Source organism: Electrona antarctica (assembly GCF_951216825.1).
Source record: "Electrona antarctica genome assembly, chromosome: 16".
In the NCBI taxonomy this organism is placed as follows: Eukaryota; Metazoa; Chordata; class Actinopteri; order Myctophiformes; family Myctophidae; genus Electrona; species Electrona antarctica.
Window position 1 is genome coordinate 35,990,682 of NC_136797.1, and position 123,204 is coordinate 36,113,885.

The 123,204-nt window shown below is 42.4% G+C and overlaps 6 protein-coding genes and 1 long non-coding RNA gene across 11 annotated transcripts; 5 read left to right on the forward strand and 2 right to left on the reverse strand.

Annotated features, from left to right (window-relative positions):
* The first annotated feature begins 13,562 nt into the window (after positions 1 to 13,562).
* On the forward strand, positions 13,563 to 53,182 carry LOC306939909 (neurogenic locus notch homolog protein 1-like). Its single transcript, XM_079524716.1, has 35 exons — positions 13,563 to 13,873; positions 15,847 to 15,928; positions 26,639 to 26,901; positions 28,102 to 28,440; positions 29,808 to 29,930; positions 30,687 to 30,920; positions 31,579 to 31,734; positions 31,976 to 32,161; positions 32,465 to 32,578; positions 32,929 to 33,042; positions 33,669 to 33,902; positions 34,160 to 34,270; positions 37,143 to 37,335; positions 37,738 to 37,883; positions 38,035 to 38,148; positions 38,958 to 39,077; positions 39,397 to 39,549; positions 39,881 to 40,109; positions 40,434 to 40,635; positions 41,117 to 41,270; positions 41,686 to 41,870; positions 42,193 to 42,325; positions 43,467 to 43,724; positions 44,180 to 44,292; positions 44,713 to 45,036; positions 45,512 to 45,759; positions 46,400 to 46,837; positions 47,337 to 47,482; positions 47,861 to 48,074; positions 48,445 to 48,529; positions 48,635 to 48,797; positions 49,127 to 49,425; positions 50,123 to 50,270; positions 50,399 to 50,496; positions 50,643 to 53,182. The coding sequence occupies exons 1-35, from the start codon at positions 13,816 to 13,818 to the stop codon at positions 51,870 to 51,872; spliced, it is 7,407 nt and encodes a 2,468-aa protein (XP_079380842.1). The 5' UTR covers positions 13,563 to 13,815; the 3' UTR covers positions 51,873 to 53,182.
* Positions 53,183 to 53,336: 154 nt separating this feature from the next.
* On the reverse strand, positions 53,337 to 54,789 carry LOC306939423 (ribosome assembly protein METTL17, mitochondrial-like; the record flags this gene model as incomplete). The annotated part of the gene is given in 3 exon segments (XM_079524011.1): positions 53,337 to 53,386; positions 53,455 to 53,706; positions 53,709 to 54,789. Coding segments are annotated over 2 exon segments (1,320 nt in total). The 3' UTR covers positions 53,337 to 53,386; positions 53,455 to 53,467.
* Positions 54,790 to 55,583: 794 nt separating this feature from the next.
* On the forward strand, positions 55,584 to 56,093 carry LOC306939947 (cytochrome c oxidase subunit 4 isoform 1, mitochondrial-like; the record flags this gene model as incomplete). The annotated part of the gene is made up of 1 exon (XM_079524788.1): positions 55,584 to 56,093. One exon carries the CDS (start codon positions 55,584 to 55,586, stop codon positions 56,091 to 56,093), a length of 510 nt encoding a protein of 169 aa, XP_079380914.1.
* Positions 56,094 to 58,122: 2,029 nt separating this feature from the next.
* Positions 58,123 to 95,019, forward strand: sec16a (SEC16 homolog A, endoplasmic reticulum export factor). Of its 4 annotated transcripts, none has more exons than XM_079524869.1 (31): positions 58,123 to 58,239; positions 60,621 to 64,613; positions 65,096 to 65,253; positions 65,407 to 65,501; positions 66,016 to 66,256; positions 66,823 to 67,024; positions 67,436 to 67,619; positions 68,509 to 68,651; positions 68,886 to 68,947; positions 69,600 to 69,738; positions 69,845 to 70,087; positions 70,888 to 70,985; positions 71,749 to 71,830; positions 75,509 to 75,626; positions 75,907 to 76,018; positions 76,380 to 76,488; positions 77,217 to 77,357; positions 79,579 to 79,692; positions 80,706 to 80,889; positions 81,413 to 81,870; positions 82,457 to 82,504; positions 83,749 to 83,913; positions 84,619 to 84,720; positions 84,818 to 84,874; positions 85,009 to 85,120; positions 86,567 to 86,707; positions 87,914 to 88,002; positions 88,375 to 88,446; positions 89,497 to 89,556; positions 93,006 to 93,077; positions 93,986 to 95,019. In XM_079524869.1, exons 2-31 carry the CDS (start codon positions 60,693 to 60,695, stop codon positions 94,055 to 94,057), a joined length of 7,794 nt encoding a protein of 2,597 aa, XP_079380995.1. In that variant the 5' UTR covers positions 58,123 to 58,239; positions 60,621 to 60,692; the 3' UTR covers positions 94,058 to 95,019. The 4 variants fall into 4 exon arrangements, with proteins under 4 accessions (XP_079380995.1, XP_079380997.1, XP_079380998.1 ...); XM_079524871.1 differs by having other exon boundaries at positions 89,497 to 89,535; XM_079524870.1 differs by lacking the exon at positions 58,123 to 58,239 and adding an exon at positions 58,278 to 58,331.
* A 1,160-nt stretch (positions 95,020 to 96,179) lies between these two features.
* On the reverse strand, positions 96,180 to 101,488 carry LOC306939929 (uncharacterized protein). Of its 2 annotated transcripts, XM_079524752.1 has the most exons (7): positions 101,471 to 101,488; positions 100,912 to 101,094; positions 100,605 to 100,725; positions 98,883 to 98,980; positions 98,617 to 98,716; positions 97,258 to 97,376; positions 96,180 to 96,759 (listed from the first exon to the last, which is right to left on the reverse strand). In XM_079524752.1, the coding sequence occupies exons 2-7, from the start codon at positions 101,000 to 101,002 to the stop codon at positions 96,644 to 96,646; spliced, it is 645 nt and encodes a 214-aa protein (XP_079380878.1). In that variant the 5' UTR covers positions 101,003 to 101,094; positions 101,471 to 101,488; the 3' UTR covers positions 96,180 to 96,643. The 2 variants fall into 2 exon arrangements, with proteins under 2 accessions (XP_079380878.1, XP_079380877.1); XM_079524751.1 differs by lacking the exon at positions 101,471 to 101,488 and having other exon boundaries at positions 100,912 to 101,443.
* rpl28 (ribosomal protein L28) lies at positions 101,483 to 105,625 on the forward strand. The gene is made up of 5 exons (XM_079524753.1): positions 101,483 to 101,534; positions 102,566 to 102,658; positions 103,019 to 103,142; positions 105,040 to 105,158; positions 105,486 to 105,625. The coding sequence occupies exons 2-5, from the start codon at positions 102,578 to 102,580 to the stop codon at positions 105,573 to 105,575; spliced, it is 414 nt and encodes a 137-aa protein (XP_079380879.1). The 5' UTR covers positions 101,483 to 101,534; positions 102,566 to 102,577; the 3' UTR covers positions 105,576 to 105,625.
* Positions 105,626 to 107,979: 2,354 nt separating this feature from the next.
* LOC306940182 lies at positions 107,980 to 109,483 on the forward strand. The gene is made up of 3 exons (XR_013791991.1): positions 107,980 to 108,083; positions 108,369 to 108,440; positions 108,949 to 109,483. It is a non-coding gene; the product is annotated as an uncharacterized lncRNA (long non-coding RNA).
* The last annotated feature ends 13,721 nt before the right edge of the window (positions 109,484 to 123,204 follow it).

Below are 123,204 nucleotides of genomic sequence, written 5' to 3' on the forward strand. Positions count from 1 at the left end.
CTTGTGGTTGTCTCAGGGCCCTCTCCCTCCGAGATGATAATTAGTATTTTTCTTTCTTTTCTTTTTCTTTATTGGGACCAATCAATGTTTTTTTTTTAAATGTGTGATAATGCACATAATACAGTTTTAATGAATCATCTGTGATAATTCTACCATTTGAACCACTTTGTCATTATAGGCAGAAATTCTATTAAAAAGAATTCTAAACTTTTCAAAGAAATTTCACATTTCGATATTCTGTGCTGCATTTGTATTAATCTAAATTTTGGTTGGTTTTTTCGACTGAAACAAAGGGCCCCATGTAAGCTTTTTACCCCCAAAAACCTTGGACCAGGCATCTGGCGAAAGCTTTCAAAGAAATGTTTAAACATGCATTGTGAGCTTGTAGGTCGGCTATTATCGGTGCGCGACACAGCTGTACGATGGCGTATAAAACAGTTTAAGTGGTTAATGAATGTCCCCCTGCTTCCTCACAGTCAGGCTGCGTATCAAGTAGGCCCTAAAATAAACAGTGCGGAAACAGAAGGAGGCTCCATGGACACTAGATATTCCTCCTCCAAAGGGGACGCGCAAAGTTCCACACACGCCAGACGGGCCAGCGCGTGGGCACAGGGAGTTATATATGGGTCTGGGATTTGGGGAGGACAGAGTGCTAATGGGTCAAAAAAAATAGTGCTATGTATAGGGTCTAGGGTTTCCTTTAGTGGGTCTAACTGAGCCGTCCAACCAGATGCTCTGTTAACCATAAGTTACGATCACATGTCTCCTTTTCAAATATTTTAACCACTTACACCCTATTAAAAACAAATTAGTATTGCTAATTAAAGTATCGCGTTTCGTTTATTTGAAAAATATTTTTAAGAAGTTTTAAATGTTTTGAGAATTCCTGTAAATTTGTGAAATTGTTGCCTTTAATGATGTGCCCAGAATAGGGATATCAGGTTGAAAGTGGTTAATGAATGGTCGGTGTTTGAAAGCGTTATGTAATGTTATTTGATGCTTTTAGTGATCAATTTCAGGGTTAATCAAACTGGACGTGGGCATCAACAGTTGGCCTTAGGCTTAGCAAGGCTCTCACATGCAATCACATGCACAGTGGTGGAAAGCCCACAACGTGTTGCGTAGATCTGATATTTTCAAAGATTTTAATAGATTTTAATTGTATATGATACCTTGCGAAACGGGACATTCTGCACAATGAGCACTTGAATATTTTGATGCCAATTATGTTGTACTTTTACTCAAGTAAATTGTGATTACCGGGACTGAATTTTTACTTGTAAAAGAGTATTTCTTCATCGCAGTATTGGTACCTTTACTTAAAGGGGCATTCCACTCATTTTCAACATTTTACTATGTCATTAATGTACCTTAGAGCTGTTGTGTGGAAATAATAAAGAAGTTCCCCCATTCTGTGTTTCCTAGAACTAGAGGTCTGAAAAAAATCATTAACATGGTGAAACACATCTTGATGATGTCATCAAGATGTGTTTCACCATGTTAATGATTTTTTTCATAATTACAGTTCTAGGAAACACAAAATGGGGGGGACTTTTTTATTATTTCCACACAACAGCTCTAAGGTATATTAATGACATAGTAAAATGTTGAAAATGAGTGGAATGCCCCTTTAAGTAAAGAAATATAGTACTTTTTCCACCACTGCAATTGTTCCTAAAACAAACAGAGACACAGGCTTTTTTCAACCGATTTGTTTCTCAAATCTGAGCTTTAGGTTCTGTTATTTGCAAGCGATCAGATTTTGATTTGTGGGTTCAGAAACATTCTCGACCTATACCTGCCTTGGTTGCCTATGGAACAACATAGGCATGAACGATGCTTAACTTATACTCTGTCGTACGACAATCACGACACATTGTGAGCTTGTCAGTTACCTATTAACGGCAAGCAAAACCATCATCAGTCAGGCTTCAGTGTCCGACTGTCCAGACTGACACACACATCTTTACAAACAGATTTGAATCACATTTCAAACCAGGAATAGGCCTATCTCACAGCCCGCTTTCCACGCCCACTTCCGGTAAATAGTGGTGTCTTTAACATGGGCATTTACACGTTTTTTTCTCTGGAGAATCTAAGTACATTTTCTAATGTAAAAATGTGACAGACCAATATTATTATGAAGCAAACAAGATGGTAAATCAGGTCGAACAGATAGAACAAACCTTACCTTGAGAAAACAAAAGTTGTAGACTTCTTAAATTACCGTTGTTAACATGTAGCGTCTATGGAGTGACGTCACGCTATCACCACTAACCCCGAAAGGGGGCGTATTTAGGGGGGCGGGGAAATTCTGTGAGATAGGCTTATTTGGCTCAAAGCTGATTAGCAAAATCAATTTGCTGTTCAGACTTGATTTTTATCAAGTCTGATTCCAATCTGGATAGGCCAAAAGTCAGATTTAGGCTGCCAGTGTAGGCTACTGTGAACATAGCCTGACAGGCATTTGGAAGCGAGAAAGAGAACCTACATGCATCCATTAGTGTGTGGCCATTAGTAAGAACAACAGTCTGTATATGAGAGAGGGTAGCTATTTTTCTCTGTCACTTACAACTTCCTCCAAAGTGTGGGAAGCATTGCAAACGGTCAATGAGTTGTGACACGGAGAAGGTAGACTGTATCAGACTCCCAGCTCCTCTATCGTCATACCTGGCCCTGCACACAATACATGACTGTTCTAATTCACATTATTAAGTTGTAGGTTCTTGACATTATTTCTGCTTGTTCCCACGGCTACTTTGACATAGATGATACACAGTCATTAGTAAAATAATCATTAGCAATCAATTGCTATTTTGGGCATGCAATTGTAGACGAAAAGGAAAAGATTGATTGAATAGATAATCTACAAGCTAAATGCATCGATTTAGTATTTAATCAATCTGTTTTTCTTTTTTAATCTGCACTTCTCAATTTTTCAAATACCGTAACTGAAATTGCAGCCCTAAACACATCTTGAGAAAATACGTGTGAGTGTGAGAGAATATTCCCTCTCTCTCTCTATATATATCTCTTTCACTCATTGCACTTCTTGTTTACATTCTACAGTCACCGAACCCCTCACCACAACACCACTGCTTTAATCTCTTCAGCAAAGGCTCTGTGTAAATAAATATCTCCTCTAACAGTGAACATTCTCACTCCATGTGTACATGCACGCACGCACGCACGCACGCACACACACACACACACACACACACACACACACACAGATCACTCAGGTAGATAGAATGTGGGATGTTCCTCTCTGCTCTATAGGCTGGCAGTTCTACAGGTACTGTACTGTACTGCCTTCTCCAGGGGGGCATCCGTTAATCTGATCTGTACCAATAGTACGACATTCTTTGAGAAACACATACAGGTATTTTGTGTCGTGGCCAAATCCGCCATTATTGTTTAGGGACTCTGCTTCATTGGAATTGCATTACGGAACTTACATTTTATGTAGGTTTCCTTTGTCCTACATGTGTTTGCATAAATCCACCCTTACTGTATAATTGGAGGACACATACCCATGGTTGTGTTCAGAGAGATGTGCACGCTTAATCCAAAGTTATGCTTCAATGCACAAGGGTGTTGCTCATCATAAATAACAAGCCAAATCACAAAACAGGCCTTTCAAGCCAGGAAGGCTTTACCCCCTTTTCTCCCCAATTTAGTCGTAATGCCAATGAATTCTCCCCACACACACATTTGTGTGGAGTCACTGCTGTTGTACTGACTCGCCTGCCAGTGAGGAGCCCTCACCGGGAGGACGTAGAGCCTTCGTCCTCCTCCTCTGATGTCCGTGGGAGTTCCTACATTGACAAATATCACCCTCCCCGCCACAGCTTCATGGGCCAGTTGTGTTCCGGATGCACGGTGGATTTGAACCCACAACCTCCACGTTTAGTGGGTTACCACATGCGTCACCCGAGCACCAGGCTTGGTGTAAATTTAAGAAACTAATGTTGAATTAAGCAGCAGCGGCCGGAGGAGAGCGGTAGGCAGTAGGCACTATTGGTGGGGGAGTGTTGGGGGGGACGTGCACACACAACAGAGAGCAGCTTTGTCCCCTTGCCTCCAGTGTTGGCTTATTTGGTTGGCAGGACACACTGCCTAGAGAGAACTGTAAAGGGAGGATGTGGAGGTGGATAAAGCCTGATTTATACTGTTCCGTATGATGCCATCATATCGTGCGGCATGTTGTGAGCTTGTAGCCCGTCCATTTTCTATTGATATCATGATGACCTGTTTTTATGTTTTGTTCTTTCCCTCTTTCTTTCCACCTTTCCTGATACTGCAGTGATTTCACCCAATTTATTACACTTGTAATGTGATTGAGAGTTTTCACACATCCTATATTAAACTTTGCTAATGGGAGTGTGTGCGGATAACCCTAAACAAACCATGGCAACGTTACCATGACAACATAACCATAAACAACCCACAGCCACATCACCTGATGACTCATTGTGACATCATGATGACAACAGTCTCACTAAGGCTCAGCCAGTACCATATAAGGAGTTCCCACTGCAGCTATGCCCAAATATGGAGTGTGTTGTCTGACCTCAATGTGTCGTCATGGCATCCAGTGCAAACAAATCAGTCAACCCCATATATGGGCGCAAAAGGGGCAAGTGATCTCCATATATGGGCATGAAAGGGACACTGACAGATACAGAGATCCTGTTGTCCAGAGCCACAGAGCCGACAGCTATGCCCCATATATTGTCACGTGTATATAAACTCCGAGCGTGCGTGTGTGTGTGAGCGTGTTGTAAAAACACACAGTATATAATGTGTGTGTTTTCCTCATCTTGTTTCTCTTATGTTTGTTATATTCTAACTTCCATGTCAATGTTAATGTTCTGTGTGAGTTATCTAGCTATCATCACAGCTCAGCTCGCCCGGGTCGGGAACAGAGTGGCATTCTGACGCACTGCCACTCCGACTATACGTGGCTTCACACCACCACTCCGACTACGTGGCTTCCGCGTGCGTTTAGGTTTAGGGTTAGGGACAGGGTTAGTAATGAGCGAGTCGGAATGGCAGTGCCAGGCAGGGAATGTTTCTTCTGGAAAATACTTTCAGCAGGTCAGTGAGTGCAATTACAATTTTTATATTTGCTGATACAGGGGATTTCAGCACGCACGCACGTGTGTGCGTGAGCGTGTGTTTGTGTGTTGCTTCAGCTGTCAATTCTGCCACCAGGTTGTGAATAATATGTTCCCCTGTTTCCTGAGCAGAGTGCCAAGGTGACACTTCTCACCCTGGCTTAGCGAGGGAGGAGACGACACAGTTAAGTGTGTGTGTGTGTGTGTGTGTGTGTGTGTGTGTGTGTGTGTGTGTGTGTGTGTGTGTGTGTGTGTGTGTGTGTGTGTGTGTGTGTGTGTGTGTGTGTGTGTGTGTGTGTGTGTGTGTGTGTGTGTGTGTGTGTGTGTGTGTGTGTGTGTGTGTGTGTGTGTGTGTGTGTGTGTAATTGTCAACAGGCAGCCATCCATCCACCTATTTTGTGTGCCCCATAGATTTGTGCTTCCTATAGATGGGAAGTTTTGATATGTTCAGTCCTGCACTCATTCCGGGCCCCTCGCCGCAGAGAATGTCGTCCGTGTGCAGCTCGTAGAAAAGTTGAGATATATATATATATTTTTTAACTTTGTTTATTGTTTTTTTCACAGAAGCATTAAATACTGGAGTTGAAAAACAAAACATGGTGGCATTAACAGCTTATCTTAATCAACCCCACATGTATATAATGTAGAATAAATACATTGCATTTTCACCCCAAAGAAAAAGGACAACAAAAAACAAAACAAACAAACCTTAAATACAGGATCAATAAGAGTTGAAAAATAAAAGGCAGACAAAAACAGACAATACAACAGTACAAGAAATCTGACAATTACAATTACAAGTACATGATACATCCATAATCCGGGTTACATCACAGCAGTCCAACCACAGTAGATGTTTAGATCAAAAACAGTTAGGAATTAATTATTGGGTGGGTGCAAGGCAGTGCTACAAGTTTAAATGTCTGCTAACCGTGCGTGGATAGGACCGATCTATGGCTGTGTATTTGGAAGACATGAAATATATGTAAGATCATAGACATTCTAATCTAGGGCTATTAACTTGCAAATTTATAATATTCATCTAATATTCAAACATGTATTCACCAAGTAAGACCAACTTACAGTTAGTTAAAATGTAGGCCTATTTGTGTGCTCGTGCACACACACACACACACACACACGCACGCACACGCACACACACACACACATACATACATACATACATACATACATACATACATACATACATACATACATACATACATACATACACACACACATACATACATACATACATACATACATACATACATACATACATACATACATACATACATACATACATACATACATACATACATACATACATACATACATACATACATGAAAATAGGGAAGTGGTTAACAACACTGAGGATTTTACCTCTGCCTACTTAACATATATGACCCTCATCCTGCTTCCATCCAAATGCCCCCTGGGGACAGATTGCAGAAGCCAAACGACACAAAGGTAACAAAGGTTCTCCCAGGACAATGTGTACGTCGGCCGCTTATCAGGGGGACTACTGAGCGATGGTAGATGCATGGCTGAATACTGCAGGGTGACTACTGAGCTTTTATACCACGTGACGTGTCGTGACTGCACAAGCTTGAAAAATCGCTTCTACTTGTTTTCAAAAGCTTTACGCCAAGCTACCCTTGCCTACATGTATGTAACTATTTATATCAGCCAATGCACCTTTTTTGTAAATTGCAATGTGACACAGCTCTATTTACACACCCTTTAATTGTAAATTGTACACTTTTTCCCCCTGCTGTCACTGTGATTGTTTTACTACACAGTTGCTTTGGCAATGAAAGCTTCATTTTCTCATGACAATAAAGCTCCTTTTAATTGAATTAAATGTATCGAAGGCGGGCAACCGCATCGTTTTGATCGGGTTGGGCTTTTGAGATGATCAATGCATTGATCACAAACAACCGTTAACACTTGATGGTGTGAATGTGAAACTCAATGAATAAGTGGTGCAGCATGAATTTGCAAGCATGAATGGCCCTGGCTGCATTCAGTGGGTTAATTACACTAACCTCACCTGATACTGTATAGGCCTACACAACAATAGACAGAAGAGACACCAGAACTCCAACAGAACTGGAAGATAACTATGTTTTGGTCGGCCTAGGCCATGGTTCAATGGTCCAGGCACCTTGGCTGGTAATCCAGTCTGGCAGTGTGCCGCGGGTTCGACTCCCGGTCCCGTCGGCCTTTACTGCATGTCTTCCCCCCATCTCTCTCCCCATTTCCTGTCAGCCTACTGTCTGTCCCTCCATAAAAAAATATAAAATAAAGGCGAAAGCCACAAAAAAACATAAAAAAAACAAACAAACTATGTTTTGGTCATATTTGGAAAATGTATTTGTCTCATAGGACTAAAGTTAAATCGACCACTGTCGCGTGTGTCACGTTGTCACCAAACAAGGAATATGATAATTCCAGGATGGTGAGAGTCAGACACTCTGAAGCAACGATGCGTTTGCATGACAAGCAGTGGCTGATGGATTTACACCCTAGATCAAGGCCACATCACAAAGCCCTAAACGAATAAACAAGACTGCAAACTGGTGGCTGGTGCCACAGAGGTGACAAGGATTACATTGTCCCCGGTATGTGTTCTCTCCTATGTTCACCAAATCTATCAATAAATATGAAGAATAGAATGTATCACCAGTGAAACTGCATACATACTGTGTACATCTATCATCAATTAATATGAAAGGATGAGACTGATGCAATTTACAATTTAGGCATACAGTGTCAAGCAGACAGTGTAGATCTTAAAGGACCACTTCACCACTTTTCAACTTCTCTTCCTATAATTGGTCCTAACTATAGTTCATGATAAAATACCACCATTTTTTTCTACTCGGTCTGTGTCTCATAGGAAGGCTGTGGGCAGTTCAGAAACCCGTCCACCAGTGACATCATCGATGGTGAATCCAAGCTAATAGAAACGGCAGGTTTTCTTTTCCTGAAAAGTTGAAGCCATCGTTCTCACGATAATACAAATCTAAATATATTTTAAAACAAATCTCGTTTAAAAAAAAATCTGCCTAATGATGATGTCACTGGTGGACGGGTGTCCGAACTGCCCAAAGCCCTCCTATGAGACACAGACTGAGTAGGAAAAAATGGTGGTGTTTTATCATGAACATTAGTGAGGACCAATTATATGAAGAGATGTTGAAAAGTGGTGAAGTGGTCCTTTAAGTCCTCATATTCTCATTAATTGCAACAAAACACAAACCCAAGCATTCCTCTGTTCGCACCGCAGGCACAGAGGGGAGTATCAAACACTCGTACTTATTCTGTCATCTCTTTATACATGTACAGCCCTGTTGCTATTACTAACAGCGGGCTGTCCCCTGGTCCGCTTTCTCTGTGACAAGTGTTGATTATAACACAGAGCCAGCAGCCCATGCCTTTCAACACGCATGTTTCAGATGCCTAACCCCTAAATGTTTAGCATGAGTCCAGCAAATGGCAGCTGCCTGATTTGTCCTTCTTCGTACTACAGAGTATTTAAATTAAGCGCTGCAGTCCTGTCTGGTTACTCCTCCTCATGACTGAGGTTTTATTATATTTGGACACTTGCTTTTGCAATGTAAATGTATGTTTTCTCATGCCAATAAAGCTCATTTGAATTGAATTGACTGAGTTACACAACATGCAGCATGTGCTTTTTATAGGTAGGATAAGTGATAAAAATAAGTGTTAAATTGCTCTAGGCCTAGTAATCATTTGTTTGTTCAGTAACAGGGGTCTCCCTGTCCCAGTTCTTTAGTGCACAGAATGGTTAATGCATTTTTAGGTCAAGATATATCCACATATGACTATATTTTTCAGCTCTCTGAACATAATATTGACACAGGTTTCAATTATTGTGTGTGTGTGTGTGTGTGTGTGTGTGTGTGTGTGTGTGTGTGTGTGTGTGTGTGTGTGTGTGTGTGTGTGTGTGTGTGTGTGTGTGTGTGTGTGTGTGTGTGTGTGTGTGTGTTTACTTTCCAAATAGGACCTATACTGCGCTATTTGTATTGACTTAATTAACCCTAACAGAAAGAGAATGTCTGTTTTTCTACAAACAGTCAATATAATCAAGGCTCTGCTGTAATTGCTGTGTCATCAGATTGGCAAGGGAAGGGATTAAAGAACCTAAAGCTCAAGTGACCCTGTTTAATTTGAGTGGTGGAAAGCTAGGTACATTTTACTCAATTACAGTACTCATTTTTTCACTATTTCTGAAGATTTTCGTTCCATTTCATGAAAAGTAACGGTTTTGGACATACAAGGTTTCCACCCTACAGCGATGATGTGCAATTTTCCAATTAACTACACTTTTTCTTACAGACTATTACAAAAAGTGTGCATGACAAATGTCAAAATCTGAGCATTATTGTCGTTAAAGGATGCACATTAATTAGGTTTGTCTGGAGTTATGTGGATCTCTGCATTGAAAGAAGTGACAAAATTGGCATAAGCTTTTAAGATCAATGTTTTTCTTCAAATTTGCTCACCAGACCCACCCAAAACAAAGTGTAAAAGCTCTGTACATACAGAAAAATACATATAAATAACTAAATAGTCCCTTTGAGATCCAATATGTGTGTGTTTCTACGACATTTCTACACTGTGTTATTGTTTGTAGACTATATTTGACTATGAAGCACTGTCTCAGTCATTAGTACTTCACTTTCAAGGGAGAATGTCGAAGAATGTACCTTGTTCAGAACAGACTGTTACTTTCCTGTCTTTGTTAAGTGGAATAATAACCCTCCAGCTCCTATCAGCTTTGAGGTTGACAGTACAATGACATCATGATGTCCACGTTTAGAGAGAGAGTTTTATAACAACCTCTGACCTTGCACTATTTCTGCTCCCATGGAAGGAAGGAAGTTAGTCTGGGAAATAAGGAACTGCTACTGGCTCCAAGTCACAATCTGAGATACAGCATTTACTAATGCTGCATACATATGAATACATTATTGCCCCTTTAAATTGGCCTTCACTCTGTTGGTGCTATTTTATTGACGTAGGGAAGATATTTGTTTACCAGGCCTGGGGTCTCCCCCTCACAATCCCTGTGAATCACTAACAAAGCATTTTCTCATCTCAAACTCTGCCTCAAACAAAACAAGCATCTCAAGTCAAAGTATCACAAGACAAGAAACCCTGGGTAGCTCAAGTGTCACGATTGTCTGATAACAGTCAGAACATCAGAACATACACTGCAGATGCTGTCAGCTTTTGTCGTCAAAGGTCTGATTTCAAGGCCAAATCTCACCTTACCTTCAGTGTGAAATCAGGAGTGAAATTGGTATATGTGCTAACAGTGTGGCGTGATTTCTGCTTGATTTTCTGAGTGTGAGATGTGACAGTTCCCATGATGGGGTCAGGCGGTGCATGCTGCCCACTCACACACCATCTGAAGTAATATACAACGGGGGTCAGACAACCTTTTTGATACGAAGTGCCATGTTTTTATTTTCTTGATAGTCAGTGTGCCATATCAATATTACGTTTAATTATGACACCACATCCAAATTAAATATTTCCAACATATTTTGATTGTCCATTTTCTTCTTCTTTAGAAATATTTTATATATCAGGATGTAATGATCATTAGACTAAATAACCCACCTATCTCCCAGACTCCCTCCCCAGTCAGAGTTATAGAATGAATGTAGAATTATGCAGGATGTAGTCCAGGGGTCCTCAATAGGTGGACCGCGGTCCACGACCGGACCGCAGACCACCTCTCTGTGGACCATGGGCAAAAAGAAAAAAAAATGTTTTTTTTTTTTTTACTTGACAAAATAAAAGTGTTCTTTGTGCCTCAACACAATACCTCTCATTTGCTGTGAATTTCTGGAGGGGAATATTTGTGAAACATTTTATTTCCATACTCTGCACCCCAGTATTGGTTGGTTGGGAGGGGATCCGATTTGTATAAACTTGTCTTGGTGTGACTGTACTAAAAAATATAGAGCCCCGCTCTCCGCTGGCCCGCGCTGCGTGGCATGGGACCGGACCTTAGTCTTTTTCAAAAATGATTAGTGGACCTTCAGCATTTCTAGTTGAGGACCCCTGATGTAGTCTCTCGACTACTAACGTCAAAAGAGGGCGCTGTTTTTCCTTTGTTTTGCCAATGGGTACCCAGATTGAGCAGGATGTAATTTACATGCAGATACAGATGTGAGGGAACTTAATTTAACTGGTGTTATATATATATATATGCGGCTGGGGGCGGCTGTGGCTCAGGAGGTAGAGCAGGTCGTCCAATGATCCCTGGGTCGGCGGTTCGAATCCCGGCTCCTCCTGTCTACATGTCGAAGTGTCCTTGGGCAAGACACTGAACCCTACATTGCCTCCAATGAGTCGGTCGGTGTAAGCTTGCCACCATTGGTGTGTGAATGTGGGATGTGAGGACGCTGGCGTCGACTGTTCGCCGCTTCACCTCCCAATGTATGAATGAATGAACCATTGTAAAGCGCTTTGAGCACTTGGAAAAGCGCTATAAAAATGCAATTCATTATATATATATTTTTTTCTTCTTTTTTTATAAAGAAAAAAACCTCTCACTCACATGTTTGTCAGTGTGCCAGTATCACCCTCCCCCGTGCCAATGTTGGTACCTGTGCCTGAGGGTTGCCTACCCCTGATATACAACAAGTCAAGACCCCCCTCTCAAGCTCTTATGCAATAAACTGTTGATTCGCTCAATCACCCTCTTTTTATCCTGCAGCGGTTCCCACACTACATAAGCTACACCTTGAGTAACAGACCGAGCCCCTTTTGGCAGTGGTCCAATTTGGCAGTCAGTCACAGAAACATACGGAGCATGTGTGCGTAGCTGTCTAATAAAATTATGTGCACCCTCAGGCAGTGAAACTGCACTCTCGCTGTCAGTTTCACTTGCCCTGGGAGACAGAAAAAGAAAAACTTTAAGTTTAGGCTATAATGAATGTATGTTGTAGTCTGACTGTAAAACATAACTTGAAATGGTGATTCAGAGTCGACTATAATGCCAGTGGAAAGGCTTTAAGATTTAAATGCAGAACTACATTACAATAAATAGTCATGTGCGCCAATTACCATACCAAGTAAAAAATAATTATAAGACATGAACAAGAACAATAAATATTTTTCCATTTGTTTAACCTGATTTCTCTCCCCCAATTTAGTAGTTATTATGACAATTGATTCCTCCCCACACACATTTATTGTGTGTTGTATCCTACTACTGTACTGACTCACCTACCAATGAGGAGCCTCCACCGGGAGGATGCAGTAGAGCCTTTGTCCTACTCCTTCCGCCCAACACTCCCTGCTGACAGGTGTCACCCAAGCCCATAGTATTATGTGCAGTGATTACCCTCCCCAGGACAATAATGTGTATGTGTGTAGAAGCTCAATAAAGCTGGCTGTACCATGTTGGATTCGAACCCACAGCCTCTGCGATGATAAGCAGGCACTTTACCACTTCACCACCCGAATGCCTACTATTGCACATTAAGTTTCAAATTTGTTTGCACAACATAAACAGCAGTATTCCAAAGTAAACTTATAGTGAAGCAATGGAGGCTTAGCCTAATAAAACAATGGCCCAGTATTATGCACTCATGTTTCTCAATATCAGGTCTGCATGTAACCGCAATTTGCAACTCTAGATTTTTGAGTGGTGCAACCACTCCCTTACGGAGCTATGTGTGGCTGTGTGGCTGGGTGGGTCTGAGCATGAAAACAGCATGGTTGTTTTTCACCACCTGTGCGCAACCTAACAATACTCACAAACACACACGCACATAGGGGGACCCTCACACGGACCCTCACACGGTAACTGTCATTTCTCAACCGTTTCGGACGTGCAGGGGCTAGAGTTGCAAATTGTGGCTAGTCTGCATGGGGACAATCAGGGGTCCAAATGGACAAGTGGGACCAAATGGAACTTTTCACTTCAGACAGACCAATTTCGTTCCGTTTGTAAACTCTCAAAGAGTTAAATAAATAAAAGGATTTTACAGTGTAGATTGGGCCCCCGAAGCGGGAAACATTGTACTAACTGAGTTTAGAATCACTGGTTTAGTGGCAGTGCAATGAGCATTTATTCATTATACATACATTTAACATAGCCAAAAAGCAAGTGTCAAAACAGTCAAAACTGGCCACACAAAAAGAAATGTAATTTGCTGTTAGGAATTATACACGTGTTAAAGCTTTTGAAACAAATAAGCAATATTTCAGGGAATTATTGTCAATTGGCAACACTTTTTGGGACAAATAGCAGCATTTTAAAAAAATAAATAATTTAAAATAGTAGGCTAACCTAGGCCTACAAGTAGAGGCAGCTTTCCCATTCATGCGGGACAGTGGTTTGTCTCACATATGTGCAGAGAGAGTGTTTTATTGGGTTTGAGGAGCAGAAGGGGAGGGCTAGACTGTGGGAGGAAGGTTTGGGGCTTTCTCTCTCCTTCATTGAGAGTCACGGAGTCACCGCGTCCACATCTATGAACTGAGAGAGACGATTCAATCAAGTGGTCGCGTCTACTCTGTTGTTGGATTTACCTGTTTCACGGCGGAGGATAATAACGTTCTTTTTGACGCTCTCTTTTGGGATTTAAACGGATTTGCGGATCTATGCAAACCCCACGTGTAGCTTTGTCAAGCTGAAGAGGAGGAATGTATCGTTTCTTTGTGAAACTAACATTTCTGATTCCAGTCATCGTCGTCACTCAAGGTAGAATCTGAAGTTGTACTTTTTCAACTTTTGGTTTGTCATACAACTTATTTAGCTTTAATGATTGGCGTAAACATGATTTAATTTAGCTTTATGATTGCATTGTGCGCTTAAGGCTTTTTTGGTAATTTTGAATGAGCGCTTAAATCTAATGTAGGCTAGGCAATCTAAACCTGCACTATTGGGAAATATATAATGCCTGATACTAATTTCTAGATTGTATTTGTAAATATTGTCTATCTATATCATCGTATAATCTAGTAGTAGCTCTTGTTGCTCATCGTGGGAACAACTGTTGGAGCGTCTGTGCTCAGTGTGCTGCAGCTTGCAGCGGTTCTTTGACTGACTTTTTGTAGAGTAGACCGTTTGACCGGCAAATTGAAACTTTTTATGGTTAAGTTCTGCGAGTGTGATAGTTAATAGACTCCTTTGTGCAGGACGGCATGTTTAACGTTACCTAGCTTGAGTGTCTTATTTATTTACATAATGTTTTAACTGGTTGTAGACCCCTGTGCACGTAGCTGCTCAGTTCTGATGGTAGTACTATAGTAGCATATAGACTATAGTAGGGCTAAAAAGTTAAAGCATTGTTCACTATCTAGAGATAATAGGATGAAGAAGTTTGCGCGTATATGTTGGTGGAGGAGGGGTGGGATCACTGGGATGGGATGGGGACATTTGTCTCTGTGTGTGAGTGTATTGAATGCCCTAGGGGGGTGTGTGCGCGCGTGTGTGCGCTTGCGCGCGCGTGTTGGGGCCTGGGCCTGGGGGGTTGTGTCTGCTGGTAAACAATGCCACTGGAGAGTGTTTTATGGCTCGTGCTGGACTCTGATTTCTTTTGTTCCCGCATCTGAGCTGAGCAGCTGTTGCGCTTTTCCCGCAAGCGTGCCCCTCTGCCTCCAAAGCCACGCACCCACGCGCGCTGGGCCACGCAACACGCGCGCCGGGCCCACCAGTGTCCAGGAAGCCTTTCCTGTATCCCCCACGGGCATGCATGCATAAGCCCCACAGTCTCGGTTCAATTTACGCATGTGTCCATAATTCCTAGCTCTACAAATATCATTCCAATGACATTGATGTTGTCTTGCATGAGTAGAAGTCAAATGATTTGCTGTAGCCTTATTTCGGTGGTTCTCAGACATTTTCATGTCAAGGACCCCCAAATCGATAGGCTATATCCTATGTACTGTAACCGTGGACCCCCATTTGAAACGATATTGCCATGGATCCCATAATAGAAAATGTATTATAGCAGATATACAAGTTCACAATGCATTGCGATGTGGCTGTTGTGAGCTGGCCCATCTGTTATTTTCGAATCAAAAGAACGGGGTTAGTGGTTAAACTTATTTTGATGCTATATTAACACATTTGAACCCTTCCTGGCCTACCCAGGAGTTCCCCAATCCTACTTTGAAAACCAGTGGCCTAGTATTTTATGGAGGCTCAGGCTATGACTATTATTTACTTTCTCTTTTTTTAGGGATGCACCGATGTGACATTTTTGTCTGATACCGATAACCGATGTCAATATTGCTATTATGGTCGATAACCGATATTTACAGATGTCGGACATTGTACAAAAATAAGTTCAAATGTTGTCCTTTCTGAAAAAGGCACATTTTCCAAAACTACAGATGCACCGTTATTCAAATGTTGTCCCATATCCCTGCTTGAATGTCCAACTTGTTGACTCTTGTGAAAGCTTACCCAGAAAACACTGAATCTGCAGCCTTCATCTGACATCACAAAAGGCGTTTTGTAAAAAAAAATCGCTAAAACAGATATTTTGATATCGGTTACTGATATTGCATTTTAAGGCCAACACCAACCGATATGATGGCCGATATATGATATGATTATTGTCCATCCTTACTTTTTTTTGCATTATAGCTGACTGGACAGCCACACATGTCTTGTGTTATGGATTACATACCTAGAGTAAAATGTATTTGAACCTTTTCCCTCTACAGGTTTAAGATGTACACTTCCCACTGAATCGTGCCTGAATGGAGGATGGTGTGAGGCCTCCTCCAACCTAAATGGAGAATGCCAGTAAGTACAGCATACATTGCACAAATAATCATGGAAACGGCAGAAGAACTTGTTAATATTCAGAAACATCCGTACATTTTTGGAAATCTAAATTGGGACATTGGTGAACTGGCGTTCTCTTTTCTTTTTTTTGCGTTGGATGTTGTGGGCTGGTAGGCTACTAGTCGTGCATAATTTCATGAGGTGTTTTGGCTAGTGGAGTTGTGTCTGGTAGAGCTACTCCAGAGTGTTCTTGTGTAGAAATGCAAAGGGCCACCAACTCTCTCTCATTCCAGTCTTTGAGGCTCCCTGTGCCCAGCAACCAGAGGCCCTAGTGGTAGGGTGACCAATTATTTTCAAAAAACCCAACCCGGGACCCTTAATCACTTCAATCCGATTTCGAAAATGGCTCGCTGTGAGCTACTTTCGTCAATTTCTTTGACATGTTTTTGAAATGTTTTTTTTAAAATTTTCACCTGGTTCAGGGTGTTCAGGACGGGGGATAATTAATAGCACTTGGCACTATTGACTCCACCTTCCAACAGAATGGTGCAGATGGCTCAACATGTAAGCACTCAAAACAAGTGTTATTTTTTTAACTGAGGTGAAAAGCAGGACAATTCGCCAGCGAATGTGAAAACCGGGGCATTTTAGTGTTTTAGAGATATTTGTCGGGACTCGGGACACCCAGCTTTGAAACCGGGACAATCCCGGGCCAAACCCTGGATGTCTGGTCACCGCTCCCAGCCAAGTAGTGTTTTCCTCTGGGCTGCTGTGGCTCCTGCAGTACCCTACCCGCTCAGGAGAGCCACAGAACCTTGTGTGACCGCACACATTCCCCCCCAAAAGAAAAGACTCCTTGAGAGAGGGGAAAAAATAAGCCTCATTCCAGAGCTCTGGAGAGGTGAGAGTAGGGTGACCAGACAAAAGGTCCCCCCCCCCCCTCTCCTCCCTCCCCCCTCAGCAGGGTCGTTAATGAATGCAAGACCCCTTTGCCAGCATAGAGAGAGGACGCGTCCAGTCCTAAATCTTGTTTTTCTGGTCTTTCATGCGGCGACAGCTGGGGCTCGCCTGCCGTCCGCCACCCATTGTCCCATAGTCAGAGGAACGCTGTGTGACTAATCTGAGTTGGGCTTCCCAGAACGCCACAGTCACCCCAAACGCCACAACACACACCAAAAAACCTACGCCACAGCCCTTCCAACTCTAATAGCCCCCTCCTCCAAAATGAATGGACAACCCTCCTCCTCACCCCTTGTGTGATCTGATCTCCATTTGAAAGCCAGATGGTTGTGAAATGTAATTGGTTTGAAAGATGAGGGTGATATTAATTCACTTAAAAATGCAGATTATTTGATTGTGAACAACTTCAGGGGTCCGAAGAACCAATTTCAGACTATACTGTTAAATACTTAGCAGTTCATTTAACACTGTTTTTGGACTACCCATACAGGACCTGTATGGGTAGTCCAAAAACAGTGATGTTTACACTCCAGAGTTAAATCATGATTTTACTGTAAATGTGTGTTAACTAAGGATTTGTGTTGCTCATGTGATACATATGTATTGCTATCCCCATAAAATGCACCGATACGGAAGGCTTGGATGCTAGTTAATGGCAACACAATTATCAATTTTATTGTTTTTTTGATATTTTTTCTTCATACAGATGAAGATCATACAGTTCTGTGACATTGCAATGCTACACAGTTGGAGTGTGTCATTTAATTACTTCAAGTCTTCAACCCTGCATGGTGTCCTTATTTTGGGCACGTGACAACTTTTTACATTTTAACATTTCAGTTGCAAAAATGGTGATAAAGTGGTTAAAGTTGTCAAGGCAAGGGTGGTCTTCCCTGAGGGCATCTGGTCATGGCAGGCGCTTCTTTGTTCCCCGCGTGCACAAGGGCACACACTGTGGAGGGACGCCTCCCTAACCTAACCTTCACAGTAAAAATACTCAGTGAAGATTAGCTTAACTCTGACTGTGGAAGATGAACGCATATTAACCAACCGGATCACTTCCACAGTTAAATTGACACTGAGGATTTTACTGTGTGTAGGTCCAACTCAATATCTGAACCCCCCCCCCATCACTCTCACACACGCCCAAATCCTTTCCCTGTCTACAATGTTGTCATTGTAGCCTGAATATCTGCTCAGTCCAATTAAACACAGACAGGATGAGCATCACCCCCCCCCCCCCCCCCCCCCTCTCCGGTTCTTCTTCTCATTAATCATTCTTCGCCACCAAGCCAAACAGCCGTCAGTCACAGCGCTGCTCTGGGGAGCCTCTGTGACATTGCTCAGGGGTCATAGAGGAGCGCGCGTCCATGCTGGCGAGACATTCATAATGATCTGTGTGCGGTACATGCTACGGCTAAGGCAGTGATTCATTCGAGAATTAGTTTTATTTCATGGACCCCCACTTTGATATTTATATAGGATGTGTATCTCTGGGACTCCTGTCTAATCAAAACTGGAAAGGAATTCCAGAAACAAATGGAGACATATTACGGACAGACATTGCTGGTACTTGGAGTGGCTAGCACCACTCAAAAACACCTTTTTAGAAGTAGTGAAAATCTACAAGCACGCAATGCAACATGTGTGCATGTGGATCTGCTATTTTCACTCGTTTGGGTCTCGGGGAGACATCTAATAGTCTGGCAGTCGAGGTGGACGGGTGGGAAATTTGGTATAGTCTTTTTTTTATTGGCCTCAAATATTGTCTATATACATATTCATGAATCCACTTGCTGACCGGCTGTCGGTATTGGGCAAATTCTTTTATAGGGGTTTCTTGGGATCCTACCATTAACATCCTATGGCAGGCAAAAATGTCAAACTTTCCTTTTGCTTTAAGTAGCATGTGACCCCCCAAACTAGGGGGGGTTTCATGATTCTGAATCCATTCCAAGCATTCGTTTTGCACAAAATACACTCCTTGGGCTAATAACAGCCATAGCCACTTCCCCAAAATGTGAAATGAAATGAAATTAAACTCTCTTTTGGGTCTCGAGCTTTGGGAACCACTGCTGTAGAAAGCACATTATGTAGGCTACACATGTGAAACACAGGGTTTCAGTTGTGAAACAGAGGGTGGTGGTTGGCACGCTTTAGTGAAAACAATTGATCAGATTCACGTCACGCTTCAGATTGTTCTGCCATGTACATTATGTACAGTTTCCACTACAGGTGCGTGAGTGATTGGAAGGCTGGGGCTGGGTGTGAAAAACTCAATTGCGTTAGTTCTCATTAATCATACTCGAGGCACAAGTTTGAACTAAGCGTGTTATTGATTTGAAGTCGTCTCGCTCAGCCCTAGTATGATGATGGCATAATATGATCTTGTGTGCGATCTGATGGTAACGCAGATTTGGCGAGGTAGATTTAAATCCCCTCAGCAAGCACCATTCCCACGGGTATGAGGAACAGAAAGTGAAATCACATGTTGGCATAGAAGAGCAATGTTATGCTCATTTTAAACATGGGTAAGGATGTTTGTTATACAGATGGGTTAATCAGATAGGCTTAACCTACCGTGATGCTGTGAGTAAAACCTATAGTAGGCCTACTACCCCTTCACCAGCACAAAACATTCTTCCTGATACTGACAAATCTTTGGTGTTATCTGTCCTAGCTTTTTTCCCCTCTTTTAAAAAAAAATTAAGACCTGAGGGCCGACTGTACAAATGCCTTCTAATCTAAACCACTAGTTCTTTCAATACTAATTTTTTTTAATTTTGTCCCCCAAAAATCGCAAATGTGCAAGATGTGAGCTTGTATTTCTGCTATTTTTGAATAGCCAACACAAAAATCTAAAATGACAGCAGTTGGACTCCCAGCCCCGGTCTATGCGTGTGTCCCTGAACAAGACACATAGGGCAGTATTATGCGTGTCTTAAGTACCAGGTCTTATTACTTAACTTAAGACCTGGAGGCGTGATCAATGCCATTTGTCTATTCTGAGTGGCCAAATGGCATTGATCACGCCTCCAGGTCTTAAGTTAAGTAATAAGACCTTGTACTTAAGACACGCATAATACTGCCCTTAACCTCTAACTGCCCCCACCATCTGAGCAGCCATCGGCTAACTGGGTGATGCTGAAACTAAGGTCTCCCTCCCTCTGATTTGGGAAACACTGAACCATGGTGGGACAATTTTTCCCCCCAGAAGTCTTACTAACTAGAGAATAAATAGTTCATGTAATAGCTTTTGGAAGATTTCCTCACATGACCACAGAAACGGTAGCGCTGTGACGTCATGTCGTAGTTTTCGATGGTCACCTAACAACCCACCTAAAACTGGAGTATGAAACTATGAATAGGCCTCAACTCTAACTATCACTAAAAATAGCACGTTTTAGTTATTTGAATTCTTTAACATCTATCAGCCACAAATGAGGAGATGGAGTTATCATCAGTTTTCATAGCAGTTTCACTGTTCGTAATTTGAGTTTGTTTACATCATGAAATTCTAGCTTTTGCTTGCTGTTACAGTGATTGATGCAGAGATAAATATGGCATCCCTTACATGCTCATAGGTCACCGATTTCCCTACAGTCACAAGATACACCGCACTGTCAACCAGGGAGTTCATTGGGGAAGTTCTTAATAGTGATTCTGTGAAGAAAGAAAGAGGTTATGTGGAGGTCTTCATGTTTCCCATGCTGTGCATGTCTTTTTGTTATGAAGGCTTCTTGAATGCATATTAGGGCACAGCTATGTGTGAGTCAATTTTAGTTTCCATTTTTGAAACTGTGCTGAGGGTTTCGGGGGTTGAAAGGTTGTTACCCTCCCACCTTTCAACCCTAGTGGCTTTTTCCCTTTGCATGACTGTCGTTAGATTACTGAAATAGACTCTTTTGGTTTGAGGTCACTGTTAATAATAGACCCTGAAAACATCTCAACTGTCGTGCTGAAAGTCTAAATTAATCACGTTTAGTTTAAGAAGCTTTGTGTGTGTGATTCTGTGGTAGATGCCTGCTCGACCTTGCGCGGAGTTGTGTGCTTGATAAAATTCTTCATGAATGCTAGAGTAAACCCCAACCACCATGAGACGAGATGTTCCACCCGCCCTGCAAGGAATGCCGATCTTCATTTGTCCTCCTATAGGATTACTGGACAGGGCTCTGTTGAGGCTCAGCTCCTTGTGCGTCCAGGCGGTATCAGGAGCGTATACAAGTGCAGGGCTGGGTTCAAGTGTGCGTGATCGCGTTGGGGGGCTTTTATTGGGGTTTTAAGCTGCAGGGCTGCCACTCCCCAACAGGGTCCATTCTCCACATGCCAGGGCGGGGGGTTCTAATCTTCTCTGCCCTCCCCAGCTGAAGCAACATCTTGTTCTCCGGGTCAGTCCTGACTGCGAGATGAGAGAAGTTAGAGCAGGGGAGGCTCTACTCGACCAGGATCTTGCATGTCTGGAGATCCTCAGAGCTCAGGGATCAAAGCCGTACTGGTCAGAGCAGGGAGATAAGAAGCCATTTGGCTCTAGTGGGTGATGAAAGTTCACATGCACCAGCGCAGGCTGTCAAATGTACACATACCGGCTCTTCTGACAGCTCGACATGTTTCCAAAAGGTACAGGGCAACGAGGCTAATGGCTTGTAATTGAGTATATATGAGTAATTCTTTATGTTCTCAAACTTTTTAATTTCACCAGCATTCTCCCTCATATACATTACTGTAATCTCTCCACATTAGCGACATAATTGTCATCAACCGCCCACAACGTAAAGACATGCTTTCCAGTCCTGAGGTAAACACAACCACTAGCGTGCTCATTGGTGCTGAGGGGAATGTGTCAGACATACGAGGAGTGTACTGTGTGCACCTTGTCTCTCTCTCTCTCTCTCTCTCACACACACACACACACACACACACACACACACACACACACACACACACACACACGCTAGTTGCTGGTATTCCAGCCATACTATTTCAGCTATGGCCGTGGTATTTGCGACCTGGTATTCAGTGTATGAAAGTGGCTTGCTATCATCAGTCAAGCAGGTGCTGAGTACTAGAGTACTACACCCGCAAAAGCTATAATTGACATGTTTTCTTGCGCTTAAAAAGTGTGACGCAGCAGAGCGGGACAACTTCATAGCCCTCCACTCAATTATCTATCTTCCTTTTTTTATCACTGGTAGTAGTTACGACCTGTGTTAGTAGGAGTAATGCAGCAGTGAAGGTTTTAGTAACCAGTGCTAACCACAAAGAAGCTAGTTTTGTCTTCACGCCATGCTATAGTTTTAGTAGAGCTACGTCCTGCGTTTGTTGTTTGTGGTCTCTGAAAGGCAGACAGGAAGTATCTTGAAAATGGCATATAGGCTGTTGAACTCGGGTCATATATCGGATTGTCCCACTCTAGGGGTTGTCTAGTAGGTAAGTAAGTGATTAAACTTTATTTATTACACCTATGGCTATGTGTGTATGTATTTTAACACAACTTGGTTATTTGTTTGATTTCTTACTAAGTGGTGTTGATCACTTAAACTTTCAATCTGGTGTCCTTATTTTGGGTAGGTGAAAATCAACAGTTGACGGCTAGATCCTAGATCGGAAATAGCCGATCTAGGAGTTCACCGCGTGTCGCACACGCCGCGTTGTGAGCTTGTAGATCGGTTGTTCCCGCTGTTCGCCATTCTGACCAAATATTTAGTACACAAGTGGTTAAACGCGTACATTCTGCTGTGTTAGTACTGTGTGTGCCAATCATAATTGTGTGGATGTTTAGAACATTCCAGGCCGTAGGACATCGCTCACTTCCTCTGGCTGTTTCTCAGTTTCATCATAACAGATGTGGACCCCAGGGGTCAAGCCTTGGCTAATGATTAGACAGATCCACGGGAACATTGACTAGACTCAGAGTGATGAGGAGAGGATGAAAAGCCAACAGAGGGTTGGAGACAAAAGATTGGGGGAGTGAAAAAGGTGATGAACCCATGAGAGCCTTTTTAAAAAAAAACACACACTTTCAACCTGGCAGCGCTATTTTGGGGATGTCATTGTTGGCGATGCATGGATTTTGAAGAAATCTTTAAAAGAAAAGAAAGTTGCGTTGCAATGCACTGTTGTGAGCTCGTGGATCTGCTGTTTGTGCACGAGCGTACACATGCACACACTGTATTCTGTTCATCTTTGTAACATCCACAACTTCCTTGTCATATCCCTGTTTTGGGCAGGCAAAAGGCAAGGCAAAAGTTTTAAAAAAAAGACAATTTATGCGAAATTGTCCACCCAAAAAGTGAAAATGGCTGATGTACAAGCTCACAACGTGTCACATCGCACTGCGTTATGAGCTTGTAGATCTACAAACACACTGTAGTATGCTGTTCATCTTCATAACATTGTCCACAGCGGTGGCATTTCCCTGCACAGTGAGAGAGAGTGTGCGTGCGTACATGCGTGTGTGTGTCTCTCTAAAGTCACCCCTAGAGTGACAGATGGCAGATCAGGGCCAGCGGGGGTGAAGGGAGGGGAGAGGGCTGTTCCACAGTCACAAAAGTGTTTAGGGGGGGTGGGGGTCAAAGGTTGGGGAAGCATCTGCTCTGGCCTAAGGGGACATTTCACTGCTTGGAGAGACCTGTTGCCAGGGTGTGTTGCTGAGTTCTTTTTCCAGGGTATTGGGGATCTTTGTCCCAAAGTGGAATGATTTGACAACAAAAAAAGTCATTACAGTTCTACTTAGCAGGGTGACCAAAGACACACTCACGCGACAACACATAATATGTGTATTATATACATAATCATAATATGGTTCCCACTGCTTTGGGGTATTTCTTTGTCACAGTACATTTGCGCACATAATGTGATATTTGTCTTCTGCATTTACCCGTCCTAACTATTAGCACAGTGAGTGCTATTAATACAGCACCCAGGGAGCAGTTGGGGGTTAAGTGTCTTGCTCAGGGACACTTTGCCACATATAGGTGAACCAGTGAACCTTCTGTTTCATTCAGCTATGGCTGCCCAGACAGACAGACAGACAGAACCAGCGGGAAATTCCGTTGTTATAGAAGTATGAAACACAGTTAAGAGTAGAGTGATACGGATTACGGAATAAGAAATAAGGTAACGCTATTTAAAATAAAATGTATAAAAGAAGAATATAAACTCTGACATGGCCATCTGCACCTCCACTGAGGTTTGCATATATAATGGTTAGATTAGACCATTAGTAGATATACATTTGTAAAATGACAAGTCCACTTTTACTGCGTTCGCCACATGTAACTTTGTAACATTTTATCTCATGTTACAATGAAAACATAAAGTAGGGGCCATTTTCAGGTGTCCATTCAAACAATCTGGATCCCTGTGGGGAAGAGCAGACCGCGACTCTCACCTAAACAAGTCAACCCGGAAGTTTTCATCGATGCCATGTTATGTCTAAGGATAAAGCGCACAACAAAATGAGAAAATGGCGTGAAAAGGGGGCAGAATATGATGGAGGCAGTCAGGCAGACAAGACAGGCAGTCGGTACAGTGGCGTAAAGAACTGTGAAAAGAGGAACAGGTAAATAAAGAGGGAGAAGAACCAAGTACCGTGGGGGGAGGGAGAGACAGAAGTTGCAACAGCTGACTTCACATGGGTTCTTTGTGTCCCTAGAGGAGGGACCCCCCCCCCCCCCCCCCCCCCCCCCCTCATCAGTACCCCCCCCCCCCCCCCCCCCCCCCCCCATCTGACAAGGGGACCGCGGGGAGGGGAGGTGGGATGAAGGGAAGAGGGGAGGAGAGAGAAGCAGGGAAAGAGGGAGAAAGAGAGAGGGGGGAGCTCTGTCCCAACAGCTGCCCCCATTAACATGCACACCTGCTCCCTGTGGAGAGCCTAGGAGGACAACAGATGCTGTCTCTACACACACACACACACACACACACACACACACACGCGCGTGCACCAATTCAAATGTAAACAGTTATTCTGTGACTTTAAATGTTCTTTCTGCACGTGTTGGATTGGACAGATAGTGGCGTGTGTAAGCTAAGCTGTCCATATCGCTCGTTCTCAAAGTGGGGTGGGGTGTGGGGACTCCCAGGGGGGGTGGGGGGTCCTCCGGCAGCTTATTTTATTTTGCGGCTGCTCAAAATAGCCGATTTACAAATCTTCTCTGTTGTGTGCGTCTGTCGCACAGAATCTTTGAAGGTCCAAAAGCTTTTCAAATGGGGGTCCAAAAATGCATATCTATACACGTTTAGGAGGCTGTGATGTGAAAATGTTTGAGTATGCTGGTCTGTACATCAGGCATGCTAGATCATCAGCGCCCAAAACACGACAATATAAAGTCCTATTGATTCATTGATCGTCCCTGTGCAATTTGTGATTTATGAAGCAAATAAAAAAACAAACAGAAAATGATGTCCCCATGTCCAATTAGCCTGGCTAATAAGACAGACTAATATCACACAACACTGTCGCGGTATATTAGTCTGGGCTGGCTCCACTTGGATTTCATTTCCCGGGGGGCGGGTTCAAACATTTTCTCTTTGACGCAATTGGTCAGAGCTACTGTCAGTCAAAAGTCTCAAGCATTGAACGTCACTGTACCAAAGCCCGCCCAGATTGCATACCGTGTCCCGATTGGTCCGACCTGTTCTCGGTTGTAGGAAAGAGGCGTGCTACTGAGCCTCGCCAGACCGTAATCCGCTGGTAGGCAATTTTTTTTTGCCAACGGCTGATTCGGTCTGGTTTATTAACCAGGCTAATGTCCAATGCCAAAAACACAATTAAATCGTTAATCACAATTATTTATGACTGGTCTACTTAAATTGGTAATTGTTACAGCCCTGGTGTGTCTGCCCTGTGAAAAGCCAGGCCTGTTCTCATAATGAGCCGCCGGGGCGAACCAGGTGACTGAAGCTGCGTCTGTTCGTGGTGTTATTGCGGGGTGTGTGTGTGTGGCGGGGGGATGACGACCAGAGGCTTAGGGCCTGAATGCAGTGCTTGATATCTGGATAGTCGAAGCCGCCACGGTCCCCTTGATCTCCTGGTTCATTTAGGATGTGTGTGGACAGCCAGTTGGAGAAAGGTAGCTGGGAACAGGCCCCTGCAGCTCCACTATTTGGTGTCGCATGTTGTCCCAGCAGAGTGTGTTTGGAAAGTTCTGAGGGGTGTGTAATCCAGAGACACACACTAGAACAACAGGCCTCCATTCGCTCCCCGCCTTTGGACCTCAGTCTAGTGGGACTTATGCTGGGCGGGAATAGTTGAGCCCACTCCCCCCTCCCCCCTTCCTTTGGCCCGTTAGATAATTGTGGATTAAAAAACAAACTGATCTGGATAAATAAATAAAATTGTTTCAATGCTGTCAGTGGTTTTTGAAGAAATATTTGAAAAAAAAACTAAAATTAAACTAAAACTTGTCTCGTCGCAATGCATAGTTGTGAGCTTGTGGATCTGCTATTTGTGCACGAGCGTACACATGCACACACATAAGCGCTATGTACTTTATGTGATGAATAGCGAGAGTAGCCGATTTACAAGCTCACAACACATACCAAATTGACGCACATGCATAGATTTTATACATTTTTTGCTATTCCTTAAAAATAAATGGTAAAATGTTGAAAACGTGCCCACTATAGGGACACCGGGTTTAATGTGGCATTTAGACCATTTTGACAAGTATATTTCCGTGTGCTTCCTTTCGTCTGTTCCCCAGCCCCAGGTGCCCTAGTGACTTTGTGATCATCTCTAACGTCCGGTGTGTTTTGTCTGTTCCCCAGGTGCCCTAGCGACTTTGTGGGCAGTCGATGCCAGTACCCCAGCCCCTGCAGCCCCTCGCCGTGCCGCAACGGCGGCGAGTGCCGCGCCGTCTCCCATGGCAACACGTTCGACTTCCGGTGCGTGTGCCGACTGGGCTTCACCGACCGGCTGTGTCTGACGCCCACCAACCATGCCTGCATGAGCTCCCCCTGTCGCAATGGAGGGACATGTGACCTCATCACACTCTCGTCGTATCGCTGCCGCTGTCCGCCCGGGTGGTCAGGTATGGGAGTTGATTTGTGTTGACTTGTGATTCTCAACCTTTTTTATTTTATTTCAAGGACCCCCCCCAGTTTTTTGAGTGGTGCAACCACTCCAAGGAACAGCAATGTCCGTGTTAACCTATGTGACTGTGTGTTAACCCAGGGGTTCTCAACCCGTGGGTCACGATTTTTCAAAAATAGCAGACCTACAAGCTCATAGCGCGCCACTCGGTGGCGCGCTATGAGCTTGTAGATCTGCTATTTTTCAATAGCTAAATTATAACAATGCTTAAAACACCAAAAGGGGTTCCCGCCCCAAATTGGTTTAAGGTTATTGTAGCAGTCAATTTATATTGGGGGTCGGGAGGGGGCGGGGCGGGGGTCCCGAGACATTGCCAAAGCATTTCCGAGGGTCCCCGGCCGAAAACGTTGAGAACCCCTGTGTTAACCTATGTGTTAACCTATGTGTGTGACCATGAGTACCAGTAGGGGCAAAAGTGGCGCTGTTGTGCCAGAAACAGAGAGGGAGAGATAGTGCTGCACTGTTGCCTGCTAATGCGAGTGAGAGAGAGAGAGACAGAGAGGGGGGAGGAGTTGCACCACTCAGTTCACATGGGTGTGATTTTTTTATATGCATTTAGCCATTTCTAGGCCTTGGACTCTCATTCAATACCATTTTAAAACCCCAATCTACCCAGTAAAAATTTTAATTTAACTCTGAGCGCATACAAAAATGAAACCAAATTGGCCAGCATTTGGTTTTATTATACACTTTGAGAGTTACAGACCCGTAAAGGTCCATTTGGACCTCTGGTCGTCCCTGGACCCGACGTTGAGAAATACTTATGACATCAGCACATTCCCTAAGACTCTTTCTGCTAAATTATCCGATACCTCTGTATAGGGCAGGATAAACTAGAAGTGATGAAACAAAACAAAAACAATTGCTGAGAAATTTGGAACCGAGACACTATAAAATGTAAGCTGACTTACATCCGGCTTGGGTACAATTGATATCCTGGCCTGAAAATGTATTTTCTTTTTACTAAATGGCTGGAGAGACCCTGTTACTGAACAAACACTCTACTAGTAGTGATTATTACCAGAATATTTAACCTTATTATAATAATAATAATAATAACATACCAACTACAGTCCTTACATAGAAGTACTGACTGATTGATTGATTAATTGATCGTGTGTCCATTTTTATTGACCAGGTAAAAGCTGCCAGCTGGCTAACCCGTGCGCTTCCAACCCCTGTGCCAACGGAGGCCAGTGCTCAGCGCTGGAGTACAGTTACATCTGTGCCTGCCCGCCCGCCTTCCATGGTCAGACCTGCAAGCAGGATGTCAACGAGTGCTCGCAGGCACCTTCGCCCTGCCGCAACGGGGGCGTCTGTGTGAACGAAGTGGGGTCGTATCACTGCCGCTGCCCCCAGGAGTACACTGGCCAGCACTGTGACACCCCCTACATGCCCTGCAGCCCCTCGCCCTGTCACAACGGGGGCACCTGTGTCCAGAAAGGAGAAACCATCTATGACTGCAGCTGCTTACCGGGTAATTGACACTTAACCACTTAAGCCCCTAGATACCGTACTTCTATACGACGCCGAATAGCGAAAATCGACGCTCTACGAGCTCACAGCGTGGCAGGTAGCGACGCTTTGTTTTGCAAATAAGTAAGAAAGGTTATAGCTGGTTAATATGGTTGTCATTCTGACTCTTGGTGGGTTGTAACACTAATAAACTGCCTGGGAGCAGATCACATTCCACTTTGAGGACTCTTTAACATTTACTGTAGATGTCACATAGGCTGAAGGAGAATTGTTGACTTTCTAATATGTGTGCGCGGCTGCGTGCGTTTGTGTCTGTATGACCAATTAAATAACACAAATCACACATTCTATACATAGAGGCTGAGCCAGTAATAATGAGTCTGTTGTTGTAGATCCAACTGGGTGAAGAGGGCGCCCTGTGGCTGCCCTCTCTCCGACAGTGCTCCCTGGCAGGATGTGGGTACACAGATACTTCCTATAGATAACCACCAGTACGCCCTGCTACACAGGCATACAGACACACACACACACACACACACACACACACGCACACGCACACGCACACGCACACGTCTCAGGTTATTGTCAGGTAAATATTGCGGGTTTGTTTGGCATCCCAAAGCCGTTACAACAATGTGGGTAACTGTGGTTAATGCAGTTAGTGTTGCGAATGCAGCTGGGGAGGTTTCCCAGCAGGGAAACTGTATCTCCTCAGTAGACAACGATGCGTATTAAACGTTTTTCTGTCCTCATAACTGGCCACCAGGTAGTTTGTATCGACGCTTCGATTTCTTCGCAGCAACTGCTTCTGTTATTCATATCTTTTGTGTATCATCGGCAAAGAGCGGGTCATTTAGAATAGATAATGAAGATCAACGAGGGGCATTCTGTTGACTGTTAAAGTTTAACCAGCACCATGCCACTCTCGTGGATGTCGTGCAGGAATGCAGATGGGTTGATAATTAATCATCATCATCATCATCATCATCATGGCCGTTAAACCCACCCACTCAAACAAAGCCAATTGAAACTCAGGAATATACAGAGTTTACCTTTCATTTATTTTCGTTGATGTTGGATCATGGAACTGGAAACCTTGTAACCCCCACCCCCAAAAAAGGACCAGTATTACAGTAACTTTTTATTATTTAGTAACATGCTCTTGTAACTTTTCATTGGTTAAAAACTTCAAATGCTTGCTACGTACAGACAAAATGAACCACTTTCAAAGGTTTCTAAAATAGCGACGTGTTGTGAGCATGTAGATCGGATGTCTTTGCAACGTTTGTGTGATGCTGTTAGTATGACAAAGTATGGCACATTTTCATGACCCGTTGATTGACGATTTACTTCTTTCCCGTCTTTCAGGCTTTACAGGACAAAGTTGTGAGCACAACATCGATGACTGTCCGGGACACAACTGTGCGTTTGGTGGTGTGTGTGTGGATGGTGTGAACACATACAACTGTCAGTGTCCACCTCACTACACAGGTGAACAGAAGCTCACTTCACTACTAGCTGATTGTCAAGGAAGGAACCTCTTGGAATAGTTTTACTATCATTATTATTATGTTCTAAGACAGGGGAACAGATCATTTTAAATGCTGGGAATAATGTTACAGAGCCTATATTATAATTTGGCAATAATTTTTTTTTTACATTTTTGTGATGTTTGAAAAAGTACAATAATTTGCCTCTGAGATGTAGTGGAGTAGAAGTATGAATGGATTAGTTTTTACGTCCGGATGGGTTCACGTCTGAAGCCTGTCCTGGACGGGGTGGGGTGTCCAGGACAGGCTTCAGACGTGCCTCCTCAGGAGACTTGGCTCAGATCTGGACCCATTTGATTTAGCGCTAGGAACCCGTTAGTAAAAGTCCCTCAAATTTGTATTTAACCCATTGATGCCTGGTGCAACCTATACGTTGTTCTACCCTTGATGCCGGCGCTCTCTCTGTGTCTCATCAGCTATTGTTATAATTTAGCTATTGAAAAATAGCAGATCTACAAGCGAGTGGCGCGCTATATGAACTTGTAGGTCTGCTATTTAAAAAAAAAAAACATAACTATTTAAAAAGATAATGAATCAAAATTTGAAGGTTTTCAGAAACCTTAGGTCAGGCCCTAGAAGGCGTTCCCAGATTCAGCCTCAGGTATCAATGGGTTAAGTCCGGTACTTGGGTAAATGTACTTACATTGTGACACTCTTGGCGAGACATTCACCCTGCGTTGTGTCGTCCATGTTTCAGGCCAGTACTGCACGGAGAACGTGGACGAGTGTGAGTTGATGCCCAATGCGTGTCAGAACGGAGGCACGTGCCACGACACGCACGGAGGCTTCCACTGCGTGTGTGTCAACGGCTGGACGGGAGACGACTGCAGCGAGAACATCGACGACTGCGCCAGCGCAGCGTGCTACCACGGCGCTACCTGCCACGACCGCGTGGCCTCCTTCTTCTGCGAGTGTCCGCACGGGCGCACAGGTGAGACAACACAGCCTCTTAACGATTGCACTCATTTCACATGACATTCCTTGGACCCCCACCCCACCCACACACACAGTCACACACACACTATATACTTCTCTTAGAATGAATAGAGGGTATGCGCGTGATATCCTCGTCATACCCGGAAGTTATGCGGGAATGCCTACTGCTACTGAGTGGCAACAAACTACTTTCTGGCCTTGACAGCCCATACATACAAACAGAATACTCCTATCTGATTGCATTAAAACAACGTTAAACTCACTTTGCCACTCGATTTGCCACTCACTTTATACATACGCATACCCGCTATAGCAAAAATAGACTATCTACAAGTTCACAATGCAGTACTTTTGGAAAATAAATTAAACCATGCTTTTTCTTTGACATGTTGGACTGATATCACAAATCACATTGAGAACATACAGGCAGACAGTGAATAAAAGCACGTTATGACTTCTGCCTCCAAACAGACATGGCCTCAGTCGCCTTTCTGTCCGTGTCCCCCCCCCCCCGCCCCATATTTGCCGCTACCACAAGGGGAGCCCGGACACCTTAGCTTGGGTACCAACTGTGATGGAGGATCCCAGTTACACCAGTAAAACATATAGTTAAAGATCCAGAGATTCAGTGGCATCTGTTGTCCTCTCCTCAGGGCTGCTCTGTCACCTTGACGACGCCTGCATCAGCAACCCGTGTCAGAAAGGCTCCAACTGTGACACCAACCCGGTCAATGGCAAGGCCATCTGTACGTGTCCCCCTGGCTACACCGGCTCAGCCTGCAACCTGGACATCGATGAGTGCTCACTGGGTAAGTGCTTACTGGATCTTCTGGGAATGAACATGTGTCTCCCAGGAACCTCTTCATCTCCACATTCTAACTTGTAATATTAATGTTTCGGGTGAAATGTACGTCCGGTGCAGGGGTCTTCAAAATAAAACTTCCGGCTGAAAAGACGTGGCAGAATCTAAACGCAGCGAGAATCAATTCAGTAAATGAGTTCATGACTTTTATTAAAAAAACGTGACGTAAAACTGTATTGATGTTTCAGGTGCCAATCCGTGCGAGCACGGCGGGCGCTGCCTGAACACCCAAGGGTCCTTCCAGTGTAAGTGTCTCCAGGGTTACGAGGGTCCTCGCTGTGAGATGGACGTCAACGAGTGCATGTCCAACCCCTGCAACAACGATGCCACCTGCCTGGACCAGATCGGAGGCTTCCACTGCATCTGTATGCCAGGTACAAAGACCAGACCGCTCTGCACGCGTGCACGTGTTTGTACTGTGCCAATGGTTCCCCACATATATACTTTTGAGAAATGTACAAATGAGTGTATCTACAAGCTCAATAACCTCACCCACTGTGAGCTTCTGGCTTTGCTTTCATCATAGGATGAAGTATGAAATAGAGCATTCATTTATGAAGAAAACTAAAAGGAAAGAAATAGAGAAGATGCTAGGTTTGACGATATTGAAGGAAGCATTTTAGGAAAATTAACGGACTTGAATCAGTGTTTTGACTCCTGTGTTGGTGGGATTTTAGGATACGAAGGAGTCTTCTGCCACATCAACACAGACGAGTGTGCCAGCATGCCCTGCCTTAATAATGGCAAGTGTATCGACAAGATCAACTCCTTCCACTGCGAGTGTTCTAAAGGTGAGTTAACTAAATACAGCGAATGGGGTTAAGCCGAGGAGATGGGGTGGGGGGGGTCTCCAATTCCTGTGGGTTGATTTTTGAGGGGATTACATGGGATTAGAGAGTAAATCACTTACGGTTAATGAGTATAAGTCATATATAGTTCCCGGGAAATGAAATGTTAATGATTTTCTAGTTGCAACGGTCGTACTGCAATATCCAAACTCAAAACAGTTACAGAAATGGGTTTCTTCTATGGCTTAAATGAAAATCATGATTTAAATAGAGGGCCATATCTATGTGATTATCTTTTGTTTTTGTATTTATTTATTTTTTACATTGGGTATTTCCTTCCCTGTTTGCTCCAGGTTTTTCGGGCAATCTGTGTCAGGTGGACATTGATGAATGTTCGAGCACGCCGTGCAAGAACGGAGCCAGGTGCTTGGACGGTCCCAACAAGTACACCTGTGATTGTGCTGAAGGTAACAGCCTTTCCTTTATTTATTTTACCATTGATTTACACTTGTTTTATCTTCGTTAATCACCCAGCATTGTTGGATATTGCTCTGAGGATGGTGTCTTTGTGCTACATGCCAGCAACGTGACAAGGAGCAGGGCATCTATTCTGAGCCGTGCACGCTGAGAGTTGAAACATTTACAAATGTATACAACTTTGGCCTCAGTGGCCTTGTGGTTTGAGTGTCCGCCCTGGGACTGTAAGGTCGGGGATCGATCCCCGGCCGGGTCATACCAAAGGGTTTGATTGGGGTAAGACCCTGTGACATACTAGCGTCACGTCCAGGAGGTGTACTTGTACATCAAACTGCCTCACGCTAAGGAAACAGGAGATGGGCTCCTGCCCCCTATGGGCCTCATGGCTCCTGCCCCCTATGGGCCTCATGGCTCCTGCCCAATATGGGCCTCATGGCCCTATGGGCCTCAAGGCTTACTTCTACAACATTGGGTGTTTAGATGAGTGTTTTTAGAAGAGTGCTTTGCGTATTCAGATGGGAAAAATGCTTTGGTGGACACAAGCCTCGTATCATGCGTGTAGCCCCTTTTTGTACGACGGATTCCAAATGAAGCATTCTCCTCTCTTCCTGTCCAGGTTACACAGGGCAGCACTGCGAGGCAGACATCAACGAGTGCTACTCTGACCCCTGCCACTACGGCACTTGTAAAGACGGCCTGGCTTCCTTCACGTGCTACTGTCGTCCCGGTTACATCGGGCGACTGTGCGAGACCAACATCAACGAGTGTCTGAGCCAGCCTTGCAAGAACGGAGGCACCTGCCAGGACCGGGAGAACACTTACATCTGTGCCTGTCCTAAAGGCACCTCAGGTGAGAAACGCAACATGTACATTAGAAATGCTACATTTAAATGACGTTAATGATTGACTCCTGTGTGGAGTGGGGAGCGACAAATCAAGGACAGAAAAAGCAGAAAGTAAAATGATTAAGGCAATAGACACTCAACGGCTAATTTAGTAAATGATTAATAGGGACAGTGCCGTTTTAATAGACTAGTCGTCTAGCTGCACACATTCCCAATATCATATTTAAAAACAATTCTCTCTTTGAATGTTTCTGCTTGCCAGGCTTTAACTGCGAGGTGAACCTGGATGACTGCAAGAGTAAGCCCTGCGACTATGGGAGATGCATTGACAAAATCAACGGCTATGAGTGTGCATGTGAGCCAGGCTACACAGGTGAGTGGCAGGGTTGTTATTGTAGTTCAGCATTTTCAGCATATAGTTTTCAGCATATAGTTTTTATTTTGATTATAATTTCAGTTTTAAGTTGCACCAAAAGAATTTTAGAACTAGTTTAGAACCATTTAAAAAAAAAAAAAATCGGTTTAAATTTCAGAAAAAATGCAAATCTACAAGCTTGTAGATATGTAATACTTCTGACGATTCTTTTGAAATTGCTTGAAACTGAAACTAAAAGAATGCCATATCCAGCCGAATGGTAATACTTGAAACTAAAGGACATTTTCTCTATGACTATAAACTGGTTAGTTTTTGTAAACGCGCATAATACATTTCTCAGTTACAACCAGGCTACACAGGTGAGTGCTGGGCGGGGTCTACAGGTGCAGGGGGTGGTCCCCTGGGCACGAGGGGGAGGGGCAGGTTGGACAGGTGGCTGGCGGGTCCACTCCTGACAGAACAATGGTGTCAGATTGCTCACATGGACTGGGAGGAGACCACAGTCCCAAACCTGATACACACACATCACCCACATGCACACAAACACCAACTTTGTTCGCCAGTTTGAAAAGACTTTGGTGACGTTAGACCTTGAAAGAATTTCTAAATGTTTTTTGGGCTTTAAACACTGCAATTTAAATGTGTTGCAGTTTGCATCCCACGATTCCCCAGTAATGGTTAATCAGAGTACTGACCTCAGTTAAATTACTTCTCTGGTAATTTACTCACAATTCACCAGCGGACAAATGTAAAGGTTAGATATGAATCCAGGTCTGTAGTGTGGCATAGCAGTTTTATCTGCCTTTTCCCATGAGGATCCTCTTTCATGGCCCAGTAGAGTGTGTGTGTGTGTGTGTGTGTGTGTGTGTGTGTGTGGTGTGTGGTGTGTGTGTGTGTGGCTTTTTGGAAAATATCTGATTGGCTATCTACAACGCGTCGACACGTGAGCTTGTAGGTCTGCGATTTTCATAATTGTGAATAATTGGGCACAGTTTTAACAACACAAATCTTTGAACAACACAAATCTTCTCTTATGGGGGTCCTTGCCCATATACATATTACTTTAGGGGTCCTTGACGCAAAAATGTCTGGGAACCACTTGTTTAATTAATCCAGAGAAGGGCAGGATTGAGTGTGCGTGCGTGTGGGCGTGCGGGCAGGCAGGCTCCTGTGTATCCCACCTCTTGTGTTTTGTGGGTTGAGTGCACAGGGCGAGGCCAGCCTGAGACACAGAGGGACAGACAGGGGTCCATTGTCATTGCAGAGCAGGCAGTTGGGTCCTCCCCTTTGTGATTGATGAACACTAGAGAGGGAGGAAGGGGGAGGGGGATCAGAGGGGGGTCAATTGTTGCTCGGCTGCGTGTGAAACAGGGGGTCTTCTGGGTCCTTCTGTCCCCATAAAGTCCTCTAAGGTTAGTCCGTACTGCGGTGGGGGTTGGGGACGTTTGGGGGGATGTGGGTTTCTATGAATATCTCCTTCCATCCCCAGCACCCCCCCCCCTTCTTTCGGCTCCAGCTAAAACAAGGCTTCCCAATTGTTTTCCAGCTCGAATTCCAAAAACTTTGGTATCTTCCCAGTACCCCAACCTACAAAAAAATACAGTATGAATTAACCAGCGTTTTGATTTCAAACGATAAAACCGTAAAAAGGGACACTTACTTGCGACCCATGAAAATCGGTCCGTGACCCTCCAAAAATGGATCCCTGGCCCATTGTTTGTGGAACGCAGTGGCTAAAACGCACAGCAGCAACCTACATTGGTTGAATGGAGAAGAGGTGATAAGAACACACAGACACTGGAGCTGCTGGGGCCACTCCCTCAGGTGTGCTGTGTTGAGGGAGGATTTAGTGTCACTTCTATTGTCCATACAGCTCCTACCTGCTCCACCCACCCACTCAGTCAGTCAATAAGACCTCAACCAGGGTCTCTATGAACACTGTCCACATTTATAAGCATCCACTATAGAGCGTCGCAGTCCCGCCTCCTACCCTGGACCAGGAAATGAAACCCAATGCATTATTCTCATAGACATTTCTTAAAGTATTTATTTAAAGACGGTTACGCCGCGGACAAAGCCAACTCGAGTCGTGACAACTCATGACAACACAAACAATATTTTGGACCAAACAAATAATTAGAAAGAAGAAAAAAACGGCAGGTTACAACACTTTTTTTGTTGTTTTTCTTCTTTGTAATTATTTGTTTGGTCCAAAATATTGTTTGTGTTGTCATGAGTTGTCACGACTCGAGTTGGCTTTGTCCGCGGCGTAACCGTCTTTAAATAAATACTTTAAGAAATGTCTATGAGAATAATGCATTGGGTTTCATTTCCTGGTCCAGGGTAGGAGGCAGGACTGCGACGCTCTATAAGCATCCACTATAAGCTACTATAGCTGGTTAACTCACATATTCTTTATTGAGTGGTGCAAACCACTCCAACAACTGGCTTTGTACCCGTGTTTGTTCGTACCAAAAAAACGAGCATGGTTGCTATGGTTAGCAACCAAAGAAACTAGCATGGTTGCTATGGTTAGTATGTGACGTCACTATAACTATAACAATAAATATATTTTATATAATACTCAACTTTAAGAGCATGAACCCCAGCATCCAAATTCTAGCTGGAACATTAGCCAGAAATAGCAGATCAACAAGCTCACAACAACACAGAGTAAGTGTAGATCGGCTATTAGTGTAGTACAGACGCTGAGGTCTAGACTCTAGAGGGTGGTTAAAGGGACCTATCTTACTTTGTTTAGAAAAGTATTGGAACATTTTGAAAACATTTTTGTCTAGAAATGTTTGCCCAAAACATAAAAAAACATTGACATAAAAACCTATGCTTTTGTTTTTTCATGGGCTTTTAGGAACAATGTGCAACTTCAACATCGACGATTGTGCAATCAACCCCTGTCACAACGGCGGCACCTGCATCGACGGCATCACCAGCTACACCTGCCTGTGTCCTGTGGGCTACAACGACGCCACCTGTCTGTCACAGGTGGACGAGTGTGGTAGCAACCCCTGCATCCATGGTCGATGCCACGATCTCATCAATGGGTGAGAAAATGTCCTCTTTTGAAACACGTTATGAGCCGCAAGAGGTCGCAAAAAACGACAATTAACCACTTAATGGTGGTGATATTTGTTTTATTAAATACCGGTAGCTGTATTCTGATGATGATCATTTCTATAGAGTTTGTTCAGTAACAGGGCGTCTCCTAAGTAACCAGGGGGAAAAAAAATCAGGTCAGGATGCCAATTTGATCCAATCAGGAGGGAGAACTCCTATAGGATATGAGATCAACAGTGAAATTGGAAGTGATAAACAAACCAACAAACAAACAGAAAAAAATTGGAAGTGAAAGTTGATAAAAAGTTGACAAATGATCTTCGTGGGGTAACAAAACAGGGTAGCAAACCAACATCCCTGTGACCTTTTTCATTTCCTTTGTCTCGCAGATACAAGTGCTTTTGTGACTCCGGTTGGAGTGGAACCAACTGTGACCTCAACAACAACGAGTGTGAGTCCAACCCATGCATGAACGGCGGAACGTGCAAGGACATGACCAGCGGCTACCACTGTACCTGCAGACCTGGCTTCACTGGTCAGTGCTCCCGTCTTCCTTTTACCTTTGTCATGATTTCTTCAGCGTGCGTGTGCGCGCGCGTGTGTGTGTGTGTGTGTGTGTGTGTGTGTGGTGTGTTACTATCATCATAAAGTAACACTAACCAGTGTGTTTTACATCATCACCATAGGGCCTAACTGCCAGACTAACATCAACGAGTGCGCGTCCAACCCCTGCCTGAACCAGGGCACCTGCATCGACGACGTGGCCGGATACAAATGCAACTGTTTGCTGCCGTACACTGGTATGATATTCTATGCAAAGCCAGTGATTTTACAAGGACCCCCCGCGGGTCCTTGAGGGCATTCCAGGGGGCTTTAGCCGGGGGCTAATTGAATTCTAGGTCAAATGGAATATATAGATTATAGAAAATGGAAACGCTGAACAAATGGAAACTCTGGGACCAAATGGTCCATTTGGTTCCACACGCTCTCAGAGTTAAATGAAGGGGGTTTGCAGTGTTGATTGGGGTCGCAGAGTGATGGGTGTCCATGGACTAATCAAACTGGGGGTCCTTGAAAGAAGAAAAAAAAGATCACTGGGCTAGATAACTGCTGACTCGCTTCTATAAACCAGGCAGGCTCTTCCTAAAGTACAATTAGGAACACTTATCCTCCTGCAGCATGTTATTTTAGAAAACATCTTCCCACCTAATGGCCACTAACGGGATGCATCTCCATGATGTGCTGTGCAGTGTGCAGCAGGCATACCACTGTGAATGTTTTTGGAATAACAGGCTCCCTGCGCTCCATTCCCTACTCAGTGGCTTCCTGTTTCCTGTCTGTGATCGCACAATAGCAGGAAACAGGAAGGCCCTTCCTGCTTTAATAGCTAGGTTGCCATGGAAACGGATAAGGAAGTGGGATGGGAACTGGGCTTTAAAAATCGGTGTCACACTTAAAGATGGGGAAATAGAAACAAATTCTGCCTCGCTGACTCATGTTATTTCTGATGAATAATACAATTATTCTCAGCAGCAGTGACTACTCCACCCAGTGGACATGCTGTGTAACAGCAGCAGGTATTGATGCGTTTACTGTGTACTGTCCCCAGGCGAGTACTGTGAGATTCTGTTGGCGCCCTGCAGTCCCAGACCCTGTAAAAATGGAGGAGTGTGTAAGGAGGCTGAGGACTTCCAGAGCTTCTCCTGCATTTGTCCAGAGGGGTGGCAAGGTATCCATCAACACATCTTCACTGTCCGGCAGTAACCTTGTATCTTCATATCTTGATATAATTTTTTTAAAGAAATTAATGACCTTTTGTATACTTTGTCGTATGCTAGAGTCACGCAGAAGTAGTGAAAATAGCCAATCTACAACCTCACAATGCGAGGCGTCGTGAGCTTGTAGATCGGCTGTCTGTTTTGGACATGCAAGGTTTCCACCTGACATTGTCCATCCATATACTGTACATACCGTACCTACACACTGTATACATGCATACAAAAAAAGTGTGAAAAATCTGACCGTGTCGCTCTCTTTCACATCTCCAGGTCAAACCTGTGAAATAGACATCAACGAATGTGTGAAGAGTCCGTGCCGTAACGGCGCGACCTGCCTCAACACCGTGGGCAGCTACCAGTGCAGGTGCATGCTGGGATACACGGGACAGAAGTGTGAGACAGACATCGATGACTGCAGGCCAAGTAAGTCCTCCAGCTGCATACGACGTTTGAAACATCCTCGTTTTAGAACCCATTAAACGGGAAAGCAAATCTTTGAATATATGTTTTTTTTTAAGCGGACATTTTTAACTCACCTTTTTTAAATTTGCTCCTGGGAGCCCCTGGAACAAAATATTGAGATGGGGTGGTCTGCGGCCAAATTCATATCATTTTGGGGGTTTGTTTGAGAATCACTGATATACCAACACAAGTTTTTCAGAAATCGTAAGATTATAGAAGACATTTGTGGAATTGGCCTCAGGTCTCAATGGGCTATAACGTTGACCGACTGTCTAATCCTATTTTCTTTCAGACCCTTGCAGCAACGGTGGCCTGTGCAGGGACGGCGTGAACAGCTTCTTGTGTTCTTGCCCGCCGGGCTTCCGCGGGGACAGGTGTGAGCAGGACATCAACGAGTGCGAGAGCGACCCCTGCAAGAACGGTGCCAACTGCACAGACTGTGTCAACAGCTACACCTGCACCTGCACCTCCGGGTTCAGTGGGATCAACTGTGAAATCAACACCAATGACTGTACTGAAAGGTAGTGCATCTCGTCAGACCAATGCTTCTGCACAGTTTCTGTTTGAGAACATTTCACTTACATGGAAAAAATACTTACTTTTTAGTAAAAAAAAAAAAATAGCTGAACTTTATTGTATTTTAGTCATGCCCAAAATAGCGCCCCCTGGTTGAAAGTGGTTAAAAATCAGGACACATTGGCTGCATAATTGAATTGTCGATACCGGTGTCATAAAACAAAAGTAGGATAATGGCCGATATACCGGCCAGACCAATATATGAGTCGGTCCGTCAACCATGGACTAACCATCGTTGTATCATTTATATTGTCTTCATGTTTCTGTAGCTCTTGCTTCAACGGTGGCACCTGTGTGGACGGCATCAACGCCTTCACCTGCCTCTGTCTACCTGGTTTCACCGGTAGTCACTGCCAGGACGACATCAACGAGTGTGACTCCAAACCCTGCATGAACGGCGGTACCTGCCTGGACAGTTATGGGACCTACAAGTGCACCTGTCCTCATGGATACACAGGAATCAACTGCCAGGTAAGAGAAAGTCTGGGACGAAAGCCGTCGGCAATGTAATCACGGCAAAATGTCAGTGGTGGATTACCATTGTTATGCCTTCTTTGTTTTACTGGAGTATTTCTAATTTTCAATACTCTATACTCCACTACAAATATTGTACTTTTACTCCACTACAATTATTTGAAAATGATAATTACTAGTTACTGTAGATTTAGATTATTACGAAACATACATGCGTTGTGAGCTTATTGATCTGCTGTTTTCAAATGATTTTATTTGGGAACCTTTGGGAATCTGCGAAATGGGACATTTCTGTATAACGAGCACTTGATGCCAATACCTTTCGTACTTTTACTGAAGTAAAATTTTGAATACTCGACTTTTACTTGTAACAGAGTATTTCTACATGGTGGTATTGATACTTTTACTCAAGCGGTGCGGCTCTGTGTTGATGTAGTAGTGCATGTATTTCAACACACGTTTCTGGAATCTTCCACAGAACCTCGTACGCTGGTGTGATTTATTCCCCTGTAAGAACGGAGGTTCTTGCTGGCAGCAGGGGGCCTCCTACACCTGCCAGTGTCAGACGGGATGGACGGGTCTCTACTGTGACGTGCCCAGTGTGTCCTGTGAGGTGGCCGCCAAACGGCAAGGTACAGAAACTCACCCAATCACGTGTATTGCGGTATTATGTTCTCTACACGCACAACCTAGTTACCAATGAAGATTTCTCACTTTATTGCAGAGGAATAACAATTATTATATTGTGTATGTATACTCATGACACAAAAAAACTGTTTAAGCATTAGTTCTGTGCATCTGCAGTATACTTATGTTGGTGGTTCTTAAAGTGTGACCATATTATATACCTAGGATATTGTTTGCTAGTATTTTATTGATCAATTCGGAATAATTTGGACAACACAAATTGTGTCTCGTGGGGTCTCTACAAAACCTTTTCGGCTCCTCCTCAGCCATGTACAATATATCAAATGATTGGTTCCTTGGAAGCGTTTGGGAGCCACTGATCAATGTACCTAACTCCTACATGTGGTCTTGTCCTTATAGGCGTGGAGGTGGTTCATCTGTGCAGGAACTCAGGACAGTGCCTGGATGCAGGAAACACTCACCAGTGCCGCTGCCAGGCGGGCTACACAGGCAGTTACTGTCAGGAGCAAGTGGACGAGTGTTCGCCCAACCCCTGCCAAAATGGAGCCACATGTACCGACTATCTGGGAGGCTACAGTTGTGAGGTACGTCGCACACTTCACCCAATGACCCAATGCCTTCGAAACCAGTTGTTCGCAAACGTTTTCGTGCCAAGGAGGACCCCCAAAAAACACTTTTTCCTGAAATTTGGCAAATGTACAAGCTCGCAGCTTGAGCTTGTATATCTGCTATTTTTGAATATGATGCTTTCCCGGTTATAATGATTAATCCAATGTCTTACTCCCATGTATACTACACATTGAACCAAACGGACCCATAACGGTGCCATTTGTCGTGTATGTGTGTGTGACGTGTATGTCATTATGTGCAACTTACATATTATGCTCCTGTCATTGTCTCCGCCAGTGTGTCCCCGGCTACCACGGTGTGAACTGTTCCAAAGAGATCAACGAGTGTCACTCTCAGCCCTGCCAAAATGGAGGCACCTGCATTGACCTGGTCAACACGTACAAATGCTCCTGTCCCAGAGGAACACAAGGTATACTGTACAAGCAGCACACGTCATCTTATCTCTCCCTCACATATGCACATACACATACAGTACACATGCACGGAAGAACAACTTGCCCTAGCCCAGGGGTTCTCAACCCGTGGGTCGCGACCCCTCGGGGGGTCGCCAAATTATTTTAGGGGGTCCCCAAATTATTTTCAAAAAAAAAGAAAAAAAAAGATTTTTTTTTTGGATTTTTTTTTCACGATTTTTCAAAAATAGCAGACCTACAAGCTCATAGCGCGCCACTTGGTGGCGCGCTATGAACTTGTAGATCTGCTATTTTTCAATAGCTAAATTATAACAATGCTTAAAACATCAAAAGGGGTTCCCGCCCAAAATGGTTTAAGGTTATTGTAGCAGTCAATTTATATTGGGGGTCGGGAGGGGGCGGGGCGGGGGTCCCGAGACGTTGCCAAAGCATTTCCGGGGGTCCCCGGCCAAAAAGGTTGAGAACCCCTGCCTTAGATAGCACATTATGTAGACTTAGATAGTATTTTAAACAGACTTATAGCTTGTTACGTAGACAGCTCTAGAATTGCACTTTATGTAGTCATAGCACTTTATAGTACACATGTATAATATATTATATAGCATAGTATGTCTAGTTTACATAGATACTCCACTGTTACGTTCTTAGTTTACGCATGATTCATGATATTTTTTATATATGTGTATGCCATGCTTTTGTTATTGCTTAATGTAAATCGCTCTGGATTAAGAGCGTCTGCTAAATGCCTAAATTGTAACAACTACAAAAACAGCTATGGTTAAAAATACTTCAATAGTAGCGAAAATAACAGCTGTACAAGCATGTAGACTCTACCATCAGCCGGACGGTGGGGGGAGTAGCCGCGTCGTTGGAAGCGGTGTGATTTTCCTTTTTTGAAAATCATGTGGGGGCCGCAGTAGGCCCCTTATAGTGCTTGAGGCCCTGAAAGGGGCCAGTTTGATACCAGTCTCTAGAGCTTAAAGACTCTAAGCTCTAAGTAAGAGCTTCTATTTTCAATGCAATATCATACCTTGCAGAGCTGCTATTTTCACTGTAGTGTCATAGAGCTATCTAATATCATTGAGCATTATTATCATAGAGCTATAATAACGAGCATTATTTATCACATGTCCTCAGGTGTCCACTGTGAGATCAACCTGGACGACTGCAACCCTTCCACCGACCCACTGACCAACGAGGCCAAGTGCTTCAACAACGGCAGATGTGTGGACCGCATCGGGAGCTACCAGTGCGTCTGCCCGCCGGGCTACGTTGGCGAGCGCTGCGAGGGCGACGTCAACGAGTGTCTCTCGGACCCCTGCGACCCCCGAGGGTCGTACAACTGCATTCAACTGACAAACAGCTACCGCTGCGAGTGCCGTGCCGGGTACACAGGTACTGACTTAACACATTTTGTGCCCAAAACGTCTGTGGACGTCCTGGGTATTACCGCACGTGCATAGCCCAAGACGTCTGTGGACGTCTTTGGAAAAAAATAATATATATATATTTTTATTTTTATTTTTATTTTTTTTGTTTTATTAAAAAAAATCAGAAAAATCGAAACACTTTTCTTTTTTTCTTTTCTTTTTTTTTTAACACGTGGTGCCAAAGTTTGTGTTTTCGCCATTGAGAATGCATTTGGCGTTTAAATTAAATAACTCAGAAACTATAAAACATTTCAAAGTAAAAAGTTCCAGCATGTGTCTCCACAGTCAGCTGAATTATAAAAAATGTGAATGGATTTTCTAGGTGAAAGTGATTTTGGGCAGTTTTGCGTGGGCTCTCAATGTGTTAATTGTGCCTAGATGTTTACCAAACTGACCTGGTACTATGTGACTTTTCTCTAGGACAACGCTGTGATAAAGTGTTTGATGGCTGTAAAGGCAGACCCTGTCGAAATGGAGGAACTTGTGCCGTCGCCGGTAACACTCCCCATGGTTTCATCTGCAAATGTCCACCCGTAAGTAAATTAATAACATTAACCGTATAAAGTATTCATGCACCTGGCCTTGGTTTATATATTGTTGCTTTTCATGTATGATGCTTTTCATTGGTTAAATATTTTAAAACCCACAGACAGACTTGGGTCTGACAACCACATTTGTTCAACCTGGCATCACTATTGTAGGCATATGTGAAAATCTAAACATTTCTTTCAAAATTGGCAAAAATAGTCTATCTACAAGTTCATAACATGTCACAATGCAACACATTTTGAACTATTTTCACTACTTTTGTTTGAAAATTGTATGACAAATTAATAGAAGGTACAACAACTTTCTGCCTGACGGCAACAATATTTAAACGTGTGTATTTGCCCATGTTTATTTGTAAATAAACATCTGACCGACAACAACCACTGTGTTTTTTTGTTGTTTAGGGTTTCACCGGCTCTTCGTGCGAGTACGACTCGCGCTCCTGTGGCAGCCTGAGCTGCAAGAACGGAGGGACGTGCGTGTCAGGCCACCTGAGCTCGCGGTGCCTGTGTCCCGCGGCCTTCACCGGGCCAGAGTGTCAGACCCCCACGGACAGCCCCTGCAACTCCAGCCCCTGCTACAACGGAGGCACCTGCCAGGTCATGCCGGACGCGCCGTTCTTCCACTGCGGCTGCCCCAACAACTTCAACGGCCTGCTCTGTCACATCCTGGACTACTCCTTCCCCGGAGGGTTCGGCCGTGACATCACCCCGCCCCCGGAAGTGGAGGTGAGCTTCTAAGGAAGGGCCTGTCTGTCAACGATTATTACGTAATCGCCTGATCGCAATTGTTAGCAATTGTTAGCGATTATTACGCATAAATAATTAAAACTATCTCAAACAAATGTAGGCCTATCTGTGAAAAACAGCAAAAACAGCTTATCTACAACCTATGAGCTTGTGAGCTTGTAGATGGGCTATTGTTCAACACTTTTGAAAATGTTCAAATATATCTAGCCTTAGTTCATTATTTATTTTGATTACTGGTCATTGTCATTTTACACATTGTTGTGTACATTTAAATAATCTGTTATATCATCCCTGTGCGATTTTTGTGTACAAAGCACTAAGAACTTAAAATAATTGGTAAATAGCTCTATACAAAAAAGATCACTTACCCTACCTTTTAAATCCTTATTAATCGCAATTATTTGTATGACAATTAGTCGTCAACTAAAATGTCCTGATCCGTGACAACCCCTAGGTGAGCTGTGAGATACCCCAGTGTGACGAGTGGGCGGGCAACCACATCTGCGACTCGCTGTGCAACAACCACGCCTGCGGCTGGGACGGCGGCGACTGCTCGCTCAACTTCGACGACCCGTGGCAGAACTGCTCGGCGGCGCTGCAGTGCTGGCGCTACTTCAACGACGGAAAGTGTGACGAGCAGTGCAACAACCCGGGCTGCCTGTACGACGGCTTCGACTGCCAGGGACAGGAGGGACAGTGCAAGTGAGTTTCAGCTTCCAAGATTCAACCCACAGAACCATTGTTGTTAATCCGGCCTTACATTTGTATATCGTTGCTGTCGGGCAGCCATTTAGTGGGTTATTTAGTTGTTTTTTGTTTGTTTTATCCTGAAAAGTAACAGTTTTGGACATATAGGGCAGTATTATGTGTGTCTTAAGTACCAGGTCTTATTACTTAACTTAAGACCTGGAGGCGTGATCGATGCAATTTGGCTATTCTGAGTGGCCAAACAGCATTGACCACGCCTCCAGGTCTTAAGTTAAGTAATAAGACCTGGTACTTAAGACACGCATAATACTGCCCAAGGTTTACACACACACACACGCACACACACACACACGCACATACTACACATACATACACATGCTTCAAACTGTACTATGACAAAACTTTAAAAAAAAATCTTTAAATGCTATTATTAACATACTATTGCTAATTGTATCCATTGTTATATTTGTTACTGCTACAACTGCTGCTACAAATGTTGAAAGAATTTTACCAATGTGTTCTGTTGTATTCTGGTATATTAGATCTTGAATGATGAAACTATCAAACATAAAGCAAAAGAAAACCAACCTGAGTGTTTATCAGGTCTCTTTAATGTTTTTATGTTTATCCACAGCCCACTGTATGACCAGTACTGTAAGGACCACTACGCTGATGGACACTGCGACCAGGGCTGTAACAACGCAGAGTGCGAGTGGGACGGCCTCGACTGCGCCAACAACATGCCGGAGAAGCTGGCGGACGGACACCTGGTCCTGGTGGTCCACATCCCCCCGGATCAGCTCCGGAACGGCTCTGCGTCCTTCCTCCGAGAGCTCAGCAGCGTACTCCACACCAACGTGGTGTTCCGCCGAGATGCCAAAGGGGAGCCCATGATTTTCCCCTACTATGGGAGTGAACAGGAGCTGGCCAAGCACAATGTGAAGCGCTCCACCGAGGGCTGGCCCGAGTGGGCATCTAGCCCATCTAGCGTTTTGGGTCAGATGAAGGACAGCATGTCTTCCATGATCGCTCCACGGAAGCGGAGGGAGTTGGACCCCATGCAGATTAAAGGGTAGGTGCCACTGTTAACTCCACTCAACTAAATAACTCAATAACCTTATATTATGATATTTTGAACCTATTTTAACCATATTAACCCTGGCATCCCTGTTATGGACATATCATTATAGGCAGAAATAGATTTTAGAAACATTTTAATGGCAGATTTACATGTGCACAAGAGCTTGTACTTTGGCTATTTCCTGAATAGAAAGTATAAAATGGGGCTTAACCCATTTTGGGCGGGAACCCCTTTTGGTGGTTACATACATTATGTTATAATCTAGCTATTGAAAAATAGCAGATCTACAAGCTCATAGCGCGCCACCGAGTGGCGCGCTACGAGCTTGTAGGTCTGCTATTTTAAACTGTCAGGATGTAGAAGACATTTTTAGAATCTGATCTCAGGTCAAAATGGGTTAAGTGGCTGTAACCATGTCCAAGAGAAATCGGAAATCAAGCCTGTAGCGAGAAGATTTGGATAATAACCAGTGTTTGGTTTTTTTGGACAGCTCGGTAGTCTACCTGGAGATTGACAACCGTCAGTGTTACCAACAGTCCACCGAGTGTTTCCAGAGTGCCACGGACGTGGCTGCGTTCCTCGGAGCTCTGGCCTCCAGTGGAAACCTCAACGTCCCCTACATCGAAGCTGTCACCAGTAAGTCACCTCATTCCTACTCTTACTTATGAACCCATTAAAGGCAAAACGCCCCCAAAAAATATCTTAAAAAATAAATAAAAAATGTGCACAATTTTTGAATAGCCAAAGTATAGCTAGCATCTAAAATGACACCGCTGCGATTCTACAAATGCCATCTAAATCAGTAGTTCTCAAAAAATGTCACTAATGATAAAAAATTGGAAATCAGTGTTTGAACACTGAACTACACTAGCCCTGAACAGCTGCTTTTTCATCAGTTTGTGGAGTATGAAGTTGTTGTCCCTTGTCTGCCCTAACAGACAAGGGACGAATATTCAAATATTTGACTTGTGTGCTTCAATGCAACCCATTCTGACACACTCTGCTCTTCTCCAGGTGTACGGCCTCCGACGACCTCTCATGAGCTCTATCCAATGTACGTGGTGTTCCTCGGTCTGGCTGCCTTAGGGTTCCTTGTTCTCGGTGTCCTTGTCAACCGCAAGCGGCGCCGGGAGCAGGGCCAGCTCTGGTTCCCCGAGGGATTCAAAGTGTCTGAACCCAGCAAGAAGAAACGCAGAGAACCTGTGGGAGAGGATTCTGTCGGACTGAAGTAAGCACTAAACACTTTGGTTTGACTAGTGGTGAAAGTTCTGGATTACATGCGCTTAACGGGTACCTCTCTCATCCTAATGGTTTCCATTATATTCATTAGTTCAGTGGTTAGAGGGGGGGGGGGGGGATCCATCAATTTTATTTGTCGGCTATTCAAAAATATCTGGTCTATTTTCGAACAATTGTGGAAAATTAGTGAATACATTTAAACACACGACATCTTTTCAGATGGGGGCTGCGACCAAATGCATGTCGTTTGGTGGTTACCAAAAATGTGTGAGGACCACCGCCATAGATGATTGTGAATGTCGTTGTTGTATGACTTACCTGCACATGTGTCTGAGCTACCTATCTTCTATCGTCACCAGGCCTATGAAAAACTCTGACATTAACCTGATGGACGACAATCAAAATGAGTGGGGTGACGAAGATCCAGAATCTAGGCGCTTTAGGGTAAGATTTTACACTAGATTCCTACTGCTTAAATACATACAGTGATTTACCGGGGCCGTTGATCCTCCTTTCTTGTACTGACACGAGATTTGTTCAACGTTTCAGTTCGAGGAGCAGGCTATGTTGGACCTGAGGGACCACAAGGACCACAGGAAATGGACTCAGCAGCATCTGGATGCAGCAGACCTTCGCATAGCGTCCATCGCGCCCACCCCGCCTCAGGGAGAGATCGAAAACGACTGCATGGATGTGAATGTCAGAGGACCTGGTGAGTACACCTCCTCTCCTCCATATTTCCAAAATACTTTTTTTTTGTGATTTTTCTTTTTTTGGGGGGGGGGGGGGGGGGAAATAATGAGAAATAGGTATGCCAGAGTGAAAGTGGTTAATGTGATACTTTCATGGCTGTATCATCAAACCAAATACTGTAACAATATTCCTTGCTTCCTTGTCACTGTAGTAGATTTTATGAAGCAATGCTAATGAACAAATCCCACTTGTAGCATAGATATTTATGAATTACATCTACGTTGTTTGTGTTTTCCACAATGTCCACATATTTTCTAACATCCTTTCTTTTCTTTTTTTGTTTTTAAGATGGTTTCACTCCCCTGATGATCGCCTCCTGCAGCGGCGGAGGTCTGGAGACGGGCAACAGCGAGGAAGAGGAGGACCCCTCGGCGGAAATCATCTCGGACTTCATCTACCAGGGAGCCAACCTCCACAACCAGACGGACCGCACAGGCGAGACCGCCCTGCACCTGGCCGCCCGCTACGCCCGCTCCGACGCTGCCAAGCGCCTGCTGGAGTCCAGTGCTGACGCCAACGTCCAGGACAACATGGGCCGCACGCCGCTGCATGCCGCCGTGGCTGCAGACGCGCAGGGAGTGTTCCAGGTAAACTCATTTTATCACCAGGCCAAGAAACATACTTGTGTTAACTGGAAACTTAAAATGAAAACGTACGTTCTACAAAATTCCTTCTAAACTAAAACAGTTTTCAGAAAATCGTATTTTTCTCTATCGGTGCTTCAAACCTTTTCATGTCAAGGACCCCCCCAATTATATGTATTTGGCCGCGGGCACCCATTTCAGAATATTTTATTCCATGGACCCCCAGGGTTAAAAATGTTCGCTTTCAAGTAAAAAAAAAAAAATATATATATATATATATATATATATATTTTTTTTTCCTTTTTTTGACATGGATGCTTTCCCAGTTTTAATGGGATAACGCGATAAATAGTTCTATATATTCTGAGAGCAATCGTATCAATAGTGTTTGTTCAGTAACAGGTGTCACCCCGTCTCTCCAGAACATATATTTTCAGGTCGAGATATCCGAGATAATCTTATCCAATCTGGAACGAGAATTCAGAAAGGATAACCTTACAGGATAAACAAGTTAAAATGGGAGTGATGCAATTTCAAATTGATCTGGGTTCTCTCTCCTGATTGGATAAGAAAAACTAAATCTATCTCAGAACTACAATAACTGAAAAAACTACTCAAGAACACTAATTTGTGATATTACTAGTACATGTGCATACATACATTTTTGAGCCTGTTAAACCAACCATTTGTGATCTGACAGATTTTGATCCGGAACCGTGCCACCGACCTTGATGCCCGCATGCATGACGGGACGACGCCACTGATTCTAGCTGCCCGATTGGCTGTTGAAGGCATGGAGGAGGAGCTGCTCAACTGTCACGCTGATGCTAATGCCGTTGACGACTCTGGTAGGCTGGAGTTCTGGCTCACTTTCACTTGTCTTATTTATCATCATCAGTCCACGAAAATACCTCAAACACAGGAATGTGCTGTGTTGTGTATATTCACCTGTATGTTGTACATCTTTCTTCCTCAGGTAAATCTGCACTTCACTGGGCAGCAGCTGTAAACAACGTGGAGGCTGCTGTGGTGTTGTTGAAGAATGGCGCTAACAAAGACATGCAAAACAACAAGGTGAGGATAGCTTACGGTAACATTATTTTCAAAACGCCAAACCCTTAATTGTATGTCCCATACAAACCAATCAGCAATGATTGGTTAGGTAATGGTGAGCATGAACAGGAAAACCTCTATTAATCGCTTGGCTGTAATTTTTTTAGGAGGAGACGCCACTCTTCTTGGCCGCCCGGGAAGGCAGCTATGAGACGGCGAAGATCCTGCTAGAGCACTTTGCTAACCGTGAGATTACGGACCATCTGGACCGGCTGCCCAGAGACACCGCCCAAGAGCGCATGCACCACGACATCGTCCGCCTGCTGGACGAATACAACCTAGTGAGGAGTCCTGGGCTCCACAGCGCTGCCATGAGCGCCCAGAGCCTGTCCCCTCCTCTGTGCTCCCCCAACGGCTACCTCGGCAACCTCAAGCCCGCTCTCTCCATCAAGAAGGTCCGCGGAAAAGGAGGGAAGGACGGAGGCAAAGAGATCAGGGTGAAGAAGAAGAAGTCTCTGGACGGAAAGGGGAATCTGTTGGACACCTCGGGCGTTCTGTCTCCCGTCGACTCTCTGGAGTCTCCCCATGGATACATGTCTGATGTGGCTTCCCCTCCCATGACGTCGCCCTTCCAGCAGTCTCCTCCCATGTCTCTCAATCATTTGCAGGGCAATGGAGACTCTCATATGAGCCAGATGAGTATGGGCAAAGGTATGTCTTTCGATCCCAACCCGCCCCGTCTCTCCCACCTGCCGGTGTCCAGCCCGGGCAACGGAGCCGGGGTGGGAGGCCAGTGTGACTGGATATCCAGGCTGCACGCAGGTCTCGGACAGCACGGAACCTTCAACCAGGGCCCGTCCATGAGCCACAACATGATGGGCCCTCTCCACGGAGTCCCTACTGCCACGCTGTCCCAGATCATGGGCTACCAGGGCCTGCAGACCAGTCACCTGGGCACGTCTCCACATCTGATCCAGCAACAGGCTCACAGCAGGCAGCTCCAGCACCAGAGCTCCAACTCTACCACCGCCGGACAGCAGCAGAGCCTGAACCAGAGTTACCTCAGCATGGAGCTGAGTGGCTCTGACATGCAGCAAAATGGCTCCGGCCACCCCATGTCCATTCATACCATCATGCCCCAAGAGACTCAGATCCTTGGCACCCAGTTCCTCACCCCGCCTTCCCAACATAGTTACTCGGGACCCATGGACAGCAACACCCCCAATCATCAGCTACATATTCCTGACCACCCTTTTCTAACTCCCTCCCCCGGCTCCCCGGACCAGTGGTCTAGCTCGTCCCCACATTCCAATATGTCCGATTGGTCAGAAGGGATTTCCAGTCCTCCCAATAGCATCCATTCTCAGATGAATCTCATCCCGGAGCAGTTTAAGTAAAGACATACAGAGGAAATGGAAGAACTATAATGAAAAGGAATATATGAAAAACTGACTTTATAAAATGGACAAGAGCGGTGAGCGGCAAACCTGACTGAAGATTTTCCAGTTTTTTTTACTAACTAAAAGATTTTTTTTTTAGTAATTTTGTATTTATTTATGTACCATTTTATTGACATGGAATTTTAAGAAAGATGCTTTTATATTTATGTTATTTTTTTATTTTTGGTTGTGTATGGGGAGATTAGTAATTGACTGGAGTGCATATCATAAAGAGGCTCCAAGATGTGTAAACACTGGCTATTTATTGTTGTCTTGTGTTTCTAATATTGACTGGATGTTTTGGGATGCACCAATCATCACAAGTTTTAAATTGGGATTGCATTATCTGTATTATTTTTTTGTACATTTTGTTCTTCAACTTTTATATTTTTTAGTTTGTTATGAAAGGTTTCAGTATTAATTGATTAGCGTTTTAACATTTATCTTCTTGATTGAAGCCGGTCTGTTATTGAACAACACTGAGTCTTATCACTGTGTCTTTTAGAGGATAATGGCATTCCCCAAATGTCTTTTTAAAAATGTTGCTTAGACCGTCTGGTTGTGGAGGTTGGCTCCCTGGTAGATGAAGTCCGAGATGATTTCCGCCGAGGGGTCCTCCTCTTCCTCGCTGTTGCATAAGCATAACCTATGCTCCGTCATATGCAGCGGAAATAGCAGATCTACATGCTCAAGTTGTAGATCTGCTATTTTCACACTTTATTCGCTTGACGTAATTGGGCAAAAAGGTAACAGGGTTTTTTACACACGGGATGTGGGACCAGATTTTATTTTTATTTTATCAACCACACAACACATTGTACAATGTCCCCTCATTATTTAAGAGTTAACAGAAAGAGAATGCTAAATTATAACTTCAAGATATCAAGTATTGTATTGCGGACCTTTTCAAAAGATGTTAAAATGTTACATACTGTATGACACAGTTTACATTAGTGCCAGTGTATTTTTTCCTAAGACAAATTATGTCTTTTGAAGATTTCCTATTCAAGTATTCTCCAAGTGGAGGTGTGTGCATGTCTGAGGAAGAAATAGCGAAATTCTCCTTGGCTTTTCAATGACATCTCCTGTACTGTGCGATAAGTGTAGTAGGTTCTATGATGTCTAAAAGTGATGTTTTATAAACTAAACAGATGATGAAAATGTTCGATAAAAGATGCAATTCAAATTTGATATTGATGCAAAGTTGTATTTTGCTAAATGATTTGTAATACGTCCTCTTGATTAAATAAAGGCCACTGTTACAATTTATTAAATGACTGGTTTGTTCATTAGTGAGTCATAGCCTAAGATTTAGACTCTCGTAGATGCATTTATAGATTGAAAATGTCAGAATCGATAAATACATCTACGAGAGTCTCAATCTTGGGCTCAATGACGTGACTCTAATTTCTTGTGTCCATATGGTTTTGTTACATTGTGGTGGACAAAGTACTCAACCGCAATACTTGAGTCTATACTTGAACCCAAAATCTTGCACTTGCAAGTGGGAATGTTTTCAGTGCCATTTATAAAGCCTTACATTGACTTTAAGATCACTCTGAATCACTCCGTAAGTCCTCCTCCTCATTCTGAATGGTCAGCAGATGATCTCCCCAATCACTGCTCCGGGCACAGCGGTATACATCTCTGCCGTGTTTCCTAGCAGTGACTACCCGGTGTTGTATTTGTCCATTGGAGCTGCATGTGTGACAGTGGACATGCCTGGGCCTGCGCAGTACTGGTGCTATTAGCCTAGCCCAGTCCAGACCCTCTAGGTCTGCTGGTTCAAAGGCAGAGGGTGGTACCTTTGGTTGAAGTTGCAGGGTACTATGTTTACCCGTGCCAGCTTGGGACATTGCTGTTCATGAGGACATGGGGCAAACACTGAAGCTGTTCTGGTGTCATGGACTGTTTTCTCTTGTATCTTTAGTAGAATTTCTCTGGCCTCCATAAGTATTTGATGGCCATCTTTAGTCCCATTCTCAACCAGGACCAGATATGAGCTGGTCTTTCTCCACAGTGTGAACAGTGTTTCCTCTCGCTCCCTCTGACCAGGCAGCTCTGACAAGGAAAAGCCCCCCAACACCACGTCAAACTGCACCTTCGGTGAGACAGGGAGGAACTGTCGGAAATAGACGTGCTTGATGTGAGGTTCAGCTGATTCATTGTCACCTTTCAGAAGTCGCTCTGCCAGGGCGTTCATTGGTCCAGAACTATCCACACAGATCATCTCCTTCAGACTGTCCCCCCAGAATGAGTGTGCTGCCCAGACAGAGGTTCCCAGCCCTGAGCCAAAGTCCAGGAGAGAATGAGGGGCAAACAACGGATCTCTTTTCTTTATCTCATTGAGAGCTCTTCTCAATGCAGTATAGCCTCCTGCCAGCCGAGCAGCCATGTATGTCACACCCAGCTCTTCATCATACTTCATTGGGGTCCAGTGATGTGTTGTTCTTTTGAGTTCTGACATCACTTTCTTCCTGATCCGGGTCTCCAGCACGTGATCATCTACATCCTCTCCTCCTTTTTCTTTTGCCTTCTCCCACAGAGCCTTCTCCAGGTTCATGGCCTTCTGTCTCAGTGTGACATCTTCAGTCGCTCTCTTCCTGCTCCACAGGAAGTTTGTGAGGCTCTGAGCTCGATCAGCCACCTGAGCTCTTTTAATGATGGAATATGCAGCACTTGAGAGCTCCTCTGGCAGGCGCAATGTTTTCAAGTTGGTGACACCTGGATGCTTCTTATGAGGAACTCCTTTTAGAAAATGAATCATGGGCTGAGGGTGTGCTGCTTCTGCTGCACTCATCACCCTGTTCTGGCACACCATTCTCACAATTGCCTTTTGACAGAGAACACATGTGCCGTAGCTTCGAGATGCCATGTTTACGAGTTCAGGACTGTTTATTGACAAGGGACAACTCAGGACAAGTCAGGACTCTCTCTCTTGTGTTGGTTCGCACTACACAAACTACGTACGGTACTGGTAGGTCTGAAAAATAGCAAATGTAACAGGACTTAAGTTGACTCAACATAAATGAACAGACAAAAATATCAAATTGTTCTCCTTCCCTCCTACTGTCAAACACGTTGCAAGCCTGTCTGACTGACATCTCACAGTGGATGTCTTAACCACAAGCCTACAGACTAGATTGAGTTTCTATGCATATGCATATTTACCTTACTGCACATTCATTTTTAACATTTTCTTTTCTATAATTTTTTATCCCATGATTTTGTAATCCATTTTTTCACCCGGTGCCAATTTGCCTAAACTGTAATCCTGGGAGTTTCCCGGGTATGACGTTGCACGTGGAAGGAATACGTTATTCCAACCAGTTCGCATGTCGATATCAAATTGCCACTGTTACACAATAGGTCTGAGTGATACCCCAACTCTGTTGCTAATAATAACTTTAACATACCTTTCAAGACTCTACAACAACTCTCTCTATGTTGCCATGGCTGCCTTTATACCTGTATTCCTTTTGAATATAATTCAAGACATTTCTGACTTCATGGTCCCCATATTTGGCCATCTCTGACCTGGAATTCCATATTGGGCATAGCTGACTCATCGTGATGACAATTGTGTCACTGTCAGAAAGGTTATAAGCTACCGCCGTCCCTGTGAAAGATCATTTACACACGAGTTTGAGAGTCAAGCGAAGCAAGAAAATGTTGGCCATCAGAGCACTTCAAGGTATTAGACACCGTGCCATCTCCACATCCCTGTGTGTACATGGGGGACATGGTGGTGTTACTAAAATAGAAAACTACACTCTCCCAGCCTACTTTGACAGACGGGAAAACCCCCTCCCTGACATTTGCTATGTTCAGGAACTGAGTCCAGAGCAGCGGTCCTTGAAGGAGAAAGAGAAAGGGTCATGGGCAAAACTCTCTAATGAGGAGAAAATTGCATTGTACCGCATCAGCTTCAAGCTAAGCTTTGCTGAAATGAACCAAGGATCCGGAGAGTGGAAGACAGTGATTGGAGGTATGCTGTTCGTGGTGGGCCTGGCTGGTCTGATTCTGTTATGGCAGAGAAAGTTTGTGTATGGGCCTGTCCCTCACACCTTTGAGGCAGAATATAAAGAAAAGGAGCTGCAGAGAATGCTGGACATGAGGATCAACCCAATCGAGGGCATCTCGGCCAAGTGGGACTATGAGAACAAGCAATGGAAGTAATAAATTGTCCTTCTCAACCCTTTCTAGATTAGGGCCCACTTGAAAATTTGGAAAGTGTTTGCAGTCCACCCATCTGACCACTTTTACATGGCTGATATGTTAAGTGGTCAGATGGGAGGACCATGTGCATTCTCAGAGGATGTTTATCAGTGTTTCTCAAACTGTGGGTCGGGATTGATTTTGTGCTTTTGTGATTTTCTGCTTTCTACTCAACAATAAACAAACCAACATATACAGTATAAGTATAATACAGCCAACGGCTGTTACAGTGTCTGCATGTGTCTGCACATTTCTAAAGTGACAATTGAAGGGCTTTGTTGAAGACCTTTTTAATAACTTTAAAATAAAAAACACATCCATGTGAAGTGAGGGGCATAATACATCATCTCATTCCGGCCAATTTGAATTCGCGTCCTCACCTTCATATTCAATGTTTGTGTTTACGCAATGTTTGTGTTTAGGCAAACACTCAAAGCTGGCCATTCATTGTCAATGGCATTTAATGTTTGTGTTGGGACAATGATGTAAAACTGGCTGGCCATTCATTATCTATGGCATTTAATGTTTGTGTTAATAGGAGGGGCTAGCGCCCCTCAAAAATCACACTTGTGTAAAGTGAGAGGCGCTCTTATGATCATACATCACATTCCGTGCTCAGCCAATCAGCTGAGCACGTTTTGTGCTAAACGGACGGACAGACATACACACAAAGCTGTGCATAGGAGCAGTTAGCGGCGCTCAAAAATAAGACCATTTCTGAGTCCAAAATAATCAACAAAACAAAATATACTATAAGTCAAACATTGGCCAAAGAGACAGAAATATTGAAAATGAAAAGAAAATTGCCTCAACTCCTACAATTCCAAGTAAAGTTCTTGTCAGGGTGGGGAGGTCACCAGTCAGTGGGGTACAGGGACCCCCAGGGGTCATTTAGGGTGTTCCAGAGGGTATCCCTAGCAAAATGAAGAACACATTTTCTTTAGCCCATTATACTTCAGCAATTCGGAAAATCTATTAGGCTTGATCTCTGTTGATCTGCTATTTTTAAAACATTAACAAATCTTTCATGTAAGTCCCTGGCACAAAATCTTTTTAGATGGGGTCGGCGGGCCAAATAGCCTACATAATCATTTTAGGGGTCCTTGACATGAAAATGTTTGAGGACCACTGTTAGAAATGCTCTCACCTCAGCTTGATTATTTTCCAGAAATAGCATAGTTACCCGCCAAGTTGGTACTACAACCTCAACATTACCGACTCTTCATCAAATGGATCTCCATATATGGACCGAACCAACACTGACATCATCATCAGCTGAATCTCCATAAGAGATAGAGCTGCCTACACATCACGTATTCCATATAGGGTCATCACCTGGATCAGAGCCATGGGGAAATGCCAATGCTCTGTCATGGGGGTCCGGGGGGGCGAATGTTAACACGGCCTAGATCACTATCAAGCTGATTCAAGCACACCGACCTCAACCCATATGAGCCAAGGTATCCCATACCCAGATACTTTTGAACGTCTCCTACACTCCAAGGTATCTGACCTACAACCCAGATACCTTTACTAACTTGATTGAAGTATAGCTTCCTTAACACCATCTTCTTCCCAATCACACGTTTAGACATCCTGGTTTAAGTAACCGGACACCACTGTGTCCTAATCCTAGCCTTTGAATAACAGTCCTTTTGTGTAGTAGTGTAGTCACTCAGAGTAGAGTTATAATAAGGTGTGTAGCCTGACACAAAATTGCAGGGGATTAAAAGTAGAGAAATATTACGTTTTTAAATTGAAATTTAAACTGGGTTAAAGCCACAGTGTTAATTCCTATCCATAAAATGCAAAGATCAACAAAAAACACACACACACACACACACACACACACACAAAAAAACTAAAACAATGACTGTTTTCTGGCTAAAGGGCGTAATCTGCAAAATCAAAGCGTGTCGCCACTCTTTTACCAGATTACTCTGGGCGGAGTCGACTACTCGATGACGCAACAGTTGTTTGGTGCTGTGACGTCGTTGGTACGCGTAGCGTAGCCTAGCCGGATGTGACGTCACTTGTACACGTAGCCTAGCAGGATGTGTTCATTGAAGATGGTGACAGATCAGCTTCACTGTCCTGCTGCACACTTGTAAGAATCTATTATTTATACCTTAATTAAAAATATGTTTTGTCTTACATTAGAGAGCGAGAAATAGAAATCCCCATCCACGAACACAACTAGTAAGCAGTGTGCTGTAGCGCGTTTGGAATGGCTTAAAATATATGTGTCATTTTAGTTAGCATTAGCCAGATGTCAATGCTAAGTGAGCTAACGTTAGCCGATCGATTATTAGTCAGGTGGTATAGAAACCTGTTAAACGTTAACGAGCACTCGATCGATGCGCTTTCTTGACAGTATTGGACGTGCACAACAAACACACATCCAGTTGACATTTGGTGGTCTAAATGTTATTTGATCAACATTTGCTTCTTTTTTAAAGCGGCGTTTTGCTGACTGGCCAAGTGTCCGGCATGCTAATAATACGTTCATGACATGTTTCTTTTAGGCTTATGTTCGTCGCTAGACCCGGTCTGTCGCTCGACAACAAATTACGTATTTTATCATCTGGGGGGAAAGCGTGTCGACGCTTTTCTCTGTTGGAAATAATGTCATGTTGTCGCGGAGATGGTACTGGTAGTTCTAATTCTGACGTTTAAATTAGCCTTTAATTCCGCTTCCATGACCGTTAGACAGACGGACCATATACATGAGTTACTTATGGTGTTAGTGGAGCTGCTGTGCTATTGATTGATTGATTTTATTTGATAACAATGTATACAAGTAAAATACACACGATATGTTGCCGGGTATATACTTATTCCCAATGTGTCCTCGTTAAAGCTAGGCTGGTGTCAAACACACGTTTGTAATCTGTCAAATGCTGGATGAATAATAACAACCATCTTTAATCTGCAACACACATGCTATTTGATTTGGCGTTGCCTTGAATCAAGACGGTCATAAATCATAATATGACAGTCTTGTTCTTGTATCAAGGCTAGTAGCTTTAGCTGGTCTGTTAATATGTTTAACCCTCTGCTAAGGAGCTTTCATAATGATGTGGTGCATGCATCTGCATCATATGTCTGTTTTACACAGTAAGATTCCCACTATTCATTTAACTATGGCCACATTTGTTTTGAACACTCAGACAGAGTTACAATTGATCATTGATGAATGTTTTAGCCAACTGTGCTTAAAACAGCTGGGAGAAGAAATGGCTGTAGTCCTGTCAAGATGACCGGTTACCGGACACTGTTGTGTGTCCAGTTGCTGTCCCAATTCCAAAGTTCATGTTAGCCACAATTTGCAACACTAGATTGTTTTATATTGGGTATATTACTCTATAGTCTATAGAGTTGCAACTTGCAATACCCTCCATTGACAGCCCATTGTTCCAAATCGAATTGCTTGTATTAAACAACATTGCAGCTGTAGGGCAAGCTTGAATTGTCCTCTTTCAATCGGTGACTTTGACGAGCACTTCCAAACTCCCACACTTCAAAAAAGAATCACCTGCATGGATTTTCTTGACAGAAAGTAGCTCATAACATGTCTACAGTGTTTTTATGAACCAAGCGCTTTGCAGATTGAAAGAGGATAATTCAAGCTTGCCCTACAGCGGCATTGTTGGTGAGTTTAACATCGTTTAATATATGCAGATCGGACATTTCAATTTGATCAATGGGCTGTCAATGGAGGGTATTGCAACTCTAGATTCATCCCATTATAAAATTGTGGCTAAGTTCATGTATATACTGTAATATTAGCATCCAGGATCCCATTCTATCTCCAGCAGATTGATAGGTCTCGCCTCTGCTAAAGACTATCTACTGCTGGCACTGTGATCACCTGTCTGTCACTTTGTTTTCAGTTGTTTCTGGAACATCAATCACTACTCTTGCAAAGATTGTCCTCTTGATACAATAGCAGTTGGAATTGGAAAAGGTTTTGACAGAATACATTGATAGGATTGTCTGGGGGGAGTTTTTGTTTTATATATTTGAAATCAAGTTTGTGATATTTTTATTTTAAGAGATGTTTCCAGTTTCCACTGAACTCTTCTATTAGTAGGCTATTTCTCATTATTTGTCTACATTGTCACATTACATTAATAATATCGGAAGCCCAATATAGTAGCGGTTTTAATTGCAGTTTGAGTATGTTGACATTTTGACAATGCTGTCCGTCCGAACAATGGTGCATTGATGTTGCCACGTTGTACACTCAGTTAAATAGGAACACAAACTTAACACAAATAAAGGTGTGGTGAAGTCTAGTTCTGGCTGTCTTTTACAATCCACTCTATTGTCTGTTCTTTATTTTCCCCTCTTTCTCTGTCTCTTACACATGCACAGACGTACACACGCACGCTTGCTCACTCACTCACTCTGCCTCTTTCTCAGCTGTTCCTATATCTCACAATTGTTTAAACAGTAGGATTGCTTACTTTTGCTCTCTGTCTACAGCTACATCTAAACCTTCAGTGGCATCACCAGAGTGGCTTGGTCCTTGGACCTGGACCTGTCTAATCTATAGCCATGCAGCCTCCACCTCGGACTGGACCCCCTGGAGCCTCCGGGCCCCCTCCTCCCGGAGGAGGGCCCAATGCCTTCCGTAGGACGAGGCCTCACAAACATACAGCAGCAGCGGCTACTGCCATGATGGGTCCTCCACCACCTGCCCAGCCCATGACTGACCCCTTTTCTTTTGGCAGACAACCTCCTCCACCGATGGCTGCGGGTGGTCCCCCACCGGCATCCAATAGTAACCCTTCACCCATGCAAGGTCCACCCAATAGTATGTACTCTGGGGCAGGCCCAGGGCTTCCTCCGCAATCACAAACACTGGAGGGTGCACAGGCCCCCCCTTTTGGTCTGCCTCCATCTTCAACCCCAGGGGTGAATCTTTTTACCCCTCACAGTACTACAATGTCCCCTGTCCTTTTCCCAGGACAGCTACAAGGTGCTACTGGATATCCTCCTCCTAATGCAGAACAGGGCTATTTTAATTCAACAGGGCGTGCACCGTCAGTGACCAGTCAGTCTCCTCCCATGGCCACAGCTCCCACGCCTGTTCAGGTACCATTCGGCCAGGACCCCCGAGGAGAACCTCCATCTCACCCCATGTCCTTCCAGCCAGTGCCTCCAAACGCTTCCTCTACTCCGTGGGCACCTGATCATGGAAGCCGCCCTCCATCTGTTCAGAACTACTTTCAGCCCACTAGTGACCCCCCACCACAGCCTTTTAATATTCATCCCCAGCTACAGACGTACCCTCCTCCACACACGCCCTCACCACACCACAATACCACCACACCAACACACACTGGCCATCCACCAGCCATGGCACCTTTCCCCCCTCAGAACCCTGAAAGGCCCCCCAGCTGTCAATGGTCTGATCAAAATACACCCCAGCAGCATAATTCCCACTTCCAGACTCAGAGTTATTTCAGTCAGAGTTCAGGCCCGCAGGACTCCTGGTTCAGCCAACCCCCACAGGACCCAGGCTACCATCACATGGGAGCTGGACCTGGCTCTAGTCCTGCCCATTTTGATTTAGCTGGATCTCAACATGTAGCCACCGCTGGTCCTGCCCCACCTCCCCCCACGGCCCCATACTCCCAGGATTCTGGTACTCTCTCCATGTTCTTCAAAGGCAATGATGTTGAGAATGAGGAAACATTGGTTGGAGAGGGAAGCAAAGCTGTAAATGGTATTCAGGGATCCTTCCAGCTTCACGGCCACCCCCAATCACCTACACAAGCCCAACCACCGCTACTGGCCCGCCCACAGCCACAGGTCCACAGCCACCCCCAACCACCCCCACAGGCCTATAGTCACCCCCAGCTACCTTCACAGGTCCAGCCACAGGCCTATAGTCACCCCCAGCCACCTTCACAGGTCCAGCCACAGGCCTATAGTCACCCCCAGTCACCTTCACAGGTCCAGCCACAGGCCTATAGTCACCCCCAGTCACCTTCACAGGTCCAGCCACAGGCCTATAGTCACCCCCAGTCACCTTCACAGGCCCAACCACCTCCACAGGTCCACAGGCACCCCCAGCCACCTCCACAGGCCCACAGCCACCCCCAACCACCCCCACAGGCCTTTAGCCACTCCCAATCACCTCCACAAGCCCAACCGCCTCCACAGGTCCACAGGCACCCCCAGCCACCTCCACAGGCCCACAGCCACCCCCAGCCACCTCCACAGGCCCACAGTGGCTACACAGACACTCACAATGATTACCAAGGGGCTCCCCTGTCGGGTCATCCACCCATACCTTACATGAACGATGGTAATTATGCAACAGCAAACAGCCAGAATGCCCCTGAGCCCCAGTTTGACCATGTTGAGAACCTAGAGTGTGTGCCCAACCTGGAGGTGTTGCCTAGCGGGTCACACAATATCCCTGCTGTTGCCCCAGCACATGGAGTTGACCGATATGAGGCAGGGCCTAATCTGGAGACCCCAGACTATATCCCCAGACCAATGAGATCTGCCAGTGTGTCATCGAGCTATAGCAATGTGAGCCACAGTAGTGGAACTGGATCACGACGGCACCAGGGTGTAGTGGGCACCTTCATCCAGCAGGAAAGCCCTCGTCTTTCTGATGACCCAAACTACTGTGCTGCTGCCGGGGGATACTTTGAGCAGATTGACACTTCTCCAGCTGCGTGTGGTGTGGGCACTCGTCAGAGCTCCCAGGAGCGGACATACCACAGCCAGACACCGACACCCAGTCCTCCCAAACCGACTGGTATCTTTCAGGCCAGTGCTAACAGTTCTTTTGAGCCTGTACGCTCACATGGTGTTGGGGTGCGTCCTGCCGAGGTTGACAGGGCAAGAATGGTAGCAGAGGGTAGTGCAGATTCTACACCTGGCAACCTGGAACAGCCCCCCGATAACCTTGAAAATATCCATGGCCCAGGACAGCCCATACCTGCTGCGACTGGAAGTGGGGCGCCTCCGCTGATGCACCCTGTCGTTCATTATCACTCCCGGCCTTCGTCCCGTGCTTACGGAGCCAGTCGCCCCTGCGAGAGCCCTGCCACTACCCTTTGGGCTCAGCACGACCCGTCTAGCTTAGGAGCCAGCGTCCTCCTAGCCCCGGCTGCTCCCCCTGTCCTCGCCCCTGTCCTTGCCCCTGTCCTCGCCCCGGTCCGAGAGCCCAGTGCTGAGGTCATCCAGCCACCGGAGGATGTCCCCCTGGTCCTCCATCCCCCACAGAGACCCCAGTCAACATCCCAGCACCACTCGGAGAACCTGGAGAACCCGCCGATGGCGAGGGACGGGGAAATGTGCGACTCTCAAGGCAACCTGGGCTACGCATCCCTGCTGGTGTCCGAGTCACTCCACCAACCTGTTCTGATTGCTCCGCCGGTGTCCAATTACAGCGTGATTCCGCCTAGCAGCTTTGCTCAACTAGCTGGTCAAAGTACACATGGGGAGACTACTTCACCTGTGAGACCACCCTCACTGGGTGGTATTTCCCAGTCGGGGCTGCTGCCAGTTGCTTCTAATCAGAACCCATTATTTATCCCTGGGCCATTAAGCTTCAGTTCATCTGCCTCTAGTCAGAGTCCAGTAAACCTGGTTCGAGAAAACACAGAAGGGGTTAAATCAGAAATCACGTTTCCTCTGCCACTGTCTCAGCCAGCACGTCCCCCTTTGTCTAGGGGCCAGTCAACGGGTGGAGACAGCTACTCTGCCCTACCCGTCAATTCACAGGCTCCCCCTGCAACTGCTGCCACCTCCAATCATAGTCAACCATCAAATTATGAACTGCTTGATTTCTCTATGCACCAACCACAGAACCAAAACCAAGCCTCTGGCCATCCGTCCTCTCTTCAGGGGTCACCACAGACTAGTAATGCACCTGGATTTTACCTGCAGGTCACCAAAGATGCTCAGCAAGGGGTGAGACCTGAGGGGGAATCCCCTAACGTTAGCCAGACCACAGCCTCTTCTTCGATCCCACAGGCACCTGAACCCACCGCGCACACCCCATCAGCTCCAAACACCCAGCAGCTTCCAGCGGATCCCCCCAAGTTGCCAGAATCTCAATCAATGCAGGAGCCTGCAATGCACGGACAAGGTCATGTTCCTCCTCCTCCACTGCCAGCCAGTGGAGCCCCTCCTCCTCCCAATCCTGGCCAGTACCCCCCTCCAGCACAAGGGCCTGCTGTAGGGAATCACTCAACCGCTGCTTACCCTCCTGGGCCTTGGGGCCCGGTGCCTCCTGGGGCCGTCCAGCCAGCTCCTCCAGAACCCCCTCGGCCACCCTCCTCCGTGGGTAGTCAACAGGGGTATGGCCCAGCTCCGCCAGCACCAGGGCAGATGTATGGAGGCTACTATGGAGGGGCCTACGGAGAATACCCGGACAACAGAGCCCCCTACCCGCCTGGCCAGTTCCAACCTCCACCTGGAGGAGACCCTAGGTCACAGCAATATTATCCTGTATGTGAACACTTAATTCTTCTCAATTTATTTACAGTATATATCTCTGCTGTCGGGAAGAAACCACCTAACTCCAAAATGTTAATTTTTCAGGAAATTAAGAAAAACATATATTAAAAAGAAAAGCAATACTGCCTCATCAAAGTTGGTGTTGTGACTTTATATATTGTCAATTACTTGCATGAGAGGGGGAGAGGTGGTGTGGAGTTAGCTGCTTTAGCAGACAGTTTGAGGGTCCAATGGAGTTAGGTTGTTTTCTCCAAAGCGCTTTTTACTACTTTTCATTGGTCAATATATCAATCTTCTTTGGAGGTGGTTTCCTCCCGACAGCAACGATGTACTGTACACATAATAACAATCACTAGCTGATACCTGCTGTATGATGATGCAGGTGGATATTACAATGTGTGCACATTTTGATGGGTGGTAATTTGTTCATAGCGAGATTTGGCAAATGCTTTACAGTATGTGTTGTTCTTCAGGATGACCCCTATAGGAGGCCACCCACAGATCCTTGGTATGGCAGATACCCAGAAGGACCCAACCCGGCCTACAGAGACCCAAACTACCCATACAGAGAGCCTCAGGCTGAGCGGCCCAGCTCCAGGACCAGTCAGCATTCAGACAGACCCTCGTCCAGGTCAGAGAAATGCTTTCTCAGTATCTGTATGACCATGTCAGTTTGATGTCCCTATCAATATTCATTGTTTATCGGCAAAATGTAATGCAGGAAGTGTACTCTTAACAAAGGCGTTTGAGAACTAAGCTAGCTTTTGTTTATTTTCGTCCATAGGCAAGGCTATCCTCCCGACGACTACAACAGACCTAACCGAAGTGCCTATGATGAATATTATGCAGATTATTACAAGAAACAATATGAACAATATGGTGAGAGCTGCTTCAGCATTGGCCAGAGTTGTAATGGAAGAGTTAGTTTCTATGGCGTGGCTCTGTAGAAGAGCGTAGCCGGCTATATTGAGGTCAGTCTGTGTGTGTCTGCCTTGCCTTTGTGTCCGGAGATAATCCCACAAACCGCTGTATGGATCAGCACCAAATCTCTTGTGCTATTTAGCACAATTCTTTCCCACTTACATATTATACTGTTTAAAAACACATTTACTTGTAACTATCCATCTTATAATAATGAATGGGGCATAGTACGTTACAGATACGCCACAGAGTCTATGACATATCTATGACGTATGACTTGCCTGTGACATTGATGACTGACGTCACAGGCTGGCCAAGTGAAGTCCAATGATCCACATTTGAGCCACGTCGATGATTGTTTTTTATTTAAATTTTGTCATGATTATTGACCACATTCTTTGAAAGTAAATCATTAGTTGACCTAATGTTTTTTGTTCTTTTCCTGTTCATTATTTCCCACACTAATCTGAAGGCTACAATGCTGGAGCGTACGATCCCCGTTACAGAGGCTACTACGACCAGTCGTACTGGTATAACTATGATGAGGCCTACAGAAGCAGAGATCCGTACTACAACCAACAGCAGCAGCAGCAACAACAACAACAACAACAACAGCAGCAGCAGCCGCAACAGCAGCAGCAGCAGCAGCAGCAGCAACAACAGCAGCAGCAGCAGCAGCAGCAGCAGTATCCTAGCACTACTACCGGTGCCAGGTACAAACACTAGTACTACTACCATTGAGCTTACACAACTGTGGTGAAGCAATCTGTTGCTTTTTCTGCTGTGTAAGTAGTGCTACACTATTAAACTAAAAAAGACCGAGATCTAGATTCAGACACCTAGGCAATCTCATTTCTACATTTGAGCAAGAATCGTGCAGCACCAGTTGGCTGTACGATTCATTTGAGTTACAAGAGAGAGACTTTAAGAGAGGTTTGAGTCAAGCACCTTGATGTTGTCTGTCTAAAGCCACAGTAGTTATGGCTCCAGGTGCCACATTTTGAATGTAGAAATGTTCAGCCACTACTGACTAAAGACGATGAATATTTTCACAGAAAGAATTTGAATCGTGATCTCAATTCTTGTGCCGGACAAAAAAAAACGAGATTCACGTTTGAGCAAGAATCGTGCCACATGATGTCTAAGATCCACATCAAAGCCAACCATTTGTTTGCGGATCTGAAGATCCACTTTTACTCATCATTTGCAGGTTGGAAAATCATTCAACGTCTAATTATGTATATATAATTCAGTGCATTTGTATCTTCTCCATCCTCAGGAGAGAAGGCTATGATGACCCGTGGAAGTATTATCCTGGATATGACGCCAGCTTTGATGACGACTACCGTCGGCGTGGCGATCCATACGGCGACGACTTTGACCGGCGTAGCGTCCACAGTGAACAGTCGGCCCACAGTCTGCACAGCTCCTCCCACAGCCACCACAGCCGACGCAGCAGCTTCAGCTCCCGCTCACAACAGGTGCTTCCTACAACAGTGGTTCCCAAAGTGGGGTCTGTGGACCCCCAGGGGTCCTTGGGGGGGGGAGGGTTCCAGGGGATCCCCAGTAAAATCAGTTGATATAGGATCAAAATCAGTTTAACCACTTTAACCCTATTTTATACTTCGGCCATTCGAAAATAAATGTGTTGATTGGCTTTTTATGTATGACACCATTGTACGCCGAAGTATAAGATGGCTAAGTAGTTAAGTGTGTATTAGACTAATCAATTTAGTCGAGTATAAAAAGTCTAAAACGTGTTTGTGTATAAACAAGTGTTTTGGTTGAGAGAGTGTTTTTGTACAAGACATTGACAGAGTTTTAAGATTATATTATGTGATCGTAAATTGGCCGCAATTTCACAATTTCTTTCACGTGTGTCCACTGTGCAGAGCCAGGTGTACAGGAGTCAACCTGACCTGGTGGCAGCTGTGTATGACCCCACAGCATCCACCCTGCCTGTGGACTACTCCTATAGGCAGTACCCAGACCAGACCGATGCCTCGCACAACTACAGCCAGTACCCCTACACCTCAGAATACAACACAGAGAACACCTGGAGCGCCCCCGAAGAACGTAAGGCACTTATCGTAGCCTTCCGCGTCCAGCAATGTTGATATTCGTCGACCAAAACTGGTTCACTGACCAACACTAAATAAAAACTAAGCCATGATGGGTAAAACTAATATATTAAGATTAAGACAAATAAAAACTAGACTAAAATGTTAGGGAGGGCATTAGTGTAGAATTTGGTGTTTCCCTCTGAAAATAGCAGATCTATACAGAGTGAGCTTGTAGATCGGCTACAAAAGACTGACTTGACTTGACTGGACATGTCATACTATTAACTCATATGCAAACTGTACATTGAAAAATAGTTGACAATTTTGCAAAACAATATCTACAATTTGGCATAGACTATACTAGAGTCTAGACTAGAGTCTATACCAGTGGTTGTCAAACGTTTAGATTTCAAGAACGAATGGTTACATTAAGCGTGGTTTAAAGATTTGCTGTCAAAATGAACACTGGTGTTCAGTGATTCTCAACAGAGTCACCGGATATCTAGTTTAGATCAACCGGTTAGTTATTAACCCATTCAGGCCTGACGTCGAAATTTAATTTTTTTTTTTTTCCTAAATCATGACAATTTTCGGAAAGATTTGAGGCACATTTTAACGATTTTTCAAAAATAGCAGATCTACAAGCTCGTAGCGCGCCACTCGGTGGCGCGCTATGAGCTTGTAGATCTGCTATTTTTCAATAGCTAAATTATAACATAATGTTTAAAACACCAAAAGGGGTTCCCGCCCAAAATTGGTTAATGGTTAATGTGGTTAAACGCTAACGTGACATGGATGCGTTCCAGGTCTCAATGGATTAAATACATTATGCCAGAAAATCCTATGCTTTTTGTAGTGCTGATGTTGTTTGATTTTCATCCCGGTTCCTCTTGTCCTCCCAGCCCCTCCTCGTCCAGCTACCCCAGAGAAGTTCTCCATACCTCACCGTTGTGGCCGTTTCGGACCTGGCGGTCATCTCGTCCAGGTTCTACCCAATCTTCCGTCAGCTGGACAGCCTGCTCTGGTTGACATCTACAACTTGGAGGTAAAAAAATAAATAAAACGATGGTTAAACCAGCAGCATTTCTGGAGCATTGAATAGGCCAAGTTGTTATTGGCAGGGTGCTTGATATTGTGTTCACAGTGTGAATATTGAATAATTGTTTAATCATTGGTAATCTTCGTTTTAGTACTGACATTTAAACTATACTAATGAGGACTAATTGTGAATTGGTACTTTGACTTGATGAAGAATTCATAACTGTCCTTTGTTGTACAGACAATGCTGCAGGACACTACTGATCAGTCAGAATTGCGATCCTTTCCTGGGCCTCTTGTCAAGTAAGGTTACCCTTTATTTTATACTTTGTTGCATGACCAACTGAAAAACATATCGAAAATCAACAACGCAATCCCTCTGGGAACCAGAAGGTTTCCAGAGGCTCCTCCGGTCATTGTGTTGAAGTGTCCTTGAGCTGAACCCCTAACTGCTCGCTGATGAGCAGGTTGGTGCCTTGCATGGTTGCCTCCAAGGTCGGTGTGTGTGAATAAATGTGAATGATCCACATTGTAAAATGCAGGCCAAACTAGGCTTTAACCCATTTTGGGTGGGAACCCCTTCTGGTGTTAGCATTATGTTATGCTTTAGCTATTGAAAAATAACAGATCTACAAGCTCATAGCGCGCCACCGAGTGGCGCGCTACGAGCTTGTAGGTCTGCTATTTTTGAAAAATCAAAGAACGACTGACATAGAAACATAGCTTTTTCAGAAAACTGTCAGGATGTAGAAGACATTTTTAGAATCTGATCTCAGGTCAAAATGGGTTAACTCCCACTTTAAACCTTAATTGTATTTTCTTTCAAACCAATGTAACTTGTCTAAATGGTCTGTGGTACAAGAGAGTGTTGGACATTGTGTATATTAATTACAATCTATTCCACATACTGTATGCCTGGTCTCAACAGCCTATCTCATATTGTTGTGTCTATTAGAGAGGAAACCCACAAGGTTGATGTGATCAAGTTCTCCCAAAATAAAGGCTTGGAATGTTCCCGCAACAACGAGCTCTTGGACAAAGACTCTGCTTGCTTGCTTTGGGACTTCATCGTTCTGCTTTGTAGACAGAATGGGGTAAGACTGAGAAGAGTTACAACAGATTTGTCACCTTTTATCTGTCAGATGGTGTAAGTGTAAGTGTGTGTGGTATAATGCGTGTCTATCACTCTCCTTCCTCAAGACTGTGGTCGGTACAGACATAGCGGATTTGTTGCTGAAGGAGCATCGATCTGTGTGGTTGCCGGGCAAGAGTCCCAACGAAGCCAACTTGATTGACTTTAACAATGAGCCACTAGCGAGACCTGAGGAGGAGCCCGGATCCGGACCACTATCCCTCCTTTCTGACACTTTTATGATGGTTCCAGAGAACGTGGGCAAGGAAACGGAGCGCTTCAGGGAACTTCTACTATTTGGTCGCAAAAAGGCAAGATACCTTCTTGGCCTATGTTCAGATTGGCAGCCCCAAAACCGATCTGATTCCAAATAGAGGGTATGCGCGTGACATCATCAAACCCGGAAGTTATGCGGGGACGCCTACTGAGTGGCAAAAAACTACTTTCTGGCCTTGACAGCCCATGCATTCAAACAAAAAAGTCCTATCTGATTGCATTAAACGACGTTAAACAATGTTAAACTCACTTTGCCTGTCGCTTTGCCACTCTATTTGCCATTCATGTTATGCATGCGCATACCCTCTATTGGAATCAAATAGTATCAAGTCTGAAAAGTAAACATAAACAAAACAAAAAAAGTTTTTTTCCCTACGTTGTTTGGAAAGAAATTCAAATCAGATTTCTGAAGATGTGTCTCAGTCTGGACAGTCTGTCTTTAAGCTGCACGCCCGTTCACAGTGTGATGCGTTGTGATGTTGTAGATCTGCTATTTTCGACGAGGGACGAGTATAAAATGAAATATCAAAACACTGTATATGTTGTATGACAGGGTATAAATTATGCATTACTCTCCTATGTCGGGTATAAATTATGCATTACTCTCCTATGTCGGGTATAAATTATGCATTACTCTCCTATGTCGGGTATAAATTATGCATTACTCTCCTATGTCGGGTATAAATTATGCATTACTCTCCTATGTCGGGTATAAATTATGCATTACTCTCCTATGTCGGGTATAAATTATGCATTACTCTCCTATGTCGGGTATAAATTATGCATTACTCTCCTATGTCGTGACCAACTGCATATTGTACACTTTATGAGACAGGATGCACTGGAGGCAGCTATGAAGGGAGGTCTCTGGGGCCACGCCCTACTTCTGGCCAGTAAGATGGACAACAGGACACATGCACGTGTCATGACCAGGTAAGGATAGTATACAATGCAGCAATCCTGATTTTGGAGAGCCCTAGCCCACAGATTACAGATGTTTTTAATTACCCATACTTTCTATTTAAACCAATAAGACCTGAGGCCGACTCTCCTACAAATGCCTTCTAAAGCTTGCCTTCTGTGAGCTTGCATATCTGCTATTTTTGAATAGCCAATGCTAAAATGTAAAATAACACGGGTGCAGTCCCAGTTTCAATGGGTTAAATTTCTAAAATGTGTTCTAATTTGAAAACTTGTATTTGATTCATGAATTTCAGAAGTCAAACATAAACAAACATATACCCCATCGCACCGTGAAGTTTGTTGATGTGCTTATACTTTGAACATTACTGAAACTATCTAATGGACACCAGGTTGGAAGGGGTTAAACATCGGGACACATTGGCTGCATGAAAAAAAAAAAAAAAAAAAAATATATATATATATATATATATATATATATATATAATAATAATAAAGCTTTATTTCTATAGCACCTTTCAAAACAACGTTACAAAGTGCTTTACAAAAGGAAACAGCAAAAGTAAACATCACACAGCAGGAAAAACACAGAAACAATGCAAAGCAAATAATAATACAAGGCAGAGTAAACAATATATATATATAGTATAATAATAATCAAATCATGGATGATCTATCTGTCTGGCTCTAAAGGAATAGGCAGTGTGATGTTTTGTTTTTACTTATTTCACAGCAACAGAACATAACGGGTGTTTATGTCGTCTTTGTTGCTTAGGTTTGCAAACAGTTTGCCGATCAACGATCCTCTTCAGACGGTATACCAGCTGATGTCTGGGCGAATGCCTGCCTCAGCCACTGTATGTATGACCATGTCCTCCTCTACTTAAATACGAATGCCTGCCTCATCCACTGTATGTATGACCATGTCCTCCTACTTTAATATGAATGCCTGCCTCAGCCACTGTATGTATGACCATGTCCTCTACTTTAATACGAATGCCTGCCTCATCCACTGTATGTATGACCATGTCCTCTACTTTAATACGAATGCCTGCCTCATCCACTGTATGTATGACCATGTCCTCCTCTACTTAAATACGAATGCCTGCCTCATCCACTGTATGTATGACCATGTCCTCCTACTTTAATATGAATGCCTGCCTCAGCCACTGTATGTATGACCATGTCCTCCTCTACTTTAACAGGATATGCGTGGGTCAGTAAAAAGTATTCAATAAACGGTATCAACATTAAGGCCTTAAAAGCTATTGGCTGTGTTTACGTCTGATAGAAATCCACATGTAATATAATGAAATTCCATAAAGACAACCGCACTGGATGGGTCAGACCACTGCCAGCGGATACATTGTGTATGGTCATTGCTTTTTAAGGGGACACCTTTAACCTCCTGTAGTTATTTTTTCACCTGAACTGGAAACAGTCAGCCTAGGCTTTCATACCCCTTTTAGTGGAGCAGATTACTGAAACGATCGTTCACTTGATCATACAAGCACCAAATTTGGCACACAGGTGCTTCAGAACCTACTCTCTCAGAAAAGTACGTTGTCCACTTGAAAAAAACAAAATGGACACCATTTTTCAAGATGGCCGCCATTCGAGGTGGTTTTAAACAGTGTTTGAGTTATATTGAGCTATAACATCCTATTGTGATGGCCTATACATCATAATATATGTTTGAGTATGAGAAATCCAATTCTGCATTTAGAACATCAAAATTATTTAATATTATGATGATACAATGGGAATTAAACGATGAAGTTGGGCAGATTAAGTCCATATTCCATAATAATCCTTCATGTGGTGGTACAAGCACCAGATTTGGCACAATTGATGTCCAGGATGTACTTTCTAAGAAAAGTACGTTTTCCAGCTGAAAGTCCAAGATGGACGCCAGTTTTCAAGGTGGCCACCTCGTCAAATGAATAAGTATAACTTTAGTGAACAGAAATGTGTGATCCACACATTGATCCAAACAAATGAATGTATTCTGACTGGAAGAACTGAATGGTGTCAATTTAATTCCAATATGGCCGCCAGTTTTCAAGATGGGGGCTATTACGCAACTCAAAATTTGCGTTTTCGGAAGCTGTCTGATCACAGATATTGTTGAAGGGCAACATCACCATTCATTGAAATGCTGTGATCAAGCTCTATTGGTTTGTAATTTTGTATATAAGATGATGTCAAAGCACAACCAGGACACACTGGTGACATCACTGCTGTTAGACTCAGCATGGGGTTCAGTGTCGGCTTGTAACATAGCTGTAGGTGTGGTTTACGAACTGTTGTAGTCGTGTACTCACTGTAGTTTGTAGTATACTTTAGTGTCCTAAATGCTATCTAATAAGCCCCTGTATACTGTATATCTCAAATAGAAGTTTAGTTAGTTGTAGCATTGTAGTTGATAGCCGCACCTGAATTGACAGGATGTGTCAGCGTGGGAGAGCTGAGACAAGGGTAACAGGGATTCAGTTACCTGGATGGTGTACAGATCGCACAGGACTTGCACTGGATGAATGGTCGGGCTAGGTGTAGGGCACCAGATGCTTGAACCTAGATGCATCCCATATTTCAATGTGCTTTGATGTTTTGTACGGTTGGGTGGTAAAAGGATATAGCCCTCGGCCTTTAACCGTATAACACAAGATGTTCCGCTACTAAAAGTGTCAAACAGATACGAAAGAGGAGTTGAAGTCTCACCGTATTTCAGGCAATACACCTGTTGCCCATCATGTTAGACTCATCCAGATTGGATGATGGAGGTGGCAGTGAGGATACATTGAGGCAAAACAGTACAAAGTATCACCAAAATTGTCGGGCAAATGTTTAGCAACTGAAACTCCAGCGTTCCACTAAGAGAGCAGCTGAAATTCAGAATGATCCTGGTGAAGGACACGATCTCCCCCCCATCGAAGCCCTGTATGACGATCATTGTGTCAGCAAAGCTCGTCGTGGAATTATGAGGGACCCAAGCCATCCCAACAAGACTGTTTGAGATGCTGCCACATGGAAAACGTTTTCGCAGTCTCGAAGCCACTGGAAATAGACTGCAAATATGCTTCTTTCCCCAAATAATCATGAACATGAACGAACTGATAAGAACCAGGGCGAGAGTTTACCTAACTTTGCTACTACAGGGAAACATGCACATGTACACTACTATTTTTCTAGCACTCTTTATTCTATCCCTTTGTTTTGCTGTGCTTGCTGTGTTTTTTGTTGTTTGAATATTAGCCTATTCTATCTATGCCGCTGCATTGTCTGTAAGGAAGCCAAACAAAAATAAGTTTTACCCTTATGTACCTGTACATAAGATGTAACAATAAAGTCCAACCTTGAACCTTGATCTAGGTTCAAGCATCTGGTGCCCTACACCTAGCACGACCGTTCATCCAGTGCCATTTAAGTCCTGTGCCATCTGTACACCATCCAGGTAACTGAAGCCCCGTTACCCTTGTCCCAGCTCTCCCACGCTGGCACATCTTGTCAATTCAGGTGCGGCTATCTAACTACAATACTACAACTAACTAAACTTCTAGTGGAGATATATACAGGGGCTAATTAGCATTTAGGACACTAAAGTAGCCTATACAACAAACTACAGTTAGTACACTACAACAGTTAGTAAACCACAACTACAGCTACGCTACAAGCCGACACTGAACCCCATGCGGAGTCTCACAGCAGTGATGTCACCAGTGTGTCCTGGTTGTGCTTTGACCACTCTTATATACAAAATTACAAACCAATAGAGCTTGATCACAGCATTTCAATGCATGATCAACGAATGATGTTGCCCTTCAACAATATCTATGATCATACAGCTTAATTTTGAGTAACGTAATAGCTGCATCTTGCAAACTGGCGGCCATATTGGAATTCAATTCCAACACCATTAAGTTATTACAGTCAGAATACTTTCATTTTGATGTTTGGATCATTAACACATTTAAATTCTACTTCGAAAACCTTTTTGTTTTCTTGCATTTGACGAGCCGCCCATCTTGAATACTGGCAGCCATCTTGGATTTTCAGCTGGATAAGGTGCTTTTCATAGCATGTACATCCTGGACATCATGTGTGCCAAATTTGGTGCTTGTACCACCAAGTGAAAGATTCTTATGGAATATTGACTTAATCTGCCCCAGCTTTTCATTTAATTCCCATTGTATCATCATAATATTCAATAATTTTGATTTGCTAAATGCAGAATTGGATTTCTCATACTCAGAAACATACATTTCGATGTATAGGCCATCACAATAACATTATTCAATCAAACTATAGTTCAAACACTGTTTAAAACCATTTTGAAAGGCAGCCATCTTGAAACATGGTGGCCATTTTGTTTTTTCAAGTGGACAACGTACTTTTCTGAGAGAGTAGGTTCTGAAGCACTTGTGTGCCAAATTTGGTGCTTGTATGATCAAGTGAACGATTCTTATGATATATTGACTTAATCTGCTGCACTATTTGAAGTGTTTCTCATGGAGAGCTCTTCTTTGTGCCCCTAGTGCTGTGGAGAGGAGAAGTGGGGTGACTGGCGCCCTCACCTGGCCATGGTGCTGTCTAATCTCACACACACCCTGGATCTGGACACGCGCACCATCGCCACCATGGGTGACACTCTGGGTACGATCGATCACATCAGTGAACACATGGTTTTAAATGCCGTGATTTTTGTACTTTTTACTCTAGTAGACCCCCCCAGGTGTGGTTATAATTTTCTTCCCTGTATATTCCCTGAATAATGTCTTCCCTGTGTATTTTTGTATCGAAATACACCACTTTAGTGTCATCATAACATCATCATTCTTCATTGCACGCTGACAGTAGCCACACACTGTGAGCTTATAGAATGGCTATTTTCAGAAGCACAAGTCCAAGCCCTAGTGTTTCTGTGCTCTGCCAGCCTCCAAGGGACTCATCGATGCCGCCCATTTCTGTTACCTGATGGCTCAAGTTGGATTCGGAGTGTTTACCAAGAAGAGCACCAAGATGGTTCTGATTGGCTCCAACCACAGGTGACACATGCTAGCAGAGAATTAGCCTCAATAGGATCCTATCATTCTTTTTTCTTTTTTTTATCATTTATTTTGAGGTTTTTCAAACGGACAAAAGACCAACAGACTGAGACAGACTTACAGACTTACATAAAAGACAGTGTATATACATAATCATACACATGAGACACTTTTAAAAAGATATAATTAACAAAAACGAAGAAAGGGAAATATTTGAGGTAAAAGGTAGTTTTCAAGTGGTTTCAAGCATGTGAGAAAATGGGGGAACAGTGTGACCTGTGCCCTCTGTGTGTGCAAGTGAGCATGGGATGTCCTTACATGGTAAAAACCGGATGCTATCTTTCTTATATCTCTTCTTCAGTTTGAGCTTCTACCAATTTGCCAGCAATGAAGCGATCCAGAGGACTGAGGCCTATGAGTACGCCCAGTCTCTAGGCTCCCAGGCTCCCTGCTCTCTGCCCAACTTCCAGGTCAGTTCTTCTTAGCCACTGAGCATGCTTAAAATGTATTATCTTCATATCCTGTGCTTAAGACCGTAAGCCCTATATACTTTGTGTTGTGTAACGATTAGCTACATATACATTTACTGTATATACAGCTATTATAATCTGGGATGTAGAAATTATTCATAATTTCCAGCAGAATACTGGTCTAAAAATATAAGATGAAGTTTATCTGTTAAATAACACATAACTAAACTACTTTATAAAAAGTAGATCATAACTGTTATTCCAAATCTTAGACATTTTCAAAAGTCTTGTACGGAAAATGTATGTTTTAAGTAGGGATGTCCCGATACACTTTTTTCGCTCCCGATCCGATCCCGACACCACAATTTCTGTCTTAGCCGATACGAATACCGATACCAGTGTTGTGATCTTGTGTTGTGTTTATAGCTATCTAGCTATATATATATATATATATATATATATATAAAAAAAAAATCGGATCGGATCGGTGGTTAGACTGGCATATTCGCCGATACCGATATGACAAATAAGGGCTGATACTGATACTTTTCAGATACCGATACAGTATCGGGACATCTCTAGTTTTAAGTTATGATATTTGTGTAAGGCTTAAGTGGTTAATGTTATTGTATCTGAGCATACTAAAGGTGCATACAGCCTACCAGAACACTGATGTCTTCTCGTATCATTATTGACTGTTACATACCTCGGCCTCCGTACCGTTTCAGGTGTTCAAGTTGATCTATGCATGTCGACTGGCTGAGGCGGGGCTGAGTGCGCAGGCCTACCACTACTGTGAAGTCATCTCTAAGAATGTCCTCATGCAGCCTTCCTATCACTCACCTGTCTTCATTAGCCAGCTCATACAGGTACACGCACACACACACAAATGGCTGTGACTCCTAATTTCTCTCTCACTCTCTCTTTGTCACCCTCCGTTAATGTATATACTGTATATATATATATTTATTTATTTATTCAAAAGATTATTATTTTTTAATTTAAAAAAAAGTTAAATAATTGTATGTATTGCATTCCATAAATAAAAGCAGTTCCTGCAGAAACGGCGTGGGCTCACTGAAAACCCGCAATGTATATTATGTACGGTAGAAAATGTATTAAAGCTGAAGAAAAAAATGGTATATGGCATATACAGTACTAATGACATCAGGGATCTCCATATATGGGCATAAAAGAGACAGAAAGACGGGTACAACGGGTACTCTGACAAAGCTTCGGCACTATAACTTTATTGGTCGGATAGGTAGAGCAACATACCGTAGGTGTGAAAAATACGAGCATAAATAACTGCATAAAGCTGAACATGTTGAAGTTTGAACTAGATTTATAGCACAAAGTATGTGGAAGTGGTTGGATGCTGAAAGAAGTGGCGGAATTTAGAAGAAACATTAAGAAATAATAAATGAATTGCATTTTTGAGTGGTGTAAACCACTCCTACAACTGGCTTTGTTAGTCTGTGCAGAAAAAATGAGCATGGTTGCTATGTTCACCCTGTTCACCCGGGTGTGATTTCATTACGTCAGACAGGCTATATAAGACCTTACACCACTCAGTTCACACGGGTGTGATTTTTAATAATAATAATGAATTGCATTTTTATAGCGCTTTTCCAAGTGTTCAAAGCGCTTTACAATGGTTCATTCATTCATACATTGGGAGGTGAAGCGGCGAACAGTCGACGCCAGCGTCCTCACTTCCCACATTCACACACCAATGGTGGCAAGCTTACACCGACTGACTCATCAATATAAACTATGGAGAACTAGTGTGTGCTCGCTGGAGCCGAGCCCACCATAATAAATATAGCTGCAAGCAGCGATAAGATGGGACCAAGCAATAAGAAAAAAAGTGTGATTTAAAAAAATATATAACTTTAATTAATTTAATCAAGTGAATGGCGGGCAGAAACCTTGCCCAAATATGGGATTGCACATCGTAGATATGTCAGACACGACTGACGTGACAGACTGGCCACATGAAGTCAGAGGTCTACATGGGAGAAAATACATTATTGGACCCCGCACATTTCAGAAGGAACCCGACACTTTGGCGAGTGATTTCGGTATTGATGGCTCAGCCTGAGTAACAAAATATCAGCCTGGCTGGCTCATGCAGCACACCAGCGAATTAACTTGGTGGCGCACTAGATCTCATGTTCTCATGAACATGCATAATACATGTTTGAGGACAAAATACAATAAAGTCCAGGACATATTTCCGTTATGGTTCTCTTTGTATCACATTCCTTTAGTTTACAGTGATTGAATAATCCAAAAATAAACTATATCAAAGTTCCACTTATAAACACCCACATAACTCACAGTATGATCCAAGCTTCTCTCAAACTATACTGTTTAAAATGCCAGCGGGATAACAGTTTCACACACAAACAAGAAATGCGCACTCACGGGAGTGGATTGTCCAATCCATGAATTCAAGGAATTTTGAGTGAGGGATGGAGCCTGGGTGAGGAGGAGAACATGAACCACATTCCTGTTGGGTTCAGATCATGAATTTCAGAGTTACAATAGTGGCTTCAACAACAATAACATTGACTATTTATTTGACACTTTTTCAAATTTCTACATGAACTCACTCGCCAGAGAGGTTTGCAGCCTCGATAGAACAATCTACTGCATTTGACAACTTGGCCTTATGGTCACTCTACCATGACCCTCTTTTCAGATGAACCGTAATTGTTCTATTAATTTGTTAATTAATTAGTACATGCAGCTTCTTTCTGTAATGCTGTGTCCTTTGTATGAAATGAGATTGTTTTTTTACTCCTTTTTTCTCAGGATACTCATCTGCATATCATTGTTTGAGATTTGCTTCCTTTTATGTGTTGTTGCATCTCTCTGCATTCTTCTGTATTTATTTGATTTATTTGTCTGTATCCATGTCATCAGATGCTATCAACTATCAGCTGATACATGCTAATGAGTTTATCTTTGAAGAAAACAGTGGTTTTATCTGTACATCCGTGAGTTGGCAGGTTGATCTTTTTTCTCTATTTTACATGCCTATTTACATCTTAATAAATGTTTATCTCTAATGTTTCGGCACAGATGTCTGAGAAGCTGCGATTCTTCGACCCTCAGCTGAAGGAAAAACCAGAACAGGAGCTGTTCAATGATCCAGAGTGGTTATACCACCTCAGACAACTGGATGGGCAGTTCAGGGTGAGTATTAATTGGTGGCTAAATGATTTGAAGGGAACTTATAATGTAAACTTATGTAGGATTAAACGCACAATCATACTTGTGAAAGGTTTCCAGGCTTATGCATTCTGCTGGCCTTATTTTAAACTTAAAGCAAGATTTAAAATCATACAATTTTGTGAATTTGTGAGAAAAAAACTGATGTAAATGTTTGAAATGGATTTCATAATTTCCTTTGGGATTTCCTTTTAACCCATTAAAACTGCGAAAGCATCTGTCATTTTAGATTTTTGCGTAGGATATTCAAAAATAGCAGATATACAAGCTTCAACATCTGCGTGAGAACTACTGAAGTAGATTTGTAGAATCGGCCTCATGTCTTAATCCATTGAGACCTGGAACACATCCATGTCACGTTAGCGTTTAACCACATTAACCATTAACCCATTTTGGGGCGGGAACCCCTTTTGGTGTTTTAAACATTGTTATAATTTAGCTATTGAAAAATAGCAGATCTACAAGCTCATAGCGCGCCACCGAGTGGCGCGCTATGAACTTGTAGGTCTGCTATTTTTGAAAAATCGTTAAAATGTGCCTCAAATCTTTCCGAAAATTGTCATGATTTAGAAAACTTTTTTTAAATTTCGACGTCAGGCCTGAATGGGTTAATGGGTAATGAAAATCATAATTGTAATTATGTATTTTGAAATTAATGCATAATACTGAAGTTGGTTCACCCTGAATAATAATAAACTTTATTTGTATAGCACCTTTCATACATAAATGCAGCTCAAAGTGCTTCACAGGGCAGGACACAAAAATAGAATTAAAATGATAGAACAATAGCAAAGAACAAAATATAAGTATAAAAACATAGAGAAACACAAGAAGGCAGTATTATCTGTCCGAAACGTTGGTGTCTCTGGGTCCTCATTAAATCCGTATTGTGGTACTGAAGTTGACTTTTTATATTTTAGACGATAATAATGATATTTGTGTGTGGTTATAACATCATTTAATATGTCTCTTATTAGACGGGGGTGATAGCCTACAATGCAGACAGGGCCACTCCTGCACAGTATGCCTGCAGCACCCCGAGCTCTGAGCTGGACCATCCCAGCAGTCCCAGTGAGATGGACGTCACCTCCACTGACAACCCTCTGATGACATCACTATTACCTGGACCACCACCACAGGGAGTGCAACTGATGCCCCCAGGTGTGTGTGTGTGTGTGTGTGTGTGTGTGTGTGTGTGTGTGTGTGTGTGTGTGTGTGTGTGTGTGTGTGTGTGTGTGTGTGTGTGTGTGTGTGTGTGTGTGTGTGTGTGTGTGTGTGTGTGTGTGTGTGTGTGTGTGTGTGTGTGTGTGTGTGTGTGTGTGTGTGTGTGCACCTTGCTAAATGTTTGGCCCAGTATCAGCTATTATAGGAGGTGTGGTTTCCTTTATTTATGATTGATGTCTGACAAATATGCCAACTGTATTGTACAGTATGTAACAATGCTCTGTCTTATAGGCACTTTGTAACTGGCTGCTTTCTTATTGTCTGACTGCACCGGCAGTGTTTATGAACTTTGTACAAGTCATTCTTGTACTTTATGTGGACATAAATTCATATTTCAAGTGTTGTGTTAATGTGTTGTGTGTGTGTGTGTGTTTATAGAGGGACATCTCCCTCTCTTTCATAATGAACCGGATTAAAAAGCAATGTGTTTTATTTTCTCTCTCTCTGTATTTATTCATAGCTCCCACTACCATTCTGCAAGACGGGTTGGGCCAACCCTTGCACATGCCCTCCACCGACAGTGTCTCGTTCTACCCGGTGCCCCCCAGCCAGATCCCAGGACCATGCTACCTTCCACAGGACCACCCTGGATTCACCCCTGCTGCTCCCTTCCAGCCTCAGGCCCAGCCTGAGCAGCCTGGTCCCCCGCCTCCGCAGATGGGCCACATGTCACCTCACATGGGCCACATGTCACCTCACATGCCCCCTCAAATGCATCAGCCACTGCCTCAGATGAACCAGCCTCCGCCGCCCCAGATGTCCCCTCACGTGCCTCCTTCTCCTGCTCATATGCCCTACCTGGAGCAGCCGTCCTATGGCCCTCCGGAGATGCAGCAGCCGCCTCCTCCAGTGTCTGCTTCCCCGGCCCGGAGCTCTCTCACACCTCAGATGGACTTTTATGACCAGATGGCCAATATGGTTCGTTCGACATTTTCTCCTCTTGTCTGTCTCTTTCTGACCCATTAAGACCTGAGGCCGATTCTACAAAGAGTGCTCACAAATGATCAAGATCTGTTTTGCAACCAGGTTAAAACTGCCTTACAGTGATGGGAAATTACATTTAATTTATCTCCCCTTGTGGTATCCTGATACACCCCAGCTCATAATAACCGATCCCGTTTCTAGGTGCTAATATAGTTTCCGTAAAACCTTTTTCTTTTATTGGCACCTATTTTAGGTTAAAAGCACAATGTGTTATGTGACCAAGCTAAGATATTTATATGGTAGTTCTCTGCCATCTTAGTTGTTGATTTCTGGACATCAACAACAACCATGCCCTTTAATTACTTAAGCCCTAGCATTTTTCAAAATAAAAACAATATGTACTGATAAATCTGTACATTGTGGAAAAACAATAGACACAATCAACTTGAAAGGACTCAAAGGAGCCAATGGATGAGCTGATTGAAGATAATACACACTGGTAATGTCCCAATGTAACTACTTGTTGCTTTGTTATGATTAAAAGCTATTAAAGCTAACAGTTTGTGTCCTGTTGTTTCAGGGCCCTGGAAGGAGATCAAGGACAGCGTCTCAATCCTCAATGCACATGGTATGATATTTGTGTTATTTTATATCTAACTCAAACAACGTTGCATGTATTGCAATTTGCTTGTATTGTTTTTTGGGGTCTTTCAGGAAATTACTGCTTCAGCATTCTGCACTATGTCCTTTTGTGTTCCCAAGAAGGTACCTAAACTTGCAACATGCAGCTAATTATCGGTAACACTTGCTATGCATACCATGTCTATAATGCTGTTATAATATCAGGCAAATTAACACATTTATAAATAAATGCACACTATATATGAAACACCATATGAAAATGCATCACTAAGCCCTCTTGAATACTACATTGCTATTGCAGCTTAGCAAAATAAGAAAACATTTGTTAACTGTTTTCTATTAGTCCGGCAGCCGAGGTGGACGGGTGGGAAATTTGGTATATAGTCTTTTTTTATTGGCCTAGAATATTGTCTATATACATTCATGAATCCACTTGCTGACCGGCTGTCAGTATTGAGGTTTTTTTTATAGGGGTTTCTTGTGACCCTACCATTAACATCCTGTCAGGCAAAAATGTCAAACTTTCCTTTTGCTTTAAGTAGCATGTGATATGTCAAACTAGGGGGGTTTCCTGATTCTGAATCCATTACAAGCATTAGTTTTGCACAAAATACACTCCTTGGGCTAAAAACAGCCATAGCCACTTGCCAAATGGGCCTAAAATGTGCTGACCTAATCACATTTGTGCTGACCTCATCACATTTGTCCTGACGTCTATGGCCGTCTATGGCCACTTTTCAAAGTGGCATGCCACTTTTCAAAGTGGTATATCGTTATACCACTTTTTGTGTAGTGGCATGCCAAAGACCACTTTTGGAGCTCGCCCCTTAAGGAAAATATGTTGTTTCAGGGACCCCACAGAAGCAAAGATTTGAGTTAAAAACGTTCACTCTGATAGAATATATATTCAAAGATTTACGCCACATTTTTACGATTTAGAAAAAAATAGCAGATCTACAAGCTCGTAGCGCGGCACTCGGTGCCGCGCTACGAGCTTGTAGATCTGCTATTTTTGAGTGGTGCAAACCACTCCAACAACCAGCTTTGTCTGTATGTTTGTGTACCTGTTTCCATACGTGTCCGTGCACAGGTGAGCATGGTTACCATGGTCACTGACATTACGTCAGACCACAGCTGATCAGGCTATATAAGACCTTGCACCACTCAGTTCACACGGGTGTGATTTTTAATAGCTAGAGGCCCCTTTTTTTGGCCATTTGGTTTCTACAGGTTCCAGGTCGTCGCTCTCGAACTACATCCGAGTCGTCGACTCACTCTGGGGGCCGAGAGCGGAGCAACTCATACATCAAACATCCTTCACCGCCTCCACCCTCCATCCCAGAGCAGCCCCGCAAAGAGGAGCCCAAAAAGAACAAGAATATCTCCCCTAAAAAGGTAGGATATCCGTGTGAAGAATGTATACACTAGGCCTGCAACTATCCATTATTATATTATCCATTATTACACTTTTATTATTTGTATATTCTATTTAATCAATTAGTTGGATTGGTCTTTCTTGCCCTGATGAAGACCTGTTAGGTGGAAACATGTTGGCAGTTGCCTTTTAAATCAATAAAGGCATTCCTCATTTTTTAACCTTGTGTGCCCAGATCCTTCTCTTTTTATCATGTATTGATCCCGCTTTTTGATCCGTGTGAGCACCTTTTTATCATTATCACATCCTGCTACCTCCATTGAGCACCTGGTTAGTTCCTCTTGTTTCTCTAGTTGGATTGGTAGTTGCACACTTGGTATTTACCTTACCATTGGGTTTTCAAGCTTTCCTTTCTCCTTTCTCTTAGAGTTAGTTGATTTATTTGAATTGCAAATAACCCACACATCCCCCGCAAAAGTAACAACCCACATGTGGTGTGGTAGTCATAGCTATAATAAATCAAACCAATTTCCATAACAAAACATCACACAGGGTCTGTGTATAAAATATAATGTATACTTGACCTATTTGACTCGCACAGGTACCTCATCCAACAGCCAAGTTACATGCCTAAATCGGAAGTTAATTTAATTTCAAAGAAGCTGTTCCCAGGAAGTATCAAAGGAAGGTGTTCCATTGAGAAACATCTATGTTTTGTTGTGCAGGGTGGAGGAGGAGGAGGAGGAGGAGGCGGCGGCGGCGGCTGGCTGGGCTGGTTCAAAAGGGGGAAGAATGAAGCTCACTTGCCGGACGACAAAAATAAATCGGTGAGCTTACCAGTGATGTTATTTCAGAATCACATTTTTTTCCCCCCGCAAAACATCTGTGAATCCTGCTCATGGTGATGATTGTTTTAATTTTTAGATTGTGTGGGATGAAAAGAAGCAGAAATGGGTGGACCAGAACGAGCCTGAGGAGGAGGTCAGTTATTTCACTTATTTTCCTAATAGTAACTATGAGCAAATGTGTTTTCTTATGTTTGGTGAACAGTGCAAGTCTTCAGTGATTTGTAGATGGACCATGTTTGATATCTCTGTTTGAACTCATTTCCCTAGTACCACAAGCCCCCTCCGCCCCCTCCCTCGTTCCCTAAGATGTCTCCCATGCAGATGCCTGGAGGACCTGGAGCGCCACCAGGTGGTGTCAACATGTTCTCCAGAAAAGCAGGTATTATATAGATTAGCATTTGCGTCACTTCACAAAGTGTCTGTTGTTGGGGCACATTTTTTTGGGCTACTTTAGTATAAAGTTAATTCTTTTTGCGCCGGGTCCGTATATATACGACGACGCTAGTGGACCTTATCAGCCAGCCAGGTCCGTATATATATACGGACCCCAACGTATACCCCATGTATATAATGGTTGAGCCCACGGCAGCTTTTAACATTGGTCCGGTTGCTATGGCAGCGCCCCGTCACCACCAGCTATGGGACGTAAAATCTGTTCACCGTTTAGCTCGGTTACAAGCAGGATTTTCAAACCTCCATAAGTCGGGATCCAGGAGAGCTGTCCTTGGTGGATCTTCTGCCATCCAAAATTCGGATGTAATTTGTGCCTTTGTACCGCGTCACTCCCGACTTGTAAATGTTTCTGGCTAGAGCAGGGGTTCTCAACCCGTGGGTCGCGACCCCTCGGGGGGTCGCCAAATTATTTTAGGGGGTCCCCAAATTATTTTCAAAAAAAAAAAAGAAAAAATATTCTTTTTTTAAATTTTATTTTCACGATTTTTCAAAAATAGCAGACCTACAAGCTCGTAGCGCGCCACTCGGTGGCGCGCTATGAGCTTGTAGATCTGCTATTTTTCAATAGCTAAATTATAACAATGCTTAAAACACCAAAAGGGGTTCCCGCCCAAAATGGTTTAAGGTTATTGTAGCAGTCAATTTATATTGGGGGTCGGGAGGGGGAGGGGCGGGGGTCCTGAGACATTGCCAAAGCATTTCCAGGGGTCCCCGGCCAAAAACGTTGAGAACCCCTGGGCTAGAGGTAAACACTAAACAGTGTGTGCTTGTGCCAATGATACTAAAGTGTGTGTACTGAGTGTGTGTGGGGTGGGGGGGGGGGGCAAACTCCTTCTCAAAGTGGCACTGGGAACTTCATAAATGCTAATAGCTAGCCGTCAGAGAAAGAATTAATTAAAATACAGCATTGATTTATGACAAAACAAGATGAAATGTGGACAGACCAAAATGGTTTCTGCTAGCTGCTGCTGCTTTTTTACTAGCCAATGTAAATTGACACTTGATGTGACAGCAAAATCTATGAAGCTGTATGTGCGATGTAGAGGAGAGTAGGAGCGAAAAGGGTTATAATGCAACAACATTTATTCCCCTTTATTTTCTTTTTCCTTTCTGTCCTTTTCTTTTATTTATTTTTTATATATATATTTTTTTTCCCTGGTTTTCCTATTTCAATAAATGTACTTCAGTCATGTATTTTTCTACTATATTTATTATTATTATCATTACACTAGTTTATGCACTAGTTGTACAACAACAACAACAACTTACTTTGACACTTCTGTACCCTGTCCTTCCTAAATAAATAAAAAAGGTATATTAAAAAAAAAAGACAACCTTGCCTGACAGTGACGACATGTTCTTCGTTGTTCAGGTACTAAGAGCAGATACGTGGATGTACTGAACCCCAGTAGAAGTACGAGGCCTGGTGGGCCGGCACCTGTTGCACCCGCTGACCTGTTTGCTCCTCTGGCACCAATGCCCATGCCAGCCAATCTGTTTGTGCCTGGTGCAGGTATGTGTTATAGATAGGTGTATTTTTTTATTATTATTTTTTTACTTGAGTAAAAAGCATCAAAATGGTATCAAAATGTACTTAAGGTACCAAAAGTAGAAGCACTCATTATGCAGAATGGCCCATTTCACAAGTTTTCAAATGTATACAAAATAGCAGATCTACAAGCTCACAATGCGTCACATCAGGACGCATTGTGTGCTATTGTGCGGCTAATTTCAAGTGGCCAAAATGTATATGATCATCAAAATCTACTTTTCTCTTTTCAAATAATTGTAGTGGAGTAAAAGTACAATATTTGCCTTTGAGATATAGTGGAGTAAAAGTAAAAATATCTCAAAATTGTACTTGCGTACAATCTTCCGCCGTAGTCTGAAAACCCACCTTTTCAGACTCCTTAGCACTTACCCTACCCTCTTAGATAGCACTTTTTGTAGACTTAGATAGCATTTTATACAGACTTATACCATGTTATGTAGACAGCACTAGAATCGCATTGTATGTAGTCATAGCACTTTATATATGTATAGTATATATGCATAGTTTATATGTATAGTTTCATTATAGAGATACTCCACTGTTACGTTCTTAGCGTACGCATGTTTCATGATAACTACTTTAGTCTACTATAGTCTCACATACACACAGACTGTCATAGTCTCACATACACACAGACTGACTGACATACAGTTTTTCGTCACTTAGCGGCTAAACCAACAAACCCCATTGGCAGATGTCAGTAATGGGGGAGTTGTCTCAACAGTGGGTGGGTGGCGGCGGCGCCATGATGCACTTAATTGAGAGCCCACGCTTAACTGCCCAAAATCACTTTCACCTAGAAAATCCATTCACATTTTTTATAATTCAGCTGACTGTGGAGACACATGCTGGAACTTTTTACTTTGAAATGTTTTATAGTTTCTGAGTTATTTAATTTAAACGCCAAATGCATTCTCAATGGCGAAAAAAACCAACTTTGGCACCACGTGTTAAAAAAAAAAAAAAAAAAGTGTTTTGATTTTTCTGATTTTTTTTAATAAAAAAAAAAAAAAACTTTTTTTTTTTTTTTTCCAAAGACGTCCACAGACGTCTTGGGCTATGCACGTGCGGTAATACCCAGGACGTCCACAGACGTTTTGGGCACAAAATGTGTTAACAGATGGAGTCTTACAATAAAGTGTTGCTTATTCTTTGGTGTGTCATTAGCTCCAGATGATCAGCAGCCTATGGAAGGATGTGTCCCAGAAGGAGCAAACCAGGAGCAGAATGCACCAAACCCCAGTGCTGTTCCCCAGGTGCTTCATTACTCCTCATTGTCTCCCATCATTCTATCATTACAGAGTATCACTTATGGTACACAACTTTCCCCATGATTTTTAGTTAAGACTTAATTTACTGGACATATCCTAAAACAAGGAGACCTAGAAAATGCACTGCATGTGTCTGTTCTCACACATCCAAGAAAACCTGGAAACCTTTGATGGTCATTGAGATTCCATGGAAAATATTTTGTGTATAACAACTGCAGGTTGTTTATTTTGTATGGTAGGAATCTTTGCAACTACCTTGCACAATATTGAGGGGGGGAGGACTAGCCAGTCGATCAGCCATACACAAGCTTATGAAGTTAGGTGGTATTTTAATGCTCTTGTCATTGACCGCCCTAGATGTTCAACCCAACGTTGCTACCCCCTGGTTCAGAGGGTCCTCCAATGCCCGATGGATCACAGTCTGGAGAGGTAAGACAACCGTGCTCCGCTCAGCTGGCAGTGAGGTCGTCTGCTCCCCTAACATCCATAGTACCATCACGCCTCCATTGAAGCATGACACTTATTAGCTCTTAACACAGTGGTTCTCAAAGAAGGGTCTGAGGACCCCCAGGGGTCCTTGCGGGGGTTCCCCAGCTAAATGACAATGATAGTTAGGAGCCTTGGACCGTTACAGGTGAGATCTGCATTTCTGAGAGTTATGGGGGTCTGTGGCCTAATGCATACCAAACGGGTGGGGGGGTGGGGGGGTCCTTGAAATTAAAATGTTTGAGAACCACTGTCTTTACAAGACTGAGAGAATGAGAGTGAGTCCGCAATTGTATGGGGAAATTGGAATGTGTGAATGCTTGCATGTTCAATTGAATAATCATGAAATTGCATGGGGATAACAAAGAATATAACATAATGCACCATTGGCAGTAAAAATCGTATTCGCTTCATCTGTATCCATTTGGCCTAAATCATTATTTTGCTAATGCTGATTTTTTTTTTAAATTGGTTTTCAATGTGAAGTGGTGGAGAGTGGAGGCTGGCCTAATCCAGGGGTTCTCAACGTTTTTGGCCGGGGACCCCTGGAAATGCTTTGGCAATGTCTCGGGACCCCCGCCCCGCCCCCTCCCGACCCCCAATATAAATTGACTGCTACAATAACCTTAAACCATTTTGGGCGGGAACCCCTTTTGGTGTTTTAAGCATTGTTATAATTTAGCTATTGAAAAATAGCAGATCTACAAGCTCATAGCGCGCCACCGAGTGGCGCGCTACGAGCTTGTAGGTCTGCTATTTTTTTTAAATCGTGAAAATAAAATTTAAAAAAAAAGAAATAATTTAAAATAATTTGGCGACCCCCCCCCGAGGGGTCGCGACCCACGGGTTGAGAACCCCTGGCCTAATCCAGTGCATGGGAGATGGTTTTCAATGTGAAGTGGTGGAGAGTGGAGGCTGGCCTAATCCAGTGCATGGGAGATGATTAATCTGGCTTTGTGGTTTTGTGTTTATTTCCCCTCCTACTGTCTTCAGCTGTCTCGCTCTAGCTCAATGAGCTCTTTATCACGTGAAGTGAGTCAGCATTTAAACCAGGTACCTCTAGCTGGGCCTCATCGCCCCGCGTCCTCTCACACCCACACGTCAATCACAGTACACAAACACCCCAAGGAGCATGCTTCACATCCCCACACATTTCAAAGGAGCTTGTTTGGCATGAGAAAACATATATAAACATATATACACAAAGAGTGTACAGAGTGTAACTCTGAGAGAGTACAAATGGAACCATAAATTAACATTGATTTACATCAGGGTCCCAGAGATATAAATGCCATTAAGTGGGGGTCTGCAGCCTAATGCATGTCCAACTGGGGGTTCTTGAAATGAAAGTGGTTGTGAATCACTGCTAGAGCCATAAACATCTTCTCTTATGGAGGTCCTTGGCGTATATTTTCTAATGGGGGTCCGCAGGCTAATAAGTGTCAATTTGGGGGTGCTTGACATGAAAAGGTTTGAGAACCACTGCTTTAGCCAACCCACCGCAATAAGCATGTTTCACTCCCCACCACAAGAAGCATGCTTCACCCCCCACCACAAGAAGCATGCTTCACCCCCCACCACAAGAAGCATGCTTCACCCCCCACCACAAGAAGCATGCTTCACCCCCCACCACAAGAAGCATGCTTCACACCCCACCACAAGAAGCATGCTTCACTCCCCACCACAAGAAGCATGCTTCACTCCCCACCACAAGAAGCATGCTTCACCCCCCACCACAAGAAGCATGCTTCACCCCCCACTACAAGAAGCATGCTTCACTCCCCACCACAAGAACCATGCTTCACACCCACTACAAGAAGCATGCTTCACTCCCCACCACAAGAAGCATGCTTCACCCCCCACCACAAGAAGCATGCTTCACCCCCCACCACAAGAAGCATGCTTCACTCCCCACCACAAGAAGCATGCTTCACCCCCCACCACAAGAAGCATGCTTCACACTCGCCACCAGAAGAAGCAGCATGCTTTAACTTCACCCCCAGCACAAGAAGCATGCTTAACACAATCCCCCCCCCCCCCCCCGTTTAGCAAAAGAAACCTGCCTGAAGCTCTGTATGTCTCCAGCGCTACTCTCAGAACTCTATTCCTGGTCTTTCTTATTGTTATTTCTTTAACCACAATAGCCATGCCCTATTACATCTTTGTGGGCCGGTGTCAGATGGAAATAGATGATCTGCAATGTTGTAGATCGTCTATTTAATATACGTTTTTTTTTTAATGCTCAAAATAGTCCATAGTCAGAGTGAAGCACGCCGGAGACTTTTGCAAGACTGCCCACGCTTTGCCATTTGTCATGGTCGCACATGCTTATATTAACCCTCGACATTGCTTTGCATGCTTACTAAAACACAAGTGAACCCAATGATACAGTAGAGCAGGTGTTCTCAACCTGGGAGTCGCCAAATTATTTTGGGAGGTCCCTAGATTATTTTCCAAAACAAAAAGAAATGTCTTGGAAAATGAAATTAAGAGTTTACATACAGTAGTACACATAGTACATGCATAAATGTTCCTTCATAATTATACCTGGTTTCAGTATATATTTATGATATGTATTTTCTCTATTATTAAGGTCAATTTGTATTGGGGGTGGGGAGGGGGGTGGGGCGGTCACGAGACATGGCCACAGCATTTCCAGGGGTCCCCGGCCAAAACCGTTGAGAACCCCTGCCCTAGAGGATCCAACAACTCCCTGCCATGGTCACTTCATTTGTCTGTCTATGCGCAGTGCTTCTCAAAGTGGGGTCCAGGGACCTTCAGGATTCCATGAGGGGGTTCCAAATGGACTTTTAACCCATTTTGACCTGAGATCAGATTCTAAAAATGTCTTCTACATCCTGACAGTTTTCTGAAAAAGCTATGTTTCTATGTCAGTCGTTCTTCGATTTTTCAAAAATAGCAGACCTACAAGCTCGTAGCGCGCCACTCGGTGGCGCGCTATGAGCTTGTAGATCTGCTATTTTTCAATAGCTAAAGCATAACATAATGCTAACACCAAAAGGGGTTCCCGCCGGTTAAACAGGTCTGCAACTTGAGTGTGTACAAATAGAATCAAATGAACCTGTGTCCATTTAGTTCCATTTGTACACTCAAGTTATGGGGGTTCTAGAAATTAAGTTTGAGAATCACTGTATAAGAGATTTATGTCACATCATCAGACAGTGGGTAGGCCAAATATTCTTTCATCGGGGGTGCATTCATAAGTACGCTCTGTGAACCTGCTCCGATTTCACAGCACTCTAGTCAGTAGATGCTCTTTAACTAATGTCGCCATTTTCATCTTTCAAATGGACTTTAATTCATTCCATGTATATAAACATGATTATTAGCTTTTTTGTTGCATGTAGATGCATGTTCTAGTCTAGAGTACCAGACAAGACTCTGGACAACCTGGCTTTACACAATTTTCAATTAAGGCATTTAGCAGACTTATCCAAAGTGACTTACAAGTGCAAAATCAGAGTAAGCATGAGCCCTAGTCAAGGCAAATGGTCACATAAGTAGTAACCGTTTAGTGCTTCAAAGAAACTAGGATACCAGTGAAACATCAAACCTAGCATAGCTACTGTAACATGATGTTTGTTCAACAAACAACATGCTACTAAATGACAATAACTAAATACATATTAAAGGACCACAGCACCACTTTCAGCCTTTCTTCATTTAATTAGTCTTCATGATAAAATACCACCATTCTTTTCTACTCAGTCTGTCTCATAGGTGGGCTGTGGGCAGTTCAGAAACCCATCCACCAGTGAATCCACCAAAAATATATATTTTAGATTTATTATCATGAGAACGATGGCTTCCAAATATCGCATTGCAACTCATCAGTAATAGAAAGCCTGCAGTTTCTATAAGCTTGGATTCCCCATCGATGATGTCACTGGTGGACGGGTTTCTGAACTGCCCACAGCCGCCGCCCTCCTATGAGACACAGAGTAGGATTTTCTTTTGGCATTTTATCATGAACGACGTAACCAGCGACGAGACAGTTTCCTCTGGACGCATGTATTCTATTTCTTCTTCAGTGGCACGGTGGTCGTCATCGTAGATATTCGCATGCCGTAAGCAGCAGAATAATACTAGGCCAGCTACCTGCATGGCCGTTTATAGTGTAACTGAGGGCGTGAGAACATCGGGCAATGCAGAGCATAACAAAGCAGCCAGATAGACGCCGTCACCGCTTTATTCTAGGTGTTGACCGCGCCGGCAACGCACATTGTCGTGCACGCCGTGACGCGCGTAAAGCTCCTTTGAATTGCATGGGGGGGGTGCGCGGGCGTGCGTGCAGCTTCAGAACTACCGGGGCGGCGCCCTGGGCAACCCTAGCGCCAGCTCATCACTACTTGCACCATGGGGCCGAATGTGGAAGCGCTCACCATCGTTCTTCAAGCCACACAAGCACCTGTATGGCAGGTAACACTGTAACTGGATGGCTAGGTAACACTGTAACGCCCCACCTGTTGTTTCTTTAACAGAGTCAAGCTGCCCAGGGAGCTCCGCCCCCTGCCGGAGGCGTGACCTTCTATAACCCTGCCCAATTTGCACAGGTAAGGAATCCATCGGGGAAAATAACACTGACCCTCGGTACCTCACAGAAACCTTGCCCGCTAGGTGGTAGCATAAGCATTGCTAAGCTGCGCCAGCCATAGGCTCTCCCGTTGTACGAGCCTCCGTTTTCATTTCCGGGTTAGCAGGGAGGAGGGGTTGTTGTGAGGATTTATCATCAGGATTAGCGCACACCCTTTACCTCTCGCCAGAAACGGTTATGTCGGGAGCGATGCGAGACAAAGTCACAAATGAAATCCGAACGTCGGAATGCGTGACGGCTCACCATGGACAGCGCTCGAAGCTTTAGAGATACAGGGCTTTGGAAATCCTGCTTTAATGGAGTGTAAATGGAGCTTGATGTAAAGAACCCATAGCTGGTGGGGACGGAGGCATTGCATAGCAACCGAATTAATGTTAACACATTGAGAGCCCACGCAAAACTGCCCAAAATCACTTTCACCTAGAAAATCCATTCACATTTTTTATAATTCAGCTGACTGTGGAGACACATGCTGGAACTTTTTACTTTGAAATGTTTTATAGTTTCTGAGTTATTTAATTTAAACGCCAAATGCATTCTCAATGGCGAAAACACAAACTTTGGCACCACGTGTTAAAAAAAGAAAAAAAAAAGTGTTTTGATTTTTCTGATTTTTTTTTTAAAAGGTAAATTGACAGTCCCTGCTGTCATATATACGCGGGGTACGAACATGTAAGTAGTTGGCACCTGCTGTACCCTAGCGGGGGGGTACCTACCCTAGAGTTAACATGCAAACTCCACACGACGGTGGCTCAGGGGTAGAGTGGCTGGATGGTAACCGCAAGGTTGCCAGTTCGAACCCCTAGTTTTAAGATATTCCTTTTACATTGCCTAATCTATTAGTTGTTTGTGGTTTCCTTTGGCTAGACGAGTGCCGCGTCAGGAGGAATGCGGACAAGTCGACTGGGAGGTCAGAGGCAGTACCCTGTGCTGAAATGAATGAAGCTCCTCTGACAGACAAACTCTAAACAGACTGAATGAATGATATCCTGCCTGGGAGGAAGTGAAGCACATGGACATACAGCTTTCTCTCTGAAGGACCCTTCCCCCCCCCCCCCCCCCCCATCTAACACAACCCTATATTGGTCATCATCAAACAGCAAAATCATCTTTTCCTTTCATTGGGTATTATCATCATCATTTTTCGACCACAGTCGAGATCATGGATTTCACAATGCAATTGGGTATTACACATTGCATTTAGTTTTTTTGTTTTTACTGGTAAGGTGTTGTCATAGAGGGCTTATTCCTGTCTGTATTGTAAGTATACACAAATAGTATGTTCATATAGACATAACTAGTATACTATGACAACTGGGATTGAGTCCCACCCCCCTCCCATCTCATCTGAAGATCTTCCTCGGTCCTAATTGAGTTATCCCTAACTTGTGTCTATGGCCCTAGTTTTACTTTTGTATGACTGTGAATTAAACAAAATGAAAGTGGCACCTATGAAATTCCTATTGTACAATTGTGTACATGCATTTGTGGTTCTTACTGTACGTGTTCCTTTATCAACTGGATATAGCTTTTTGTGTCCAATTTAATAGACTTTTAATAGTGCCGTGTCTGCTGTGTTCTCTTCTCCTGAGATATTATGGCCTCCAACCTTTAGGGGGGTCTTAAACGAAGCATCTCGGTCACACACGGCCCAGGGCGGGACGACGACGACGACGACATGTTTTTGTGGTGTGCGTTTGTTTGTTCATTTACAATATTTATTGTCCATCAGCGAACCTTCACCCTTGTAATCTGTCAGGGTCTTCTCCCAGTTCAACTCCCAGTTCAGTCTGTTTTCCCTCTGCGAAGCGTTCAAGTTCATCCACACAAGGAGTGGTTTACAGAACTGTAGGATACAGGACTAAATCATGTCATTAAAAATAAATATCCAAATATCTGTATATCTGATTGATTGTATTTATGAGTTGTAGTCATAAAAGTGTGTGGAGAGCAACTAATTTTTATCTGATTAGCTTTGATGCAAGTATGATTCATAATAGATGTGTTGGATTCACTTTACAATCATTTGTAATGACCGCTTCTGCAGATAAATAGCCCATCTAAATTGTGAAAAGGTAGCTAATTGTACTCACATTGCCATTTCCCTGTCATTTTATTTTGCAGACACTTGATTTATTGTCTCTACCAGAGATTTAAACCTTTGTTATCCCATTTCACTTGGCTCTTAATGTTTGTGTAGATTACCAGATCATTTTCAATGGTCCCCAATTTGAAGAGAAACTGTTGATTTTCATGGTGTCTAGAATTCCTCATGTAAGATTGACAAAAATAATTAAAAAAATTATATATATAATAAAGATATTTTTGCGCTCTTTAGCACTTTGAAAGATGTCTCAGGGATTTATTCTTAATGTAATTTTTGTGTGTTCAATAATTTTACTTCTACTCCACTAACTGGCAAATATTGTACTTGTACAATTGTAATTGTACTCTACAATTATTTAAAAGGTTACTAGTTAGTTAAAAAACATACATTAACCACTTCAGCTATTACCACTTTTCTAAGTAAAGAATTACTGGGAGCTGAAATTGGTGTGCAGACCTTTTTATTCCTACTCTGTGTTTGATCTGGCACCCAGCCTACATAGGTAATTGGATGTGTCTCTTTTGGCTGTTTTTTCAGCCTTTTTCTACTACATTTTATACATACCTTGTGAAACGGGACGTTCTTGATTACCAGAGTTTTACTTGCAAAAAAGTGTTTCTGCATTGCAGTATTGATAGAAATTGAGTACTCTTTGCAGCACTGCTAGTAGTGACCATTGGTGTGATGCAAGTGGTCCAGAACCTGGCCACAGTGCCTACAACTGTGTTTTCCAAACACTGTCGGGACCCATTTGTGGGTCGCAAATACATTTTAACGTGACACATTGTGAGCTTGTAGATCAGCTATTTTCACTAGTTGGGGTTCCAGGATGACATCAATTTCCCCTTTTGGGTCTCGAGCTAAATGGTTTGGAAACCACTGGTCTTGACTCTAGAACATCCATGCTGTACTAGATTCAGCCCCAGACAGTACTGGAATGTGCAGAACACAGTACAGTATGTAGCAAGCACTTTATTAAGGACACAGACATACATGGTTTTTAGTTCTTACAAATGTAATCTCTAGACCCATTTGTACCTATGTGTTGAATATAAAACATTTGATAGCCAGTCTGTTTATTCAAGACACAATCAAACTGACTTGATTTCAAGATGATCCAATCTGAGCAAAATTGCTCATGAGATTACTTAATCCACATTGTCAGAGCCTCCTTGATTCTGCCTTGGATTCTAATTAAGACTAGATTGACACTTGACAGAATGATCAATAGAAAACAACTTAAAATACTTATAAATAATTCTAATATTTCAGTGCAGTGATTGCTGCTATTCCGTTATTCTTTGTTAGCAGCAAGCTGCCTTTATTTGTGCTTCTATTTCATTTTTATCATTCAGGAGGATGTAGCGATTTCTGAGTCCACTTAGGCACATATTTCTTTCGGCTTCGCATTAAACTGCTCACTTCAGGCTGCTCAGTGCTTCTTGTGCTTTCTGAACAGCAGTCATCAGCATGGCGTTGGTTTGGTCTGAAACCATCTGTAGGAGAACATCACGATCCATCTCCAGTAACATACCTGAGGAGAAAACACAATCCAAGAACCGTTCAACCTTCAACAGAAAGGTTTGTGGAAATCCCAATGATCCAATAGCGCTGATAGTTTCTAATAGTTGTTAAATCCATTATCTCAAAATAATTATTGATGTAACACTCTTCAAAATAAATATACACATTTCTGTACATGCCGAAAACATTTAAAGGCATAAGGAAACTAAATCACAATTAAATATACAATGTACTGGTAATCTGTAAAAGATCAATAAATCAGCAATAAAAAAGCACAGTACAAGAAGAATTCCAATAAAAAAGCACAGCACAAGAAGAATTCCAATAAAAAACAAATGTGCAAATATCATTTTTTTTGTGGTGGAGTATTGCAAATAGTCCTAGTGGGATATGAACGATCACTCTTAATTTAACCATAACAGCTTCCATATATTAGTGAAATTATATATATATATATATATTCTTATTTTATTTTTTTGAAAATAACAACTATGGAGTGTAAACTAACCAGTGATGTCATTTGCATGTACTGGATCCAGCTCCTCCACCAATGAGAAGAGCTTCTCACCAAGTCGATCTGTGACCTCATCAACATCTGATGAGTCACTGATGTCCTCCACGTTCTGCCTGAAAAATATATATTACATCATCACTTCAATTCATTTGCGCAACAGTTAATCAAACTTACTGACTTAATCAATTGTAAAACATAATCGATAATAGATAATTTCATGAAATAATTGATGAATAATCATTCCCTATTTTGGGCATGTCAGTATAGGCGAAATAGCTGAGCTTGTAGATAGTTACTTGCGCAAGCAGAGCGTGCAAGTAATGTTATCAGTCAGGAGCTACGATGCGTATGTCCCTTGACGTGATGAAGATATGTACCAATGTCCCTTAGCAGCAAAAGATATGACGTCATATGCTGGCACGGGACATATGGAAGCAGACCGTGCAGGTATGTTTTCCATGTATGTCCCATGACGTGAAGATATGTACCAATGCCAGGGTATAATTGGTTTACGATGGTGACGTAATGATGATATGTTTCAGTGTCGGGTGGATTCAAGGGACATACGCATCAAACCACCCGAGTAACCACATTATACCACTAACCAACTCAGAAATTACATATACATAGACATAGACATATCTTTATTACGTCATCATTGAGAGCCAGTTATAACCCATAGATAGATAGAGATATAGTTGAAAAGAGATCAATTTGGACCTTGTATTGCGCCAGGACAAAGTCTGTCTGTCTTAAAGTGTAAGATTAAGTACATTTAAAGCAATGTTATTGAGAGTTTAAAATAAATAATATTATACTGAATACGTGACAACATATTTTTTTTCGAATAATATACTTTTTTTTCCTCCTTTTTTTTTAAAGAAACTACAAGTGGATCCTAGACACTTCTAAAAGGATGGAACTATATTTTCTTTAGAGACAGAAGATTTTACCATACTTAAAAATACTACTTTTTTTCCTCCAGAAGCAAGGTACGTAGCAAATAGCTAAATCTAATAATTCAATATGTTCTTTCACAGAGAGGCTGAGATTTGAAAGTTTGTAGTGGTCTACAGTACTTGCACGCTCTGCTCAGCAAGTAGGCACTCGACAGAGTGCAGTTCTAGTTTAGGCTATTTTCACTAGTATTTTTGTATGACACCATTTATTTGTGCGCAGAAGAATATATAGTAGTTAATAATTTTGTTGATATATATAAAACATTTAAAAAATATCTGCATATCAATCAATCAATCAATTACTTGCCCTAATGTCATCTATCAGCAGCACATCTCTTGATTAGTCACTTATCATTTATTTTGATAAGATAAACATGATCAATGAGTTACATACTCATTGAGGGTCTTCAGGGCCACCATCACCTGCTCTTCCAAGAGTGTGGGGTCTGAAAACAGGTTCAGAACTACATCTTTGTCCTGCTCCAGCAACATACCTGTAGTAAAGAGTGCATTTGTTAATATTATACACAGACACAGTGTGCTGCAGAACTGCAGCCAACTACTACTTCTACAAATAATAACTGTATGGGCTGTGCGCGCGCGTGTGTGTGTGTGTGTGTGTGTGTGTGTGTGTGTCCTATGGGAGTTCACAATTCTTACCAGTAATTTTCTGTGAGTTACCAGTGTTGTACACATCCACAAGTTCAAATAACTGCTCTCCCAGTGAATCTTCATCCTCGTCCTTGCAAGTCACCTTGCTGTGAAAATGTAAATATATACTATGGTACATAGTACTACATACAGTATATTTGTTGCGAAGGCTTTTACGTAGAGCTCCATATATGGGGATAACCTATAGTCCCATATATGGAGATAACATTGATATCCAGCGCTGACATCAGATTAATGTAGAAACCCCAAAGATGGATATACACAGTGGTGATATCATCGTGACACTAGACTTGCACGCATCATAAAAGGCAGATCCCAGCCTCTAAACCTCAGATACCAAGCAACGCACGCGGTATCTCCAACGATCCCAAATCCTCAGAATCTACAGCACTCAAGTAAGACACAGGATCCAAGATCAAGAACATGTCAACACAATACACATACAAACCAAGGTGTCTGGCTTTACAACCCAGATACCTTGAATAGCTTCTATTACCTTTGGCACGAGTCGTATAGATGAGACAGAATATCTGGCTAATGGCTAAGCAACTCGTAGAGCATTGAAGTAGAGGTTTCTACATCCCGGTTAAGTTCGTATCGAACACCACTGTAGCGGGTCCTAACTAAATAACCAGCACTGGTTCGAGCTATTTAATAATATTCATTCACTTTGATATATGGTGCATTTATATAGCGCCTTTATCCAAGGCATAGATTGTGCATTACATTCACACACACATTCATACACCGATGGTGGAGGAAACCATGCAAGGCACCAACCAGCACATCGGGAGCAATTAGGGGTTCAGAGTCTGTTAGTCATTCAGTATGAATGTAAACTGACGTTGAGCCTTGCCATGGTTTTCCTTCACATAAGCCTAACTGTGGACTGACACTCAAATGACCCTGTGTAAGCAAAGCAATTCAACTTATGATGAAGATGACGACGCAATATGATGCCTACAGTATGACACTATGGCACATTAGTCCACTGGCACAGTGGTTCTCAAACTTTTTATATTCAAGGACCAACATGAGTACGTTTTCACTTAAAGCAGTAGTTTATTATTAGGCTACAACGTTCCGATCTATTACGACTTTCATCAGGTATCTGCTATTTTCCAGGACACCCATAGGTCTCGTAGGTTCCATTTGGTTCCATTTGTACACTCTCAGAGTTACAGACCTGTAATGGTAAATTTTTACCACCTTCAAGGGGTAACAGGTACGGTCGCCCCAATTCCATCTCGCCCCAGCTTTTTTCCGCCGACCTCACGCCGACAGCTCGGTGCGGCGGTTCTTGTATTCTTTATTTTGTTTTACTGAGAATAAGGTTAGAAATAAGTTTAGGGTTAGGCATAGTTTTATTGGGGTTAAGTTTAGGAATAGGGTTAGGTTTAGGCATAGTTTTACTGAGGTTAAGGTTAGGAATAAGGTTAGGTTTAACAGTTTAAGCATAATCTACTTAGATTACTTTAGGAATACCAGGGCGTGCTGTTCCGCCGGCTGTACGCCCGGGGCGAGTTGGTAAAGGGGCGAGTTGTTTAGTATTCCTTCAAGGAACCCCCTCAAGGGCCGCTTTGAGAATAACCACTGCGCTAGTATACATTTAGGTAACAATAATGTTACCAGAAACATACAAAGAGACAGTTTTTTGTAATATAAATTTGACAAAAATGTTCACCGCAAGCCCTTAAACAATCTACTTACCTAGTGAGTTGATGTGGCTGCAGGTGCAGGGCAGTGAGGGCTTTGGTCAAAGCCCCAGTCAGCAGGGCCTCATCCTGCAACATCTGACTCAGAACAGCAGGGGGCAGCTCTAGCAACATGCCTGAAACACACACGGTGTTCATTTAATCTTTAGCAGCTCAGAGAGGGCACAAATGAAACCAAATAAGGATCCATTTGGTTTCATTTGGAGATTTTGGACACACTCTGACACATTAACACAGGGGTTGTGTAGTCTCTGATAAACAACTTAATTTCGTTCCTTCACTAGTCATTCACAACAATTTACCTGTAAGCTTCCCTGCGATTTCTGCATGCTTCGGGTAAATCCGATGATACAGTTGTTCACCAAGAGTCTCCAGATCTTCGTCTTCTTCCATATCTGGACTATCTTGGGTAGTCACTGACACCCTATCCACTGGATGTGAATTTCAGCATTATCAATTACCCCATCCCATCTCCAACAGCACAACTGTTTACACAGGATGGACAAACCATTTGTTGCATGTGGAATAATTATAATGCATTGTCCTCTACAATAGCCTACTGTCTCGATTAATTGAATACACACAGGACCTCAATGGAAATAAGCCCAGGGCTTTTTGGGGTATCCGTTTAGCATTCTTTTGTATCAATCTGTTTCTGTACCTTTTTTTTCTTTTACAAACTTAATAAAGTATCAATCGATCGATCAAAAAAAGGCCAACAGTGGCCATGTTTTCACCATATAGTTATATTATAATAGTTACATTAGATTCGTTATAAAGATATGGGGTTTCTAGTTCCATTCTTCCCAAGCAAAGATGTTTTTTTAGGATGTAAACAAAGGTCGCGCATCGATGACGCACATCCTTATTGCTAAATATGACACGCTTCCGTTTCCTGTCCTTTTCGATCCTTCTCCGCTGAAAGGTAACGTGGTCGCGTCTCGTGCACACAAAACCTCCACGAAATCACAACTTTTATCTGTCCCATTTGTCACACAGCTCGTTAGAAGAACTTTATTATCGTTGCGTAGTTTATTTTGCACCCGATGTTACGTTTCCCGTGGTATATCGTGACATTAATGTAAAAATAAAGGCTTTGCACATGTAGGCCTCGTCGGTGCTCGTATGTGAAGCTAGCGCTCATTAGCTTCGGCGGGGCTGAACTTGACGAGACAACGTTTGAGTGTTGAAAGTATTTTAATGTTTATAATGTGGAATGAAACGTTTTAAGTTGACCGTAGACCTGAATTAGTTGAAGCCGACTGTAGTGCTGTGACTTTGTTTTCGGTGTGTTGTGAGTTTGCGAGCTCCGTTTTAACTTGTTATGGATTGTTGAATCATGAAATATTTAGTGACTGTCATTCACAGTATGAATACACGTATAATTATTCATGTCTACTGTGGCCATTTTCAATTTGGTTAATGGGGCTTCATTTAAACCATTAAATGTGTTACTTATAAGTACAAACGTTTGGTGTGGCATGTCACAGGCTCCACTGACGGCGCTAACACAATATTATACTACTTAAAACATAATACAAATCTTAAGGCTGATCTAATACTGGGTGTAAAATATAATGCAGGTTAAAAGTATCAAAGTAAAGATAGAACCTTTAGCAGTAATGCCTTTTGATGAAAAAGCTTGCATGTGGATAACTTATTTTCAGTGACTCAATATAATGAAATTACGGTAGGTTTGAGTGCAGTGTGTGACTTGTTTGCTGTCAATAGTCTTGTCAATGATGCTACCAAATACAAATGTCTGAACTTATGAATTTTCAGTGATTCTATTTTATTTATACTGAGACAAGACATTGCAGCCCAGTCGTGTCATAATTGGTCAGAGCTCTGATAGTGAAGAGAGGTCCATGATGTGACTTTGAAGTACATGGTGTAGTTAATAAGTGAAACAGTTCATGTTTTTTTTTTTTTTTTAATTGATGCCGTTATGTCCAGGTTTCGTCCAAGATGTCGGCTCATCTGCAGTGGATGGTGATTAGGAACTGCTCCAGTTACCTGCTCAAGAGGAACGGACAGACTTACAGCACCGTACGTATACATGTAGAGTAGACAGACATACTACAGCACTATATACAAGATGTAGACAGACATACAGCAGTCTACATAGACATGTATGCAGGCCTACAGCACTCTATACATGTCGACAGACCTATAGCAGTCATGTTGTAGAAGATGGACATATAGCCTTCTACATATACACTCTACCGTGCATGTACCCAAACCCACAGCACTGTACTGCATAGTGTACTAACAGGCTTGTCCATGTGCCTAATTCTTAACCCTGTCTGATGTTTTCTGGATACTGTTGATTTACATGAAAATATAATTTAGATGAAAGGGGGGCATTTGGTTTAATGCATGTGTTTTATGCATCCATCTCTACAACAGGAAGCCAACAACTTGAAGTCCAAGAACTCCTTCCGCTTCAATGGACTGGTGCACAAGAAGACTGTTGGAGTGCAGCCTGCAGCTGATGGCAAGGGTGTTGTCGTCGTGTTGAAGAAACGTGCAGGTAAATATCAAATAGCCCTGTAATATTGTCTTGTGTTTATATGATTCACAAAGAATCAGTGGCAATACATGTTAGAAATGACTAGAATTCAGTTGCTCTGCCATACATCAATTGCAATATTTAAATCAAATGTCAACTATTGGAATTCTTTAAATGCACTGCTTGCACTAGTTACTTTGCAAAGGCTGGAAATGCCCTGTGTTCTTGGACCAGGATCAGACTCATTTCTGTCCTGTTTTCAGAATTAAGTCATATTGAAAATCTATCAGTGGTTCTCAAACCTTTTAGCCCATGACCCAAAAGAGTAATCTAGTGTCTCCCCGGTACCCAACCAAATGAAAATGGCAGATCTACAAGCGCACAATGCATTCTATAAAATGGCCGATGTAATCTACCTAAAACCGGCCGAAATCATTGCGTGCACGCACGCGCGTGGTCTTTATGTGCATCGCTGCGTAATATGCGATATTTGGGGCTTGATTAGAGCTTAAATTGACTTAGTTATTAAAATAAACGATGATAGCTTAGCATCCCGGACATCTGACTGTAACACAGAGGAAAACTAGCGGATGTTGTGATCCGTTGAACCGGAAATGACATCGCCAGATTCGCTCTATTTTGTAAAAATCGGCATAATGGTGAAGTTACCGCCACCATCAGGACTGGGTATAATACTATAGGATTACCATGTTAAAATGAGATAGTGTGTATGTCACAGATTTTTCTATTGGCATTAAAATTATGAATTAAACATGAATAGTGCAGGTAGAAGGCACAACCCACTGTCAATTAGGGTGGCCATAAGAGGGTTAATCACTTGCATGTTCCTGCTGTAGTAGAGAATAGGAAATGGATTGTTACAATTATCATGTGCATCTTGTAACATTTCCCTGCATGATTGAATATTCGCCTGTTTAAAACAAATTACGGTAGGTTTGAGTGCAGTGTGACTTGTTTGCTGTCAATAGTCTTGTCAATGATGCTACCAAATACAAATGTCTGAACTTATGAGGTTTCAGTGATTCTATTTTATTTATACTGAGACAAGACATTGCAGCCCAGTCGTGTCATAATTGGTCAGAGCTCTGATAGTGAAGAGAGGTCCATGATGTGACTTTGAAGTACATGGTGTAGTTAATAAGTGAAACAGTTCATCTTTTTGTTTTTTATTTAATTGATGCCACTAGTTACTTTGCAAAGGCTGGAAATGCCCTGTGTTCTTGGACCAGGATCAGACTCATTTCTGTCCTGTTTTCAGAATGATGTCCTATTGAAAATCTATCAGTGGTTCTCAAACCTTTTAGCCCATGACCCAAAAGAGTAATCTAGTGTCTCCCCGGTACCCAACCAAATGAAAATGGCAGATCTACAAGCGCACAATGCATTCTATAAAATGGCCGATGTAATCTACCTAAAACCGTCCGAAATCATCGCGTGCATGCACGCGCGTGGTCTTTATGTGCATCGCTGCGTAATATGCGATATTTGGGGATTGATTAGAGCTTAAATTAATTTAGTTATTAAAATAAACGATGATAGCTTAGCATCCCGGACATCTGACTGTAACACAGAGGAAAACTAGCGGATGTTGTGATCCGTTGAACCGGAAATGACATCGCCAGATTCGCTCTATTTTGTAAAAATCGGCATAATGGTGAAGTTACCGCCACCATCAGGACTGGGTATAATACTTCGCCTGTTTAAAACAAAAGGAGGAAGTGTTCAAATCACTGAGTGCACCTTTTCTATTGACTGGTTTTCCAATCATACTGTGACAAATATTTCAATGAGTGATTAGTTTGCTTTAGGTTTCTGAGTCCCATAGTATAATCTTTCTAAATACAATTGCTCTTAACGAGTCTACTGACACAATCTTAACTTATTTTTTTTTGTACAGGTCTGCGCAAACCAGCCAAGCAATATGAGAAGATCACAATCAACAAGAACTCCCGTGCCACCCTGTGCAGCATCAGGCACATCATCAGCAAGAACAAGTACAGGAAAGACCTGCGCATGGTAGGCTGCTGTTCATAACTTCTCACAGGATCAGATCTATGATAAAGTCACATTATTTCCTTCTGTTGCTTATTGTTGAGCCAGTGGCGTAAATCTACTTTATTCTGCATGGGTTTTCAGATCAAAAGTGCCTGTGGTGCACACATATAAAGTGTTTTTTCACAAGGAACAAACTTGTGATGCGTAGGCCGACCTGTAACCCGTGGGGCGAGATTTAAGATTCTAGTGTCACACATGATAATATTCTTGCTGCTCCTTTTTGGTCATGGAATGTGGAAGCAGTCAGAATTCTAACAAAGTTACATTGTGTTTTTCTGTCTCCCTCAGGCTGCTCTGCGTCGTGCCAGTGCCATCCTGAAGAGCCAGAAGCCCGTTGTGGTGAAGAAGAAGCGCACCAGGGCTACCAAGAGCGCATAATGGTCAAATTGATTTGTTAAACTAAATAAAAGTTTTTCGTTTGGAAAATACCATTGATTTTGTCACAATCCTTCTTCCTTCCACGGGGGCTTCTAGAAATCTTTTTTTCCCCCTGAATGATGCGCTTCCGTTATAACATTTTAATTAATTGTTTTGGGTCAGCTTAACAATGACATTGAAATGTATGACATCCTGCACCTGCCCTGAATATAGGCATTGAGATGTGCACACAATCTCTGATTTAAAATTAAATGTATGAAATACACATTTTAACTACTACTTTAACTACTGTAACCAATAGTGTTTATATATTATAAAACCTATGCTTCTGTTAGAGACCAAGGGTTCCAAAACCTTTCAGGTTGTGAAATGTGCACTTATATTTTGTATGTTTTTATTTATTTTACAGTTGAATAAGGAAACCATGTTAATCTAACTTTAAAGGGATAGTTCACAATTTTTTATCTTGAAATACTTGCCATTACTATAGTGGTTGCAAGTGTATTAATTGATTTCCTGAGTCCTGTGGTGGGAATTCTGCTCTGATTTTGTTGAATATTAAGTAGTTCCGGTCATTTTGTGGGGGGCACTGGGGCCATGCATTAAAAGTAAATTAATCCACAACTAGTGTCAGTATTGACCTATTTCTAAAATATTAGCTCAACTTTCGGTCAACTTTGACCCCTCTATCACATGGAACTGTGTTTTGGCCGTAGTGATATGGACAAAAGAAATGGTTGTGGGGTGAAAAAAATTATGAATGTTGCACTATATGGTACTAGAAATAGTATATTTAGTATATATAGGTCAACAATACAAATGATGCTTGTTTTGTGAATTAATTTACTTTGAATGCGTGGCCCCCTGTGCCCCCCACAAAATAACCGCAATTACTTAATATTTCACCAAAACTAGACAACACTAAACAACACCAAAAAATGTGACCTATCCCGTAAAATAATCTGGGTAATATAATGAATATTATCTAACTACTAGAGGGTTGCTGTAGCCTGACGGAGTGGGTGAGGTCTATGGAAGGAACCTGGAACTAGGCTAGGGTTACTACACGTGCCAAGATACTGCAGTACCAGTAAGACGCCCTGAGGGTGAGAAGTGAGCACGCATCCGCCTGGATGACGGCAGACTGCTGGGCGAGCGCTGGCACTTTGGCATGGGGGGTCAGATCAACATATGGAATGAATTCTGTACTGGCCATATACAGTGTACAGGGTTTTATGAGGTCAGACCAACATATGGAATGTCAGAACAGGTCAGCTCCATATATGGAGATCTAAGGGTGGCAGCGGGGGCAGTGTCTTGAGTGTACAGAGTTTGATGAGGGCCCAGGTAGGGCCGGGCCTTAATTTTCGGGCCTGTTGAGAACTCGAACTGTTTTCGCTGGCTGCCGGGCGTGGCTGCACTAATAACTTTGGGGTGTCTAGAGTTTGAGTGGACAGGTATCAGTCAAAAGGGAGATATCGAAAGAGGAAGGATGGATGGGGAAGGATAATATATAGAATGTCAGAACAGGTCAGCTCCATATATGGAGATCTAAGGGTTTGAGTCAGATGACATCAGGGATCTCCATGGCAATGGGGACAGTCGATGAGAGACCATTATGTGTCTCCCTTTTATTTTTCAGAACCAGATAGGTAAATGTGAGGAATTTGGCAAGAACATCCTCGCCCAACTGAGCTTGTATAATACCCTATTTGCCTGCAGCCTGAATATAGCCCTAAGACTACGTTTTTTTCCAATGGAAATATCCTAAAAAAAATATCATGATCAGGTTTACAGGTGCAAAACTGGGTAAGCTCTATCGTCTTTGTCTCCTTGGGGGGGCAAGGGAAGGAATAAAAAAAGAGACAACGTATCTACATATTTATTTACACATGGTAGGCTATATCCATCCAAACATAAGGCGCATGAGCATAGCAGCTGGTATCTGTTCACATTAGTGCAAGAAGATTATCAGTGGAAGTACATGAGGTTAAAGTGCAGTGTACCAGCAAGTGTGCCGTGATGCATATTGTTCAACAGAGGCATATCATTTTCAAATGTAGACTGAGAGGAGTAGAAGCCGCAGTCCGATCTGCAGTTAGAAACTGTGCCCAGTGTTCTGGAAACATTGATGGATTTGTTTTAAAGCCCACTGGCAGCTTTCCACCTCTGGTTAGAGTGGATCAAGTCTCCTGTGTCATTTCTGCCATGAAGCACAGTGCTCTCACGAAGGATTTCTGGATCTTCCTGAAGGGGATGTTCTGGTGACTGAAGATGTGGAAGATTTCTTCCTCTTTGAAAGGCTCAGTGCTATGGACAGTATGAGTCGATTTAGACCAGTGCTGGTGTTTCTGCCCCTGGCTCTGCTGGTTCTAGGAAGCCAGTGCTTTGAACTGCAGGATACCATTCACGCTTTAATACAAGAGAATATCCACCTTCATGACCAGCTGGAGAACCTCACCCAAGCCCTCAGAGAACTGAAACGATTGCTCTGGCAACACTCAAATGGTACTTTGCTTCTATTGTTGAGAACAAAATATTTTAAATGAAACCTTCGAGCCACCCATGACAGATACTTTTGATTGTATTTAAAAAAGAGTTTTCATCAAGCAGAGCTTTTTAACCATCTTAATTCATTCATTCATGTTTTTTTTAAAATCTTAATCCTTCTGCTGTTGTCTATTCATGTTCTGCCTTTACTTAATATAGAAATAGAGGATGTGTTAATGTTGTAGATTTGCAGAGATAAACTTCTTTAGCTCTTTTAACACCATTTTGTGTATTTTGGTTCAGACGGAGATCATCATGATCATGACCATCATGATGATGACGTTCACCATCTGAGGGATGAATGGTCAGCACATGGTGAGGATATCTTACATCTCTTACTAATTATGATATATTTACATTGAATTAACCTCTTAAAGGGGTATGAAACCTTTAGGCTGGTTTTGTAGTTTGTTTAAAGGGAAGAAACAATCTGCACAATTTATTTTGTACTCTTTTGAGTACAATGGATGGATATACTCCTTTGAGTATAATGGGTGGCAGGTTTAAAGTGGTCAATAAAGACACCAGCTGTTAAGCATCCTTAGGCATCTGATGCACTGAGCGTCACATCATGGTTCAAAATGTGACACAGAGGCCATGCCATTAGTTGCCATTGATTTTAAGCAGATATAGACTAGAGTTGGTGTTATACACATTGGCACTAGACTAGAGGGTCATGGGTTAATGAAATGTTTTCTGTTCATAGTCTCTTCCACAGAAACACCATATTAATCTATATTTATTTATTTATGGATTAGTTTAGGCTTCTGGTGTAGATTAAATAGTGGACAGTTATTAATTATCTTATTTCTTCCTCTCACAGGTATCAGTGCAGAAGCTCAAGTTCTGTTGGAGCGTGTGCTATGTGAACATGACCCCCACAACTCAGCTAGTCCCCTCCATGAAGACACAGCGCTCTTTCTGTTGGCATTACCATATCTCACCTTGTACCTGGTGGGCTATTTGTAAAAACTACATTAGCCAGGTTTCCACTGAAGAGCTAAACAGGTATATACTAGGATACTAAACTTATTGACCATGACTTGATTTATCCCCCATAGATAGATCCATTGAGAAGATGTTTTTAATCTTGTTATAATAAACATTAGCACAATCTCTACTCTGCTAATCCCTGTTCAGCGATGCAGTGGGTAAAGTTGTTATTGACTGGGATAGATTGGACAAATTGATCCGTCCACCAATGCTGTGCTGACAAATCTCCACTGGGATGTCTGCTGAACTGGAATGGAGGTCGATAGTGGAACTGGAGTCGTATAGTTTAAAATGATGGCAATAATATCTGAGCTTTGTTTATTCTAGCTACTCCACTTATTCAACACACATTTCAGAATCTGCTTTTACTTTGTACTAAACGTTATAGCTGGATAGCTGTTCTAAATGGTCAACCAGCAGTATATTCCAGTATATTTTCGGTGTAAATATTTGCAGTGTTTTCATTTCAATAAGCTACACTGCTAAACATGTATTTAAATAAAGAGGAAATAATAATAATAATAAATAAATTAAATCTATGTGGATCAAGTAAGATTTGACAATTTTCTCTCTAAATGTTTCACAAGCTATCTGGATTAAGTGGATGTTTTCTTTGATGGCCTTTTAGATATTTTTGAGGTGTGCTAGCCCCTCCTATATTCAGCTATAGTGTAGATTTTCGTCTTACACAAACATTAACTTCCCATTGACAATGAATGGAGAATTTACATCATATGTGGACGAGCAAATCGGCGTGTGTGTGTGTGTGTGTGTGTGTGTGTGTGTGTGTGTGTGTGTGTGTGTGTGTGTGTGTGTGTGGTGTGTGTGTGTGTGTGTGGGGTGTGTGTGTGTGTGTGTGTGTGTGTGTGTGTGTGTGTGTGTGTGTGTGTGTGTGTGTGTGTGTGTGTGTGTGTGTGTGTGTGTGGCAGGAGGCCTGTGTCAGTGATTTGTAAACTGCAAGGTTAGGGGTTGAAAGCTGCCATTAGGCAAATTTGAAAGCATTATATTTCTAGGTGAAGGTGACTTTTTGACCTGTCACAGTCTGCCATTGAGCCCCATTATAAAATTCTCAAATTTGAAAGCACTATATTTCTAAAACTATGAAACATTTCAAAGATTCCTTTTCAGGCAAACATGTCCACCGTAAGATGAACCTAAATAGGTTTGAATGGGGTTTCTAGGTGTACGTATGTAGGACTAGTAGCATGCCAAAGTTTGTGCTATTGCCATTGAGAATGCATTGGGCGTTTAAGTTAAATAACTCAGAAACTACAAAACATTTAAAAGTAAAAAGTTCCAGCATGTGTCTCCACAGTAAGCTGAATTATAAAATGTGTGAATGGAGTTTCTAGGTGAAAGTGATTTTGACGTGCCCAAGCACTATATTTCTAAAACTATGAAACATTTCAAAGATTCCTTTTCAGGCAAACATGTCCACCGTAAGATGAACCTAAATGAATGGGGATTCTAGGTGTAAGTATGTAGGACTAGTAGCATGCCAAAGTTATAATTTTTTTCGGACGGCATACTATAGCATGTCGTTTTTCGTGATTTTGGACTATTTGAAAAAAAGATGAAAATCATGAAAAAACGACATACTATAGTTCATGGTTTCGGACGGCATACTATAGCATGTCGTTTTTCATGATTTTGGAGGATTTGAAAAAAATATGAAAATCATGAAAAAACATCATACTATAGTCCATGGTTTGTCATATTTTCATGATTTTGGGACACTATGTCAGAGGCAGGACTTGAACCTGCAGCCTCCTGATTCCCAGGCAGGCTCTGTACCCAGTGAGCCACTGTGCATGCTGCTCTTAAAAGGCTGAATAGATAATGAGAGAAGAGCCAGAGACTTGTTTCCATTGTGGTTCATAAACATTCGAACGTCTAGAGATAAACAACAGCAAAAGAAACAATAGACAAATCTCCTGTTATTAATTTGTTTGCATTTTATTTTTGTATCAATGTTGTACTCAAAGGGAACAGCAGACTGCGTTGAGGCAGGTAGCAAGTAGATCAGTGACTTAGCACACTGGCTGCATGACCTGGAGATTGTGGGTTCAAACCCCACTCAAATCTTTACTTGCCAAAATCTGCCATTGACCCCCATTCTGAATTTCTCAAATTTAAAAGCACTATATTTCTAAAACTATGAAACATTTCAAAGATTCCTTTTCAGGCAAGCATGTCCACCGTAAGATGAACCTAAATAGGTTTGAATGGGGTTTCTAGGTGTAAGTATGTAGGACTAGTAGCATGCCAAAGTTTGTGCTATTGCCATTGGGAATGCATTGGGCGTTTAACTTAAATAACTCAGAAACTACAAAACATTTCAAAATAAAAAAGTTCCAGCATGTGTCTCCACAGAAAGCTGAATTATAAAAAGTGTGAATGGAGTTTCTAGGTGAAAGTGCTTTTTTGACGTGCCAATATCTGCCATTGAGCCCCATTGTAAATGTCTCAAATTTGAAAGCACTATATTTCTAAAACTATGAAACATTTCAAAGATTCCTTTTCAGGCAAACATGTCCACCGTAAGATGAACCTAAATAGGTTTGAATGGGGTTTCTAGGTGTAAGTATGTAGGACTAGTAGCATGCCAAAGTTTGTGCTATTGCCATTGGGAATGCATTGGGCGTTTAACTTAAATAACTCAGAAACTACAAAACATTTCAAAGTAAAAAGTTCCAGCATGTGTCTCCACAGTAAGCTGAATTATAAAACGTGTGAATGGAGTTTCTAGGTGAAAGTGATTTTGACGTGCCACTATCTGCCATTATAAATTTCTCACATTTAAAGCACTATATTTCTAAAACTATGAAACATTTCAAAGATTCCTTTTCAGGCAAACATGTCCACCGTAAGATGAACCTAAATAGGTTTGAATGGGGATTCTAGGTGTAAGTATGTAGGACTAGTAGCATGCCAAAGTTATAATTGTTTTCGGACGGCATACTATATATCATGTCGTTTTTCGTGATTTTGGAGGATTTGAAAAAAAGATGAAAATCATGAAAAAACAACATACTATAATCCATGGTTTGTCATATTTTCATGATTTTGGGACACTGTGTCAGAGGCAGGAGTTGAACCTGCAGCCTCCTGATTCCCAGGCAGGCTCTGTACCCAGTGAGCCACTGTGCATGCTCTTCTTAAAAGGCCGAATAGATAATGACAGAAGAGCCAGAGACTTGTTTCCATTGTGGTTCATAAACATTCGAACATCTAGAGATAAACAACAGCAAAAGAAACAATAGACAAATCTCCTGTTACTTTATTTTATTTTTTGTATTCTATTATTGTATCAATGTTGTACTCAAAGGGAACAGCAGACTGTGTTGTGGCAGGTAGCAAGTAGATCAGTGACTTAGCACACTGGCTGCATGACCTGGAGATTGTGGGTTCAAACCCCACTCAAATCTTTACTTGCCAAAATCTGCCATTGACCCCCATTCTGAATTTCTCAAATTTAAAAGCACTATATTTCTAAAACTATGAAACATTTCAAAGATTCCTTTTCAGGCAAACATGTCCACCGTAAGATGAACCTAAATAGGTTTGAATGGGGTTTCTAGGTGTAAGTATGTAGGACTAGTAGCATGCCAAAGTTTGTGCTATTGCCATTGGGAATGCATTGGGCGTTTAACTTAAATAACTCAGAAACTACAAAACATTTCAAAGTAAAAAGTTCCAGCATGTGTCTCCACAGAAAGCTGAATTATAAAAAGTGTGAATGGAGTTTCTAGGTGAAAGTGCTTTTTTGACGTGCCAATATCTGCCATTGAGCCCCATTGTAAATGTCTCAAATTTGAAAGCACTATATTTCTAAAACGATGAAACATTTCAAAGATTCCTTTTCAGGCAAACATGTCCACCGTAAGATGAACCTAAATAGGTTTGAATGGGGTTTCTAGGTGTAAGTATGTAGGACTAGTAGCATGCCAAAGTTTGTGCTATTGCCATTGGGAATGCATTGGGCGTTTAACTTAAATAACTCAGAAACTACAAAACATTTCAAAGTAAAAAGTTCCAGCATGTGTCTCCACAGAAAGCTGAATTATAAAAAGTGTGAATGGAGTTTCTAGGTGAAAGTGCTTTTTTGACGTGCCAATATCTGCCATTGAGCCCCATTGTAAATGTCTCAAATTTGAAAGCACTATATTTCTAAAACGATGAAACATTTCAAAGATTCCTTTTCAGGCAAACATGTCCACCGTAAGATGAACCTAAATAGGTTTGAATGGGGTTTCTAGGTGTAAGTATGTAGGACTAGTAGCATGCCAAAGTTTGTGCTATTGCCATTGGGAATGCATTGGGCGTTTAACTTAAATAACTCAGAAACTACAAAACATTTCAAAGTAAAAAGTTCCAGCATGTGTCTCCACAGTAAGCTGAATTATAAAACGTGTGAATGGAGTTTCTAGGTGAAAGTGCTTTTTTGACGTGCCAATATCTGCCATTGAGCCCCATTGTAAATGTCTCAAATTTGAAAGCACTATATTTCTAAAACGATGAAACATTTCAAAGATTCCTTTTCAGGCAAACATGTCCACCGTAAGATGAACCTAAATAGGTTTGAATGGGGTTTCTAGGTGTAAGTATGTAGGACTAGTAGCATGCCAAAGTTTGTGCTATTGCCATTGGGAATGCATTGGGCGTTTAACTTAAATAACTCAGAAACTACAAAACATTTCAAAGTAAAAAGTTCCAGCATGTGTCTCCACAGAAAGCTGAATTATAAAAAGTGTGAATGGAGTTTCTAGGTGAAAGTGCTTTTTTGACGTGCCAATATCTGCCATTGAGCCCCATTGTAAATGTCTCAAATTTGAAAGCACTATATTTCTAAAACGATGAAACATTTCAAAGATTCCTTTTCAGGCAAACATGTCCACCGTAAGATGAACCTAAATAGGTTTGAATGGGGTTTCTAGGTGTAAGTATGTAGGACTAGTAGCATGCCAAAGTTTGTGCTATTGCCATTGGGAATGCATTGGGCGTTTAACTTAAATAACTCAGAACCTACAAAACATATCAAAGTAAAAAGTTCCAGCATGTGTCTCCACAGAAAGCTGAATTATAAAAAGTGTGAATGGAGTTTCTAGGTGAAAGTGCTTTTTTGACGTGCCAATATCTGCCATTGAGCCCCATTGTAAATGTCTCAAATTTGAAAGCACTATATTTCTAAAACGATGAAACATTTCAAAGATTCCTTTTCAGGCAAACATGTCCACCGTAAGATGAACCTAAATAGGTTTGAATGGGGTTTCTAGGTGTAAGTATGTAGGACTAGTAGCATGCCAAAGTTTGTGCTATTGCCATTGGGAATGCATTGGGCGTTTAACTTAAATAACTCAGAAACTACAAAACATTTCAAAGTAAAAAGTTCCAGCATGTGTCTCCACAGAAATCTGAATTATAAAAAGTGTGAATGGAGTTTCTAGGTGAAAGTGCTTTTTTGACGTGCCAATATCTGCCATTGAGCCCCATTGTAAATGTCTCAAATTTGAAAGCACTATATTTCTAAAACGATGAAACATTTCAAAGATTCCTTTTCAGGCAAACATGTCCACCGTAAGATGAACCTAAATAGGTTTGAATGGGGTTTCTAGGTGTAAGTATGTAGGACTAGTAGCATGCCAAAGTTTGTGCTATTGCCATTGGGAATGCATTGGGCGTTTAACTTAAATAACTCAGAAACTACAAAACATTTCAAAGTAAAAAGTTACAGCATGTGTCTCCACAGTAAGCTGAATTATAAAACGTGTGAATGGAGTTTCTAGGTGAATGTGCTTTTTTGACGTGCCAATATCTGCCATTGAGCCCCATTGTAAATGTCTCAAAGTTGAAAGCACTATATTTCTAAAACGATGAAACATTTCAAAGATTCCTTTTCAGGCAAACATGTCCACCGTAAGATGAACCTAAATAGGTTTGAATGGGGTTTCTAGGTGTAAGTATGTAGGACTAGTAGCATGCCAAAGTTTGTGCTATTGCCATTGGGAATGCATTGGGCGTTTAACTTAAATAACTCAGAAACTACAAAACATTTCAAAGTAAAATGTTCCAGCATGTGTCTCCACAGAAAGCTGAATTATAAAAAGTGTGAATGGAGTTTCTAGGTGAAAGTGCTTTTTTGACGTGCCAATATCTGCCATTGAGCCCCATTGTAAATGTCTCAAATTTGAAAGCACTATATTTCTAAAACGATGAAACATTTCAAAGATTCCTTTTCAGGCAAACATGTCCACCGTAAGATGAACCTAAATAGGTTTGAATGGGGTTTCTAGGTGTAAGTATGTAGGACTAGTAGCATGCCAAAGTTTGTGCTATTGCCATTGGGAATGCATTGGGCGTTTAACTTAAATAACTCAGAAACTACAAAACATTTCAAAGTAAAATGTTCCAGCATGTGTCTCCACAGAAAGCTGAATTATAAAAAGTGTGAATGGAGTTTCTAGGTGAAAGTGCTTTTTTGACGTGCCAATATCTGCCATTGAGCCCCATTGTAAATGTCTCAAATTTGAAAGCACTATATTTCTAAAACGATGAAACATTTCAAAGATTCCTTTTCAGGCAAACATGTCCACCGTAAGATGAACCTAAATAGGTTTGAATGGGGTTTCTAGGTGTAAGTATGTAGGACTAGTAGCATGCCAAAGTTTGTGCTATTGCCATTGGGAATGCATTGGGCGTTTAACTTAAATAACTCAGAAACTACAAAACATTTCAAAGTAAAAAGTTCCAGCATGTGTCTCCACAGAAAGCTGAATTATAAAAAGTGTGAATGGAGTTTCTAGGTGAAAGTGCTTTTTTGACGTGCCAATATCTGCCATTGAGCCCCATTGTAAATGTCTCAAATTTGAAAGCACTATATTTCTAAAACGATGAAACATTTCAAAGATTCCTTTTCAGGCAAACATGTCCACCGTAAGATGAACCTAAATAGGTTTGAATGGGGTTTCTAGGTGTAAGTATGTAGGACTAGTAGCATGCCAAAGTTTGTGCTATTGCCATTGGGAATGCATTGGGCGTTTAACTTAAATAACTCAGAAACTACAAAACATTTCAAAGTAAAAAGTTCCAGCATGTGTCTCCACAGTAAGCTGAATTATAAAACGTGTGAATGGAGTTTCTAGGTGAAAGTGATTTTGACGTGCCACTATCTGCCATTATAAATTTCTCACATTTAAAGCACTTTATTTCTAAAACTATGAAACATTTCAAAGATTCCTTTTCAGGCAAACATGTCCACCGTAAGATGAACCTAAATAGGTTTGAATGGGGATTCTAGGTGTAAGTATGTAGGACTAGTAGCATGCCAAAGTTATAATTTTTTTCGGACGGCATACTATAGCATGTCGTTTTTCGTGATTCTGGACTATTTGAAAAAAAGATGAAAATCATGAAAAAAAGACTTACTATAGTTCATGGTTTCGGACGGCATACTATAGCATGTCGTTTTTCATGATTTTGGAGGATTTGAAAAAAAGATGAAAATCATGAAAAAACGACATACTATAGTCCATGGTTTGTCATATTTTCATGATTTTGGGACACTATGTCAGAGGCAGGACTTGAACCTGCAGCCTCCTGATTCCCAGGCAGGCTCTGTACCCAGTGAGCCACTGTGCATGCTGTTCTTAAAAGGCCGAATAGATAATGACAGAAGAGCCAGAGACTTGTTTCCATTGTGGTTCATAAACATTCGAACGTCTAGAGATAAACAACAGCAAAAGAAACAATAGACAAATCTCCTGTTATTTTATTTATTTTATTTTATTTTTGTATCAATGTTGTACTCAAAGGGAACAGCAGACTGTGTTGTGGCAGGTAGCAAGTAGATCAGTGACTTAGCACACTGGCTGCATGACCTGGAGATTGTGGGTTCAAACCCCACTCAAATCTTTACTTGCCAAAATCTGCCATTGACCCCCATTCGGAATTTCTCAAATTTAAAAGCACTATATTTCTAAAACTATGAAACATTTCAAAGATTCCTTTTCAGGCAAACATGTCCACCGTAAGATGAACCTAAATAGGTTTGAATGGGGTTTCTAGGTGTAAGTATGTAGGACTAGTAGCATGCCAAAGTTTGTGCTATTGCCATTGGGAATGCATTGGGCGTTTAACTTAAATAACTCAGAAACTACAAAACATTTCAAAGTAAAATGTTCCAGCATGTGTCTCCACAGAAAGCTGAATTATAAAAAGTGTGAATGGAGTTTCTAGGTGAAAGTGCTTTTTTGACGTGCCAATATCTGCCATTGAGCCCCATTGTAAATGTCTCAAATTTAAAAGCACTATATTTCTAAAACTATGAAACATTTCAAAGATTCCTTTTCAGGCAAACATGTCCACCGTAAGATGAACCTAAATAGGTTTGAATGGGGTTTCTAGGTGTAAGTATGTAGGACTAGTAGCATGCCAAAGTTTGTGCTATTGCCATTGGGAATGCATTGGGCGTTTAACTTAAATAACTCAGAAACTACAAAATATTTCAAAGTAAAAAGTTCCAGCATGTGTCTCCACAGAAAGCTGAATTATAAAAAGTGTGAATGGAGTTTCTAGGTGAAAGTGCTTTTTTGACGTGCCAATATCTGCCATTGAGCCCCATTGTAAATGTCTCAAATTTGAAAGCACTATATTTCTAAAACGATGAAACATTTCAAAGATTCCTTTTCAGGCAAACATGTCCACCGTAAGATGAACCTAAATAGGTTTGAATGGGGTTTCTAGGTGTAAGTATGTAGTACTAGTAGCATGCCAAAGTTTGTGCTATTGCCATTGGGAATGCATTGGGCGTTTAACTTAAATAACTCAGAAACTACAAAACATTTCAAAGTAAAAAGTTCCAGCATGTGTCTCCACAGTAAGCTGAATTATAAAACGTGTGAATGGAGTTTCTAGGTGAAAGTGATTTTGACGTGCCACTATCTGCCATTATAAATTTCTCACATTTAAAGCACTTTATTTCTAAAACTATGAAACATTTCAAAGATTCCTTTTCAGGCAAACATGTCCACCGTAAGATGAACCTAAATAGGTTTGAATGGGGATTCTAGGTGTAAGTATGTAGGACTAGTAGCATGCCAAAGTTATAATTTTTTTCGGACGGCATACTATAGCATGTCGTTTTTTGTGATTTTGGACTATTTGAAAAAAAGATGAAAATCATGAAAAAACGACATACTATAGTTCATGGTTTCGGACGGCATACTATAGCATGTCGTTTTTCGTGATTTTGGACTATTTGAAAAAAAGATGAAAATCATGAAAAAAAGACTTACTATAGTTCATGGTTTCGGACGGCATACTATAGCATGTCATTTTTCATGATTTTGGAGGATTTGAAAAAAAGATGAAAATCATGAAAAAACGACATACTATAGTCCATGGTTTGTCATATTTTCATGATTTTGGGACACTATGTCAGAGGCAGGACTTGAACCTGCAGCCTCCTGATTCCCAGGCAGGCTCTGTACCCAGTGAGCCACTGTGCATGCTGTTCTTAAAAGGCCGAATAGATAATGACAGAAGAGCCAGAGACTTGTTTCCATTGTGGTTCATAAACATTCGAACGTCTAGAGATAAACAACAGCAAAAGAAACAATAAACAAATCTCCTGTTATTTTATTTATTTTATTTTATTTTTGTATCAATGTTGTACTCAAAGGGAACAGCAGACTGTGTTGTGGCAGGTAGCAAGTAGATCAGTGACTTAGCACACTGGCTGCATGACCTGGAGATTGTGGGTTCAAACCCCACTCAAATCTTTACTTGCCAAAATCTGCCATTGACCCCCATTCTGAATTTCTCAAATTTAAAAGCACTATATTTCTAAAACTATGAAACATTTCAAAGATTCCTTTTCAGGCAAACATGTCCACCGTAAGATGAACCTAAATAGGTTTGAATGGGGTTTCTAGGTGTAAGTATGTAGGATAGTAGCATGCCAAAGTTTGTGCTATTGCCATTGGGAATGCATTGGGCGTTTAACTTAAATAACTCAGAAACTACAAAACATTTCAAAGTAAAATGTTCCAGCATGTGTCTCCACAGAAAGCTGAATTATAAAAAGTGTGAATGGAGTTTCTAGGTGAAAGTGCTTTTTTGACGTGCCAATATCTGCCATTGAGCCCCATTGTAAATGTCTCAAATTTAAAAGCACTATATTTCTAAAACTATGAAACATTTCAAAGATTCCTTTTCAGGCAAACATGTCCACCGTAAGATGAACCTAAATAGGTTTGAATGGGGTTTCTAGGTGTAAGTATGTAGGACTAGTAGCATGCCAAAGTTTGTGCTATTGCCATTGGGAATGCATTGGGCGTTTAACTTAAATAACTCAGAAACTACAAAACATTTCAAAGTAAAAAGTTCCAGCATGTGTCTCCACAGAAAGCTGAATTATAAAAAGTGTGAATGGAGTTTCTAGGTGAAAGTGCTTTTTTGACGTGCCAATATCTGCCATTGAGCCCCATTGTAAATGTCTCAAATTTGAAAGCACTATATTTCTAAAACGATGAAACATTTCAAAGATTCCTTTTCAGGCAAACATGTCCACCGTAAGATGAACCTAAATAGGTTTGAATGGGGTTTTCTAGGTGTAAGTATGTAGGACTAGTAGCATGCCAAAGTTTGTGCTATTGCCATTGGGAATGCATTGGGCGTTTAACTTAAATAACTCAGAAACTACAAAACATTTCAAAGTAAAAAGTTCCAGCATGTGTCTCCACAGTAAGCTGAATTATAAAACGTGTGAATGGAGTTTCTAGGTGAAAGTGATTTTGACGTGCCACTATCTGCCATTATAAATTTCTCACATTTAAAGCACTATATTTCTAAAACTATGAAACATTTCAAAGATTCCTTTTCAGGCAAACATGTCCACCATAAGATGAACCTAAATAGGTTTGAATGGGGATTCTAGGTGTAAGTATGTAGGACTAGTAGCATGCCAAAGTTATAATTTTTTTCGGACGGCATACTATAGCATGTCGTTTTTCGTGATTTTGGACTATTTGAAAAAAAGATGAAAATCATGAAAAAAAGACTTACTATAGTTCATGGTTTCGGACGGCATATAGCATGTCATTTTTCATGATTTTGGAGGATTTGAAAAAAAGATGAAAATCATGAAAAAACGACATACTATAGTCCATGGTTTGTCATATTTTCATGATTTTGGGACACTATGTCAGAGGCAGGACTTGAACCTGCAGCCTCCTGATTCCCAGGCAGGCTCTGTACCCAGTGAGCCACTGTGCATGCTGTTCTTAAAAGGCCGAATAGATAATGACAGAAGAGCCAGAGACTTGTTTCCATTGTGGTTCATAAACATTCGAACGTCTAGAGATAAACAACAGCAAAAGAAACAATAAACAAATCTCCTGTTATTTTATTTATTTTATTTTATTTTTGTATCAATGTTGTACTCAAAGGGAACAGCAGACTGTGTTGTGGCAGGTAGCAAGTAGATCAGTGACTTAGCACACTGGCTGCATGACCTGGAGATTGTGGGTTCAAACCCCACTCAAATCTTTACTTGCCAAAATCTGCCATTGACCCCCATTCTGAATTTCTCAAATTTAAAAGCACTATATTTCTAAAACTATGAAACATTTCAAAGATTCCTTTTCAGGCAAACATGTCCACCGTAAGATGAACCTAAATAGGTTTGAATGGGGTTTCTAGGTGTAAGTATGTAGGATAGTAGCATGCCAAAGTTTGTGCTATTGCCATTGGGAATGCATTGGGCGTTTAACTTAAATAACTCAGAAACTACAAAACATTTCAAAGTAAAATGTTCCAGCATGTGTCTCCACAGAAAGCTGAATTATAAAAAGTGTGAATGGAGTTTCTAGGTGAAAGTGCTTTTTTGACGTGCCAATATCTGCCATTGAGCCCCATTGTAAATGTCTCAAATTTAAAAGCACTATATTTCTAAAACTATGAAACATTTCAAAGATTCCTTTTCAGGCAAACATGTCCACCGTAAGATGAACCTAAATAGGTTTGAATGGGGTTTCTAGGTGTAAGTATGTAGGACTAGTAGCATGCCAAAGTTTGTGCTATTGCCATTGGGAATGCATTGGGCGTTTAACTTAAATAACTCAGAAACTACAAAACATTTCAAAGTAAAAAGTTCCAGCATGTGTCTCCACAGAAAGCTGAATTATAAAAAGTGTGAATGGAGTTTCTAGGTGAAAGTGCTTTTTTGACGTGCCAATATCTGCCATTGAGCCCCATTGTAAATGTCTCAAATTTGAAAGCACTATATTTCTAAAACGATGAAACATTTCAAAGATTCCTTTTCAGGCAAACATGTCCACCGTAAGATGAACCTAAATAGGTTTGAATGGGGTTTCTAGGTGTAAGTATGTAGGACTAGTAGCATGCCAAAGTTTGTGCTATTGCCATTGGGAATGCATTGGGCGTTTAACTTAAATAACTCAGAAACTACAAAACATTTCAAAGTAAACAGTTCCAGCATGTGTCTCCACAGTAAGCTGAATTATAAAACGTGTGAATGGAGTTTCTAGGTGAAAGTGATTTTGACGTGCCACTATCTGCCATTATAAATTTCTCACATTTAAAGCACTATATTTCTAAAACTATGAAACATTTCAAAGATTCCTTTTCAGGCAAACATGTCCACCATAAGATGAACCTAAATAGGTTTGAATGGGGATTCTAGGTGTAAGTATGTAGGACTAGTAGCATGCCAAAGTTATAATTTTTTTCGGACGGCATACTATAGCATGTCGTTTTTCGTGATTTTGGACTATTTGAAAAAAATATGAAAATCATGAAAAAAAGACTTACTATAGTTCATGGTTTCGGACGGCATACTATAGCATGTCATTTTTCATGATTTTGGAGGATTTGAAAAAAAGATGAAAATCATGAAAAAACGACATACTATAGTCCATGGTTTGTCATATTTTCATGATTTTGGGACACTATGTCAGAGGCAGGACTTGAACCTGCAGCCTCCTGATTCCCAGGCAGGCTCTGTACCCAGTGAGCCACTGTGCATGCTGTTCTTAAAAGGCCGAATAGATAATGACAGAAGAGCCAGAGACTTGTTTCCATTGTGGTTCATAAACATTCGAACGTCTAGAGATAAACAACAGCAAAAGAAACAATAGACAAATCTCCTGTTATTTTATTTTTTGTATTCTATTTTTGTATCAATGTTGTACTCAAAGGGAACAGCAGACTGTGTTGTGGCAGGTAGCAAGTAGATCAGTGACTTAGCACACTGGCTGCATGACCTGGGGATTGTGGGTTCAAACCCCACTCAAATCTTTACTTGCCAAAATCTGCCATTGACCCCCATTCTGAATTTCTCAAATTTAAAAGCACTATATTTCTAAAACTATGAAACATTTCAAAGATTCCTTTTCAGGCAAACATGTCCACCGTAAGATGAACCTAAATAGGTTTGAATGGGGTTTCTAGGTGTAAGTATGTAGGACTAGTAGCATGCCAAAGTTTGTGCTATTGTCATTGGGAATGCATTGGGCGTTTAACTTAAATAACTCAGAAACTACAAAACATTTCAAAGTAAAAAGTTCCAGCATGTGTCTCCACAGAAAGCTGAATTATAAAAAGTGTGAATGGAGTTTCTAGGTGAAAGTGCTTTTTTGACGTGCCAATATCTGCCATTGAGCCCCATTGTAAATGTCTCAAATTTGAAAGCACTATATTTCTAAAACGATGAAACATTTCAAAGATTCCTTTTCAGGCAAACATGTCCACCGTAAGATGAACCTAAATAGGTTTGAATGGGGTTTCTAGGTGTAAGTATGTAGGACTAGTAGCATGCCAAAGTTTGTGCTATTGCCATTGGGAATGCATTGGGCGTTTAACTTAAATAACTCAGAAACTACAAAACATTTCAAAGTAAAAAGTTCCAGCATGTGTCTCCACAGAAAGCTGTATTATAAAAAGTGTGAATGGAGTTTCTAGGTGAAAGTGCTTTTTTGACGTGCCAATATCTGCCATTGAGCCCCATTGTAAATGTCTCAAATTTGAAAGCACTATATTTCTAAAACGATGAAACATTTCAAAGATT

Coding starts and splice junctions, on each gene's coding strand:
- LOC306939909 (XM_079524716.1), top strand. CDS start 13,816: ATGTATCGTTTCTTTGTGAAACTAACATTTCTGATTCCAGTCATCGTC. Junction 40,636..41,116: donor ACACAGGAATCAACTGCCAG/GTAAGAGAAAGT, acceptor AATCTTCCACAG/AACCTCGTACGCTGGTGTGA. Junction 44,293..44,712: donor TCATCTGCAAATGTCCACCC/GTAAGTAAATTA, acceptor TTTGTTGTTTAG/GGTTTCACCGGCTCTTCGTG.
- sec16a (XM_079524869.1), top strand. CDS start 60,693: ATGCAGCCTCCACCTCGGACTGGACCCCCTGGAGCCTCCGGGCCCCCT. Junction 64,614..65,095: donor GGTCACAGCAATATTATCCT/GTATGTGAACAC, acceptor GTTGTTCTTCAG/GATGACCCCTATAGGAGGCC. Junction 67,620..68,508: donor CTGGAGCGCCCCCGAAGAAC/GTAAGGCACTTA, acceptor TTGTCCTCCCAG/CCCCTCCTCGTCCAGCTACC.
- LOC306939929 (XM_079524752.1), bottom strand. CDS start 101,002: ATGGAAGAAGACGAAGATCTGGAGACTCTTGGTGAACAACTGTATCAT. Junction 98,717..98,882: donor TAACTCACAGAAAATTACTG/GTAAGAATTGTG, acceptor TCTTTACTACAG/GTATGTTGCTGGAGCAGGAC. Junction 96,760..97,257: donor ACATGCAAATGACATCACTG/GTTAGTTTACAC, acceptor TTTTCTCCTCAG/GTATGTTACTGGAGATGGAT.
- rpl28 (XM_079524753.1), top strand. CDS start 102,578: ATGTCGGCTCATCTGCAGTGGATGGTGATTAGGAACTGCTCCAGTTAC. Junction 102,659..103,018: donor ACGGACAGACTTACAGCACC/GTACGTATACAT, acceptor TCTCTACAACAG/GAAGCCAACAACTTGAAGTC. Junction 105,159..105,485: donor ACAGGAAAGACCTGCGCATG/GTAGGCTGCTGT, acceptor TGTCTCCCTCAG/GCTGCTCTGCGTCGTGCCAG.